At 40.7% G+C, this 135320-nt stretch overlaps 1 protein-coding gene across 1 annotated transcript; it reads left to right on the top strand.

Annotated features, from left to right (window-relative positions):
• Positions 1 to 21979: 21979 nt before the first annotated feature.
• tmtc2b (transmembrane O-mannosyltransferase targeting cadherins 2b) lies at positions 21980 to 104976 on the top strand. Its single transcript, XM_085461236.1, has 12 exons — positions 21980 to 22454; positions 60125 to 60701; positions 79304 to 80150; positions 81612 to 81726; positions 82197 to 82282; positions 83851 to 84035; positions 85057 to 85135; positions 87803 to 87924; positions 92282 to 92363; positions 94658 to 94772; positions 98196 to 98259; positions 102608 to 104976. The coding sequence occupies exons 1-12, from the start codon at positions 22372 to 22374 to the stop codon at positions 102785 to 102787; spliced, it is 2535 nt and encodes an 844-aa protein (XP_085317362.1). The 5' UTR covers positions 21980 to 22371; the 3' UTR covers positions 102788 to 104976.
• Positions 104977 to 135320: the final 30344 nt, after the last annotated feature.

Raw genomic sequence — 135320 nt, 5'->3', positions numbered from 1 at the left:
TAATCCTGGTTACATAGGGTTATCTACAGCTCCTATGAAGCTGCAGGCATTTAATGTTCTGACACAAGATGCCTACAAACAACTTTTGACATATTAGATAAACCCACAATCAATCATAACTGGGAGTTACCACACATTGCACTGTTATGAGTGTAACCTGATCGTTCCAGTATTATACAGCAAAGACCCTGTGCAGTATCAGAGCGAGCTCCAGAAACCTGCAGTTATCTTTTAATGGAAGAGATCTCTGACAGAATCAGGCTCGGGTGAATGGAGTCTTCTGTCATGGCTGGTTTGAAGGGTCAAGGGTGAAATGATAGAAGAGCATAGAGAGGCAACTACAGGGCAAAACAGACTATGGGAGAGAACAAGCAAAATTTAATGACCTATAAGAATGGCATTTAAATGCATGGGGAGCTAGAAGAGGAGAGGATTACTGTTAGCACAAGAGGAAGTCTCCCAGCAGCCTGACTCTACAGAATTAGTTGATCTATCCCTATGCTATTCAAAAGAAAAGATTTAAACTGAAATGTAAAAATAGATAAATAGTCTGTGGTCCAAGCCCAAGCTGGGAGCCGATTACACATGAGAGAAACTTTAAAGCTGACGTCAGCACACCATTCTACTTCTGGAGACACAAGAAGCTCTAGAAATGTTGTCTTTAAGATACAAATGCATCTGATCATTTAGGATTTTGCATGTGAAGAGAGAGAATTGGACTGGCGGCCAATGAGGAGTAGCTAATATGGCAACTTTATTAGTATGATCTCTCATTCTAGTCCCTATTAATAGCACAGTATTCTTACTTAGTGAGGCCTCATCACTATTAACAAGAAAGCCATCAGCTGAAGGACAACATGTGGCTGTGCATGTCCTCATTGGTCAGATTACAAAAAGTCTAGAGGGGTCCTCAGATATTCTCCATCTGTGGATCTGTCATTAACGTACATCTTGCAACAGTGGGTTTTATTTTGTCTGTCATAACACTCTAGCTGAAGCTGCGAATAAACCAAAGTGAATTTTTATTTCAAATAAAACATTCTGATTAGTTACGTAGCTTTGCTGGCATCAGAGCACTTTAGAAACATCACCACTGTTCGATTAACTTCTCTTCTTTATTCATGATAAATTGTAATTGTCAAGCTAGAGACAAATTGTTTGTGCATCCAAGCAAATCCAATTAGAAACACATGACCTCCGTATTGCAGATGACTTTGTGCAATTTAGCTGGTTTACCAGATGATGCTGTGGGGCTCCAGCAGTACTCTACCAGATGTTGTTCTTTGGTTCCATGGAGTGATTATTAAAACATACTTTTTCACCAGGGTTTGCTGGATGTTTTTATGTCATGTTTATTCTTCCCACAGAGAATCCACGATTATTTGCATCAACAGCATCCAGATGCTTGTTTTTGTTGATAACCTTGCAGTATTGAATATACCTAGTTATGATAAACATGTAATTCTAGCTGAAGACCTTTTTGAATATGCAGGAATGAATGGTAAATGGACTGCTTGTTATCAAGCGCTTTTCTACTCTGAGCACTCAAAGCCCTTTCAGTACATCAGAGAGCAACTCGGGGTTTCTTACTCGTCTGCAGACAGGAGCAGACGGGGATCGAACCACCAACCTACCATAGTTGATGGTTCAATCTTTCGATTAGTGGGTGACCTGCTCTATCACTTGAGCTGCTGTTTATCACAGATAACATTGTGTCATTTGAAAGCCGTACACCCTCAACTATACTTTGTCTTCAGTACAGTTTGTTAAGATGCTAGAAGTCTAAATGTAGTGTCTGAACACTAGTAAACAATGCAACTCCAATACAGCATACTAACATCTTTATAGCATTATTATAGCCTGGCAGCACGACTCTAGGCTGGTGTGAACCTAAACTCACAGTTTGGCAAAAGAAACAAGCAAGAAGATCTATGATCAGGAGAACGTTGTACCATCCTTTAAAACTTGCTTCATGAATCAGCATAACCTTTATTGTTTCTCAGTGTACTGTACATTGGGACCAGAGTGTGTATTTTTCTGCACCTCAGACGATAGGGTCAGATTTTGAACAAATTACCTCCATTTAAACTTTTTATACTGAAAACGAGATTTAGAATTAGTCTTCACGCATTAATCAAAGCTTTGACCTTTTCTCGACGTACGGCCCAAATCACAGGAGAACAGAAACATCACAGGAAACCTATTACAGTTCAAAGCTTGCTGTTTTTGAGGCCACTACACCAGGGTGTGTCGCAAAGGGAACTCTCTTTGTCATATAATTGCTTCATAAACACTCACACCTGGGGCCTGCTGTTTCCAAACCTGGTGGGGGGGGGGGGGGGCTGAACCTCACAGTTCATCTCATGTTCTCCAGAAAGCACAGTCCACTTCTGCGTGAATGTATGAGTAGTAAATTATGGACATGATGTAATCCTAAATAGAACTGATGGCTCCCATATGGCCAGTGATTTAAGGTTTCTTTTGCAGTCTGCTTGCTTTGTTTGCGTGTTGGATAATCTCCTTATTTGACATACTTGTCCTAGCAAAGCTGCGAAGATTGCTCTGAATGAAATATGGATGTCAACAGCATGTCAACATTTCACTCAATATATAGTATTTTATATTAGCTATGCATTTACTGCTGTTTTATCTCGTGCCTTCATTTAAACAGGTTTTTTTTTGAAAGCTCATTGTTTTTCTTTTGTCTCTGACAGACTTGGGTTGCTTTTGCAAGAACTGCTGGCACCATTTAGGATGCATGTCCATCCGACTGCATAAACACACATACACAAGCATAGAGATGATGGAAAGGTAATTCACGTGTCAGTATAGAATTTACAGTAATTACAGAACACATGGTAAAGGCCTAATTACTGAGGAGAAGACATTCATTTCAGTGTGTCCTTTAAATGTCACTGTGCTTGTTGTGTCTTCTAGATACATCCCAATACTTAAAATGCTGAATCTTGATGGTTTTCTTCCCAAGGCAAATCCAATGGACCGGCTCACTTACATTAGCATGCAGAATTTACATTCGTTTAATCGTAATAATTATCACCTGGGTCTCACTGATCAAATGTTCTATACACAGTCATGAAAAAAACCCTCTTAGATTTGTCAGAAGATTCACAGCTTCCCTTTTTATGCCCAACATCAGTATGCTACCTCTTTGACTTTATTTTAAATTCATCTTTGTGTGTTTTATGGATCAGTCAGTGAGGTCAGTTTGTGTTTTTTGGATTAATAATAACGGGATAATTTTTGATTATATTGAATGTCCTACAACCTGCTGCCCACATATGTGGACATCACATTTTGGACTGTCTAGACCACGATACTGAATTTTGCTCTACCTGCCTGATATCCACTTATGAGGACATTATACTGAAATTTAAAACGAGTGTCCTCGTATGTGGATATCAGGCCCTTGTAGAGCAAAATCAGATAAAAAGATAATTCTTTGTTTTTACATTCATCAGGTCCCAATCAGCCCAAATAACAAAGAGAAATTAAAAATGCATGAAAGAGTTCAGGTCTTAGGAGGTTAAAAGAAAGAAAAGCGCTCAAATCACCACAGTTAATTTCTTTATATTCAGTATATTTATCATGATGTTATATCCCCCCCCCCCCCCAAGTATATATCTTTGTAGCTCCGGGGTCATCCAGGTCATGGCAGTCTTAAGTATTTAAGGTGAATGCAACAGGTTTTCCAGCTGATCAACGCTGAATGCTGAACTAAGCACCTCGAAAATATCAAGAAGCAGCTTTTTAAGTTCCAGGTCCCATACTCCCAAATTCATTTGTCACACTCTGGGCACATTTTGATGTTTGTCTGCTAATGCACTCCTGCTTTCACAAAAGCTCCGGGCTAAGATAGGTGTTTTATTTATATGACCGTTCAAAAGCTTTGCTTTGTGCAAAAATCCAAAAATTGCTGTATGTGCTGTATTTTGATGCAAGCCAGGACCTCGGGACCTACACCTGTTTGCTGTTCTGAAAATATGAAACACTGGACTGAAAACCATCAAAGTGAAATATAGTTTGCTTGCAAGAGATTCTAAAACCAAGGCAAATGAATACCTGTCTGACACAAAAACTTATTAGTTACTCAGAAGCCAACAGCCAATGCCGAACTGAGCTTACTGAGTCAAACTCCTGTTTGAAGCTTAGAAATGTGATGCCTGGCTCTGCAGAATTTTCCACCCCTAACTCATTTCACTGTTTATTGGCTGATCCCTCCTCTCTGGTTCACTCACAATAGTGTGTGCATTGTTGCATATAATCCAGACATTTCATGTGTGTGTGTGTGTGTGTGTGTGTGTGTGTGTGTGTGCAGATGAACCCAAGTTTTATAGTATGAGATAGACAGGAGTGATATCATGGTTTTGGGCTTGTGTGTTTGAGTGTGAAGATGGGCTGCAGATGGTGAGATTTATGGATGAACAGTGGCTTTGTAATGTGAATGTGAGGGATGTAAGAGAAATCTGCGATCTCTGCTACTACACTGCAAAGAGTGCGTCTCCGTGTGACCCCAAACTTACCACGAAACTCCTGATTTGTGATTCTCGTCCTGTCTTCTGGCAACACGTGAAACTGTGAAAGAACGGTTTGGCAGTGAAAGGGAAATAAATCCTTTATAATGTAAAGCTTCATCTTAGTTTTTCAGGTGTGAATTTTACTGGATCACTGTATAAAATGGAGACATCTGCCACAGAACCATTTATTGGTTTGTGCTAAAGGCTCATTTTGGCCACTTGTTAGAATTAAGGTTGAAGGAGTCCTTCCTGGTAGTTATACTAGTCGTTAAACTACAGCAGTTCATAACTAGTCAGCTTGGTTTTAGGCATTGTTAGAGAAGTAAACATGGTCTCTGCTATTTCTCGTGTTTTGCCCGTGCTTTTATACGACTACGGTTATTATTGTTGGTGTCAGATTGTTTAGAACGGTGATGAATGCTGGTTGAAGGGACACTACTGTAAATTGTTGCCTAGAGCTTCATCAGACTCTAGAATTACTGATACTGTATGGGCTGTCCAATCAAAAATATAATTACCTATTTACTCTTAAGTAAAGGTCAAAACATATTTCTGAAAAATATATCTGTCTGCATTTCTGCCCCATGGAAAAACCATCATCGTCAAAAGATTTAGCCAGGGGCTAATTGGATTCTCACGGACCTCAATCCTCACTTTTTGGGATACTGCATATGGGTGGAGTATGTTCACTCCGGGCTGCCCACCACTTCTAAAGGAGAGAGGCTACATGAGGGGAAAAAGGAGGCCTTGATCTGATTAAGCGCTTCAAGATGTTCGCATGTTGGTTTAAAGCTGAGAGAAAGAGGGCCACTCGGGGCATTGCATTGTCACATCCTGTTGTTTGTACGGCTGTTCTTCCACTCCACATGCTTTGTGTGATGCTTACAGAAAGCATGCAGCTATACAATGGCTGCTGTCATCATGTGTCTAACAGCTGTAAATAAATCACTTCCTACATAGAGTAAAAAAACAAGTCTGAGTATTGGAATAGATGCCCTTAACAACTTGTGCTGAATCCAAAAAAGGCCCTTCATGGGAAGTGCAAAGGGAAGAACTCACTGTACAAATAGAAAAAATAGACTCCCTGGTTCCCAGAGGTTTTCTTCAGCATCTTAAACACATTATGAATATATTTACTAATTAAAGGTATCGACAGATGCCAAAGGGTTCTAGAATAGCATGCATTTCCACAACTCCACACAAACGCTCCCCTCTCTTTCTTAAAATAAAAACAAAGGGTTCTTTATACTTGTTTATCAAGATATTATTGCAACTGACCTGTGTTTAGATGATGCTCAACAGCATGAAGTGCTGAGACAAATGGCAAAGAAGAAGCCCAGGGTTATGTGAGGGCAGCTCTCTGAAAAGATGGTTTGATTGCACGGCTAAAATGTGGACAATCTGCATTTACCTTTTGCATCTTGTCCCATTCATTATGTATCACCAAAATGATGCATAATGAATGGAGCCATGAGAGTAGTAGCATAAACAGTAGCGGCTGTCACCCTACCACAATAGAACAATACATCATGCTACGCCTGTAGTAATAATCCTATGATGTACTAGTGTAGTATAATTTCACTATCATGTATTTCTTTTCTTTTGATATATTCTACTGACTTTCTGTATAGCACTACATAGCCTGTTATATTTATATGTATAATATATATCTCACCCACTTCTTTCGTTACACCTGTTCAACTGCTTATATGTGTGCTAATATCTAATGAACTTATCACATGACAGAAACTGGTGCGTTTAGGCGTGTAGACATAGTTAAGATGACCTGAAGTTGGTATCAAAGTGGAGACAAATGCGATTTAAATCAAACTGAATGTGGCATGGTTGTTGAGGTCAAGATTTTCCTGGTAATGAGAGTGGCCTAAAAGAAATCCATAGTGCAGCAGTTCTTTGGGTTAAAAAGCCTCGCAGGAGAATAGCCAGACTGCTTAGACTGAGAGGAAGGCAACAGCCACTCAAACAGCCACTCATTACAACCAAGGATACGCAGAAAAGTATCTCTGAATGTACAATATGTTGAACTTTTAAGTAAGTGGGCCATAGCAGCAGAAGACCGCAAGAAGAATTCCTGTGAGGAAAGGACGGGAATGTGGTGCAGGCTTGTGTGGGTTTGCCAAAATTGGATAAGAGAAAGCTTGAACATTGTTGCATGGTTAGTCAAGACTTTTGCTCTCGTTCAAATGGCAGCGTCACCATTTACTGTAAACAACATGACTGTATGACTCATTCTGCGTTGCATCAGTGGTTCCTAGTGGTGGGGAAATTGTATGGGGAGATATTTTTCTTGGTACACCTCAAATCATCTCAAACTGGTTTCTTGGACATGACATTGTGTTTATTGTACTCAAATGGCCTTCACAGTCACCAGAGCTAACTCCAGTAGCACCTCAGAAAGGTTGTGTAGCAGGAGATTCAAATCATGAATGTGCAGCAGATCTGCAGCAAATGTATAACGCCATCATGTCAACACGGCCATAATCTGTGAGGAAAGTTTCCAGCACCTTGTTAAATCTACGCCAAGAAGAATGAAGGAAGTTCTGAAGGCAAAAGGAGGGTGAAACCCAGTGCTAGATGGACCCTATGAACTATATTTCTGAGTCCATATCTATATATGTCTTTATTCATGAATTTATACTCATCATCTCTGGAATTGTTTTAATTAGATTTGTCATATAATATACTGTAATAATAAGTCAAGTTCAACAGGTTACTGTCATTGCTAATTTCCTTTTTTTTTCCATTTTATTTCCTTTTTTAAAATTCAGATCATTTTTAGGATATCAGTGCTCGCTTAAATTATTTTAACTGGGGTCCCAGTACAGGAAGTTTCTTCCTGCTTTGCTCACATTGACTTTGGAGAGCGCTTTGTTTATTCACGACTCTCTGCTCTTCTCCCGTTATGAAAGCAATTTGTTCAGCTGAACTTTGTGTAACCTGCATTAAATGATTGCAGCAAGGACAAAAGGTTGCTTAAAAAAAACTTCTGATCATCATCGTAATAATTAACCTGCTATTGCCTTCATCAAACCACAGCCTGCGATTCAAAGTCTACCATTAGTGTTCATGACAATACAATAAGTGATGGCTTAGCAACACTTGGACCTTTACAGTCTGACATTTACAGCAGTTTTATTAATGACCACTCAGATTACACGAGAACCAAAGATTGTGTTTCTCTGTTACTCAGAAACAGTGTGCGGTTCGTTACCTCTGTGTTTGCTTTTGTATAAAGGTGTTGACCATTTTCTCTTGTTTTTTTCAATCGAGGGAACAGAAGCAGATCGATGCATCGAGACTGTTTCCCATCAGACCCTCTTGGAGTCACTAGGATTAATTGATTTGACTGTCACTTCCGTTTGGACCACCAAGACATTATGTTATCTAACTATGATAAAAGAGGCAGTGTTTACACATGTGTCATGTCAAAGTCTGAATTTCAAGGCAATAAGGATATTTTATGGGAAACGAATCTACTTTGCTCTCGATTTGTGAGGACACAGCGTTTCCTACTGAGTAGCGGGAAAATCCCCTGTTTAAAAATTTAATGATTAACTAAGATGACAACTCGGGATGAGCATTTGAATTTCTTTATTAGAACTCAGCATTAATACTCAGCAATAAGCTGGTGTGTTAAATTAGACATATGTGTGTCATAGAAAACCCAGGACAGCCAATTAAAGGCATTGAAAAACAGAAAGCTAGCTCACGTGCCCACATTTGATTGGACACAACAAAGAAAAGAAATCGTTTTTTGAATCGCTTCCAGATGTCCAGAACAGAAAAGAGCTCAAATAAACACACGGACCTGCCCAACGCAATCTCCTTGAAAACTGAAATGTTGAGGAAAAATATCCAAACACGACCAAGCCACTGTTTATCACCAGTCAAAATATTTTCCTCGACATCCTCCACATCTGTCCCCACCCATGTCTGCTGCGTGTGGCAGCTGTGTTGAAAAGATGTGCAGATTAAAGAGTCCATTAGAGCCTCAGTGACACTGTATCCTATATCACAGGGAAGTGTGGTGGAATTGCAGAGCAGAGGGTCCGTGTAATCTAAGTTGATGATATAAACAGTTTGAAATATCACAGCACCCAAAGAACTGCGCAGGACAAAAGACATCATTATGCATGTGGAAAGATTTCACCCACGGTCATTACTCGTGATACGAGGCCACTGAGATGCTGTATCGGAGCGCTCTGTAATTTCAGATTGGACTTGGCGCCATTTCTCTCCTCTTATTATCTCCAGGGTTTTGGCAACGAGCAGGTTTGTGCATACACTGTGTGCACTCAGAAACTCTTACTTATTCATTTCTGATTTACATTAATGGGTGATTGGATCGACCGCATCAGTAAACTGGTAAACACAGTGCACTCTAATATCTGCTCTGCAGGAATATTCATAGACTCTGTGTACAAAAGGTCACTGTAGCCTTCATTACACATTTTTTCTTTGTATAAACTCAGTTGTACGATTATGATCATTTTGTTTTTGTGGAGCCAAAAGTGACCATATTTGGACAAGATAATAGTGCACTAAATTATCAGTAGATGCTAGCAAGCGTGGTTATCATTGTACATCTGTAATATAAAACAGACAGATGGCTAGAAATAAGAACTAAGTGACAGAAGTAAAGTACTAGAAATAAAATACTACAACATGAAATTAGCCACGAAGACCAGAGATATTTTTGTATCCGAATGTAAATGTTTCTATTTTTACTCCAAAGTTGAGTATTGTAATACTATGGGAGACAATAGGTTAGCACTGGTGCCTCACAGCAAGAAGGTCCTGAGTTCACTTCTGCCATCAGGCTGGTTTTTCTGTGCTGAGTTTTTATGTTCTCCCCGTGTTTGTGTGGGTTGTCTCTGGGTACTCCTGCTTCCTCCCACAGTCCAAAGACATGCAGTTAGTGGGGTTAGGTTACCTGGTAACTAAATTGCCCATAAGTGTTGTTGTCTGTGTCTATGTGTTAGCCCTGTGACAGACTAGTGACCTGTCCAGGGTGCAACCTGCCTCTTGTCCTAAGACAGCTTGGATAGGCTTCAGCCCCCCTGCAACCCTGAAAAAGGATGGATGGGAGTCAATAGCCATTCTGCCTCAAGTGGCTATTTGAGGAACTGCATGATTTGGCACTTCCATGTTGGCTTTAGCTTTTAGCCCAATTCCTGAAAAATGAGGGCTGGTTGGTTTTTTGAGACTGGAAATAATGCTAATCAGCAGCAAACAACTCCTACTGCATCTTATTCTTTGTCAGTAGAAAACAGTCTTCTGTAACAATTCAGTTCCATTTGTCTGACACGCCCAAAGAGTGAGGGGCAGAGATAAAAAAAAAAGAAAAGAATAAACATCATTCATGTTTTTCATTGGCACATCGACCCAAATTGCCTCACAGTCAGATCCATCTACGTAAGGCCCGGCAGATGTTCTTGTGTACATGCGACATTTAAATCCAATTTCATTACATTTGATGGAGAATATGTCGAAGTTGTTTGTGGTGTTGTGGTGTTTTGAGCAGCCAGCCTTTGTTTAGTATCTGTCATCTCTTGGCCTTGCTGGCAAACATGAGAGCAGCGAGTGCCCGAGTGCTTGTTGTGCTTAGCTTGTTTTAGGAAATGCACCGTAGACTGGAGTTTAGTTATTACAGGGTTTAGATCAGTTGCATTCAGGACATATTTTTAAACCAATGCAGTATGTTCTTTTATCGCTTTCATGTATCTTGACCCTCGTTGGTGCCTTGATCTCTGAACAACAAATCCAAACATAGCATGTCTTCTTCGATCAAGCTTCGGGTAAATGAAGCTTCATGGCATCGTGACAGGGACGAGCTCTGCGCAGTGTCACTAAATCTCAGTTCTAGCCCAAACACACATGAAACTTATTAAGTGTTTTTAAAAAACATTTGTATTTATTTGATCCCACTTGTTTGTCTCTAAAAGCATTCGTCTTTGTTGCATCATATATGTAATAGACATTATTACCAAAAAAAGATGTTGGTTTTCTCTGAAGTATAATAACACATAATCACCGAAACCACATTATATGGACAAATTACAGCAGAAGTGCATTTCTTTCAGTCCTAAACAGTGGGTACCGCACGTCTGCTTCAGATCAATCCATCCTAATATCCTGGTGTGTGGCACCACTTAAACACTGAAGCACCATGTGAATTCCTGGCTCTGAATTCTATACTTGAGCCGAGAAGAAAAGAACGCAGTAGAAATAAGGACAAAGAAACTGGAGGAACTTGCCTTAGCCTAACTTATGTGTTGTCTTCCACTACGTAAAAAGCATGCTGAACATTTTGTCGACTGAGTGCCGTCTCCTGAGAGAAAGCATGAAAGTAAGTCAGAGCGACAGCAAGAGCAGGAGAGTGGGCACAGAGGAGAAATAGAGGGAGAGGAGGATGAAGGAGAAATAGGGCGACAAGTGTGTTGGCAAAGGCGAGAGGAGGAAGACATTTGCATGCACGGCTTTGCTTGGGCACATTAGAATTCAGTGACTAGTCATTCCCGACTATGTGTTCGCTGCGCTATAAATCATAGCACATGTTTACAGCACAGGAGCAAACTGACAGAGATGGTGTTGCTGATGCAGAGCACATCACGAGACCCCTCTGAGTGCTTCACATTCTCATTTTATGTGCAGAGATTGCAGTCTTAGCTGGATGTCTGTGCTGACGACAATCAGAAGAACATCTTGATAAAATTATTGGACTGTCTATTGACAATAGATTCTTATTTCCCAAGAACATCTTCCAGGAACTCGTTTAAATGATTTTACCTTTTACAGTTTCTGCGATATTGTCTGTCTGACTGCTTATAGCTACTTTGAGCTAATATCAAAATCATGTGTTTGAAAAAGAGAAACTTTCAGGTTAAAAGCAGATTCTAGGTGTTTTGGAAATTTTCTGGGATATGGTTTTCCAGAAGTCATAATGCTGCTCTAGATACAGAAGAATCTAAACATACATTCATCAAGTGAATTCTGAGGACATGAGAACACGGATTGCAGCACCACAACATCCCTTATCCCCTACCACTCGATGGGAACACAGTGAAACTCTGCAGTCTCTCCAAACTTGACAACAAACAGCCAGGCTGTCCTCAAGGGCTGCACAGAGGCGAAATAAAAGTTGCCAAACAGGCAGCTGTCAGGCCAGCATCCTCCAAAAAGGCTCCACTTCTGAGGTCTGCCCAAAACAGTGAGGCCTCATCAAAAAATATCTCACAGAGAGGACTGACTTGGACAGCTGACAATAACAATCATTGGTCACTTTCAGAGAGTGACGAGTTGCCGTCATTACCTCACCAGCAGTGAAGGTTCATCTTGGCTTCACATCTTCGTATGTGACAGTAGCAACTACACAAAAACAGATTTCATGTGTTACCATCAGACAGTCTCAAAAACAACAACAATAATTAATAATAGCAATAATACCAACCATCTATTCTCTGCTGTTTATCCTTATCAGGGTGGCAGGGGGGCTGGAGCCTATCCCAGCTACCATAGCAGCCATAGTAATAAACCATAATAATAACAATATGTTCCCATTACTTTAGTTGAGCTTTATGTCAAAGATAATATACTTAGGCATTAAATCATTTGTTTGTTTATTTATTTTTTTGTTTGTTTTCCACTCATTGATAGAGATGGGCTTGTCACTGTAATCCGATTACTTTTTTTCAAGTAACGAGTAAGGTAAGGGATTACTATTGCAAAAACGGTAATTAGATTACCGTTACTTTCCCGTAGGAACGCTGCGTTACTGCGTTACTAAAACCGTGATTTTTTGTGAGAATGTCTCATGACAGCGAAGTTCGTGACAACAGCTGTGTGCAGATCAACAATGGATCATATATCGAGTGCAGGAGAGAGTATGAGCGTGCAGCGTTTAAAGCGTGGAAGTACTGACCTTACTTTGAGTTTGATTCCATAAAAAGTGACAAAAACATTAGCGTCCGTTGTGCGTGGGAAGAAAACTTCCTTTTACAGCGAAAAAAACCCCTAAACTTCCGAGCAAGCACCGAGTAGCTACGACGTAATGGGAAACTCACAGAGAAACTCGTGGATCCTTCCACTGACCACTGCGGCACACCTGCACCAGGGTAAACCTCCGCCTACCCAACTCCTGCTTTACAGGTGAAAATAGAGCAACAGGACCGCTGAGTCTTTGACTTTATTTATTTTCTGCTGTGTTTTACTTGCATCTATTTGAAAGACTGAGTGTAAACACAAAAATATTTTATTTTATGTGCTGGAATGTGTAGAAAATAGGTTTAAATGTTAAACTAATTTCTTCCAGTCAGAGAATGTTGCAGATAATTAAATTTTTGCTTGATGCATAAAGTTAAAAGATTAAAACTAATAAAACAAGTTTTAAAAAGAGACTTTTCCATTTGATTACATTTTGTATGATGGATTATGCAGAAAAAGTAGAATTGGGCTGAAAGATCTATCGCTTTATCACCTATTCAGGTTGTAAATCGTGTTTTTAAAAAGTAACTAAGTAATTAATTACTTTTGAAAATAAGTAATCAGTAAAGTAACGGGATTACTTTTGGGGGGAAGTAATCAGTAATTAGTTACTGATTACTTTTTCAAGTAACTTGACCAACACTGCTCATTGACAAGGTGATTCCCAAAGAGCCATTACTTAAAAACTTGCATATGTTGATATTATGTGTAGCGTGTCCTTAAAAGAAATGAGGAAAATGCACAAGTGGTGGAAAAAAGAAGGCGTGTCAGGCCTAAAAAATGCACAGTTTGTAGATGAACAGTATCTGAAAGTCAAAAATCCACCAAAGAACAGAAGCTGAGAGATGTGTCGGGGCCTTCACTGAATCATCAGAAATGACTGCAATAAAAGGGTCGCTGTCAAGAAGGCATTCTTGAAGAACAGAAGCAAGAAAAAAAGGCTGAGGCACACCAAATTACACAAGAACTGCAGTGAAATCAGCTGCAATGAGTCTGATGGATTGATGAAATAAAATTTGAACTTTTTGGTTTAATTAGCTGTCAATATGTGCAGAGAAGTTAGGGAAAGTACAACAGTGAGTATAGCCATCTGTGAAACAGGGTGGAGGCTCTACCACAGTTTAAAGAAGAGTCTTGAATGTCCTCCGAGAAGCCCAGAGGACTATTTGTGAAGGCTAATTAAAGAAATTCTGAGAAAGCTTGCCAAGGAGAGTTCAGGCTGTGCTGAAAAATGAAGGTGGTCATACCAAACTTTTAAACTTGTTAGAATGATAAACACATTTTTTTAAAACTCAGTTTTTGCCTCACACGCTATATTTTCATGTTTGTGCAAATTTTAATGAAAACATCATAGCACCTATTTCCCATAGCCTTGAAACATATACAAAATCAGGTGACTTGAGACTTTTTGCTCATGATTGTATTTTATAACCTCAGAAAGTCTACAAAGTGTCAACAAACACCAGAGGTGTGGACTCGAGTCACATGACTTGGACTCGAGTCAGACTCGAGTCATTAATTTTATGACTTTAGACTTGACTTGAAAAAATGTTCTAAGACTTGTGACTTGACTTGGACTTTTACACCAATGACTTGGGACTTGAATTGGACTTGAACCGGTTTACTTGAAAAGACTTGATATTTTACCCCAAATATAAAACTTAACATGCATATTATATAGAGATTGAAAATGTGATGTCATTCAGGGGTAAAACCGCAAAGGATTCTGGGAACTCGTGGCAAGAGGTACTAGCGCACGCAGGCTTTCAATTGAAATCAGTCACACAGCGATAAAAAGAAACACAAAAATGTCAAGAAGCTGTTGTATTATTAACTACAATAGCCGGTCACATGACAGCCACGGGAAGCCGACGGGTAAAGAGATCGGTTGTTATCGGATTACGGCGTTGAAGAGAAATTGTTCGAGCCATGTTTCCGAAGTAACAAAGACGCGACGGATGGCCTGGATTGCAGCCATTCAAAGACCAAATATAACGTCCCAGAACCCTCCAGCTCACAGGTTAGTCTGCTCCAAGCATTTACACGAAGGTCAGTGTTTTTTAGTAGTTAATGCGTCATTTTCATAACATAATTGGTGATACAGGTTACAAGCAAGTCTGGCGCTGAACAGAAATTGTCGCGCTATGCTCCTTTATTTATTGTGTTTATTGTGCATAAATAGTGAATTGTCCTGACACAATATTGTGTTTCGCTTCTGTTATTATGGTACATTGACAAAAACATATACTTTTATTCACAGGATAAAACAGGTTTTTGTATCACTAATTGCCCAGTGCGATTACTGCATACAGTATTATTGTCACTGCTACATTTCTGTGATGGGTACCAGAAATTATTTCCACTACTGATTAATTACCGTTGAGCTCAAAGGTCCTATTAATAAACGGTTAACGAATGTGTATTTATGACGACGATTTGTGAGACTGGTAAACTTATGATACGTACGATGGTCTTTCGTTCTACACGGTGCGTTTCAAGGTCCTGTACCCATCCGTCGGTAAACTGTACCTGGGCTTGTTGCAGTGACCTGAAGTTACTAAACTTCATGAGTGTATGCACTCACTCCAAGAACCGTATGATTATAAATATGCATATAAATATGCTACGATGAGATAGCTGACTTCATCTAACTAGCAAATGTTGTCCAGGCTACGTTGGTGATACAGTTTTTTTTAATATGTATGATATTTTTGTCATGTGATTTTAAAGCTGGTCCTACAACCGCATCCAAGAATAACATGCAGCTTATCTCAGAACTGTCGGTGAAAATTATTCTTGGAGCTAGGTTTAATTGAGCTGCATTTTATAGAGGTGCAATTTCACAATTTGTGTATATTTTCTAAGTTCACTATTTTGTCATGTGTTGAGAAAAACACAGATTTTAAAATTACATGGTCTAATATTTACATTTAGCATATAACTGCAACATGCTTTTTTTCGGGGGTTTTTAAAGACTCGAAAGGACTTGAAATTCAAAGTTTAAGACTTGTGACTTGACTCGGACTTTTACACCAGTGACTTGAGACTCGACTCTGACTTGCCTGACATTACTTGAGACTTACTTGAGACTTGCAAAACAATGACTTGGTCCCACCTCTGACAAACACTTCAAATACACCAAATAAAGGAGGTTTGTGTGGAATTTTTTATTAGTTAAGAAACTTCAAGATCAACAATCCAAAGTCCACAATTTTAAATGCCCTAAGTTTTAAGTGCTTTGTATTTGTCATGGTTTTATGGGCTGCAGGGACATTAATAATGAGTAATTTCTGCACTTTTCCTTTTGCGAATTATGTCCAAATTTATTTGGGCATGGGTTTTTTTTTTTGTGCTGTTTAAGTAATTGGCCAGTGTCATATTCACGAACATGTTTCCTTTTTTCCTTCTGGTTGTTTGCATCCATGTTCCCTCAGTCAAACGTCTCCCTAACTGCAGAAGAGCCGAGAGACTCGCGACCAACCACCATGTAATTCTATGTAAGTCTCAAGACATCAGAAAACACAGAATTCCTTGTCATCACCAAGACGTTTATTCAAAGTTTGGCCTCCTCTGCCGTGCATTTAGCAGATACAGAGAGCAGAGAGACTGCAGGCAGAAGAGACCTGAGCTGACGTTTGAAGGAATCTTTGACTCAGTTTTCTTCTTCAATCCTCTGCTGAACACATTAGCTCCGATCAGCTGTGGTTCTCATCAGAGGCACTCAGGCTGAGGATCAAATGTTACACTTGGGGAAAAAACCCCTGAAATAAACACACGCTCCTATAAACAGACACACTGGTTTATATACATGTGCAACACATCTAGACACTCGCAGTGGAACAACACAACTACAGTCCTGGGATTCATAGCTCAGGTTGTTGCGACAGATTCAGCTGTGTCTTCAATAAAAAGATTATAAACATCCTCTCGGGATATGTTTATAGGATTTGGGTGACAGATTTCACTGGAAAATCTTTAAATGGTTAAAATGATTCTTTATTTTTCTTTTTTCATGCCATTAAAAAACAACAACAAAGATATAAGAGAAAAATGTCCTTGCATCAGATTTACCTGCACATTCCTCTCTATATGCAGTCCTGAGGCCAAAAGGTGCACTTTTATATAATATATCTAATCAAGTATTGTACATATTCAGGATACTAGACTCAAAGATGATAATATAATCAATAATCAGTAGTATGCATACATGCTCTGGCAGCATTCACAAACAAATACACATTTTAAAACCTACAACCCCAGTGTCGAGAAAATCCCCAAACATAAAAACGTTTGCATGTTTGACACCTTCAGAAAATTAAGTAATGTGCCCTTAAGGCTGGAATCCCATTAATAAGCTGCATGTGTTTGCACTCTGGTAGTTTTTTGTACCTTGCCAGATACTAGTGAAAGTATCAGTAAAATAAGAACAACGAAACACAGCTAAGAAGAAAGGCAAACATGCATATTTTATATATTTTAATACTATATATTTATATATTTGGACTCTTACTGAGAATTCAAAGTTTTATCTGCTTCACACCTGCACATTTTAAATGAACCCAACATGCATCCAGATTTAAAAGGTTTGTTTTTAAAGTGTTCTTATTGGTTTAGGCCTCTGGTAAAGGCCTGGGAGCCTGAGGGTCCTGGGCAGTATCCTAGCTGTCCCTAGGACTGCTCTGTTCTGGACAGAGATCTCCGATGTTGTTCCTGGGATCTGCTGGAGCCCCGTGCCAAGCTTGGGAGTCACCGGACCTAGTACACCTAGTGCTCCGATTACCACTGGGACCACTGTTACCTTCACCCTCCACATCTTCTCGAGCTCTTCTCTGAGACTTTGTTACTTCTGAAGCTTCTCATGCTCCTTCGTCCTGTTCTACAAACCATTTCTTCCTTTTTCTGTATAATTTTAAATATTCCTTATGGTGCTTTCGTTCACTTATTTGTTGAGACTTTGTTAAGGATCAGGGTCTATTAAACAGTTTTAAACCATGTCTGGTTGTTGAAGTATCCTAAGGACAATATCAAGAGACAATATTACAAGATTGCTCAAGCAGAAGATCATTTCTGTGCCATAGAAAGACATAAATGTTCATTTTTGCAGCTTTTAAAGATTAAATACGACCCACAGTTATATTGTTCAGTGGAGTCGGTCCAGTACCAGCCATTATCGAGGCAGAGGTTAGGAATAACGAAGGTTTCAGTGATTTTCTCTGCAGTGGAGATGTTGATTCATCCGTGGAAAGACCTTGCTGCGGGTAATTTCATTATGCAGATGAGAAGGAGCGCCTCTGTGCCTGTGCTGAAAAGAACACGGGCGGCGTGCTGCTGGCAGCACACGTACGGCCTGGCACGGTAATCTGTATACCACCGCCACCGCAGTGATCTCCTGATCAGTTGCAGTTGTCCACTTTCCTTGGGTTGAGTTAACAGGAAAAATGGCATCCACAAAAAAGCCACAGCATTCCTCTGACAATGCCTATGTCTATATAGCATAAACAGATGGAAGATCTTGGCTAAGCTCAGCCTGGGCTTAACTTTATTCGAGGATCTATTGTTTTTCTTTTTCCTTTTTTGAAAGCTAGAGCAGGCTGCTGCTGTTCTGGCATCTGCTCCTGTGGAGAATTTGGTTCCTAAACAAGAAGAAAGGGAAGTTACCAAAGCCACCGTTGCTAATGATAAGAAAAATTCAAGAAGACATTTAATATTATACATTTCACAGTGTTACAATAAACCATGGGAATGGTTCATTTTCTCCATCATTCTCTGGTTTTCTGTTCTTGTAGACAGTTTTTATTGTTCTCCTTCCTTTATGTCTTTGGGCCATAAAAATCCCCTCTCCTTTTCCATGTTGGCTTTAAACCATTTCTGTTGTTGTGGCAGATGTTTTTATGCTTAAAGTCTATCAAATGTTAACAATGCAAACATATTCTTGCCAGCTTTTACATCATTAGCAGAGACGACTTGTAATATGCATGCACATTTTTTTAAAATCAGTTATTCTTCTATAGCTTGTTTTAATTTTCACATAGAAAATCACACGAATCTTTCTCAGAAAGATTTCTGGCTTTAAGGAAAAAAAATCCCTTCTTCGCCAGAGATCAAGACTTTCCTTCTCTACTTAAACTTGAGAGAAAAAGAGAAGAGCAGCACGCCTGACACTGCAGGAGGCATCGCGGTTCAAAGGAAGATGCAGAGTATGTGGATGGATTCCTAAGTTGGTTGTGGATACTTGTTGAGAAAAAGGTAGTGCAGATCTTCAAAAAACAGTTAAAGAACCTGAGGTTATGTACCTCTGATTTGGGCAAGTTTGTCCTAAAGATAATAGAAAGTGCTTTCTTCTCTGCTCACAATTTAATTGCTTTTTAAATTGGATCTGTTTCTGTCTATGTACCAGCGCCCCACGAAAATGTGTTGGAGAGAGAATCTATGTGAGAGAACTGTTATCGCCATATTTAGAAGCAGTTCAGTCTAATCTTCCTGACATCACACGAGCAGGTGCCTTAAATCTCCCAAAACCAGTGCTCAATACGACACCATCCACTGGAGAAAGTCCATCAAACTCCCTTCTCCTCAGTTTGAGTCAGAGTTAATGAGCCTGTCGTGTGGACAGACTTGCAAACTCTCCAGTGAAAAAGAGAACAACAAATTATATTAATTGAAATGCCACTCCTCTTCATTTGATGGACACCTTCCTTTTTTTTACCTCCACTCAGCATTATGTTTCCACTGATGCTTCCACCATCAGCTCTCAAGCGAAAAGTAATTTGCTCAAGATAGTTTACTGCTGAGTAAGCAGTGTCGAGATGATATTCGGAGCTCGTATCTCGAACTAATGATGTCATGTTGTCCCTGATTGCTAAAAAGCTGAGGTCTGATATCCTGCAGACAAAAGTGGGAGAACGCACGAGGAATAAAAGAAAGTTCGCATTCCTAACCCTGGTCAAGATAACATTTATTACATTCTGCTGATATTAAATGTTTTCTTATTTGATATTGTGCAGAATGCATATTCCTCCAAACCGTCCACAAAGTGGATTAAGCTGCTTGGCTTCATGCAAAGCCATACTTCAGAAAGCCTGCATTTAGTGTCACTTTCTGCTTTAACATGCTCACGTTTGCATCATTATTTTCATTCCATGCACGGGCGATTTGCGGCTCAGATGTGCCGTTGAACCTACTATTAGTCGTGTCCTTGTAATTTCTTTTACCGTCCAGGATCCGTACAGGGAGGTCTTCTTCTGTCACATACATCGGGCAACACTCCCGTTCCCTCCACCCTGCCAGGACACTCTTCTTTCTCTCATTCACCCCCAGACGCACATGTTTTAACTTTGGTGAAACATTTATATGTGTGACGCTGAGAACTAACCATCATATATATATATATATATATATATGTATATATATATATATATATATATATATATATATATATATATATATATATATATATATATATATATATATATCAAGTGAGTTATGTTCATAATGATATATTATGAATTTTATTTAAGGATCCAGTGATCAGAGGTGTGGTAAGTAATCTATGCGCTTTGAACCTGAAAATAAATGTATTTATGGACCTGATGAAAATAAATAAATAAAAAGGAGCATGAATAATCAGTCAACAGAGACTCTAAGCCAAAAAACAGAAAAACTTTGATCAGACTAATTAATTCCTGAAATGTATTACATCACAGTGTCCTGCTGCTGTCCTGTGAAAGGCTACATTGAAATGCTGCCCTGACAGATGGGGCTTGCCTATTGAAACAACCTTGAATCAACAGCAGTCGCCAGACTACTGACTTTGTCTGCAACACTTTTGCAATTATTCTTTTCTTCTCTTCTTTCTTTGCCGCTGGTCTAATACCTCCTTGTGTTGTGCAATATACTCTTAAAGGAAGTCCAAGAATCATGTTGACGGTCGTGATGATCATTTTAATTTCGAAATGCAATGTATTGTTTTTGGAAATGTAGAAACACGCTGGCCATGTAAAACTGATAATAAAAGACTAAGTCTGGGAGAGTTTAATAATTACCAGACACTGAATTTACTCATCATGAAAAAGAACACCCAGCTTTGTTTTGCTTGTTCACTTCTAAAGTGGCAATTTTGTGCAATCACGGGAAAATCATCGGAAATGTTCGGTATTTAGCTAAGGACAATGCATTCAGTTGTATATTAGAGGCTGAAATAATTTACCTTGTTTAGTCTTCTCACAGATATTCTTGGCCTAAGGGCCCTCTAGTGGTCGCTTTGGGCCCAGCTTTACAACTTTTCCGACCCTTGTTGAGGAGAAAGAAGTTCCTGAAAACACACTGTCGCGACTCATTGTTCAGGGTGGTAAACATATAATCTGCTCTTCACATCAAAAGCAGGAAAAGATTTTCCCGTCATCATTTATCTAAGAAAGTCAGTCTTTTAGGTCAAAGTGATCTCTGCTCTCACACCATCTTGTCATTGGACTGACATAAATTACAATAATGTAGCTTTTAATAAGTAACTGTTACCTTTTCTGTCATAAGAATCGTCATCAAGGCAAGCGCACGGGATGTGTGTGTCTGCTTCAGCTGCTGCTCCCTGTATGTCTACATGTGCAGCAAACTGAAGCCACATTTAAAGTAGAGGGAAATATTTCTTACAGCCAAGCAAGCCTGTGTTTCTTTAATTATTAATTCTCCTACGTAAGCAATAATAGCTGTAGCCAGCAAATATATTATATGTTATTGTCTTTTGTAGATATTAGATGAGCGCCACAGATTACAGTGACAGGTTTTATGAAATTTAATATGATATTCGTTCATGAAGCATACCCTCGAACTCCACTCTAAGGACCACCTTGACATTATGGACTACTCTTAGCGGTATTAAGTGACCCCTACCAGCGGTTCTCAGCCCCACCTAGTGTGATTTATCCCCTTTCTAGAGGAGGGGAGGTGCGCATGCGCTCGGGTTCTCTCAAACCACATGTGTTAGGAGCATAGCTGCGTCAAGTTTGCAGAAATGCGAAGGTTTGGAGCGGAAGGAAAGTAGATTAATCGTCCATATTAAATCTTAAGGTTTGACAGAAATGAAGTTATATTAGAAAACTAAATATTAATTATTAAAAGAGTAGGCTATATATAAAAATCCTATATGGGGGAGCTCACTGAATAATATAAAGCTTTGTTAAAATGAACCTCATGTGTGGTCAAAAAGCAGTTATGTGTCTTTTACGCCTTGTTTTATCTGCTCATCTACATCCTCACACTACATCGCAGGACTTTCATTAAATAAGGCTACCGTGTTCTTTTGTCAACCTTTAGATGCACTTGGACACCTGTTTTTGTTCGCGCTGCTCACTGGAAAGTTTATTTTGAAAGTCTACTCGGATGTTGGACAATTCCAGACTGTCTGACTTGACCTCTGTCTCAATCGCGACGTTTAGCCAGCAGCGGCCGCTGAGCATCAGAGGCTGATCCTCCTCTGTGTCAGGGAGGCGTGCTGCGTGTGTTGTCACAGATCCACGAAACGCTGCTCGTGTTTTATTTCCTGCCCAACTCTCAGCGGGATAAAAAGCTCTCGGGCTCAGACCCAACATGGGTTAGAAAGAAAGCCACCTATGGATTATCCACTTTGCGCACTTCAGCGAGGATGATGGGGGGGAGAGAATGGACTTGTTTTCGCAGAGACATCCTGACAAAGACGGGGACTGAGAGGGACTAGAAACCGGGACTCGCTGCTTCTCTGTGTCTCGCTTTGCATCTTTTTAATTTTCTTTATTTTTTCTCATTTCCCAGTTTGTTTAGTTTTGTTTTTGTTAGTATTTCCCCGCGCGCGTGCGAGGCAGAAATGTTTGCAGAATTGCTGTGCGGCGCCGTGGCTCTGGTCCTGTATGTCAACACTCTGGGCGCCGATTTCTGCTACGATGACAGGTACTTGAGTGAATGAATGACATCCAAACGCACGGTGCTGTATCCACTAGCAGGAAACCTCATCAGTTCTGTAGAGAAGCGATGATTTACAACTTGGAGGAAGGAGGCATTTCATTGCGTCAGCATCAAAACAGAGCGTTGTGTCTATCACTACAAACAGTCCGCTTGAAGGCAGGTATCACGTATCGGTAGTTTGTGCTCTGAGGAGAAGCTGAGTGATGGAAATGTCTCACTGCTTTGAAAGTCACTGTCAGAGTCCACAGTCCAGACACGTGCTTGTTTGTGACATGTGTGGCAGCTGCCTTGAAAGATAATTCCTTTGGGCTAATATTTCAACAATACAGCTGATCTGTCTTGGATCACAGCTTGTTGTTTTTCCGTAAGTTGAAAAGTGTAGTCAGGCAGCGCGCCCGTACGCCTCAGAAATAACTTCTTCAAAGTCTCAAGGTCTTGAGATGTGCTGGGGAATCAATTGATCCCAACAGGAAAAAAAACGTGCCTCATATCTCTGCAGCAGTTCCACACATGCACGAGTGTGCAGAGCGTTTTCTTATTCATTTACTTAAAAGAGGCAACGTTGTAACCCATTTCATTGGTTTGTGGGCTCAGTCGCTGTTATGCAGGGAAATGCATTACTCATAGCTGGCCTTTTGATATTTGATGGCTGAATGGTTGTCAGTGCCTCCGGCTCCTTACTCTCCATCCATTGCCTTGATGTAGGTCAGCTGCATGCACATTTTATGCTCCTATCACTGTATCAACATCCTATCAATATTACTACAGCCAGTATTCATAGTTGTCAGTCTGGGATGCTTTTTCTCTGAACAGAATATTGTGCAGTGCTGTGCATTTATTATATGTGTCTTAAAGAGTAAAGCACGCACAGAGAATACAGCTTAGTGTACAAACACTGAACGTGGTGTATTTCCTGCACATCTCTGCTCACTGCTCTGGATATAGAACATTTCCTGCTGAGCACATCCCCCCTGGTCTTTTTCTTTCTTTCTTTTTTTGCTGAAAGTGTGACACTTTTTCTTTTACAGTTGTGTGTTGCTGTGCGTTTTGCACTTGGTGCTTAGGTCGGGTGATTCACACACTTACATGATAGGAAGGTGGAGAGGTGAGAGCCGGCTGTTGGATAGCCCCTCCAAGTTTGAATGTAATACAGACGCCAAACCTTGATAATTCTATGAGGAGATGTTAACATAATTGTAAAATAATTATTTATTACCGCAGGAGTTTGGCTCCAAATTTTTTCTGGCTTTTTTGGTGAAACAGATGAGTGACCGAATTCGCCCATCCCAGCCGGGGTTTTGCTCTGACGTACAGTATTCTGTCTCTGACATCTTGTTCTATCTGTCACATCCAGCGTTATCTGTTTTTAACACCGTGTGTTCCAGGCTTGCAATTAGCAGCCGTCTCCTGTCCCCCCCCTGGGCTCCACCGAGAGCGAGGAGGGAGGAGAGAGGAAGGGTGTGTGCGGCGGTGCTGTATCATTTTAAGTACAACAGTCCTGGGCATACAAACTGATCTGACTTGCTAATGCTGGGTTAGGTTTGAAAAAAGATGATGTCTTTATGCTGTCATTATGGAAAATACTAAATTTGTAATGGCAATAAATCAGACTTCGAGCTTGCCATTACTAAACACCCTGCAGCCTTTAGAGTGGATTTATTTAAACTGTGACACTAATTTATGCATCATTCAGATATTGTTTTTCATAAACTAAAAGGACACCAGAGTTACAGAATATAACGACGGCATGCCCCAAAATAAAGATTTATAGCTTCGATTGAACTTTTTATGGTAAACAGCTGAGGAGAAAAAAATAAATATAGCTGTTTTTCACAAGGCGGCATTGATTCCTGTCGGTGAAAAGATAGATTGTGTTTCTCCTTTGCTGCTGGCTGTGAAACTAATGCCCAGACTTAAATCAGTTTGTGATTTAAAATCAAAATTCAAGATTGCAGTGTGCATAAAATGCCTGGGAGGCACAAAGATGCCATAGAAGAGACACCTGAGGATTCATAGTCGCTTTGTAGCAGTGCTTTTTTTGTTTTCTTCAAATTCATTCTTCTCATGGTATCAGGAGTGCCTCGGTCACATGCGTCTTATCATATGTGTGTTCAGTGGTTACACATTAATAACTTTATGCCTGGTAACCAAGGCGGTAACCAAGGAAGTTCACATTTAAAAGGAGAGGGGAAAATTTTGTTTACACATGTTTAATTATTTTTGTCCAGAGTCTAAATAAAATAATTCCATGCAAGTCAGTTTTCTGACCCTGCAGCCGGTAATGCCCCTCATTTGATACGAATGACAGCGTGGAGAAGCGACCTGCTCGCCACGGCCAAATTCCCGCGGGGAGGGGGCTTTTCCTTTCCCTCCCTGGGACACAGTCATCATTAGCACATACACAGCTTTGACACCTGTACTGGAAAATGGGAATCATACGTCATGTAGTTCATATCAGCACTGCTGCAATCTACAGTTAGGGCTGAGCGAAGGAATGGGAGAGCTCAGATAAACGTCAGACGAGAAATACTGGTGCAATATTCTGCGGCTCCCTGTAAGCCGTGTGCACCAGGAACTCGCGTGATAATGAAAAGACCTCCGTGGTTTGATTGCAGGATTCTTTTATTCGGTTATAAAAACCTGTTGAGCGCAGGTTAATCAAGGTGACGGTGTTTTTAATGAAGCTTAAAAAGCTGCCAACTTCTCCATTTAGTAGCTGTAAACACTGGACTGTTTTTAAGATATATTTCACCCCCCAAACACACACACACACTGGCTTTATGGATTATTGTTCACTGTCAGGAGTTTGATGGATGTGATGAACTGCACCCACCTCATTTTTCCAGCCTCGTGTTATGGTGTACAATTTGACTGTGTGAGGATGTGTGAAGGTTGTGGGTCACGCTGAAGGACGCAGCCTCCCTGGGCATGGCCAGTGATTTATAATGGTCAGACAGTTGGTAACGGCGAGTCATCGTACAGCTCCACGCACTGAAAGTTTTATTAGAGAAGTTGGGATTGAGGGCAGAACCAAAAGCTGCTTTGCTGAGGCAGTTTATGTGAGGTTTGGGTGGTGACTCATGTTGACACCACCCAAATGTTATAGTAAATATGGTGAAGGAAAAAGAAACTATTAAATATTTGTTTTTAGTTCAGATTAATTCAAGTTTTCTTCAAGTTTAACTTCAGAGACGTGTAGACAACCTTAATCTGGCCTCTGAGGTGGAGACCAGAATACTTTGACCTACCTGCCCCAGTATAGGCTTGTCCATAGCTGTCTCTTCTTTGGCACAGTGTCACTGCAGTGATCTTGAACCCTACTCTCATAGCCTATACTGTAGGATTGCTGCTTAGCATTGTGGTTATCTTGAGGGCCCAAGGGCGGCAACCCAGCAGCCTGAATATCTCTTCTTTTTTTCCCAGTCAGGGTTTCTTAGCCTGCGCCCTGTAATTATCGTCCTGCCTGCAGAGAGGGACTCACGACATGGTTTCGTAGATGTAGCTACGCTGCTGTTTCTCTCTGCATCTTTTTTTCCCTCCGTCTCTCTTCCTTTCAGCTACCCCCCCAAAAACCTTTAGGCCCCCGGCTTCTATCATCCAGCGTCTCCAGATGGTCTCGTTCGGTAAGCAGTTTAGGGTTTTTCTCCCATCACCAGTTTCAGGGGGAGCATTTGAAGTGGATTCAAATGTAGGTTGTTTGTTGCTTGTAGTTGCCAGGATGGAGACATCAGAGTTCATGCTGACAGTCAGTGAAGATAGACAAAATAATATAATGCATTAAAACTCATGTATTTAGTTTTTCAAAGGGGCCATAATCACTGTTTAGAATAGATCGAATCTGTGTAATGCAACCAAAATGACAAACGTGCACATAATTATCACCTGACTCTGTGATACACAGAGCTTTCCAGCATTTTTCAACTCATCATTTATGTTACGGCCTTCAGATTAGCTGCTTTGATTCATTCTCACCGCTCTTATATGGTTTTCCATCACAACAGATTCATATTCCTCGATTGCTTTTCCCAGCACCAAGTATCAGACTGAAAAAGTGAGGCAGAAATAATATTGGAGTCAGGTTTCCTCTATTCCCGAACAATTCAGTTGAAGAAAATTAAAGCTCTTCTGTGTAAATGTGAAGAACTCTTTAATCTGTTAGTTTTAGGTTGCAGTGCTGTTCTGTTAAATTCAGTTAAATAAAACTTTACATATTAAGTCTTTTTAACTTAATGTCCTTTAACGGGAAAGAGTTCTCCACTCAGCCAGGGCTTTTCTAACATGTGGTAAACATTTACACGTGTTAGAAAGCATTAAAATAGACCCAAAAAATCATAGGTCTGTTTTTACCAAAGCTGTGATCTTTTCCTAAAACTAACCTAATCCTAACCCAGCAGTCATAGATGCAAACAAACATGAACCCCAATCTCCTGGGTCAAAGTCCTTCACGTTTGACTTGAAAAACTCTGTGATCTTGAAATTTTATGGACATTAACATATGTAATGATTCTTATCTTCAAAGTTATCGCAAATATATTAGAACAAAAATTTAAAAAAGGTATATTGCAAATTTAAATCAAGTTAAGGATGCAAAGAATTCGTTTTAAAAAAGCACAGATGAAAGAGCTGTAATGGTTTTCTTCAGTGCGACTCTGTTGTCAACGGTAAGAACCTTGGGTCCTGCATTTCCTTCCTTCGACTGCCAGACTGTATAATCTGCTGGCAGGATAGGAAGGAGACATGTGGGAGGTATCCTACTCACTCCTGGTGGCTCCACACTTTCTCTAATAAATATTCTAGCAGGAATGTTTCTGATTATCAGTTACAGATTTTTAGCTCCAGTGTGAGTCTGTTGACATTCCACGTGTGAGCGCTGCCAGTGTGCGGTGAATGTGACAACTTTTTGAAATCTTCATTACAGTATCTCTCAGATTTCCCTTCAAATGTACCAGAAAGAGAAAAGGAAGAAAGAAGATTCTTCTTTTAAAACATGACTCCTTTACACCAGCGCGGAAAGATCGGCTCACTTTCAACCACAGAAAGATTGGATCTCAATTTTCCCAAGTTCTCGTTTTCCAACAGATAGCCAGTGAGGGTAGAAATTGTTATTTTCTCTCTCACCACAATTGCAAGATAAGCTAGCCTGGCAGAAATTCGTTTGTTTCTAAAAATACCATTAATGAGGGGTTCTGATATGTTTCTTTTCTTTCCAACAAAACCCCACAGAATTGCTCGAAGCATGCGTCTTGGATGGAGTGAGTTCATATTCAGGGTAATAGGAATCAGCTGAGTAGAAACGATGCTACTCTCACTCCTACACACTGTCGTTGGGCCCAGAATATGGCCACGCTGCATCTTTGTTACTGCACCGAAACTCCTGAAGTTCATTTAAAAAATGTTGGCTCTTATGTTGCATTCACTGTGGTGAGGACAGAAAGGGGGGAATAAGACAGAAAGACCTGCATATCTGTAAACATGCAATGGAGACTAAACTTGAGAAAGCGTTTCATTGGTGGATGTCCTAACATGTAAAAATGCACACAAAGAATATTCTGGTGGTTGAACCAGTAAAAAACATTCAGCAAACGGTCGTGTGGTTGTGGCACGGCAGGACCTGCTGATGCACTGAATGCTTCAGCCACAACTTCCTGTACAGCATTTGCGGTCTGAGGAAGTTTGGGATTTTTTGGAAACTTTTTTTTCCCCACAATGCTTTGTGTGACTTCTTGTAAACCACTAACTGTTAATTAAATACAAAGCAGATTTCAGCAAGACGGATTAAGAATCAATTTGAATTTAATGCTGTGAAATTTGGTTTTCGTATTCATGGTCTTTAGAGGATAAATTCTCAATTTTGCCAAGACTTGTGTATTCTCCCCGTACCTGCACGGGCGCTCTCTTGGTACTCTGCCTTCCTCCCACAGTCCAAAGATGTGCATGTTAGGTTAATTGTTTATCCTAAATTGGTCACGGGTGTGAATGAGAGCATGAAAGGTTTTCTGTCTCTCGCTGACAGACTGGTGACCTGTCCAGGGTGGACCCTGCCAGCTGGGATAAACTCCAGCCCAGCATTTAGTTCATAGCATTGTTGTTCTGTGAGTATAGCCTCAGAAAACAATGACAACAAAGTGGCCTTGAATTTCTCTTACAACTATTAAAATATCCAGTAGAGCAGGGCGATATGACCAAAAATATTTATCACGATATACATTTGAAAATTGGCGATAACGATATAACTGACGATATAATTGATACGAAATACTTTACAACTCCACAACTTTATTAGTGCAAAAAAACCCCCATCAATGTATTTTCACTTAAACAAGCAAATTCCTCGCTGACAGTTTAACCAAAAGGCATTTCCAGTGGAAACTGGCCGACATATCCTCAGCATAACCATGTATAATATCCACAAAACCTAAAAAGAGGTTATACACACACAATACGGTAATATTATGTTGAAGCACAGTGCGTATCACTCCGCGAGGTGCCTGCCTACGACAGCCGTGATGCTCCGACAATCCATCAAGCGGTGCGGCTTCGTAGCTTAGCAAAGTCGTACTAAAACATTTGACAGATTTTCGAGCGCCGTGCACATAAAATCGTTTCGAGGTCAGTAAACACAACCAGAGTTCATACATAAGGCACACGGGATTATAAGGGGCACTGTCGACTTTCAGAAAAATCAAAGGATTGATTTTAAGTGTGCCGTATTTTCCAAACAACACGGTAATAACGACGGCCCGCTAGCATGCTCTACCAAAAATAGTGCTTTGTTGTGTATCTGACGCACGAAAGCCAAACCAGTTCCACACCACTGAAGCTGCAGCATTTTTACAAACCAATTCTGGTTCATCCATTTCATTCAACGATCCTCTTTCGCTCTTCTCATTCTGCGTCGCCGTCATGTGTGTATGAAAACAAAGGCACTGCGCATGTGCGGCAAGTTTATCGCCGCTCGTCATCCACGCCTCCCGCTCTTCAACCCCGATACTGTGTGTCTGATCACATGCCCTTCCGCCAGGCAACGTAGTGCCGTACAACAGCGGAACAAACAAAACAAATCGTCTTACGATATGACAAAAATCATGCACAATCCATAGAAAAGCCGCACCTGACTAAAAGCCGCAGGGTTCAAAGCTTGTGCAAAAAGTAGCGGCTTATAGCCCGACAATTACAGTAAATGCACTTAAAAAAGCTGCTTGTTTAAGTGGAAATACATTGATGTTTTGGGGGGGGGTTTGCACTAATAAAGTTGTGGAGGTGTAAAGTATTTTGTCTCGTGTCAATTATATCACCAGTTATATCATTATTAGGGCTGAACGATTATGGAAAATAATCTAATTGCGATTTTTTGCCCCAATATTGCGATTGCGATGCGATATGCGATTATTTTTTAAGGTCTTTGTCTTCTGTATTATTAAACAAAGACAAGCAATACATCATATAGTATGGCCAATACTATATTACATTAATTTTAAACTGTTCTTTCCTGGAAGACAGACCTCTGTTATGATGACATGAGGTGATGCATGAATTGATGACTGACATTTTTATTTAACTTCTTCAATCACAACAGTATATTTGAACATACACAATAGTTTATTTTTAGCTTACAAACATCTGAGCATAAAGTGCTGACAAGGAACCCTGGTGTAAACATTAAAATGAAAGTCAGTACAATGTGCAGATTGCAGAAATATACATAAACAAAATCAGTGGCTTTACCACACTCAGTTTTTCGACATCTGTGAACTACTAGACAGTCATTCAATTAAAAAATAATATTAAATAAATAAAACTAATAAATAAAAAATACACACATCTTACTGATCTCTGCAGTCAGTAACATTACACATAAAGTGCAAACATAATAGCAATTGTATAAACACACACACAAACACGCCTTTAAAATTTAAAGGCGTGAAATTGGACGGTCTAGTTCTGATTAGCGTCACCGCTGTCTCGGTGGAGTTTAATAAACTCGGCCGTCTGCTTCTTGCCATCTAAAATATAACCAGACACTGGCGTAAATTCTCGACTGTCTCATACTTCTGTTTAATAAGTTTTCTGTTTGACGTTTAGTCAGCTGTGTGAAAACCAAGGAGGAACCCACCCGGGGGATTAATAAAGTTTTATTTTATCTAATCTAATAACTTTAATCTCAGCCAAACCGATTTACTCACGAACAAACAAAACACTGAAAAAAGCCCAACAATAACATTTTTAGGTTGTCTAAGTGACTTATATATTACGTTTAACCCGAGCAGCGAAACTCCGCGGTGATCTGAAAATGATGTGCCGGGAGTTGTGCCGTTCTCGGCCGCATCAGTAACCCTCGAGCTCCCGGCTAGCTGTCGAGCTGGTGGGTAGCAGACGCCTCTGAAAACGTCGACGCACTTTTGCAAATATGGGATATCTTGATAAACCGAGCAGATATTTGATGTTTACACAACTACTTTCTCGCCTGAAAATATGTTAAAAGTTTATTTTGTGACCCAGAAAGATTAGTATGAGTAATTTTAAAACTCAGTAGCGGCCGCCATTGCTGGAAACTGGAGTTTGGCTGGGCCGCGCTATGAATTCTGGGATATGGTAGTAATTTGGACAGCCTTCGGCGCGTCGCTGTGACGTAATCGGTCTACAAATGCGGCCTCAGGAGGATGCAGCCCATGAATTTGGACATGTCCAGAGTATAATCGCAGCCTTTGCGGTTAGAAAATTGCACTTGATCATGTCGCGATATTATCGCAAATGCGATATATCGTTCAGCCCTAATCGTTATCGCAAATTTTCAAATGTATATCATGATAAATATTTTTGGTCATATCGCCCTGCTCTAATTGTTACTAAATCTGATTAGGTTGTGCACACCAACAAGGCTGTAATGCTAAACCAGGTTTTTTTAAACCTAATATGTAATCCATCTTACACAGGGAGCATGCTCCTTCCTCGCTTCTGGACACACACAGGTCCAGATGGTGTCTAGACGTTGGAGAAACACGATACATACATGAGTCTTAAATACCTCTAATAGTTGATATGCTCCTAATCAAATGGCACGCTGTGATATCTGCATGCTAAAATGAAGGGAATACATTGTCTCATTGTAAGATTGAAGCTGATAATGAATATATAGCATGCCCACGAGTCCTTGAAAGCCACCTCTGTGCTCTCACCAGGCCAGATCGAGATACTTTATAGCTACTTTAAAATAATCAGGCTCTGAAGCAGGGTAATCACCCAACTGCCATGCAGTGGGATAAAAAATGGTCCATATGTAGCTGTCGGGTGTGCTGCCTGGTGGTGGATTGAGGCATTAGAGATCAGTTTTTAGAATACAACACAAGATGATGACCATAGTCCACTTTGAGTATTCTCATTGTCTCGGCTGGCTGTTTAATTAAAGTTGACAGACTGTCTTGCTTAATAGATCTTGCACGCACAGTGTACTGCAGACAGAACCACACACACACACACACACACACACACACACACACACACACACACACACACTAATTGCCTTAAACAATGTGTAATACCAGTCTAAATCCCACCCACGGTCAGTTTTGTGTGGCAGACATTCACGACCACAGTTCAGTGATGTGAGAAAGGCATTAACGCTGCCAAGAATCAGCGCATCGATTGGTAAAGGGCAGCTATAGGTTTTGCTGCCGTCGTTGTAAATATGTCTCAGATGATTAAACTCTGTTGGGCTAAGTTGGCAATGGGTCTAGACAAGGGTTTGGATTTCCAGGGCTAATGCTGGCTGATGGCTCTTAAGCCACGGCCACTCTCAGGCTCTTGGCTCTCTTCATATTAATGGGATTAACAGCACTATGGATGAGGGCGTGTAAGCAGAGAACCCCGAGCTATTAGAAACAAAAACTTCCCTGTCCCCCATATCCAACAGGGATGCTATAGTTTGGCCTTTTCATCAATGAAGAGGAAAAGGCTTCTTTTCACTGTGCCTCACCATCTCTGTGGCAAGAAGCACTGGCTCATTTCGATAAGGTTATGACACAAGTTGGCCGGTTCAGAGCCAGCACCTTTGTTCGTTGTAAAAAGAAAGCTTTGTGTGCTCCCTCTGTTCTCCCTGGACCCAGTGAAGGCGACCATTTGTCGCCAAATAGAGGGGAATTAATCCCCGTTTGTGTTGTCCTGTTGTTTATGAAGGACAAAGAATCAAGACCCCAGAGGTCACTGTTTGAACAGAGCAGAAAACTGCTGCAGCATTGTGCACCAAACCTGTCAGAACCAATTGGGCAATCCCATTACGGCTGTACGTGCTCTGTTACATGCTCTCAAAGTTCTGGCTGTTCTCAAGTGGTAAGAAGACAGAGGAATGAGGTCAGAGGATTCACGGTTGGTGATCCCAAAGAAGCCCGACTGTTATGAATATGCCAGCTAAATTATCCAGTGTCTTGGTTGTATTGCTGGAAAATCACGTCTGTCAGTGCACTCGTGACTTCCAAACTGAATACGAGTCACCTGCTTAAACAAAGCTGCCAGATACAGTAGGTTCATTTATTTGTTTAAATTGATCATCATAGCAGTTACAGTGTTTGTCATTTTCGAACCATGTTTTAATAATGAACAAAGTTCATTAGTTCAAAGTAAGAAAAGTTCATAGTCTAAGGGTTTTTTCACACCTATAGTTCTTTTCAGCTGATGAGTTAGTAAACTTGTAGCTTTTCTCTGTGGTTTGTTTTCACACAGAGAAAAATCCAAGTGAATTCCACTAAAAATTACAGTGTGTGAGAATATTTAGAAAACACAGAATTTATGTTCATTTCATGGCTGCTAGCCTGCACAGAGCGTAACACATCTATAGTACTTGTAATGTACACCTGGTAGTCGCTTCAAATCGAGGTCGGATCACGTTCAAACGAAGCGCACCGGAGTTCGAGCTGAGCCATACCATCACCACGTCCTGTAAAGGGTCTGGGGCAGTTGTTTTGGTCCACTCCCGAGTGCTCAGAAGCGAAAACCAACCCGAGTTCAATTTAAATGCACTAAACACGGGTAATGTAGATGCCAGTGCTCTAACTACATTATTGCTAAAAAAAAAGCAACATGGTATTAAGCATTGTTTTCAATAAATTGCATGCTCAAACAAGTCTTTTGTCTCACTCCCCTTCCTTCTCGGTGCATGTTGACGGTCAACTTGGAACCTTGTTAAGATCCAACCATGCAAAATAAGATTTTTTTTTGCCATTTTTCAAGTTGTCTTAAACCTTTGATCGGGACTGTATTTTGGTTCCGATGTTTGTGAATCAACCTTTGCTGCATTTAGATGGTGTGTTTGAGCAATGCTCCGTTGCTTCAGTTATTTTAACATTGCAGGGTTGAGGATTTCTGTCTGCTTCTCGTCAGGTTCAGGTTCATTCCTTTAAGGGAAACAAGTGTTAGAAATCCTCTGACTTCTGTTATTATTGTGGTTTAAGTGGTTTTCACATATGATTACAGTATCTGGTGTTTCCTAAGTGTAGTGAGTGAGTCAGATGCAGTGCAGTAGAGCCTGTGGTCTGGCCGGTTGAGCTACTGTGGGTAACCTGCTGCAGCTGCTGTTCCCCCTGGACCTTTAACACTGGGACTTAACAGAAGCCTTTTGTGGCACATATTCTGAAGTTGTGTGCTGTTTGCCATTGAGCTGAGGTTGTACGGAGGGCAGATTATTGCACAGTTCAGATGAGAAAAAGGAAAATGAGAAGGACTGCTTGTTTATGAGTTGTTGCACTCCTTTTCTATATATGTGGATGGAGAAGCTGACAGAGCAAATTGGAGACTGAATTCTTGCGGACCCGGACAGTCCCAGCAGTACGAGTTGCCTCCTCCCTCTCTCTTCCCTCACTTCCTACCTCTTACCAGACCACAGCAACTGAGGAAGCACATCTTTTCACAAGCTGCCTCTAATTGATACTGTTGAGCCCTGGGAACCCAGAGTGTGGTTTTAGCGCTCTGAAAAAATGCGTGCAAAGCACAACAGCCTGCAGCATGCCACCCTCTGGGACACCACAGGTTATTTACAACCACACGACCAGTCTGGTCCAGGACCTCATATAATTTAAGTGAATTAAAAAAGGGGGGAAGAAAACTCCACCACACTTGGATGTGGCCTTTGCCAAGCCTTTCATCAAATAGCTTCACTGGGAGAGGGCAAGAGTTGAATCCAATCCAGAGCTGTAATCTTAGCCTTGGGGGGCTGCGCTCTAAATAGTTGTGTGCGATACGAAACTCCATACAAGATAAAGAAGTAGGTTCCTACTCTTTTTTTCTGTTGGTACATGTGCCCTGAATACTTTGCAGCTACACCTGCAAAGTATTCAGGTTATTTTCTTTATTTTTTTAAATAAATGATTTTCTGTATTTTGAATATAGCTGCGGGGCCATCAGGGGCATTTCTTTTTAATTTTCTTTTTTGTGTTTGGACATGTAAAGGTGGAATTACCAAATCCAATCGAATGTGGTGTGAAATGACTGCTTCTAATGTAGCTTGTCATGGCTCGGTGAGGCAGACGAGTCTGACATCTCTCCAGATGGAGAACAGCTTGTGTTGTATAGTATTTCACGCGCGGGGCCAAGTCTGTAGTTCACTGTTTCTCTCTGTCGTTGTGAACACAATCAACCCGGTGACTGATTGATGGGATCGTGATTGTTTACAGGGTTGATTTCGGCGGTTTATTTTGGCTCGCGGCGCTGACCCTCGGCATTTGCGGCTGAGGTGTTTCTCTTCAACTTTGACCTTTTACGTGTGCGACTTTCGTTTTTCAGCCGTTCTGCCGAGTAAGGTCTTCATCTTCACCACGAGGTGGACTCGCACAGTTGGCACAGGTTTATTCCTGGTCAGCAGAGAAACATTTAGTTTAGCAAAGGTGTCCAAGACAGCTTTTCCCCCCTTTCTCCAACCACAGAGAAAGAAAACCACCATATCAAGCTCTCAATACTAAGGCAGTAAATTGAAGTCTGACTCTGGATTGTGAAAGTGTGGTGGTAAGTCTACATTTTTTTGCTGTGTGCAGGTCTTTTTCTGATTTAACTATGCAGTGCCTTATAATACTTACCTGATGAAATGTCAAGTGTGCCCCAAACCAAACCCCTTAGTGGCTTCTCCAAAAGAGTCCAGCATTTACAGAAGACCCACTTCTTGCCACCACATGAAGCTTACTGCGCCGTCTCGCAAAAAGACAAATGAGAAGAATGACAATTTTAATAAGAAATGTCTTGAGGCAAGTCAATAAGTGAGAAATCTTATCCTTTTGGCAGATTTCCTTCACTTGTGTAAAGAAAAATGCATTATCAGAACTGAACATGAGCACTTTCACTGCTTCCACCGTTTATTTGATGTAACGCCTAAACATTTCCTAATTAATTATACCCGTCGCTCTACTTTAACTGATAAGATTGGTGACTCTTAAACAATGCGAGTAAAGTAGAGCGAAAGTAAAGCAGGCAGGTAACCTACCTTCCTGTGCGCTCCATTGAGACGTGGCCCCTTTTCTTTGAGGAGAATAGACCTTGATTGGTGCTTCTGTTTTCTAATTGGCTAAACAACACATTCTGAAGTGCTGATTGTCCACAGGAACCCACCAGTTCATTGAGAGGTTATTGATTCTTAGCGAAGAGAAAAAGAAAAATCCTCCCATAGTTTCCCTGCGAGTGCCACAGACGGATGGTGCTTATTACATGAATAAGGATGTCGTTTGTTTCTTCCTCCAGCCGGTGCAAATCGTATTCATTCATTCAGCGAAGTGTAACCCTGCAAGGTAAAAATTACCTACTTATATTTCTGTTGCCTGCAGCGTCACAGTAGCCTACGTCTCCATTTAACACGTGTGGTCATTCCCCCTGTTTTTTTATGGCTTGATCCAAATAGACGCACTAACATGAGAATGTAAAATAATCTCTTTTGTGTTTTGCGTGTGATCTGTTGCATGTAGCCAACAATTATAGGTCAGATTTATAAAGGGGATTACTGTGTATCTGATACTTTACTGTTGGAGACGTTTGGCGGTAAATCCTGTGGATGAATGATGGATGCCAGTTGTCACTATGAACAGATGAGTTGGCAGGAACACACGCTGGCATGTTTTCCTGCTCAATGAGTTTTTAATTTGCGGTAACGACTTGACATCGGCAAATTATGGGTATTTGGAAATCAGAAAATCAGACCTCTGTGAAGGAGCGAAACAACTGTTTCATATACCTGATAGAAGAGTGCCGATAAATTGCTTGTTTTACTTTCATGCAGCTTTGTTTTTCTTCTTCATCTTTTTTGGGGCTTATTAAAATATATTATTTAGGTCCAGCTTTCCTTAAACAGGCCGACTTTTATAAGTACACAAAATACATAAAAGAAGGTGTCAGGGTAAGAAAAAGTGACATGAAGCATTAGTCAGTACAGCTTCCACTTTTTCTACTGAGCCGCAGTTATTAGACACAATTTGCCTTCATGGCTAGTTTATAGTATTTATTTGTTTAACACATATAATTATCCCTGATTCTCAGTTTGGCTATTGTTGCACATTTGTATTGTTTTCAGTGTAATTGGCTGTTGTTTTCATAGGCACTTTGTGTTTTACACTAAATTACAAACTTGGCTCTCACTCCGTGCAATTACAATTTCCCCTTTGAGAGCCGTGATTAAGCTATGCTTGGGCTCCAGACAAGGCAAGCTTTCTTATTGCAATAATCCAAAAAAAATCTAGATTTTACATGGAAATAGAAATTATTTAGAGTAGAAATATGAATGAAAAAAAAAAGCACTTTCTGAACAAATTACTCAAATTCCTGTCATCTCATGCTCAGTGTTGCCAAAGTCTAATAGTTTTTAAATATGCTGTCTGAGTATTGTTGGAAGGGACGCATGGTTAGCCCTGCCATCATCACATAATTATCATTATGAATGATCTCATGGCATTTAATAAGAAGACCTCTGGTTTTCTTCAAAAAGTAGCCTGTTTAACATAACATCCACGGTGTGATTGATAGAGAAAATGACAATTCAAAAAAATATTGCCTTTTTATTCAAGCAAGCCATCAGAACCTATTTTTAATCTCAACGTTGTCTTTTAAAAGTAAACAAACAACTGAAGGAACAATGGGCTGGGAGGTCGGTTCCTTCATCATTAATATGCAAATTCTCATGACCATTGACCAACAACCGCTGCAATGTACTGGTCATAAGATGAACCTGGAGTCAGCTGAGACTGAAGAAGTCACCTGGATGAGTGAAAACGCTACGTCCAGATGAACAGAATCAACTTTTGGGGATATTTAAACATGATCACAGGCGGGTCATTAGCTTCTCCTGAAAGGACACTAAAACTGGATCAAATCAAATACAAAAACCAACTAATAGGAAACGTAAATGTAGAAATAAGATGATGCTAAATTTGAAATAACAGTATTTCACAAGAAAAAAAATACAAGAAAAACGTGCTCCATGGTCTACTAGGTAAAGTGTCGCACCATCACCACACAGTCCCAGCTCCTGAGTATGGACTGTCTCCCTAAGAAGCTTGGCTTTCTCTTGTAATAAAACAGACCAGTGCAGAAAAGAAATCAATATCTAAGCGTTTCACAATTTTACATCTTTTGTGGTAGAAAGAATTGTTATATGTGTGTGTGTGTGTGTGTGTGTGTGTGTGTGTGTGTGTATATAAAAATTTTATTTTTACAAAGGAGCCCATTCTCAGACTTTGGTTTACTGTAAGGATGATTCAGCTGCAGCCACAGTGTAAAGTGGATTATTGTTTAATCTTTCAGTCTGTGGTTAATTGCCTGCTTTACTTCTCTTACTTTATTAAATCCATATCCTTTTGCGAGGGATTTCTTATGCCGGTGCATGTGCTATAGTCTGGATAGTTCTCCCATACAAATAAAAAAATAAAATCAACATCAGGCTTTTCTATATTCATGATTCTTAGAGTTGAAACAGAAAGCCTTGAAGGTAAGGTGCATTTGATCTCCAACACAGGTTTCATCACAGCATTGATGAGTGAGATGAAAGAATATCAGAACTGGTCAAACATCGTGTTCTTATTTAAAACATTGATCAAAGCATCGACGTGTTCCGTCCCAGTACAGGATGAAAACCCAGTTCTCCTCTGTGGGCATGCACAGCGTTATGGCCACAGCACAGTTACTCCCTCTGACAGCTCTAAACCTTCAAGCAGAGGTCACTCGCATATTCATAAACCTCAGCACAGATGACGTGGATGCCCAGTTCTAAATATTTTCACATGTGCATAGATATTGTGGTTTGTTGAGAATAAACAGCAACACAAATTATTTCAGAGTCAGCTGTTTCCTATATAAATAGCTCGTGGCAGATTTTGTATGATCCCAACGCAGAACTCGCTGCAGCATGACAAGACGATGTAAAATCTGGAGCAGCTGAGAGCGTTCACCTTGTCAACGTAATAAAAACCACAATGATGCAAGTTTAGCCGTGTGTGGTGCAACCGCTGTCTGATCTGAATCCGTCTCCTGCCATCTTTGTGCAGTAGCCAGCACTAGTTTTACTGGAAAATTCGCCTTAAGTCTCCTCGGGATAAACTGTGTTTCTAATATGCTACAGTTTTCTGCTTTTTCCCCTTTTTTAAAGAAATAAAGGATACTCTAAACTCCCCTCATTCACTAATGCTTAACAGGTCAGCCACACTTTCTAAGTAGAGAAGATCGTGTTGCATGTTTGGAAAAATGTGAAATAACAGGCGATGCCTCGTGGTGATTGTTAAGCTGATGCAGGTGAATAAGTTGTTCCAGGAATGCAGAAACACTTGCCTCAATCTTTCAGCAAAGATGACTAAATCTCATTTACGTCGTTCATAACTAGATGCACTGCTGTGGAAACATTTCCTGGCATAGCACCAGCATCAGTATTTTCTCTGGTACGCCTGCAGTGTTTGAGCTCATATTTACTGCGTTGTTTTCAGCAGCGCTGGTCTGTATTATAGGCTCAGGGCGATGTGTTTATGGCTGTTGGGACTGTGTTTATTTGTTCAGGATTTAGAGTTGTTTATTTGGGACCAGCAGCTTACAGTACGTCTATTCAGGCAATTTAGACATTTATGAGCTGGATATATATAAAAAAGAGCTTCATGTTCAGCAGACTTTACCTCGAGAGTTTTGGTATAGCTAAAACTTCTTTTGGTTTTAAGAAACTCGTGAAATTTCTGAGTTTGACTCAGAAGCAAGTAAAGGCATCCATTTTTGCTTCTAAATTAGAGTTCAGTGATTTGCTTAAAAATGTTACTAATCCAGGGTTAGTTTTAATTCACTAATTTGCTGCTCTAATGGGTACGTTTGCAGATATACTATCACTAAAGCACTTCTGGATGGATGCAAACTGCATTTCGTTGCCCTGTACCTGTGCATGTGCAATGACAATAAAGTTGAATTCTATTCTATTCTATTCTATTCTATACTGTATATTAGGGGTGGGGGAAAAAATTGATACTGTGTAGTATCGTGATATTTTGTTTGCTAATAATGTATCGATACAGGGACAGCAGAAATCGATATTTTGTTACAAAAAAAGTTTTTGTGCTCTGACTTCAAAGCATGTTGATCCTTTTTCTGAGCAAGAATCCTGACATTCCTTCACTGTCCAAATGTGTTTAACTTGTTTTTTGGCAGCAATAAACATGACAGTTTACTTATTTTAATTTAAGACATGTTTTATTTTAATTAAGTTTAAAACTTTTTTATTTAAAGTAAAATTATATTTTGTTTTAATTTACTTTCAAATTCTTCAGTTGCTGAATGGGCTGCATAGTTTTCATATTGCATAGTTCAGAATAGCTATAATTGTACCAGATGGTTGCATTCAGTTAAGTTGGACTAGACTGTAATACAAACCGTTCAGTTTGTCAACAATAAAACTGACTGAAATGAGAGAAAGACTGAGTGCGAGACTTTGATATTAGATAAAATCAATATTGATAAAGTTTACCTTTATGTACAGAATCTGAATATCGCAAAATATTTTTAAAAATTGCAATAATATCGTATCGTGCGTTAAGTATTGTGATAATATCGTATCGTGGGATATTTGGTGATTCCCACCTCTACTGTATATTGTGTATTTGGGATTACTTAACAATTTTAACTCTGCAGATTTCAACTGAAAGAATGCTTTGTGCTACTTGTGGTTATTTGCATTCAGCACATGGTTAATTAACGTACCATTAAACATGCAGGTTACCAAGTTCTGTCTCAGCTTTCATAGAATTTAATTAATCGAAGCAAAATGATCTTAAAATGGGCTGGTTAATCAGACATTGTAAGTCATTGTGTTGGCTCCCTACATCAAGGATAACTGGTTGCCTATAACCAGCTATCCAGTACGGCTGGTACTACATGTGGCAGGATCCCTCCTGGCTTTGTGAAATGAAATGCCAACTACAGCCCTGAGGCATAGCTGACTGGAAGAGGGGAAAAGGAAAACCCATGACCCAACAGGAAGATCAATACTACACGATAAAGCTGTGGAAATGTTGCTGCAGCCCTTTGTTCTCATTCAGCCTTTGCTATCAACCAGCCTTTTTACCACATTACAGCTGGAATCTAATTGCCAAAAAAGACAAACTTATATCAGTGACATAGGCCATTTGTTTTCACTGGCCATGTGGTTTTTCCATTCCAAGGCCGACAATAATTCTTTTAACTGCTCACCATTGTAAGTGATATCAAGGATATAAAATACAACGTGGATGCCCAAAATAGCCTTTTAATATCCAGCACCATGACATGGAATCACCACAAATAAAGGGAGACATCACACAGAAATCCCACATTAAAAGTTGCTGAAAAGATTCAAACTCAAGCCCGTCTTTACTATTAGAGATCGTTGAGCTCACATGTTTGGATCGTAGACTCATGTGGAGCAACGTGGTGTCCGTCCATTTTCCACCGTATACTGACATTTGCCTTCAGGCAAAGTCTGAATAATTTGTTGGTATAACATGAATAATACAAACAAAGGACACTGAGGCAGCGATGTTGTGGGCATGTTTTTTAAGTTTGGGTTCACCTTCATTTTGTCTTTGATCTATTTGTGGGTGCAGTGCACAGTCGAACCATGCAGTGTGGAATTTGGCAACATCATCTTCACAGTCAGCATTTCTCAGCCAAGAGAGGGGATAGGTCAATTGCAAGTGCACTTTTCAAGTCATAAAAATCCATATACAAGTATTTTTCTTTGGGGTTTTGAGAGAATTTTTCAGCCTCTGGAATGGCAGCTGAAGGTTTGGAGGGATAATAGCTCACTTTGCACCTCATAAAGTCCGTGAGCACACCTCAAGTGCTGCTGCTGAAGACCTTATGCTGAAGGTCTCTCAACTGACAGCCTCAGAGCAATCCTTGTAAGCTTTCAGAGGTGGAGAGGAGTGGTGTGCATCCTGTCTGCCTCCACACAACTGATACGTGTGTTTAACGTACTTCACCTTAAAACACACTTATAAGAATGATGAGACACTTCCATAAATTTAGAAAGTCATAGTTTAGCAGTCTTTTCCTTCTGGATGTCCACAGCTGCCAGTTGACTCTAAAAAGTGCCAGAAGGGTATTTCTTTGCCACAAATGCAGAAGTCTGGCTTAAACCCTCGGCTACTGAGCTGAACAAAATGTGTGTGCTGTGTGGCATTTTAACCCAGTTTGCATGACTTGAATTTTTAATATCTGCTGAGCTCCAGGAATGTACTCTGTTTCACTGAAATAACAGGGTTGGGAGACTGCAGAGTCTCATTGCATTTACTGCACTTGATTTTGTGGTTTGCAGAGCTTCGCTAACACCCACCAACATGTTTAGCACCGAGCTGGAATTGAACTTCGCTGAATGAATTATGACGAGATACACGGGCAAATGACCATTTGTTTGGTGCTTACTCTCACAGATGTGTACAGATTGGTGCTGTGTGAGTCTTTTGTTAAACTGCTCAAACGATTGGCAATACTGATTGATCATCTAAGCTGTAGGAAACACCAGAGACCAGCATTGGCTCTGATTAATGACCTTGATGTCACTTGCTTTGGTTTCATTGTTGCAAAGAACCGAGCTTTTCATCACAAAACGTGAAAATCATACTTAACAAGAATAAGAGTTTCTCGCCACGCTAGCAACTCTACGACAGTGCATGATTTAAAGCTAATCGAGTTCTTAACACACCCTTAGTTCATAATGAACCTCTGCTGAATACATTTCACGTTTGCCATTTGCAGTGTAAATGCCCATATTAAAAAATGCTTGTAGTAACACAGCAACCACAGGACACTTAGATCCATTTATAAATTCACACTTGCATTCACAAAGTTCATATAGTTGGCTAGCATAATTCAGCCCTCACCCCACTGAAAGCAGCTGTAAGCATCCCAGTTTACCCAACTGGGAGAGGAATTTTTGGAAGCAGAACATGAACAACTTGTTAGCCACCGACTCCGCCCTTGGTGGAAAAGGGGAAAAGTTGAAACTGGCACAAGCTACCACAGAACTAGCATTGGTGGAAAGGTGGGACGGAGGGTGTGAACTTTTGCCCAGTGGTGCTTTGGACAAGAACCAATATAAAGAAGCTAATATGCTCATGAATAGCAGGTACAATGCAGATAGATTAAGAAAGTGAAAATATGTAGGGCAGGGGTGTCCATCTCTGGGCCTCGAGGGCCGGTGTCCTGCAGGTTTTAGATGTGTCCTTGATCCAACACAGCTGATTTAAATGGCTAAATGACCTCCTCAACATGAGGCCTGGTAATGAACCAATCATTTGATTCAAGTGTTTTGACGCAGGGTGAGATCTAAAACCTGCAGGGCACCGGCCCTCGAGGCCTGGACCCCTGATGTAGGGAGACGTGCTCCAAACTTTGTGTTATGTTCTAGTTTTTGTTGCATTTCAATCTAAAGTGAATTTGCTAAAGAGGCTCCCGAGAAACATTTCATAGATTTTTTTTTTTTATGTTTGGACGAAATGTTGTGCAGGTTGATTAAAACATCACGCACCATGACAACACCTGTAACATTATTCTAAAAAGAAAAATGTATTTGTCTGCTCTTGGGTCATAAGTTAAGATATAAAAGGGAGGTGATATAGAGAATGTAGTATGCAGCCAAAAATGTTTGACTTAATCATAATTCTGGATTATATATGACTTACTAGGTAGGAGGCTGAAATGAATCCATCCTCCCATTTTTAATTCACTGACTTGTTTTAGGTCAAAACGAGCATAAAACCCTGCAGGTTCATATAACTGAATCCCACTGTTTTGTTTACATCTTCTTACCATTTTCCAGACCCTGAGGCAGCTTTTGGGTGGTTTGGGACACTTTGTTTGGACGACTAAAGCTCTCTAACTTAAAATATCTTAAAGTCAGTCACTTCACAACTTAAAAAAACACAATAGCTTGTGAGTATGGATACATGTTAGTCATACAATAGGCTTGAATATTTCATCACTACTTGCTCTTGTGAGAGCATCACAAACAGAGCCAGTGCAATTTCTCAGCACCTCGCCGTTTTGGTCAATACCACGCGTTAAACGCGCACTTTCTGTCAACATGGTATTTTTGAGATTCTGGCTTTCCCGCTCCTTCACGAGGAAATTGAGTTGACACAGTGAATTTCTTTCCATTTAAGCAACCTTAATACTTAATGCTGTTTTGTCTGCCCCTGGGGCCCGCTGAGTGCGCTTTGCACTTTTTCCGAGCTGGCACAGATTCTCATTACCTCTGGAAAAACTTCCCGTGCTCATGTAAAACAGTGTAACCTGAAGCTTGAAATATTTTGTGGGAGACTTAACATCGTCCGCAATCTGGTGTAGGTGCTCCCGCTTCCCAAGGCGAGTTGGATAGAAACAGTCCAGCAGAGGACGTAAAAAGAAACGGCATCTGTTACCTTTTAACACCTTTAAAATCTGGACAGATTAGCATCTTTGTTTTCTCAAAATACCTTTTGTTAAAATAAACATTGCAGTTACTTTGGCCTCTATCGCCTCACATGTAGCAGATATCAGGAAATGTGTAACTACTGTAAGCACTCTTTGCAGAGGTGAGGTTACCTGGGGAGGGCACAGGACTATCAGCTGCGCTGTTCTTGCCCATTCCACAGATTTTCTACTTCGACGCTTTATTTATGAACATCTTTAAGGATCGAGTCGTCTCCAAATAAACGCTGATGACACGGACCCATCAAAAGAACGGAATCGCAATATGTTTACAAGAAATCATCTGTTGTGTGCTGAAGGAAGTTATTTCTTACTCCCTGGTGAGAGAATCTATTTCCACCAGCAACTTGTCACGCCGGAGCCACCCGAACAGAAAATCTAATCCCAGCCTGCTGGATAATGGGCCTTTGAATCCTCGAGGACCAGCGATAGCAATTGCCTCTGAGTTCATTGGAAAGCAGTTAGAATTTAAAAATGTGTGTTTGTTTGGGTGTACTGTTGCTGTGTGTGTGTGTGTGTGTGAGAGAGAAATGGAGCTTATGTGAGTAGATGCTTGTGTGTGTGGTTTTTTTTTTATGAGCTCTTTTGAGTGATTTCCCAGCGAGGGTGCGTTTTACAGCTGGATTCCTCCAGGATGAGTCTGACTTTTTGATTGAACAGCCCCACGGCGGCCTCTCAGTCCCCAGTCTAATGAGGATCACGTCTAACAGGTGGTCCCTCAGAGCACGGCGAAAAGAGGAATTAGCGGGTAATGCTTGTTTGCTGTGTGTGCGTAGAGACGGTTATTTATATTCCAGTAGCAAAACGTTTTTTCTGCATCCAGTACGAAAATGAAATCATCAATACGATATTTCTTGGACCGTCTGTCTGTCCAAGTTCTATACTATAAACGCTCAAGAAAACCTGAAAGGTGCTCTGTGTGTTGGCTGATGCTATTGACCACTGTGTGAGCAGGGCCGTGAAAACGCTGCCTTTTTCCCCGCCTCCAATTTGGACGCATTACAGCAAATTTTATACAGGCGCAATTAAAAGTGTTGCTGGAAATGTGGTACAAGTGTTAATTGTTTGCAGTTGCAATTCCAGTTTATTCACTTGTACACAACGTTCGTTTGACTTCACAATAAGTGTAAAGTGTTTGCGTGATATTAAGCAGTAATTGTGTCACACTAAGCAGCTACAAATTACTAACATACAGTACATAAAGCTGTTTCTATAAATTTCACAGTAGAGAGTACAAATGTTGTTGTTTCTCCACATTAATGCGATAGAAAAAGAAAAATGCCACACACGTAGCTCGCTGTTGTTTTTTAGGCGTTTGCTTTTACAGATTCATGTAGTCACCGACCGCAGCCGTTTAATCATGACTCGAGTATGCAGGGAATCAGAAACAAAAGCATATGTTTAGCAGGCCTTTTGTGAGATCATGAAATGATGGTGTGTTAGAATGCGCTCGGGGTGGGGTAGAGTTATATGCCCCCCTCTCTCTGGTGTTGCTGCTGCAGAGGACTTTTAATGCTATCTGATTTGAAAGCTTGTGCATAATTCCCATGGGGTTGTGGTTTGTAGGTCATTGTGCCATTATGGTTTGTTCCTGGTCTGTCTGAGGCAGGATGTATGCATGCGCCTGACTGTGTGTCTGGATGTGTGCGGGTGGGGGGAGGGGGAATGGGCACGGATGCTTCATCTCCTTGTCTGGTTAAAGCATCGTAGCTTCTCCATACGTGGAAACATCCAACCCACCCACCCGCCGCCGCCACGGGCTTGACCCACAAATCCCTCCTTCTAGGCAACAAAGGGATTATGGGGGGAATGGACTAATCTACTTCTGCGAATTTACGTATTTTGGTGTTTACCGCACAAACCTGGCATAGGCTTAATGTTAGAGTGGGAATAAACTGTTGCAAAAGTTGTTTGTATTTACAGTTTTTATTCTTTTTATTACCCAAACCTACAATTTCTGTGTTTTGTGCTTCCTGTGCAGGTGAAGGAAAAAAGCCCACTGCAGTTCTAATCTGAGAGCCTTTGTTTTCTTTATTTGGGATACTTGAGAAGGAACACTGGGCTTGTAAGGGGCCACCTGCAATAACAAATTACTCCCCAGTGTCTAAGAAACATCCAAAAGCAGCACTCTGGATGATTTTTGTCTTGATTTATTAATATTCTGCATATGCCCGAGTGTACTCCATGAATTATAGCTAGAGGTGCTGCAAGATGAAAATATACCTTTGCGAACAGCTTCCCAGCCAATTATATTCAGTAGCACATACCAGAAATGACAGTTTGTTACTCGGACGTATACTTGGAGAGCACCTTTCACCTCAGAATGGTATTTCTGGCCTGCTAACCTCAAGCATCTTTGATCTCCTCTTTCGGTTTATATCTGGATGTCGTGCCTTTATCTGACGGCGAGGTGGGAGTGAAATGATAGCGAGTGAGGGAGGCTGAATAAGGATGAACGTGTCACCTCGTCTTAGGCCAGACAGATTGCGCAGAGGCTTTCGAGGTAGCTGGCTCTGCAGTGTTGTTTAAATGTTCCTGTCTTGATGGTGTGATACAGCATCTCCCAGGCTAATTCAGACAGTCCAGAGAGAAATAAGCCATGCAGCAAAGGTTAGCACGCTGGAGTGACTGGAAGCAGATACAGTGAAGTCTTCTTGGCTGGGGTGACTTTATTGTTCTTCCCCAGAAATTCCCAGACGGTTGGAAATTAGCCTGTATGTTGTTTGCACAAACTCTAAAATGATTGTTTCCCCTCCACATTTGGCCTTGTGATGAAAGATGTGTGTGATACTCTGCTGGATGATATTTATCTTGGAAGGAAGAGCTTTGATTCTGCACCACAGGAAGAACATGTGGGCAGTTTTTCTTTTTATGTTGCACACAGCCGGATAGCGTTTGACTCATTTCCAAACTTAATCCCAGATGCCGGACATGGGTGGTCACACCCTTGGTAATGTTTCACAATGGCCGTTTAATGCCTGTTTTTTGTAAACCAGATATTGTTTTTGTGTTTGTTTATTTAACTGGCTGCCCACAGAAGTTAGCACTAAACTCTCATATAGGTGTTTCCTTTCCAAAGGATGCGACCCCAGAGATGCTCCCGTCCTTTATGCCTTCCATGATGAAAGCCAGACGGTGGGGGTGGAGCAAAACAATGTGGATCATGATCACATACTGTAAATACATGAAGACAATCCATTTGACCAAATCTGTTGTTTAAAATAGGCATTACTCTTCGTTACTTTTAGTTAAAGAAGATGATCTCTGTAAGATCAGAGCCTTCTTCTGTAGATGTGGGCGACTTTCTTAAGCTGACCGCCTTTTTGAGGTCTTCATCATAATATTCTGTAACAATATTTCTTGCCCACTTCATGATAAAATCACCTCATGGAGATCTTCGTGTCCATGAACCTGGGACTTTTACAAAACACTGGAAAAACAGACAGAAAATAGCTTTAAAGATAAAATGAACAAATTTACTCCTGTGTTGTTTTTCTGTTTAAAAAACTGTCTCAAAATATCCAGTTGAGTCGTTTTTTCATTAAAAAAGTATCTTAACAGAATTTCCAGTTTTTGTTTTGTCTGACTTAAACGTCAGTTCTGACTTATCTGCAGATATCATCTGACACACAGCCGTGGCCTGTTCGTGAGCCGATGGCCCTGAAAGATGCAGATATGGTGGCCTTTTAATAACTCCGAGGCCTCTCGCACAAGCGTGAGCCTCCCTGCTCCCTCAGCTCCTCTTTGCGCTCCGTATGAAATGAAAGGCCCTCTGGTGACTTGTTGATCTTGTTACTCAGAGTGTGAACGCACGGTTAGAATGACTTGTTCACTTCTTTTTTTTCACTCAAATGCAATTATGAGTAGCACAGACTTTAAAACTGGAGCTTTTACAGCTGCGTAACATTAAATATCATATTTTACAGCACTGAGACACACGACCATATCCAAGAGCAAAAGGCATTTTCCATGTTGCAGTTTATTTAACCTTATCTGAGTTGAATTAAGATGGCTGGCTGAGCTTCCTGAGCACATCCAGGCTACACTGAGGCATCCATCACTCTGTGTAATAAGCCGTTGAGTGCTGCTTGAAGTGTGCGTGTGTATTTGCAACACAGTGCTCAGTGCTGATGGATACCCAGTGACACTTGTAAGATACGGCCTAAACATCCAGGACGAGGACTGCGGGATCTCATGAGCAGCATCACCAGCCCTCTGCTCTGTGAACTGTTAGCAGCGGATAATGCGGCTCTAAAGCCTCTTGTGTAAGTGACCTGATCACCAAAGGCAGGGCAGGAGGGGACAGCGAATGACGTAAGTGTCCTCCCATTCTTCCTTCCAATTCTGCTCCGTTTTCTGATCCCGAGCACTCGAGAGGTCAGCTGCTCCTTGCCGTTGACCCTAATTCCTTAAGGAAAGGTTTCCTGGGAAGAGACACTTCTTGCTCCCTTCCCCCTTTTTGGCAGATGACCTGGAAACGGTACGGAGAGCAGCTGACGCAGACGGAGACTGCAGACGAGGCACTGAAGTGCCTGAACCGCTGGTTTTATGGTGTGATGAGGGACATTGTTCCATCTGTTTCCTGCTCCTGAAGGCTGCAGCATTTGCAGGCAGATCAGGATGAAGACAAATGAATAAACGGAAGGATGAGTCATCGCTTTATTGTCATGTTATGACAAGTGTTTCTGCTTGAGCGTGTGAGGCTGGAAATATTGACAAGGCTGTTAAATAACGTTGAACATGTTTGTTTGTCAAGGATTTCTATAAACGAATGGGACAAACAATGGGCAGCGTCGCTGACGACGTGTCTTCCTATAACTCGGTTTCCGTTGTTGGCTTCATGCTAATTGTTGTTCTCCCTTCCGAAAGCCATTTGCTTATTAGGTAGGTCTTCTTCTTTCAGCTCGTCGTCTACCTCTGCACTCAAACCCATCTGTCTCTTTCTCTCACCGCGTTCTCTCGTCTTTCTTCCCCCAGCACCTGTCAAATCTATTGTCCTCCTCGGGAGAAGAGTAAACCCAGAGAGGCATGCTCCTGCGACCTGTTGAATGGCCCTCTCCCAACAGGGCAGGTTCCTTTGTTCCTTGAGCCTTTCTTACCAAGTCTTGAAGCAATCAGGAAGGGGGCATCCGTCTTTCCATTGAGGGAGGCGTGGTCCTTGCTGCTTGCTGGGTGTGATTACGGACCACACATGGTCGTGCTCCAGTAACTCACCAAGACCGGGGGCCTCGGTTTGTGGGCACAGACCCCGACTCTGCCTCCTCTCCTTCCAGCCAGCTTCATAAAGCACTCTTCTTCTCAGCCTTTTGTTAGGACCCTTTCACATAGCTGGAGCTATGCGGGATCCTTTGTCCTCCTATCTGGGGGCCCGGTGCCCCAGCGTCCACTCCCTCAGCTTTGTTCAATCCACCTACAATATGTCACCAACAAGTATTTCAGAAATGCAGTGAATACATGTCTTTCTGTCACAGTGAACAGAGCCTAAGTAAAGAAGAGGGGAAAAAGGTTTTTAGCTTCATGTTGCTCTGCTGATGATTGGGGCTGTTTATTGAGATGAGCTGATAGCATTGATGTAATAAAAGGACTAAACTACCATCTCCTTCGTTGTTTTTATGATGCTAGTGAATAAGGAAATTCAAATCTCATGTACAATTGCACTTCAGACAACGTCGCAGCCCGCATCAGTACATAACTCCCATCACAGCTTTTTTGATCAAACCTGTAGACATATTTATCGTACTTGCGTGAATTAAAAAGCCAAAAAAACAGGCATCAGTCTTGCGTCTGCGTCCTTTATATCTGTCCCTCATGTCTCCACGTTTACTGCGGTGTCTGACTTTGCAAGCATAAATCTTTATGTGCAAAGTGCAAACCTTATTAAGTTTCCTTTTTTTCCTTGTATCTGCAGACTGGAGCCTTTTGATGTTTGACACAAATGTCAGTCAGGTTTTTTTCAGTATATTGCTAATTTAGAAAACTTCTGTCAAGGCCTGCAGCTAGCACCGGTTATTAACACGAGGCATACGGGATGTTAATTTATGTCACTTTATTTATAACCTTATTCTTATTTTAGAAGGATTTCTCTGTAGATATTTTAAAACTGTCATTTTATGGATCTCATTGAGTCATTTACCGGTTTGCTCTGGTTTACCATACGAATGGTTATGACTTATTGGTGCTGCCAGTCTGGCTGAAGAATAAAGCACAGCATACAGTTGTTCATTTCATCAGACCTCTGCACCACATGGTCCTTTATTGTTTCGCGGCTAACCAGAATTACACTACAGAGAAACCTCAAAGAGAACTTGGGTAGAAGAGACCTTGAAAAAAAGGATTTCTTGTTTAACCCGTTCAGGTCACTGTGCTGTCGGCAGCATTCAACGCAGTTTAAAACATACATTTTTAGCGTGTAAAATGTTAAACTCGCTTTACTGACCAACATTTCATTGCCAGACACGGTCTGTGACATCACACCATCTTTTACAAACTTTTGTAAATCTGTAACATTTATCTTTTATTTATTTTAAAATATGAGCTTACCACAGGGAAAATGATCCAATCGAGCAACTCCCCCTGTGGAGTCACATGGCTGATTATTTACGCAGCCTCTTTAGCAACCAGATCCGCCCTTAGGACAGAGACTATAGATTGATGTTGTGTGATACCTGCTCTCAGACACCCACCCAAACACATCGATTTCTGCTCACGTTAGTTCAAAGCCCGCTGACCTAAAGCTAACGATTAAAGCTAACGATTAAAGCTAGTGATACAGCCTCATCAACTGTTACTTTATTGATATTATTTCAGTGTTTTGTATTTTGTAACCCGGGAGTGTCTGTGTTCAACAGCTGGCTTTGGAAAGCCTGGTAATGCTGACTGTTGCAGAGCAGCTCAGCATCTTAGTTTGGGATTCAATTTAGCTCGACAAAGGGAACTGAAGAAAATTGCCTCTGAATGTTATTGACTTGGAGAAAAAGATTAGCTGTGGAAAGTCTTTTGTGGAGCAGTGACAGCAGCAACAATACAATACAGAGAAGACATGAAGAAGACATGGCAGGAAACAGTACTGTTAATAGAGGAAGTTTCCCATTTTTTGCTATTTCAAAGCACAAAGATTAGATTAGATTGTTATGCTTAATTTTATGGGTCTTTCTCTGTTTGCTCTGGTAATTGTATCAGTGTAGCAGTATTCTTTCTTTTGTGATTAAAAAAGAAAAAAAAAAGATTCATTCATCCATTTTCTTACCACCCGTCTAATTCAGGGCCATGCTGGGGGTCCGGAGCTCATGCTACACGAGAATGGAGCAAGAGGTGGGGTATACTGAGAAAGACCCACAGTCCATCACAGGGCTCACACAGAAAAGCAAGCAAACATACTCTCACACCTTTGGACTACTTAGAATGACATGCATATATTTAGACTGTACAAAGAAGCTGGTGTGCCCAGGCACAGGGAGATGATGCAAGAGTTCACTGTGCTAACCGCTGCCACCCAGGAGAAAACAGGACTGTCCAATAAAATCAAGGTGAGATAAGTGAATTTGAAATTATTCACCGTGTCAGTTGAGTGGGGTGAACGTTTTGTACGAAAATCTTCTGTGACACTGGAAAACAAAAAAGGAACTGTGTGTGGACAAGCTCCTCAGTAATAATTGAAGGTATGGCTTAACTGTGCCCCATCAGATTGTTTACTTGTGTTGATTTTTGCACTTTCGAAGTGGAAAAGTAAATGAGGAAATTCAGGGTCTGTAAAAAGCACAGTCCTCGGTTAAGGAGTCAGTGCGGTTTGTGCGATTTAGTGGCTGTAAAAATTCAAATGCGTAAATGAGCCTCTCACAAAAATCCAAATTGACACCATGTGGAAGACAAAGCATTTAAAAACACATAAGAGGCTATTTGGGTTTTTTCGTGGTTATGTTTATGAGTTTACGATGCAAAGCAGTCTCACGCAACGGAAAGCAACGCTGGAGATATTTATGGTAAATGGTAAATGGCCTGTATTTGTATAGCGCTTTTCTAGTCCCTAAGGACCCCAAAGCGCTTTACATATCAAGTCATCCACCCATTCACACACTGGTGATGGCAAGCTACAATGTAGCCACAGCCACCCTGGGGCGCACTGACAGAGGCGAGGCTGCCGGACACTGGCGCCACCGGGCCCTCTGACCACCACCAGTAGGCAACGGGTGAAGTGTCTCGCCCAAGGACACAACGACCGAGACTGTCCTAGCCGGGGCTCGAACCGGCAACCTTCCGATTACAAGGCGAACTCCCAACTCTTGAGCCACGATCGCCCCTTATTTACAGTGAGCTCCATTTGTATTAACAGACAACTTCAGGCCACGGAGATGAGCCTCGTTTTATTTCAGTCATTTTTTCCCATCTTCCATATTCATGGACAAACCTCGTTTATCAAGCAGAAGCTGAGACTGTTGTTGATCTTCAAAGTATTAACTTCAGCAAACGAATCTTTCGTTTCCAGTTTCAGTTGAAATTAATAACAGATTACTCTTCATCACTGTGCACAGCCTTACACTCACACTGGTTATCTAAAGGGAAGCAAACACTAATGCAGTCCAGTCTGTCATAGACAGATCTGTGCTGAGTCCTGACGGAGCACCGGAGGCCCATCCCTCCACATTAACACCGACAGCAGCCTCATTACTATCACGTGGCTGTTGATTTGGGCTCTCTGTGAATCTGCTACATGTGCATTCAATTAGCACTGGAGTCCAAATGGGAGCACTAAGAAAGGCTGGGTTGAGAGCAGTGTGAGAACACTGGCCTGTTGTCATAGTATCTAATCAAATTAGTCAGCGCTGCATCCTTGAATGCTGCCATTCATTAATGCAGTGATTCTTTATATATTTAAATTGTTGACTGCAGCATGTTTACTACATATAAGGCCCCGCCCTCTGCAGCTTTGTCATATTTGTTCGCATTTGATTGATCGCAAGACTTCTTGAAAATAGCCACTAACCGCTATGCCCAGAGAAGACGGGCTCTGTGAGCACGGCTGCATTAAAGGAGCTTCTTCATATTTAAACAGACATAGCCGTGAGATCTGAGACGAGGCGCAGCTGGTTCTAATACTGAAGATATAAGATGCTAGGGGTACTAAAGATGTCTTCTCCTTTCTGCTCTGTTGGCATTCTCAAAGGCCCTTCCTGCTATTAAGCTCCCCTGCCATAAACATCACTGAACAGAGGTCTCTGCAGTGATGCTCCGTGATTCATGCTCAACCTTCGGGGCTGCTGAGTCTCGTAAAATGCCTTCGTGTAAAAAGGGAAGTATGATGGCAAAACGCTAGATAGATGAGCAAATGCACTCATGTGTTGCTTTTCTGCATACATGAACTCTTCCACAGGATTTTTCCATCTTGCTGTGGTTGTTCCATCCATCTGATGTGGGCTGGAATGAAAAGCTCCATGCTTCATCATACTCCCAACCCGAGCGAGAATGCCTAAATAGCCCAATAATGGCTGAAGGGGTCGTATACGCAAACTGAGGAAGAGTAGGTTCTCTGCTGCTTCGCAGTGTGAAAGATGCACCCTGAACACGAGAGAAGGAACAAGTCAAACTAATTTATTACCGTGTGCCCAAGAAGGTCAGAGCACGACAAAAGCCCCCTGTTGTGAGGAAGAGTGCTGTGAAGTGGCCCCCTCCAAGCAGGGCCTGTGTGACTACCACGGCATTAGACATGGGTCAGCGTTGGGGGAAAATGCAGTTGGAATAGTCTGAGGATAACAATTTTAGTCTTGTTGGGCTGTGACATTTATTTTAAAACACTCAGTGGAACTAAACTTAATGGAAACATTTCCAGATTTTGTCTTAATTTGGTAAAAAGCCCAAAAAGACGCCGCGCGATTGAATGTTTCAGATTAGCACTGACACTTTAAACATGTTAACATGCTAAAGCGAGCAGTTCCTTACAGAACAGTCGACACAAAAGAGAAGAGTTAGTGCTTGAGAAAGAGAGGGATGTGTGTGAGAGAGGGGAGTACAGGGGTGACCCAGCAGCTCTTTGCTGTCTCTCTCAGCCCTGCACATGCTGACAGATTTATTAGATGCAATAATCAGAGTTTATATCACTCAGCTCTGCACGGGCAGCTCCTCATAATTGTCTCTTGCACCTGGAATAAACCATAAACATCACACAACTTTACACTTGGCCCGAAAATGTGACATTTAGATGATTTACTCAGAATTCTGTGGCTTTGGACAGTGATTGAGGGTCCGTGTTGTCTTTTGAAGATCGCCAACATCATTCTTTAAAACGGAAAGACAATATTTTATCCTTGTGATGCATTTTTTCCCTGAACCGAAGCTATTTGGGGAAAATTTTATTTCTGTTTTTAAATGCACAGGTTAGTAAGCACACCCTTGGGATGCAGTACTAGATTGGCCGGATTCTTATTTTGTCAGTTCTGTTTTGGCCAAATAGAAGTGTGATTCACTGGTTGGTTCGATGGTTTGCTGAGCTGATCAGTATTCAGCTCACACCCTGCTGTGGCCATCCTGTACCCCACTGAAAGGCTGATCAGGGATGCTAGGCAGCAGGCAGGGGTATTCAGTGAGCTCTCTGCAAGCTCACTGGACGAGCCTGGCCCACTTCAGACTCAGTGTCCCAGTGTTTGCTTGTCTACTGTGCCATGAAATGGAGTAAGGGTCCATGACTGTGCCAGTGAAGCAATGCAAATACACTGCTCGGGGGGAAGACCTGGGGAGGCTTAGGAGTGCTGCTGGGTGATTTGGACACAGTGTTACTTGCTACACTCTGAAGACCACTTAGATCCTTTTGAATGAGTTTGTCTTTATTTTTTTATTGTGTGTGCATATTAAACATAGTTTTTAAACTTTAAGCGCAGATTAGAGCAAACTATCCACAGTACTGGAGTGCATGTCCATTAGAAGAAAGTAAGAATATAGATCAAAGGAAACGGGCAATATAAACTTGGGTGCACCACCAGTAATTAAACTCTTCAACATACATAGGAGACTGTAGAGCTAGGCTCAAATTATATCCACGTAATTGGCAGGAACCACGATTTCCCTCATCTCTAGCCGCCACTTTGCCTACAAAGCCACCGGCTCATCCACCCTTACCCTCATCAATTAAAGTGACTGAACGGGATCCACAGTAAGGAGTGACAATGCTCTTAATTTTCTTTTAATATTTATTGAACTTGTTTCCAATTTTCAATTCTTATCAATTACATTAAAATGAAGAAGACTGAAATATCCGTAATGTTCACTCGGGCCGTTTTAAGAAATGGTGTTATAAACATGCTAATCACATGTGTCAAGTGGAAGAAAGAAGCTATTCATTCATGACAATGGGGATTTTATGGTGGGCCCCAGCAGTGTGTTGGCTTCAGCAGATACCCCACAATGGCACTGGCTCTGTTTGTCTTCTTGAACTGTCGTCTCTTTTTCATGCATAATCTATGAAATCAGTCACTGGCTCTTTTAAACTGCAGTGATAATGAAATTTGGTTTAAGATGCAGAATGTGTGGGGATGTAAAAGCAAGCCAAATCAAATAACTTGTTTTTGCTCAGCTGAAATTACACTTACACGTTCTTGTTAATATTGTTTATAGATTTATTGTAGATCCCTGTTGTTGATGCTTGATTTGGCAACGATTTTACGCCAGATGCCCCTCCAGATGCAACCGTCCCCATTTATCTGGGGTCGTAACCAGCTCTATTTATTTCTTTATTTATCCTTCTAGTCAATTAAAAAGTAGAAAACGCACTCATGCATATACGAAGTGTAACCTAGTGGGAGAATGACCGGGTAGCGTGCTCATGAGAAGGAAAACTGGAAAGAACGTTTGGGGAACAGAGAGTGGGCTACCACTGCGTCTGAGTGGGGAGACCGAAAATACCAGTGAGCTTCGTTTAGATATCGAATCTCCACGATGACATAAAATTGGCAGATCTTCACCAAACTCTCTTCTTTTTACATGCTGAAATCTTAATAAGTATTTTATTCTGAAAGGGTAACTTTGTCTCCAGTGTACCGGCGTCCAGGCTGAGAGTTCTTTAGTCTGATCTTCATCACCTGATTGAATTAGAATCCGATGAGAACGCCTGACTCGTACAAAGATTCCTCTTACTAGTAAAATTCAAGTGTTCCACTTTGTAAAATTGGTTATTGAAATGCTTCCTATTTGCTTCTTGAGTGCTGCTGAATATTTTTTCTTCATAGGCATACGAGGCACTTGGTACTTTACAAAAACCTTTACTCTTGTGTAATTTATTTCTGGTCACATGCCCAGCCTGGATGCATTCTGTGGGGAGAATGGTTTGCCTATTTTTATGTCATTTTCCTTCAGGCTTTGGAGGATTTAAAAAAGGAGGGGGGGTGGGGGGGGGGTTAGTTTGGTCATACAGCTGTGTTTCCCTCATGGCTTCATCTCAAATTCATTGAGTACTTGTCATCAGGATTTTCCCTTTACATGTCCTTGGATTTCAATCTCCTTTTTAATATCCAGGCTCGTCTCCTATGTGCTGCTTAGTCTCAACCATAAAGAGCCAATCAATCTTGAATGTTCGATGGCCTTACGTGGAATCCTGCAGTCATTAGATGTGGATATTTTTCTCCACCCTGCTCCTTCTGCATTCTTATTATACATGAAATTGTTCCAGTAGCTCTTCTCTCTTGATCTGCCTAAGAGAGTAAGGAGATGGGGAGATTTCTCATGGATGTGCTGCTTTTATTCTGGGTTTATAATTGCATTGTGTGGTCATAGCAGACCTCTTCCAAGGCCGGTAGTCCACTCATCTTTAATATGTAATTTGTAACCAAACCCATGATAATAATCTTTGCTTCCAAAACACAGCATCAAAATGGGATTTTTCCCTGGCTCGTGACCCCTCGACCATATCTCACAAAATTCAGCCTTGTAGGTTCTCGCAGACAGGTAGACACAAAGAAAAGTAGGGATTTTTTTTCTTTCTTTCCAAGTCAACCATGAACAAAGAGTCTTTGACAAACCAGAAGGACTGACTGATGTATACGAGAATCGGTCCGTGCCCCGGCAGCTTTCAGAAGTGGTGTGAGAATGGAAATGATAATTTTTGTAAAGCGACGAGGAGGAGTTAGTCAGGCATGTGATATAAACAGACTCCATGCTGTCTTTATTTTCTCAGTTCAGCGGGGTCACACACACATTCTTGTTTTGGTGACCTTACACTTTTCTAAAAATATTGAGTTTAGGAAATGTTTTTAACATCTCTCAGGTTTCTAGTTTCACCACAATTATTCCAATTGGTCGCAGCATGCGTAGTAGAACACACACTCCAGGCTCACGAGCCTTAACAGCCTTTTTCTTCTTGTTAAATATTTCATGCTGTGTAAGTAAACACGCCGTTTCGTAAATAATCAAAAACTTTGCTCATATAAAAAACAAATCTCAACAGGGATAAAAGCGCAGTTTCTGACACGACCCTGTTTCAGTCCACATTCTGACAAGAAAACAAATGTGACCGATTAAAGCACGTGAATGAGATCCAGACAACTTGTGGAGGAACTGAGGATGGTAGCCAGAAGCAGATGATTGAGAAAGAGTAATGGGAGGTAGAAAAGTTTTTCTGAGGCTTCTCTTGTTAGTGGCCACATGATCCGTCTGTTCCTTCGGGAGTCGGAGTACAGGCTGGCGGTTGGAGGAGGAATGTGCTCTCGCCTGGAAAAGGCTCGCAGTGCACAGAGAGGTCCTTCCTGCTGCCAGCTCTACCGAGGAATGGGCCCAGCCAACAACAGAAACTGAACCTTCCTCTCCAGCTGGCCTCTTAGCTGGTGCAGCAATGGGGCTTCGTGATGATGATGATGACAAGAAGCAGTGGATTTATAATTAGAAATACACCGGAGAAACTGACCGTATCCAACCGTGTTCATTTATTGGGCGTGTTTGTGTAGTTGTTGCAAAGTGGATTGTGATGTCACACCTCCTCTTTCTCTGTATTCCTCGATTCCCTGCTTGTTGAGTGTGTTAGGTGCTCACTTGCCTCTGTGACATATAAGAAAGAGACAATCTCAGAAGTGAGCCCTGGCACGGTGGCTCAGTGGGTCTTTGCCTGCCTCACATCGGCTTCTGTCTGTGCTTTGCTGCCAGAAAAATCTGGTGTGGTTTTGAGGCGATATATATTCTATCTGGCCTCTTTGGCTCCACCGCACTATGCAATGGAAAAAGAGTACACTCTATCCAGAATGGCTTTGAGATGTAATTGAACCATAATGCCTCTTATGTGAGGATTTTGCAGAGGAATGAAGATCTCGCTTGACAAATGGGCCAGAGAAAACGAACTGGCGTATCTGAGGGGTGAAGTGTAGAGTTGGGATACTGACTCGTGAGCCTGCTTCTTCAGTGTGACTGGAGAAGATTGGGAAAAAATCCAGTCATTTGTCTGCTGACATTCAAGGCATTTCTATTATATCCCTGTTGATTATTTCCATGCCCTTTCCAACATCCTGCAGCCTGTAGTTTCCTTAGATCCATCATAGGTGGAGCTATTTCTGCTCACCAGTTTCACAGAGACTGGGTGATGGATCATTTTGTGATTTGATGAATGCTGAAGTGCACCTCACCAAACTTCTCATGAGCTTTCTGCTATTGAGAGCTGGGCTTGTGCCAAGGTGTTCTGCTTAAAGTCTCAGAGTGGCCGAGGAAGCAGTTCATTACCTTTGAGACAACTGGGTTTTTATACATAAATTCTTCTCAAATTTGTGTTTATTTTAATCATATATTTAAAAAAACTGCTCGTCATGAGGTGTTGAACACTCCGTCTCACCTTCTCCCATCTGTCTCCAGACTAATCGTGTGTTAACCGTGAGGAGAGATTACAATGGGGTGCACTTGGCTTGTTATCACCTGTCATGCACCACCTATCACATTTGCAATTACACCGCTACGCTTTTTTTGATGTCTTTGTTTGATTTGAAGAGTCGATAAATCATCAGCAGATAAAAAGCAGCAGAGGTTTGACGAGCTGTCGGACACTTTGTAGTGTGACAGAAGAGATAGGAAATCAGTTTACATCTATGTAAGGACTCCCGTAGGGAGAAATGTGCCTTCCTTTGCCCCTTACTTGACCCCTGTCGGCCGTGCCCACAACCACTGACACACAGCTTGTGGCTAATGTAGCAGCATTAGGATAGGTCATGTAGCTTCAACCCTGTCAGGGGATGTCTAACTGGTCTTTTATTTGGTGGCCACGGCTGCCAGCAGAGGCCAAAATTACACATTAAATGTTTTAATTTGTACTTACTCATGGACACTTACCTCGATTTTTCTAAAAATCTGTTCCTTCGGTCTCTGCAGCAGAAATCAAACTGGTGTCGTCTCAGTCTACCGTATTTCTTAACTTCAGAAAATTACACACCGGATGTCTGTATTTGTGGGTTTGGGTGTGGTTCTCTTGCTTAAATCCCAAAGTGGTGGTGGCAAAGATGCCCAGTACTTAAAGTTCGCCGTTTGATTTTCTGTGTGAATGCCACATGACCACATGTTCAGGCATTGCCTGTAGAAACCCACAGCAGCAAATAATGTCTTCAGTTGTCACACGTTTGTTGAATGTCAGAGACCAGTAGACTTTGTAGTACTCAACGCAACATTCAGATCAAATACTGATTGATCTGTCCGTGTAGATAACTATTTTCTTGTTTTGTTGCAATCAGAAGTTCTTGTCTGACCATTTTTTCTCTCTCTCTTTACAGCCGTGCAATTAAGACCAATCAGGACCTGCTTCCAGAGACGCCCTGGACAAACATCTTCTACGATGATTTCTGGGGCACCTTACTCACACACAGCGGCAGCCATAAGTCTTACCGACCCCTGTGTACCCTCTCCTTCCGCCTTAATCATGCTGTGGGTGGGCTGGAGCCTTGGGGTTACCACCTGGTTAATGTGGTCCTCCATGGGGCTGTGACAGGCCTGTTTACCTCACTCGCTCGCCTGCTGCTCGGAGGAGGACTGTGGAGCCTACTGGCTGGCTTGCTCTTCGCCTCTCACCCAATTCACACCGAGGCAGTGGCAGGTGTAGTCGGCCGAGCCGATGAAGGTGCCGCCCTTTTCTTCTTGCTGTCCCTGCTGTGTTACATACGTCACTGTAGGCTGCGGGGGTGTGCTGGGTCCTGGCGGCTCGTGGCCTGGTTCCTTGGTAGCTTGGGTTGCGCCGCCTGCAGCATGCTCTGGAAGGAGCTCGGAGTAACCGTTCTGGCTGTATCAGCGCTGTATGACGTCTGCGTTTTCCACAGGCTCAAACTGCGACAGATCATTGTGCTCCTTTACAAGGTAAACTGTTTGTTCTGTTGGAGGTTTTTGGCCATTCATGTTTGCAAAACAAGGTAAGCCTTTTAAAAGTGAAGTCCATGTTTAATCTGAACTGGGCTGCCCCCTTCCATATCGTCTCTTTGTGCAGCGATTCAGAAGGATCACTCAGTGCTCCTCTTATGTTTAAATTGCAAATTACTAATCCTCTCACAAGTGGGCTGTTTTTATGCAATGGACATTGGAGGTTTTCTCCATTTTTCTGTGTGTGTGTGTGTGTGTGTGTGTTTGTGTATTCAGATGACGTGTAGCGATAAAAAGAGATGGAAATGAAAATATTTTTCAGGAGAAACAGCTAAGATAACAAAAAGCGATGGTCATTTTATATTTTCTTGTCGCCTTTGAAGCATCCAGCCATTAAGAAGCCCTTTTCCCCCAACAGCTCCTGTCAGAAGTATTTACTATTTGCTGTCTACTTCCTGTGACATCCCTGAATCCCTACCCATCATCACAAATTCAATGAGACATGTGCACAGATGTGACAAAAGTGTTCCAGAGGAGCCAATGAAAGGGGATCTTTCTTTTGGAAATGCTGTGTGGTAAGGAGGGACTGTGGTCAGCAAGGCCGTATGTAAAACATAAGACAGACAGATGAAACGATAAAAAGCAACGAAGAAAATGAGAAGCCTCTCCTTTTTAGTGTGCAGCATAGTCTAAAAATGATGGTTGCGGGACTCTAGCTTCATGTCCAAGCTGTCCTCTCATGATTTAAGCCTTATCAGACTCCCGGTGTTGTCTGGAATATTGCCCATCCATTGCGGCAGGCGGACAGACCTGCTAATGGCTTGTCAGGCATGGCTAGACCAGAAAGGAAACGGGGCCAAAAGGGCTGCAGGAGATGATGCCTCAAAGCTGACAGTTTTTCTACTTTTGATTGAAAGTCCAAAAACCCTGCTGATCCAATTGTCTTTGCAGGAAAACAAAATCCACTGGAACATAGTTACAGTTCTGGCACAGTGCAGGCCCTATAGATGTCTTTCATGGTTTGCCATAATGGTCAGCTAAATTGGCAAACATCACCGGGGTCAGATATGCTCTGCTGCTGCGCTGCTCATCCAGCGTACCTTCTGTAGCTCGGTGTGTTGCCAAAGTGCTTTACATAAAAATGTTTTAAGCTTTTTACAGATATTAAAATAGAATAAGAGTCATGTATTTCTTTGAAGTAAACAAGGTTGCAAAATTAAAAAGAGAAGTGTTAAGATTTGTCTGCAGCATGTTTCTTTGTTTTTGCAGGAAATGACAAATAAAGGCCGTCCGTCCCATTGCTGTTACTTTGTCTTATTGGTGCTGAGCCAGTCAGAGACGTGTAAAATCGAAATACAAGGTTTTTTATCAGCTCTATAAAAGAGGACACGCCTGTGTAATGCTGCTACAATGGGTGTGGTGTGGTGTGTCAGCTTTTCTCAGTACTAAAGTGTTTATTTCTACTGTAGCTGTCATAACAGAATAAAGTCACATCTGTCATTTGCTTCAAAGATTGTCTTGCAGTTGTTTTTCAAGAATTGCAAAGCCACTTAAAAGTATGCAATTTATTAACAGTAAACTTTGCCCGAGTATCCTCGTGGTGTTTGCATCAATCAGATCACCTTTCTTTAAAGCAGTGTCACGGGTGCTCAGTCACTCAAAGTCAAAACAGCTTAAAACTGGTATGAAAAAATAACAGATCTTTGCAAGACAAAGAGAAGTCAGGTCGCAGTGGGTTATTGTGCATTGAGGAGACAAATAAGGAGCTGTGGGCTGTCAGGCACACGGGGAAAACAAAGTTTTTTTGAGGCAAGACTGTAAAAAAAAGCATATTTTTTGGAAGTGAGTTTGCTTGATTTTCCTAACTTTAGCTGACAACCATCATTATCGTAGCATATCATTTAGTCACACCACAGACAACATAAAAGCAAGAACAGCCAGAGACCTGTCATCATCACTTCAATCATGTTAACTCGAGACGTTTCCTTCTTATATGAACGTCTGTGATGAAATGCTGCAGTACTGTATTCTCGTGAGTACGTATGTATGCGAGTCTCGTGACCCAATCGCTTACCCAAATGGCAAACAGTTCATTACTGCACCGTGTACATTTGTCTCTCTCTGTCTCCGTGGAGCGAGGCAGTCACTTTGAGTAATGGTACGCGAGGGGGACTTATTCCTCAGGGCGAGTTGAGCCTTCAGCCGCCCATATGAAATTTAAATTGTATACAGCGTTGCAAATGACGATCGCAGTGAAAATAAATACAGTTTGCGCTTTAAATTGCGGGTTGAGATTTATCAGCTGCTGAAAATCTGGCTGCTAAGTACCCACAGTGGCACATTAATATTCTGTGATAAGAGGGAAACTAGGCATAAAATGCAAGAGAGAGGATCTGTCAGCCTGTCCTGGCTTTTTCCACGTTTGATTTCAAGGAACTATTCTTCATTCAGGTTAAAGAGGCGGGCTCGGTGAATGACTGACACGCCGTAATGGGCACTATATATTTTATCGCCAAGCTGGAGTCATTTGACATTTAGTGTTGCTTATCTGATTGTGGCGCACAGTCAATTACATTAGAGTTTTATATCTGCTGCAAATCTCCCTTTGTGTCGTTGCGGCTTCTGTGTGCAGTTTAAAGAGTGCAGGCAGTCGAAACTCGGCGTCACTGTAATTCCATGTAGGTTCATAACTCATCTCATCGAGACTTTGACTGCAGACTCTCTGCATACAAATCAGAGGCAGGAGCTAATGCATGGGTATTATCTTGACTGATTTTTTTTTTCTCGTAATGTGTTGAAATTTGCATAACAGATCTGGGTGCATGAGAATTATGTGCATATGATGCAATATGTAAAACTAGAGCTACTAGTGTCTTTTTCTCTGAGCCTCATAATATACTTCCTTTCTGATCGTGCATGTTCACAGATCGTCTCCTCCTGTACTTTTGTCCCCCAAATAAAACAGTTCTTTCTCCCAGGCTTTGTGTATAGAAGCTGTTCCAGTGACTTTAGTTTGGAACTAAAATGAAATTCAGGACATATTAACTGCTGTAAAACTCTGGATGTGGAAAAAGGGGGTATGCATATATGTAATTCAACTAGAAAAATTTGCATTTCCTGCGAAAATGCTGTGTGGATGCCGTAACGCTGAAGCTGTCAGCTGAAAATAGCTGAAAAAGATGAAAAGTTGCAAAAAATTGTATGGCGGTGAAGAACTGAAAATTCTGCTGAAAACAAGTGAAGAAGCAGAAATTTTTGCTGAAAAGTGGTGAAAAGCCAAAAATTCTACTGAAAGGGGTAAAGACGGAGAAATTTTTTCTGAAAAGTGATGAAAAGTTTTGCCGTGAGCAGGATTCAAACCTGGCCCTCCTGGTCTCAAGGAAGCTACTCATCTCACTGAGCCAAACTCATTCTCACAAAGAAGAGGTGCTGAAATGAGCAGAAGCTGCTGAGAATTGTGCTGATAAGAGGTGAAAAGGCTGAAAATTTTGCAGAAGAGGTGAATGAGCAGAATTTCTGCAGAAAAGTTTTTTTTCTGAAAACAGCAGAAAAAACTGAAAATTTTGCTGAAAAGAGTTAAAAAAGTTTAACTGTTAACTGAATGAAATGCTGCCATAAGCGGGATTTGAACCCGGGCCTCCCAGTCTGAGGACGGCTGTTCATCTCACTGAGCTAAAACCTAGGTCAACCCAACAAGGAAAATCAGTGACCCCACTGATAATGTGGAAGAAATGGGCAAAAAATATTGCAAAAAAAATTCAACATCTCAAAAAGTATAGAAGTTATGAGCACCAAAAGTCATAGCAAGAAAGAGCAGAATTTTTTAAGATTTGAACGCCGAAAAACGTACGGAAGCAACTTGAAGATCAAGAATAAAGAGAAACAGGAACTCAATAGTGTGGATGCCCTTTGAGGCATCCACACAATTACTATTGGTTACCCACTTTCATACAAGAAAATAGGCTATTGCTGCTAAAGCTGGAAGTTGCAAGGGTTGATAAGCATATTTTTGCAATGTGCATAAAAAAAATCTGTAAAGAGAGAAAACCTAATGTTTAAATTCAATTATTGTTCATGAATTTGATTTATTTGCATTGTGAACATTGAATGTTTCACACATGTTGCATTTGGAATGAAATCAAAGTGTAGGACTCTTTCTGCTTATATTGCTCGCTGCTCTGAAAGAAAGACAATGAAAGAGATTAGAGGGAAACAATAGGTGCAGACGGTAATAAAAAAACAACAACAACAGGTGTTGCATGAGCGTTGATGCCAGATTCATGGTATCTGCAGGCGTACCCCTCGTCCCATCGCCCTCACCTCCAGAATGTAACATTGGATAAGCGGTTGTGAAAATGTCGAACTTACAGTTTGACATACTTCATACCGTGTACATTATAACATACCATAATAGACCCATTTCTGTAATATACTCACATATCTATATTATTGCTAATATATATTGTAATATATCTATATCACTAAAGCACTTCTGGATGGATGCAAACTGCATTTCGTTGCCCTGTACCTGTGCAATGACAATAAAGTTGAATTCTATTCTATTCTATTCTATTCTTTGAAGAATCTCGCCTTCCCCCACTTACTTTTCCTCCGTGCAGTCATTAGCCTGTGTGCGATTACTGTTGACTGTACCAACACTTACTGTGTTAATATCTGTCACTACTGCCTTGTGCCTACCTTGGCTGCTAATTAGTTCTTTCTAAGACGTGTGATGTCTCCTAATACTAGAAAAAAAAAAAGAAAAACCGTCATTAAATTGTTTACTCATGTTGACCTTTACAGTGTTGATACACACCAGTTGCTTTGTGCCTGATTAAAGCTTTTATGGCCATGTGTTGCTATGTGTCCTGCTACTCCAAAGGCAATGAGTTTATAGCATTCAAATGTAGCATAGTTGGCAGTGGCGCATGTTTGGTGTAACCACAGTTTATGTGGAAAAACGTGCTTTTTATGAGACTATTTCCTGCACAGTGTTAGCTAATAGGCTCATTTTCAATAAGAGATACTGAAACGCAATTAAGTGTCCTAATTTAGCTGAGGAAGGAATGCTTTTTAATGTGATCTGACGAATTTATTCCATAGAATAATGCAATAAAGTGTTTGTTCTTGGGACCTGGTGCTCTTTCTTTGTTAGCTCACCAATAAAATACATGTTTAGACAATTGAAGACAGTGAAACTGGCCTGTTTGCAAGTTCTAACAGTGGAGAAAAACAGGACCTGTTAGGACATATACTTCTCCTTCATGAAATGCCTTTCTTTTTATTTAAGGGCCCATTTTTCTTCTCTTTGAATCATGGCCATATTAAACATGTCCTTATTTAACCAAAAACACAGTCTTGATGTTTTTTCACCTTCCTGAAAGTATGCTGTATGAGCATTTTATGCGCCTGAGTTCTTAAGGCCCCGACACCACTGATACGACTGTGTCAAGAGCAATCCTTTGAAGCTACGGTGTCGGAATCTGATGCTTTAAGAGTGTAAAATGGATAAAGAGGAATTGTCTTGGTGATGTCATGTCAATATTGCACAAGCCATAGCAACTCCCAAGTGCACAAGAGTTCAGCTACATCTTTAAAAGAAACATGAGACAGTCCTCTGCAGTCACTTTCAACATCTGACAACGAGACCACTGGAAAGTCATTTCTAAATCTAGGATGAGACCCAGCTGGCCCTTAGCGATTGTCAAAATCACAAGCATCATTTTTTCCTCACCTCTTTGTTTTCTGTTCACGCTTGTATGGTAAGTGCACAAGCATAAGGCGTGTGTGCATGGATGGAACATGTCTGAAGGGTGAAAGTTTTCTTGGACTGAGTGCTCAGGTGTTGTGCAGGTGGTGGGTTCAGCGAGGCTTGACCTCATGAGACTGGAGGCGCATGTGGGAGATGTGAGGTCCGTGCACACATACAGCATGTACACGTGTAGTGCGTGTCTACATGCCAGTTTGTGTATGAAACTTATAGAGCCTGTATACAAATGTGACATCCATACATACCCTTGCTGTGCATTAGAAACACAGCCCACCCCACACATTTTACCTGGGGCTCCACAGATGCTCCTCCATGCTCTAATGGCTCCTGTCACAGTGTGATAGATGGAGCCTGGTGGGCTCAGCTAGTGCCCCCTGCCCTCACCCACCTGCTTCTCACGTGGGGAAATACATCCCCACTTCTGGTCTTGATTGGGAGACGGTTAATCGGAAGCATAGATAATGTAAACACATTCATAGAAAACCAGGATTAGTGCTTAGGCTGCATAATTTATGATGTTAGTTGGACATTTGGGGGAAATAGTATTTAATTAAAGACATGAACTGCTTTTATAAGATTGTTGTTGTTATTATACACCTGCAATTATATTAGCTTAGCTCAGCATAAGGACTAAAATAAAGAAATGGTTAGCTTAAATGTTAACCAGGAGAGAGTAATACATTGGGAAAAACATCATTTGATCTCAAACAGTAAGAAAATTAAAAACAAACAAAATGTTACCAGCTGAGCTTTAGAAGGGCTAACTGTGTTAGCTTTGACTTGAACCTTGACATCTTATTCCAAGTTAACCACTTGCTGAAATTTCATTTTGGTTTTGTTAACATTCTCATAGATGTTCTCATCCAACTCAGTGATGCCAACACATTTAATCAAAAGTCAGAATTCTTATTTTAAAAAAAAATGCTGGAAGTGTTTGCTGATACCTCGTCTAACGCCAAAAAACAGCTCACATGCTAGCAGTGCAATATGAGATAAATTCCACACACGTACTACTGAGGCGGGCTTTCAGCCCTTGAATATCTTTCACTTCAGGCTAAAACAGTGCAAGTGCTACCACAGTGATGGAACCTGACTTTGGCTGGCTTTGGCTCAGCGTACCGATCATTAAACATAAGTGAACCTGACAGGCTCGTTGCCAGCGACAGCCAATATCGTGGCCCTGACTATGCTGACAAAAACAAAAAAGCAAAAGATTCATGCTGGTATAAAAACAGATGTGAAACAGTGCATGGGGCTTGAAATATTTCACACTGTCCCTTTCCTCGCTTCTTGCTGAAAGCCATTTGTTCTTTTTGTAGCCGGCACGTCTCCGAATCGATAGCGGTTGTTATGTAAGACCTCGGCTCTAAAAAGGAACGTCCCACAGCACCAGTGTCCTACTCTATCCTTCAGTCTTGATGGAGATGTGTATGGATTTACTGTTCCTTCTGTTTCCCCAAAATCATTAAGCTTTCACAAGGAATAATTTATTCAGCCAGACGTATTACAGGGAGTCGCAGTGATGTAATTAACTTCAGTGTATTTGTTTGTTTGTTTTTAATGTTTAGTCAGCATTTAAAGTGAGCTGGCTCCTTCTTTAGATACAGTACAGTAAGGCTGACTGAGACTTTAAAGTTTTGCAAACTATAGTTTCAGTTTTTATCCGTGGCTCCTATTTAAGGATCCTTTTATGGTCTCAGCAAATCAACTGGCATATAAAATGAGTCAGTCAGAATTACATTTCGTCTAGACTTCCAGCTAACGTGCCGATGTAAATGGACTAGCGCAGCCCTGTCATCTCATGTATATTCTTGTTTTTGCCTCTCTTTGAAACGCTTGACTCAGTGTCGTTTAATTTAATTAGGGAAATTGAAAATGGTCACCAAAAATTACACCCCTCAGTTTTACATATAATATAGTTGTTTACAAAAGCGCTTTGTTTTCAGAGGTTTTGTGAGGTATGGTTATGCAAAACAATCAAATCACAGTCAAAATATAAAATGTGGAATGGCTCAGAGTGGTGTGGCAGGTTTACAGTACTCCTGGGAAATTTTCTCAAGTGAGTTGTTTGTATTCTTAGTACAGTAAATACAGCTTTTAGGAAGTCTAATCAAAACAAGTGTAATCAGATATCCAGGAAACTTTAAACTGCTGCCATAAATAAAATCATTCACATGCATAACCTGGGCAGCTTGCCACTGTACACAAACTGAAGCAGGAGAAACAAATGACATGAGGTCCAAATCTAGGATTATCAGCGTGGGCGTTCCAAGTAAGATGGACAAGAACTGATGAGAAACTGTGCATCTGCAAAAAAGGAAGAGGGCTGGAATGTGTTAGAAGTGTTAAAGAAGAGCGATGGTAATGGATGCAACAGCCAAGGGACAAAGACAAAGACCCCGGGTCTACTGAAGATAATTTAGGATGTAGAGTCTGTGTGAGATACTTCTGCTGGATGGCCTGTCGCTACCCATGAGCCTTCAATCACTGGATGCTATTTAGGAATACACCAAGCTGGTGATGTTGAACTCATCAAATCAGTCAGTCATGAAGGATCCCTCTGGGCATTTTCAAACCATGCAAATCATATTTTCTTTTAGGGTTTGGGGGTTTTCCTCATCCTCAAAGTCATGTTGCATTAAAAGTCACACACCTGCATATAAGACCAAATTAATAGTGTTTTATCTGCACTAACGTTATAAGATAAAACTATAGGTGAAATTCATCCATAAAGATGACATCGTGGAGTCTGAAGAACTGATTGTTTCAGCTTTTCACTCCCAAACTACTCCAGTAAACTTTTCTCTCTTTTTTGATCTAATTATGTCCGTTTAGAGCTGCTGTTCTCCTCTCAGATTATATGCTCAGCTAGTATTGAAACAAAGAGTTTCATGTGGAGCCAGGAAATTTTCTTCCAGTGTGCTGAACTTGTGATTAAGCACATGCAGCTTGTTGGGCATGCTAACGCAGCCAAGTGTTGCTCCTCAGCTGTTTGCCCCTCATTTCTGGCTGTTCTCTCTAATAATCTCCCGTTCCTTCTTGTTTAGCTGCTGAGTTGCAGGTTTTTTTTGTCCTTAAACATTCAGTCATCCGTTTGGTGTGGATGGAATCTGGCCCACACCCAGTTCTAGTTTCTCTGTAATGACACACTGGATTGATTGTTGCAGTGGTAAAGCCAAGCCACATTGAACAATCCATCAGTTGTAAACATGGGTTCAGATTGTGAGACGAAGCCTCTTCAACGATGTGATTTGTATTGAGGCTTCAATGGATTAAAGATACCTTTAGAACGTGTTAACTTAGCTGTAAAATATGTAATATCTTAAATCCTTTTATTGCAAAAGAGATGTCAGACCTGCCTGGTTTCTGTGCCAGCACATCTGTGAATTTTTCTGTCACTCCCCGACTCATTGGTAATCTCACCATACAGCTGTACTGAGATATTTTATTGAAGACCTACGGAAAGATGTCTGGGATGCCTGAATATTAAAGGTTTTTTTCCTTTTCTGTTTGATCCTTTTCTTTGTAATGTTGATCAATAATTCACTCTCTAGATCCCCATCTCTGCTTGGCCATTTTTGATTTAGTGTCTTTGCTGAAAACTACAAATTAAAGTAATTGCGTGCTTCTTTGGTGACTTTTATGATTCGCCATGGATTTTACCAGATGACGCATTCTGTGAATTGTGTGAAACAATGAGCTGAATCACTCAGTTAAGGTCTGGTGACTGTACTCATCACAACCCCAGTCTTTCCCTTTGAACGGTGTCCTGCTCTCCTGCTTCTTAAAAAAGTCGTTACTTGTGAGTGTCATAGTTAATCTGCCCTTCACTGAATGTGTCTTTCACTGTGATAGAGTTCACTATCGTAGTGAACGCAACATGAACGGTGATTTTTGGAGCCGTCTTTGTGTACTCAGGCCAATGAGGTGTGTGTCTGTTGTGCACTCTTTGATGTCTGTAGATTATTGTTGGTGCCGACATGTTTGAAATGGGTCGATTTTCTTTTTTTGTGCTTGTTTGTTCGTTGCTTTTTGTCTTTTCTCAAAGAGCATTTTGAAGTGTTTCTGTGGCCGACTGAGAGCAGGAGTCTCACTCCAAGATTTTCCTTTTTCTAATGTGTAGAAATGTTTGTACTCAATGAAACAAATAAGTGCACACACAAAAATACTGTTGTGTTCAAGAAATGTGCACATGAGCATATTTACTGTGGTATGTCAGTGAATAAAAATTATTCTAAATCAACGCAAACAGTTTCACCTTTGGGTAGAGTGCAGACAGTGCTGAGAGAAGAATGAACCCTGCACTGCTAAAAAGAAGGAGAAGGTCTGACTGTAACATCTGAAACAGTGCCTGAGGAGGAAAATGGGCAAAGCACACCCTCCCATAGTGTCTCCACGGCAGTGAGGATAGTTTAAATTAAATAATACATTTACATTTAATAAATTAAAAAAAATTCTAACATATTGAATTTCCCCTAAGACTCACTGTAAAAACACGACATTAAAAAAGGCTAAAAAACACTGGAAAACTATGACAAAGCATTTGTAGTAGTAGTAATATAAACAGAGCTCCATAGTGCAGTGGTTTACACATTTGCCTAACAAGCTAAAAATGCCCAGTTCAATGTCAATCACTGATGTGTGCTCATACATACATTTATACATATTTTATAAATATATACATATTTCTGTACATTGTTATCTGTATATGCAAATTTCAGTTGCTTATGTATATAGCACCACTTTGTTCCTTCATTCTATATTTGATGTACCCCTTGCTATAAGAGCTGTATAACACCCACATTTCTCATCTATGGGATAATAAAGGTTTATTCTATTCTATTCTATTCTAAACAGACGTAGTTTTGTGCCCTTCCCATTTAAGAAAACGGTGTGCACTTTTGTTTAAAATGATGATATGTGAGTGTAGCAGTGCAATATGAGGGTTTCAGTCAGGAGCAAGGTGCTCATTCAGACATAAAGCTGATTCGAATACTGTCAGATTAATGGAAATGTGTGAAAGGAGCGAGACTCACAAACAGCCGTCAAAACAAACTGATGATTCAGCTCAGATTAATTTTTAATTGTTTTTTATTTTGTGTCAACTCTTCATCATTATTACACAACAAGTCATCTTTTTGTTTTTTTACTTTACTCGGCTTCTCTCATGCTTATTACTGGCCAGTATTCACAGTAACAAATGACATGCTGTCACTATTTCTGTGGGCAACTGTAACAGGACACACCAGACAGAGTGGTTCAGAAAGTGGTTGACAGAAGGAAGAATGCAATTTCTACAACCAGCATGTGACATTCCTCCGACAGTCTATCTGCTTAGATTTGGACCCTGCTCTGGCTTTGAGTCATTCATTCATGCACCGTAGGAGCTTACTGCCGCTCTAAACCCAACAACACAATGGCTCTGATCTCCCAAATGCATAGTAATGAGAGAGAATCCAAGCATGTACAGAATAAATCTAGTCTGGACACAACTGGCAACATTTTTACTTTTTTTTCATTTATCTTTAAAGTTTCGAACTTGTACTGTAAGCAGCGCGGGGCACACACACGTCTCCCTCCAGCAACAAAAAAATTCCCCCCCTTCAAGCTTGAATCAGCATCTTGTCGCAGCGAATCTGCAGTAGCGGTCACATAGTCTGGTTGGCCCTTGCAGTACAAATAAATATGGGAAACGAAAGCCCAGAAATCGGGAACAGTCAGTTTATTTTTCAAACCATTTCTGTGGTTTCACTCAATAAATATTGTCTGTGAAACGTTAAGGCTTTGAGTCCACTTTGGTTTTCCATTGTCATTATGTTCTTATTGTTTGGGCAGCCTGACCATTTTGCCTTTTCCAGTGTGTATACAGAGTATAGAAGGTGATTTTAGAGTCGTTTCATTCTTTGTTTCTCAGATGTGACCCAGCAAATAAACTGGGAAAAACTTCACAAACTTCACAAATGCAAAATGGCAGAAGTTAGTGAATGAAATGAAATTTTGTTTCTTCATTCAGCAAGTTTGTCATCCTCCTCGTGGATACAAACAGTACCTTCCTCCCTTTACGTGTAGATTTCATCCTCTCAGCTGCTCCCTCTGATTGTACAGAATAAGGTTCACCTTCTCTGTGCCATTACAAATCTATAGATGTCTGATTGCAGTTGATGACAGAATAAATGGGAGAGAGTGACTCTGTCTGACCTCTGATTGCAGCATGAAAGCATGACATGTTTTAGCCTTTTACAGTAAGGGCCTTTAAAGCGGCTCAGTTAGAAACAGAGTGAGCGAGGCTGGAATGTTGACTTAATGGTTTTGAGAGAAATGGATCCCATGTTGCTGCAGTGATTATGGTTCATAAAGGCTGACCGAGAGAGCGTGAACTGGCATATTTTGTCATGTATTAGTTGGAAATATTCTTGCTCACATTTGCTTGCTTTCATCATATAAATTCCAGGTTTTTCCACAGCAGGTGATACCACAGAACTTACAAATGAAAATGTTATTTTCACATTTAACATGTCAGTGTCTTTGATCAGTAGTGTGGTGGGATTCCCCTCCTGTAGGCCTCCTTCCCACTTTGTCTTACCTCCTTCTTCATTACAAACATATCTCTCTCACTGCAATGTACTCCACGTGTTTTGAATAATACTAATCATCATCTTAGTACTGACCAGTATTACAGTGATTATCAGGCAGCCATAAAACAGAGTCTCCGTTTTACAGGTAAATTGATGCATGGAGTATTTCTTCTTCAGTCACCTTTCTCACTCACTATGTGTTAATAGACGTCGCAGCAGATGGCCCCGCCCCTCCCTGAGCCTGGTTCTGCTGGAGGTTTCTTCCTGTTAAAAGGGAGTTTTTCCTTCCCACTGTTGTTCATGTGCTTGTGCTTGTTCATAGGGGGTCATATGATTGTTGGGTTTTTCTCTGTATGTATTATTGTAGGGTCTACCTTACAATATAAAGCACCTTGAGGCGGCTGTTGTTGTGATTTGACGCTGCATAAATAGAATAGAATTGCATTGAAATTACTGTTCATGCTACACAGTTGCACTTGTCTTTCTCAGATCAAGTCCGCAGCTTGATCCAACTAACTTGTTATATCTTACAATACATTTCAATGTACATTGCCCCTAAGTAATTTAACAGTCACCAAAAATTTGTAGTTGTGGAGGAGTTTGAAAATGAGCCACGGATGTAACTTTAAACGTAAAAGCCAAAGAGCATAAAAAACAAACATTTATTATATTTCTTTACTATAGAATAAAATAAAAGGGTTAAATAAATAATAAAATAAAACAGTTGGTGCACATGTGAGAGAAAATTGCGAGCCGCTAATTGAGCTTTATCATCAGCCATCTGTTGGTGATCCATAACACACTGTTAGGAAATGGACAGGCTCGTATCTTGTTTTACTTGCTAACTATCATGTTTTACGCCCAAAGTCTGTCTAACAAAGGGAGAGCACAGCAGCTGCAGCAGCAGAGAGATAGATGGTAAATTTGTGGTCCATCAACCACAAGCTTGATTAGTTGATCCAGCAGTTAAAGATCAAAGGCACGAGCACAGAATGTATCCATCAAGCCTGCAGAAAGGTTTATGCAGACTTTTTAGGGACTCGTACTAAATTCGAGTTTTCTGGGAGTGTGTGTGTGCACATGCGTGTGACAGAGGTAATACTCACTGATTGGTACCCTGAGCTCATTTTTTCTTTCATTATAAGTCTATCAATGTGAGGCAGGATCTTGATGAAAGGCCTTCTGCAGACAGTTGATCTCAGTAATGATGAAGAGGTGGGGATAGGTCAGACATGCCACTTCTTTCACTGGATTTTCAGTTAGGTGCTCGCTGAAGTGAAAGCCAGTCACAGCGCTGCATTTTGATGGGCTACCTATATGTGTTGTGTGATTGATTTTTTTTTCTTTTATTCTCTTGCGCGATAGAATAATGCCCATTTACCAAATGCAAAAAAAGGCTTGTGTGTACCTTGAGAAAAGAGCGTTTTTCTCCAAACAAATTAATTAAATTTCTCCCTGAGGTCTTTCCACTTTTTTGCCACAAACCTTCATTCACAAAACTAAATGGATGTTTAAAAGAAAAAACCTGATTGAGTTTTCTTCTCAGTCAAATGAACCTAATCAAAGTGGAGACATGGAAAAAGGCAAGCACAAACAGGGATTCTGTAATTGGTCTGTTTTGCATTTTATCTCCAAGGATATTTTATTCACACGCATGCCTTATAAAGCCTAAATTGTTTCAGTTCTCAGCTGATTGCTGCTAAAACACAAAAGAGAAGAAAAAAACACTGCCCCATGCCTCCTACAGGGTTGTGCTCAACCACCTATTTCAGACTAAACTGGATTATTGACAAAAGACACAAAGCGGGAACGCCTTGGTTTTCCTGCATAATAGAGCCGTAGCGCCCTGGGAGCCGTTGCCTGGTAGTAATTGAACTTATGCCTTTGAACAGTAGATGTTTTTAACTGGAGGCATAGTATAGAGGATGCACATGTTTGTTTATTCCAGAGATTATAGCGACGGGGTTCATGTCCCAGAATATATACATTTTCACATTTTTTTCTTTTGCCACTTATATATTTTTTTAAAGGTCAGTGCATTTGGTGAAGTATGCCAGGAGGAGTAATGGAGTTACAAATGTGTACTGAAGCAAAATCAAAGGGCTGTTTTATGTTTTGGGTGCTGCCCGAAGACTTCGATATGCATAGAAAAAGTTGAACCTCAGTGCAGCACAAGAATTTGCATGAAACACCGCCTCAGTCTGCAGCACTGGCATATGGACGTGGTTAAGGAGGAGGTGTCTGAGTGTTAGCTGCTCTCTGGGAAGAGTCGAGGCATATCTGTTTGTCACATTTCCAGGTAAGAATGATTAGAATTTAGGGCTGTCACAGGTGAATATGGACTGAACTAAAACATAGTTGCCACTTCATTGTCCAGTAGACAGCGATCTGCATCACGCCAAGAACAAAAATTGTTTGCAGAAAAGTACACTGTAAAAAAAATCGTGATATAAAAGTATTTTACAGTTTTGTACTGTTCTTCTAGAATATCATTAAATTCACATAAATAGACTGATTCTATATTTCAAATGTAAATTAACGTTAAATCACTCTAAATGTAATAAAGTATAATTTTCTTGTTTTGTAAATGTATCTGTCTGTACATGAGCATATTTAGATAAAATACATTCACAAATGCATCATAATTTCACAAATATTTGTCCGTTATTTGAAAGATTGAACTGTTAAATGTAATTCTATGGAAAAATATATAAAATGATTCGTATAAACTTTTTTTTACATCAAATAATAATAATTATTATTGTTATTTAGGGCGATTGTGGCTCAAGAGTTGGGAGTTCATCTTGTAATCAGAAGGTTGCCGGTTCGAGCCCCGGCTCGGACACTCTCGGTCGTTGTGTCCTCGGGCAAGACACTTCACCTACCGCCTACTGGTGATGACCAGAGGGGAATTATAAAGTGGAATTGTAAAGCGCTTTGAGGGTCTCATAAAGCCCTATATGAATGCAATCCATTGTTATTTAAACCAACTGTGTATTTCTGTACATTTACGTATTATTATTCATATTGCTGCATTCATTGACCTTGTTTATAGGTAATTTCATTGTTTAATCACATTAAATTGTTCCTAATTTAATGTTTAAAAGCACTTGAAAAAGGCAAAATCCCATGCAAAATTAGGGCAACAAACTGTATTGTCATTACTGAAAATAACCGTATTTTAATGGGAAAGTTATTTTCTGTTATTTTCTGGTATTATTTTGGCGCCCCAGCTGCCGGAATATTACCGTTTTTATAGGATTTTTTTTTTTTTACAGCATAATTCATTAACAGCACTGAAACCACCTCAGAGGACATTCGATTGTTGTACGAATCGGGCGCCGTGACCGAGGACTCTCAGATTTGAACAATCTGTCAAAAACAGACGGAGCTTTTCTTCCTGTTTCTCCTGCAGTGCTTTAAGTTTGCAGCTTGGTAGCGTCTTGTTAAGATTTGCTTAAACCAGAGTCATCTAAAGAGTCTGTCAAAGATCCTCATAAATCCCAGCTGGATCTCCCTGAAGCAGTCATTGAGATGTATTAACACTGCTCAGCAAGCCTCTCTGTTAAAGTCTGCTCAAAGTACAGCCGCTGGGCCTCAAAGACCATTTCAGTCCACTTCATTTCTTTGCAGGGTTCCTGCTCACCTGCTTAGATTCAAAACTGGACACAGCTTCTGTGATTTTAGAGATGATTAAAAGTGCCGGGGAAAAGAAGAGTTCATACGAAGTTCAGATGACAGCTTTTAAATCTGGGCTGTGGGGCAATCATTTTAAAGGACTGCTATATGTATAAGTGCATCTGATTTTCAGTGCTACCCAAAGCCAAAAAGCATGTAATTCATTCACATGTGCAGTGTGCAGCTCGCTAAGAACTTATCATGAGACAGACAGGTTATTCTGACTGGTATCGACATGTTCATTTTTGGGACTTCTTGCAGAGGTAATGATACCATGTATCATGTCTTTGCAGCAAATATGAACTAATGGCACAATGACTGACAAAGTAAAAGCCTTTGGTTCTGTGCAAAGGTGATACATCTCATGCTGACTCTAAAGCTCCCCAGTTAACACTTCTCACTTGTTTGATTTGTTTAAAATAAAATTTAAAAAGCTGTTTTATTTTTTAGGTTTAATTTAGGCCAATCAGCTGCTAGCTGTAGCTTCATATTTGCATATTTGAGGATCTGTCTCATTTCATTGTTTTATGTTTTATTTTGACCAGTTCTGTGCTTCGTCCAGCAGCGAGCAGATCATAGATAGTTTCTTTTTTTCTTTACTAGACCTTCTAACCTTTATTTTGACCTTACCACAGACAGGTGGTTAGGTCAAAATAATTGTCATTGCTTTTTATGAATTTGTCTAGCCTTTCAACATAAAATCTAAACTAGATTGATTTTTGTTTCACTTGAGTGGTTCATCTATTAGGATCCTGCACAGCGACTTATTGTTTCATTTCCCTAATTTGATGTCATTTAATAGCATCTAATGAAAATTTGTCTTCATCCTACCGTCTGCCCTGGATTTCCACAGGGAGCTGACCATAACGCTTTCAACAGTTGCTCAGATTAATGAGAAACTGTGGTCTGGATCTGACCTTTTGTTGCCAAGCGCCTAAACGACTTATCCAACAGTGGCATATCCTGGCACATCCCCACAAAATACTGAATCGCTGGGGGTTGATGTCAGGCCTCCGGTGAAGGGATTGACAGAGCTGACCTTATGTGAGATCTTTTTTTTCATTCTTGTGATATTTCCCCAAACTGTTTTGAATAATATATCCAATATTCAGCTGCGAGTGTGTGTTGTTGTTGTTGTTGCATAAGGTGAAAGAAGCCATTTGGGAGTTGATTTATTTAACTCTTCACTGTATCACACCAGTGGGAGTTGTTACAAAGTACTTCTGTTGGTTTGCCTTTTATGTACGAGTCTTTTATATTCACCCTCTCCATCTCGATGCGCTGAATGTGATATTTTTTGTCTGTAGATCATTTCCATGGTGTCGCCTGCTGTGTTTTAAGCCTAATTTCCTGCTGCCTTTGTGTGGCAGCGACAGCTCTTTGTATTTGCAGTGATCATTAGCAGACAACAGCTGTCCCCAGAGGTTACTGAAGCCTTTCTTCACAGATACAATCTGAAATGACAACGGACAGGCGAGAAAATCAATAGTACAACCCCTAAGCAGTGGTGGCATGATGTCTATGATCACAGATGAGACATCATCATCCCCTTTGGCGTGTGGAGATGGAGAAAGATCACATTCACTGTGGGTTCAGGATTGCCTTGGGTTTCAGCTTAAATAATTGGATTACAGCATCAATGATGCCCTGGTGATTTATATGCAGGTGGCTGAGACTCTTTGGGTGAGCTATCAGCCAATAGATCATATTTTGATGATCTATATTATGCGCGTTTGGGGCGTGAAATAATATTTTCAGTTTTTCATTCATTTTATTTCGAGGCCGTGTACAGGTTTCTGCTGTAGGACACAAACATGTTTTTTTTAAGTTAGACTTTCCAACATTAGCACATTAAAAAAGGTCGGTTGGTCCTAACTTTGGAACAGGCTCGTGGAGAAACAGAGCCAGTAATTCTTCAACGCTGTGCCAGCAAATGATTAAACAACCAAACACGCTATAAATATTGCATCGGCATTTCCACACAACATTTGGGAAAGTGTTTAATATTAAGCCTGTAACACGATGAATGGAGTTTATGTAGTTGTGTTTATTTTGTTATGTCTGCAGAGGCCATAAATAGAACATTAGGATGCAAGGTCACCTTTATTTTGAAAAATTCCCAAACTGACACAGTGTTAATGTTCTGGCTTTAATAAAACTTTATGTGGTGTTCCTCCTCTTGGAAGGCATGAAGTTCAAAGAAGGGAAAAAGGTGTCACAAAATGTAATTGCTTTTATTTCACAGCTTTCTGTGGAAGCACACACTGGGCACAACTGAAGATTTTGATGAAACACATTTCAAAGCTGCTCCGTTTAGTCAACGCTTTAGGAATGGTTATTGAATCATTCACTTTCCGATGACTCGCTGCGTCTGTAGTCGAAGCAGCGATTCTGTTCTTCCACTCGTTGGTCTGAGTCAAAGTGAAAGTAAAGGTCCGAGAGTCGCAAATATACAGTCACTGAGAAAACAGTTGCAGTGTGAGCCTTTAATGTTTGCAGTATATTTTGTAACATTTCCTACTTTCCTTTCCTGCAGATTGACGGTATAATCTCTGCTTTTGGTTTTCTTTGTCTTTCAGAGAAAGAACGCCCACCTGCTGCTCAACGTGTTTCTGCTGGCAGCGTGGGGATTCTTCCTATTGGCCTGTCGCTTCTACTGGATGGGTAACAAACCTCCAAACTTCTCCAACTCTGACAACCCAGCGGCTGACTCGCCCTCGCTCATCACCAGGACCCTGACCTTCTTCTACCTTCCTGCTGTTAACTTCTGGCTCCTCCTCTGCCCAGACACACTAAGTTTCGATTGGTCGATGGATGCCGTGCCTCTGATCAGGAGCCTTGCTGACTGGAGGAACTTTCATACAGTTGTCTTCTATTCTGGTCTGTTGTTGCTAGCTTGGTTCGGCTTGTGGACACATCGTGCACCGAGGGGAAAGGACACTAATGGCAAAGTGCATCATTACACCAATGGCAGAAATGGGAGCAGTAATGGGCACAGTTACAGTTATAATGATTATGAGCACGTGAACAATTCCAATACGGATGCTCACATAAATAATACGCAAAATGGGACCAAAAAGCACTATGAGAGCAGGACTCTGCTACCTACCACTGAAAATGTTGTGGTGTTCTCACTGGGCCTCTTGGCTATCCCTTTCCTACCTGCCACAAACTTGTTTTTCTATGTGGGATTTGTGATAGCCGAGCGAGTACTGTACATCCCGAGTATGGGCTTTTGCCTGCTGGTTGCAGTGGGGATCAGGTCCCTCTACATCCGACTACGCCGCAGATCATCCAGAACAATGTTGGTGTACTCCAGCGCAGCCCTGGCTCTATTTTTTGGTGTCAAAACAGTTTTGAGGAACCAGGACTGGCAAAATGAAGAAATGCTCTACAAGTCAGGGATTTATGTCAATCCTGCTAAAGGTAAGATGTGTGCCTTTATTCGTATATGTGTAAACATGTAAAATCACACACACTTTATATGCAACCATTATATTTATTTGTCTGAATAATTCAAAGCAAATATTTAGGTGAGGTTTGATTATGTGCACCGTCCATTAGTTTGCTATCATCCTGAATAACTCAAATAACACATTTTAACTCTCAATATTCTTACGAGTCTAGTATTATTCTAATGAATACAACAGAGCTGTACTTTTTGATCTGACACTTTTCTTATACTCGGCATGCAATCTGTTTAATTGGAAAGGCACCATCTGTGACTGGCACCTTTAGTAAAAGATCAAATATTCTAAAGCTTCATATTAAAGGTCATCAAACAATGATTCTTATCCAAACCGAAGCTCTTGGAGCTGCTGAACGGAGAAGCAGGACAGGGCCCCACAAAGCAGCAGAAGGGCATGTTGTGTTAGCTAATTTCCCTTTCAGATTCTGCAGCGGCGCTGAGGCATGACAGCTGTTTGTTTTGGCAGGCCATCAGCCGAACCAAGGAGCAGAAATGTCCACGACTCACATTCAATAAAGTTAATATGAGATGAGAAAAGAGCCCAGTCTCATACACAAACACACACACACACACACACACACACAAAGTGTGAAATTGTGAATACACAGAATGTTTACGACACTTTTTTCACTGAGCATTCAGAGCAGGTGAATGAAGAAAGCTTTTATTTTTTTCCTGTTATCCTAGACACTTGTGTGTTTTAAACGCTGCACATTACAGCAGTGTAACCACCCGTTAATGGATTTTATCTTCCTATTGAATGAGTATTAGAGAGGGGAGATGGAATAATACCTCAAGGTTAAAAAGTACTACTCTTACACATTTAGAGCAGCGTGCACCTCATTAGGCGCATCTCTTGAGTCATAATAGTCTTTTATTTTTAATACTGTACACTTTATAAATTATTCCAAAGCAAATTGAAGAGATGCTAATGTTGCACGCTGCCATTAAGCATTAAATCCCATTATTGTACCTTTTTCTCTTCGTATTTATTACTTAGTTCATGTTTTCTGGATGTATTTCCACACTGCAGAGTATCTGCACAATATGTACAAAACATCTTGGCAGCCTTACATCTCCTGTCAGTTACTGCTCTTTGCTATTTAATGCCGTTAGCTATTCAATGGCGCTGTGGTGGTCTTCTTTTCATACACACTGGAAAAACTGGTGGTTTATACACAAAGCTCCCCCGGTGTGCCATCTCTCTTCAGCAGTACTGTCTTGGTATGCCAGCTGCAGCAGAACAACGTCCTCCTCAGAGGTTATAAGGCACTGAAGCCACGGCAGCATGAGGCTGTGAATAACAAAAGAAAATGATTACTTGCCATAGAAATGTTCCTCCTGCTGTTATAATTCACCGACTTTTTTCTTTTTCTTTTGATTAACCTTTTCTTTTGTGACCCTGCGTGGCCCGTCAGCATGGGGCAACCTTGGAAATGTCTTGAAGAGCCAGGGAAAGATGGAGGGGGCGGAGCAGGCTTACAGAAATGCCCTGTATTACCGCAGCAACATGGCTGACATGCTCTATAACCTGTGAGTGTTTTTAATCACACTTATTGTTGCATTCAATATTTTCGTCAAACATTGGCCCCAAATTTTTTATTTGTTTGTTTGTTTTTAATCTGTTGATGCTACTGTGCATTTATAACCATCTCATTGTCTTAAAACGTGAATGAATGATTGGAAAAACTCTCCTTTCTCATGTGTACATTGATCAGAGCTCCTCTGAGAGGAAGTGCCGTCTTGTTTTCAATTCCCCGCGGCGCTGTCCGCCTGACAGCGTTATTAATGATGCTGTTTTAGTCTGAGGGGAAAACACAAAACACCGGCCAGTACTCAGTGTGATCAAATGTCTGTGGTTTGCGAAACTGTTCCCTTCACATTTATCAGCTGGCTGATGTTGGTGTTTAATCATAACAGAGGCTTTAAACTGAAACGATCTCCTCTTTAGAGTTTTTAAAGCTCTAAATTGTCAGAACTGTCTTTTCCTTTGTCTGCTCCAGTGGTTTGCTGCTACAGGAGAGCAACAAGTTCTCAGAGGCACTTCACTACTATAAGCTGGCCATTGGGAGCCGGCCAACTCTGGCTTGTAAGTACAGCTCTCCTTTTTTTATTGACAATCTGCAGCACTTGTGGTCGTGGTTGTGCTGTGTCCAGGCAACAGCGAACACTGGCTGTGGTTATGTGAAGGGAAGGGAAGAGGTGGCAAAGGCCAGTGTGTGTACAGCTGAATTAAACCTTCGGTGCAGCTGTGCGACTGCTTTCAAAGCCCGATATGTCCACAGATAAAGCATAAACATTAAGTGATTTATTATGATTGAAGCCATGGTGCTTCTGTTTATTTTATTCTTGCTTTGTACATTTACTTATTTTTCTCTCCATTGTCCTGTCCTCCTCTGCTTTGTCTCTTCTTCTCACCACGAGTTCCTCGCAGTTTTATCCATTTCTTTTGTTATATTTTCACCTCTTTTCTTTTTGCTCCCTGATTAGTGTAAATCACATTCTTACCTGATCATGAAATAAATTAGCTCCCCGTTGTTCTGCGCATCAATCAATGACAGATAAACAGACAATCCTGAAAGTTTCTTCCTTTATTCCCCAGATTAATTATACACCTAATCAAGATCACAGTTAGACTAGAAAATTTCCATTCAGCGTGCAATTATCCAATCTGTTAACGCTGATAACAAGGTTAATTAATTACCCTAAGCAGCACACGTTTTGAAGGCGGATGAGAATGTGACAGCTAATGTGTGTTTTTTCAAGGTTACACTATTACTCACTGGCTAATTGGGAGCTAACTGGGCCAAACTGTTAGCTCCCAATAGTGCCTTTGATGAGGCACTATTGATTTGTGTCACTTTTTTGAGAGAAAGAATCAGTTGTTAGAAGGCTGACGAAATTGGAAAAGTTTTCCTTTGTCTCTGTTTTTCTTATCTGCCGTCCATCGTCTGCACAGCCTGTCGTTGGGAAAAGGGTTCAGATATTTACCATCAAATGCACAACAATAAGCAGAATGGGTAAAATTGTTGTAAGGTGGAAGAGTGAAGAGTAGAACATAAGCATCAGGATAACGATTTTCAAGGACGTTGGAGGGAAAAACAAAAACAAAAAGGAGGTTTTTTTTCTAGCTATTTGTTTTTGATTTGATATGTCCTGATTGATCTTCTGTTTCAAGTTAATTTATTCCAGCAGCCAGACTTGATAGGGAGTTGTTTAGAGAGGAAGGCCTACAGAGACTAATTACCCTTCAGCTGCGTATTGATCATTACTGTAGATGCCGTCTTTGACCGTTCAAGAGAAAGTTTAACGTACATTCAAAGTATCCCGCGGGACGTGTGCAAATATCAAACATACAGTAAAGCTGGAAAAGCATCAACAGTAGTTTAATGAAATTCATATGAAAATGATTTTTTTAGCCGTTGCTTCAAATCAACAGAGGCAAAAACAAGGACTTTGTTGGGAGAAGGAATCCTGGATCCCAGATAAATGAGCCACGCTACAATATTATGTGCTTTATCACTTTATATCACTGTGACTGGAGCGTCTGATGCCAGTTTATCATTGTAAGCACAATTATCACTGAGCTTTTATCGATCGAGTGAAGCGACAGGAACAGTCTAAGCTTTCTGTTTGTGTTTCGTTTGATCCCAACAGCAGCCTACTTGAACACAGGCATCATCCTGATGAATCAGGGTCGCCTAGATGAGGCCAAACGCACTTTCCTGACCTGTGCTGATATCCCAGATGAGAATTTGAAGGACCCTCACGCCCACAAGAGCTCAGTCACAAGCTGCCTGTACAACCTGGGCAAGCTGCTCCACGAACAGGGACACCAGGAGGTAATGACAGATTGCAGATCTCGTATGCTAAGAACATATTTAAGGCAATAATAACCTTATAGCATGTCATAATAAAGGTTAAGGATACAATAAAATACACCAAGTGGAGGCAAGAATACTGTTTTTTATTTATGTGAATTCCCCCCAAAACCCGCCCTTGAAACAGGAAAAGGAAATGTCTCAATTGCATTTGCAGTAATATAAATCGTTTTTTTGTCTCATCTTTGTTTTTTATATTTGTCTAACAAACAGATCCATTGCTACCATGGGAGTTGAAACAGTACTCCTCTGCATATGTAAATGTTGGAACCGAACTCAGTGAACTGAGATGAAATGCAGGCAGTTACCCAAGCAGCCTTTTGGGGAAACAAAAAAAAAGCTTACTTTTATATGGACATGTTACAAAATGGTCTCAGTCATAGGGGACAAAGCGTATGTGCAGATACTCCTCAGGCTGTTTCTAACAAATTTTCTCTTTCATGCCCCAAAAGACCTCCAGCGCTGGCTAAAGTAACTGGTTTTCCACTTGCTGTACATTTATATTGAAAATACGCGCCGATGCTGCTGATTCAATCAGGAATGAAGCGGTCCTACGGCCGATTCAATAAAGGCCTTTCTAAATTGTTGGCATCCTTGAGGAACAGAGCATTCCCACTTCCTCTGACCTCTAACCGCAACATTTGCTTCAGCAATAAAATACTTTCAGGTCCTTCTGCCATTTAAACTCTGAGCGAGTCTGAGGTGACTTGCCGGACCAACACATTATACATGCTAAAGTCAACAAGCGACACGGCTCTAGTTGTCTTAACAGCCGTGACACTGAGGATAGAGCCTTTGTGCTCAGCTCTGTATGAAGCAGCCTTCTGGCGACCCCCAATTCCACGCTGTGTATTCATATTGTCATGGCCCCGGCTGCATGGGAGGAATGACAAGTTACCCCAGAGCCGGCTTCTCTAGCGGGGTCTCTGTGCTCTCTAATGCAAACGTCCCAAACCTTCTTTTTTGTGTGTTTCATTCACAGGAGGCCCTCTCTGTGTTTAAAGAAGCGATACAGAAAATGCCGCGACAGTTTGCACCGCAGAGCCTCTACAACATGATGGGTAAGAGCTGCTCGTGTTTCAGGACCATGAGCGTAATAGATACTGTTTTTACTGTGGAAGAAAAAAGTCTGTGGAGGTCTTGGAGGTATTATCAGCTGGTCATCACACATTTATGCTTCACAAAACACAAGAAAAGTACAAAGGCCGTGTACTTCCTGCATATTGTGTATTATTTTGGACTATATTTCTTTATTCCTTGCATAAACATTAAAGATCTGAGATTTCCAGAGCAGGCTACTATAAAAGGCAGTAAAACATGAAAACTTCAAAAAATCACTATTCAGGTCCATAATATCCTGTAAAAAGAAAGAAAGAAAAAATATTTGTAAGGCACGGTGTCATAAAAATTAGTAATACGAGCCAAAAGCAGGATTTCTGTTGGTGTTGCTGAGATTTTTTGGGGGGTCAAAAACAAAAGTTAGATAAATACACGTATAGCAAACTGTGCTAATTTAAAGGAACGAAGGCAGTGTGTGAGACAGCTGATCTGATTCATACAGTTAGACAGAGGTAGACAATCGGAAGCTTTACAATGTCATGTTAAACAGATGCTTTTCACTGCAAGAACAACCCAGCTTGTTGCATTACAGCTGTAGAACAGCTGCTTTCAGCCTCATTATATCTGTGCACTCCATTGCTTTTTCTTTTTTCTCTGCCCTTCCTGCTTGTTTCTCTCTCTCTCTCTCTCTCACACACACACACACACACACACACACACACAAACACATATGAGGCTACTTATACACACACACAGAAAACCTGGAACAATAAGTAATCCAGACTAGGCAGTGCCACAGGTTTGCTTATGTGTTGGCAAAATGCAATGCGACGGAGCTCCTGAGATTATGTCAAAATGTTGATGAAAGCTTCAGGCCCCATTAAGGAGCAGCGTTGCGCCTGTAATGGAGGCACCGAGCCACAGATCTGTGATTTCTGCAGCTTAGCGTTGTTTCCTCGCTGAGCTGATTTGCACATTTGGCACACCTGCTCATATCTATTTTCAGTTTCACTCACTGCGCTGCTCTCATGCTGTTTGTCAGACGCCAAGGAGCAGAAGCTTTCATCAGAGGCGGACCTGGGTGGTAATCTGTACCCTGCTGGTCTCGCTCCAGCTCTTTCTGGTTGGCTGAGGAATGTTCCACTCCGAGGAGCTGGTTTTCAGCTCCTTGGATTCGATGTCACTTCTAATTACACGTTAATGTTTGTGCTAATCTCAGAGGTACAGAGGTCTGCTGCCAGGAAATGGAGTCAAGTAATTTGGCTGCTTTTAAGCCAATCAATATAGGAAGAGGTCGTGTCAAAATGGACCAATATGTGCATTTTTAAACAGCTCAGCACCTTGGATTAGCTATAAGTCACTGCAGGTTAGATAAGCCTCTATATAAACATGATGATTATTTATTAACCTTCGAACTAATAATTCAGTATTTACATTTAAAATAACCACCGGTGTAGGACTTTTACACACAGAGGTTTTCATTATGACCCAATGGAAATGGAAAGCTTGGTGTAATGCTGCCTAATCCACTCTGCTGTTGATGGGAGTTTTGTTATTATGTAGCTACAATCTGATGGAAACATGCAGCATGAGGCTGTAATGGTAGAGCAATAATAGCTACACACGGGATTGCTGCAGCAGGTAGCGCTGCATGTTGGATTTTTACACCTGACACAACCCCAAAGGGATTTTTGGCTCCTCTCATCATCAGAACAGGGATCTTTCACTAGTTAACCAAATGTGTAAACCACTACACTCTATAACTGGAGAAAAAATAACATATTAACATGTTTTGGAATAAAATTAATATGTATTTGCATTATTTACATGCATGCATGCATGCGTCTGTGTGAAAGAGGTATCTCTATGTTATCACTTATATGAGGAGGTGTGTTTTCATGAGACTAAAAGGCTGTGGGCAGGCGTATGTCACCTGTTGCTTATCGCTGTCTTTTCAGTAAAGCGATTAATCTGAATCCCCACTGAATTCAAACCTCAGTCTCCTCTTGTCTAAACAACTCTTTCAGTCATTTGGCAGTTCATAAGACTTGGTGTAGATTGAAATATAAACCATATTACAAGTCATATTTTAACAAGTGGGCTTTATTCACACTTTCCCCCTAAATACATCATGATGTTGATTTTTACTGTGTTGCGTTACCAGCCAGTCAGTTTTTTCCAACCATGCGAGGGTTGCTGGATAGCTTTGTTATTTCAGGTGTTGCTTTAGCAGGCAGAGGGTCAGATGTGGTGGTGGGGGAGGTATCGGATGATGTCTGACAGGTCAGGAAGAGTGAAGGAGGACAACGGGAGAAATCTTGTCCTATTGTTCTGTAAGCATTACGGTGAATTTCTGCTATAATCAAGCACACTTAGCTGAAATGAATTACTTCAGGAAAAACCCTGAAATAAGAGCATAAATAATTTCTTCAGTATGAATCTAACATGTTTAAGCAATTGCAACATCCTCCAAAGCCTCTTATTACTCCATGTGTTTAAAATATGATGAAAGTGCTGGAAGAAAAATCATTAAGTTTGATGACTGGATTATAGTCTGAATTTGTTGCCTCCCTGTAATAAAAATCAAAAGAATAAAAGACAGCTGTGTGATGTTTTAACCTCTGACACTTGAATTGATCCCTCATGTGACGCTGTCTTTGCCATCACAGGAGAGGCCTACATTAGACTGAATAAGCTGACTGAGGCTGAGTTTTGGTACAGAGAATCGCTGCGAGCCAAGCCAGACCACATTCCTGCACATCTCACTTATGGGAAACTTCTCGCAATGACGGTAACGTTGTTTTTGTTTTGATCCTCCCTTATCTGTGTTTCCATTCAGTTTGCTATCATACGTTCTAGTGAGTGTTCTGATTAAACACTACCCTGCGACCAACTTTATTATTTAAAGGTGTATCCCACATTTAGTGTTTGGTTTATGAGATTAATTTAAAGTTAATTTCTACTTTTGCTGTTTTATAGCATCTTTCTTTGCTTTGGAGCAAATACATCAAGTTTCAGGGCAAAACAAACACACTGATGTCCTCGGGGTCATTTTAGCTTCTCTGTAAAGTTTAATCAAACGAAATGACTTCCTGATTTTGTCGTGCCTCCACATTTGCATCTTTAATGTGTTACTAGAAGCTACTAAAACAGTATTCTTAATCAACTGCCTAGAGAGCGCTCGAATCTCTACACTAAATGGAAAGAAAGCTAACACTGCCCGGCATCTTCCAGGTCAGCAAGTGAAAGTGAAACCTGTCTTGTGTTTTACTAATGAAAAAAATGGAGGCGTCTCCAGTATAGGAGCAGTTTCCAGAGTCCTTGAGTTTATGAGGAGCTGGTCGTGCAGTCGTTCGGTGATCGACTGCAGCAAGACGTACATACTCGGAAAAGAGCTGAGAAAAAAAGTAGTCCGATCTGAAAAGGACTGTCAGAAGACAAATAAACAAGTCAGACAGAGGCTTGCTTAGAAGGTCAAAAAAAGGGTGGAGGCCTTGTGTTCAGCAGACACCCCTTTCATCCACTGCCTGGGCCCTAATGAGAGGAGCCGGCAGCAGTGATATCTGGATTTCCAGCAAACGGCTGCACTCTTCCTGCCCCTTTTTTATTTCCTCCATGGAAACAGAATTCTTTTCAAGTTTGTTTCATTTATAGTTTTTCCTCAATCATCATTTTGTGAATATCCTCACTGATAGGTGGAGGAATTTAACAGGCAAACCAATTTTTCCACAGTTTTTAGACATAATGTTACCCTTTTTTGTGTCAACACATATAAAACCAAAAGCCTTGGAAATAAACTTGAAGTCAGTTACCACTTATATATCTGCATGGCACTGGCTACTGCCAGTAGCTAGTGAGCATAGCATAGCACATGAATTGGAAATAAAAAGCTTGGCTTCGGGGATCACTAATTAACACGTTATTTTTGGGCTGTTTAATCCATAAAAAAACTGAGGTGTAAAAACCACACTTTGTGGTGTTATAACATTTTTATGTGCCAAAAGTTACTGAACCCAGCCAGGAAATAGTTTGGCATATACCCCTAAAGAAAAAAACAAAGAATGTGTCTTTTTTTTTTCGTGTGTTTTGTATAGACTGTAGGCTTGGACGGGCCGACTGCTTCTGCATTTTTTGAGTCTTCAGAAAAACCACAAACTGTCTTTCATCTGAGTTGCTGAAGTGCTGTACAGTTGTGGATCATTGTTATTAGTCCTCTGCACACTGGATTGATTTGCCGTTCTGTCCGCTGACCGGTTGCCAGCTGAAAGAATAGATCAACTGGCAACGCAGATAAAACTCACTTATTAAGTTGACATGATCCCTGTGAAAAATTCAATGGAACCAAAACCCATCAGCAAGGATGGTTTCAGGGAATAACTCAATACTTTAAAGGAGAGTATTAAGACTTGGTAAAGTTGATTCAGAGAAGAAGTCTGTGAGCTGTGAGGAGAAACTTAGGAAAGTGTTATTGATTTGGGGGAAAGTAGAGTTCAAACCTTCGGGGATAAATCTCTGTAGCTCTCTGACCATGATGGATGGTTTAGGGGTCTTGAACCCCTGTGATCCCTTGAGTGCAAATGAAAGTGCGATCAAAGACGGGATCTAACTTACTTGGATAGGCTTACAGTGACTCTATTCTTTAAAGGAATTTCTGAAAGATTTTATTGAAATGTGTCAGACAAATGTTACCTGTGAACACAGGCTGTTGTTTAATATGTACCGACTCCGGCGTTTAATGTGATCCAAAGCAGTGCAGGAAGAGCAGCCGTCTGTCACCTCCCACCTCTGCCCTCCCTGTGCAACAACTGTGAGCGATGAAGACACTTCAGATGCTGTCAGGGACTTTGAGGTTCAGATCCCTCTGGGAGAGGCTGCAATATAAGGTTTAGCAGCAGGGTCAGAGAAGGGTGAGTGGTGGGTGGCGGAGCGAGCCTTTCTGTGGCTGCTGAGGCGCAGAGAGCAAAGAGACGGCGTGGATGGTGAGAAGAACAAACAGGGGAAGAAAGGGAGAGTTAATCACACAGATCAGTATTGCATGCTCAGCCCTGCTGACCCCCCTGCACCTTCACCGACACCCTAAAGAAGCAGGATGTGTTGTTGGTTGTGCATAATTATAATTATAATGCTCACAATATTGGATTCAGTCATTCACTTGTCATTTCCACAACTAATACAGTACAGGTTTCATTCATAATAACCTCGACACTCACAGAGCCAGGGATGCATCTGCAGTTTGCCCAATGTTATCAGGAGATTTGAGGTGTGAGGCGTGCGCAACTGAGCTCAGCGAGTGTGCGACAAACAGGAGAATATTGCACAATAAGTCACCTTGCTTAATAAGTAGATATCTGACAAAGCTGTATTCCCATGTACTCAGCAGATGTTTGTATGTTTGCATGCTAAACTAGTGTTGGACAATGACAAACAGACTTTAAACAGATTCTACTTACCATTAAACCTAAACAGCCACATCAAACTATCTTTTAGTTTGCTGAGAAAGCCAAGATACGATATCTCCACATGGTAGCGACTTGGTTACACCTTTAGCTCATGTCCTAAAGCACATCCTGCTTTATTAACTGTTTTACAATGACCAATGAAGTGATATGTTTACTGGAGTAATAAACAGAGTACAGTCATCATTTATAGACGAGGTTCCTTCCATCCCTTTCTCGTGCTGCATTGGTCGTACCTTAGATGAAAGCTATTCCTATTTATTGCCACTCATAATCATAATCATAATCATTTCGTCTGATTAAGGGGATTCGGTGAAATTAAAAAGGGTAGCACAGTTATTAATTTTGACCTATAATAAATGATTTTTTAACAAGTAATAAAAAAAGAAAAAAGTTGTTACATTTTTGAGGTCCTACCAACATCTCGCTTATTCTGTGTATGGTCTCTGTTAATATTCTTAATGTGTCACAGCCCACATCTTTCATGCACTTAGACCTAAAACCCATTTCAGTCTGTCAAAGTTTAAGCTGTAGAGGTTTAATAACTGTAGGTCTTTGTTGAAAAAAGCAGCTGGCGGTAAAATGTCTGCATTCCCCCATCTGTGAATATAAGTATAAAAATACACAAAAGTGATGCTTTTCAGAATAAAACTTCAATCAGCTCTGTTAAACGTGTCCTTGGCACAGGCTTCATTTTCTGCAGCATCAATGGAAACTACACTCAGATGTTTACATTAGAAATTTCTGTATTTATTGAATCTACCGCTCACTGAAAATGAAGTCTGCAGTCATTAATACGATATAGGGCCCATTCCTTCTGTATGACTGAACTGAAGTTCTGCGCTAAGTGTCCCACTCATTCACGTTGTTTTTACTGGCTTTGCATAATCCAGTAATGCCTTAGTATATTAGTCTTCATGAGAAGGCTTTATCTCTCTCTCAAATGCATACTGATGGCTGCATTATTAATGCATCAGCTTTTATCGATGAGTGCACATGGTTAATTGTTGATCAGATGACATCTGGTGCCCAACTGAGATCAGCGATGTGTCAGAGTCCCAGTTGGCACTTCTATTGGCCAGCTGCTCGGTTCTGTTAGAGCTGTGATTGGTTACATGTCACAGTGTAAAGGGCCTGAGGAAGCTTTTGCGGTCTGCAGGGCTTCAGTGTGTCTTCTTCACATCATATTATGCTCGCCCCCCCCTCCGGTATGGATTCTTTCTGGAACATAAAAACAAAAATAAAAATCATATGTGTTTGTGTGCAGTACACCTGTACTTGGGGCATTATAGACACAAGCCTTTCTGTTTTCTCCTCTTCGCTACTCACTGTCTTGTTTAATAGCAGTTAGGCCACACACACTGACAATCTGCAGCTATGCTCCGGAAGTGCTCTTTGCAAAGATAATATGTTTAATGAATGAGACTTTACCCTGTCTGGTCTGCTGTGCTAAACGTGACAGCGTCTGCTTTTGTGGGACGACACATGAGCCTGACAGAGTAACAGTAGCGATCCGTGTGTTTCGTGTCTATTTGTTAAGATTTATTGTTAGAGTACGTCTGTGGTTGGAAGAGGGACATTAGGTATACACAGAGGTATTTTGGCTGTTGAGTCGAGTGTGGTGTTTTTAGACTGAGTAGCTTTGAGGAGCAGTTGAAACAATAATGACTGTGTTTAATCCATCTCTCTCAGGGGCAGAAAACAGAAGCGGAGAGGTACTTCCTCAAGGCCATCCAACTCGATCCCACAAAAGGCAACTGCTACATGCATTATGGTAAGCACGGATATATATTTCCCTTCCAGTCTGACTCACACCAGATTTCTTTTTACATTTCAAATATTTGATTTGGAAATTTCACGCATACATGCTGCACTTGTGCAAGACGAGCACTTGTGCACCTTAGCCGGTTGTTTGTACAACAGAGTTGGCTGACCCTTCTGCCATTTCTGTTTTTATTCTTTTTGATTAGTCGAGAGTCACAGGAAGCAGGGTTGATTTCCTTAGATTGTTCACTGATTTGATGGGTGTACAGAACGTGACAATTTTAGCATATGCCTCTTCTCAAGCTTTCCATTAATCAGCAGTATTACCTCCTGGATTTAATTTCTTTCATAGTACCTTTGAGTTTGTAAAAGCATTTAAAGCCTTGTCTTTGTGATCACCAGGTCGCAAGTGACATTTAAGGAAATTGGTTAATGGTGGATTTTTGCATTTTGTTGAGTACTGTGTGTGTAGGTTAATTATCCAGCCAATCAGGATATGGATTGCATTGATCCGAGCACAGAGACGGTGTTATTTCAAGAAATTACTAAACGGTACTAATAATAAAGGAGATATAATATCCATATGGAACATCCATATAACATCATTTATCTTATTTCTGTTGGCCCAAGTAAAAATATGCAGCAATTAATTTCTATTTCTTGTTCAGATCACAGCTATGGTTTAATTTACAAATATATCTATTCACAGCTAAACACATCAGATCTGCCATATACTGCTGGGTTTTCATTACTTTAGATTGACTAAGTTGTTTGTTTTTCAAAATGTTTTTTGTTTCTGAGACCGAGTGTCCTCAGGCCTGAAGAAGACTCTTCAAAAAAGGTCTTAGAGTGCACTAAAAATCATGAATTTAATTTAGCTGTGTTTATTTGATCATTTTCACTTGCCTGCCTTAGGCAGCAATGCTAGTGATGTGTTTTTTCCTATGTATTAAAAAAGGCATACACTATCCTGCTACAAATGGAGTTTCAGTCAGCATTATTAGAAGTGTACTGCCTCATTTGGGGCTTTTGAATTTTAGTTAAAAAAAATATGTAATAAGTAAAGAAGTTAGCTGATTATTGCTTTCATCCATCTATTCTGCTGGTTACTAAGGTAAATGAATTACTTCCATTGAAGAATTGAGTCATATATGCCTGGGAATAGTATTAATAGGTGATACTTTTATGTTTAGACTTGCATTTCCAACTACTTAGTAAATTAAAGGGTCAAGTAAATTAATTACGCATGCATTTATTTATTTCTTGTCCAGCCTAATTGTCACATGAAAACCTCGCGTGGCGTTCCCCAGGGGTCAGGTCTTGGTCCCATTTAATTCTCTTTCTATACACTGTGTAACATAATCTGTAAATAATATAGTGTTAATGTTAGTTTTAACTGTTAGGATACTCAACATAAATAACATAAGTTTTTTTACTTAGCCCGAGTTCTTTTTCGTGTTGCTCGAAGGAAAGAAAAAACCCCAAAACGTAGAAATCTGTCCTCCAGCATTAGCTAGCCCGCTCACAATCTGGGTATGAGCTTAAACTGACAAAGTCGTACAGCCGTACTTTCTCCAATTAAGAAATAATGCAAAAGATAAAAATTATTATATTTTAAGTAAAAGCATATTATTTTTGCTGTTGTGTATCAAAGTCGGGTCCGTTTTATTAGTTGATGTGTTTGTCTCTGACAGATTTGATTTCATTTATCAAAAACAGTGCAAAACTGCAGATCTGGAGGTTTTTAGTGCACAGTTGCAGCCTAAAAACTCACTTAAAATACAGCTCTTGCCTTGTCCTGCACTAAAGGCTCCAGTTTCATCCACAGTTATTAAAAAAATGCGCTTGGGTTCACTTGGTGGTTTAGCATCCTGGCACAGCATTGGAGCTTACCAAAATCAACAGTGTATTAATTCCCCCTAAACCTGGCTCTTACCGAGGGGTCCGCCCCGCACTCGGCCTTGTCAGGCTTCTATAATCCCCTCTCATTAGGCTGGTCCACAGAGGTTAACTGCAAGGAAGGCGCACCCGTAATAAGACATAACCCTCCTGCTGAAAACATTTTTATCCAAAGGGAACAGATCTATCAAGGCTGATAATCTGAACAAATGAGTCTGAAAGATGGCCAAGGAGAGATTTTATGCTGCACTTATATTTAATGTTTCATCATATTGTCACAAGTGCAGACTAGTCTGTCCCTCTGCCCAGGCCAAAAGAAACACTGCGAGGCCGTGTATCCCTACGTGCCCCTGTGGGGATCCCAAAGTGTTTTAATAATGGTGCTGTTCCCTTCTGCCCTGCCAGGTCAGTTTTTGTTGGAAGAGTCACGGCTGCTTGAAGCAGCAGAGATGGCAAAGACAGCTGCACGCCTTGACAGTGGGGAATTTGATGTGGTCTTCAATGCAGCCCACATGCTCAGGTATGTTTTTGATTGGCGTGATTTTTTTCTCTTTCTTCAGGTTTGATGATTTCCTTAGTGCAAGAGCATGCATAAAGACACTGGATGTATTTTATTCTGCCTAGATGAGATGGGTGGGCCACAGTTTTCTGTGGCTGAGTAGAAAGAAAGCTGTGTATGAGAGAGGGAGGTCTACTGTCTGCACGTTTTATCCAGGGGCTTACACCATTCCTCAGCCTCTGTGATTTACTTGGCTATACTTTGTAATCCTCTTCTCTTGCTGCAGTGCCAGCTCTAGAACTCCTGGTTTATCTTAGTGCGTAGTGTAGCTATATATCTCAGAGGGCTGTCTCTCAAATTACATATACCACTCTGTCTCAGTCTTCCATCACTGGCCAGTGCTCATATTTGAACGCATAATTACAAATTAGTGCAAAGTTCAGCTGTTGAGGCTAAGCAGGAAAGCCCACAAACTGTTGTTTGTGAATGAGAGCCATGTGTGGGATTGTATAAATACAGCTATGTGCCAACTTACTGAATGCTTCCCCCCTCCCCCTGAATAAACCTCCAACTTTATATTAGCCAGTGTAGCGATTTCCTTGTTTAATTAGTCACCGTGGGCAACTCTCTGCATATTTGTCAAAACTACGACTGCCAGCTGTAAAGAAAGATAACTCGTGGACAAGTGCTTCGCTGGACTCACCAGAGATCTGCAAAGTTACTGTGCTTAAGAGTACATCAGTGCACTCCCACTCAGCTTTGTTCAGCGTACCTCTGCTGATCGTGTAGTATCTTCACCACCAACGGTTTCAGGCGTAGAGAGCCTCTCCTAGAGTCCAAACTCCTGGCAGCTAAGTGAGCATCAAGCAGCGCTCGGGTTGAACTCATCTCCGCCTGCTTGGCATGGGGTCTCACTCCCTCCACAGCTCGTGTTCTTTATGTGTTTGTCTTGGACGTAGATGTGGAAAGCCCATCGGTTGGTGGGGACACAAGTGAATCTGCACAGGAGAGGGGAAGAGATTAAAAGGGGGAGCAGTAGCTCTCAAATTTGCAAATGTCGTTTATTACCCCTTTGGGCTTTTGGTTTTGACTATTTTTCTTTCAAACTAATAATTTTCATCTGCTTCGTTTTAAGAGTTCTTTTATTTTTTTCACTACGAATGTAGGACAGGAAAAGTTGGGCAATAGTAAGGCCAAGAGGTACATGCTTGTACTTCCCATGAGTATGTCAAATGCCAGTGAAAGTGAAAAATTACACTGTGAAGTCGTAGAGTAAAGTACAATCTGTAGATTTCCAAAGGCAGCCCTGGGAAAAGCAAACATTATAAAACACGCAAGCACTTTATCCACACGCAGTTTACCTCATACCATAACCCCTTAGTACTGTACGCTGCTATCGTGCCATAATCTTAAACCGACTATGAGACCAAATGTAAATTTTGTGAAATATTTGATGACTGCAACTAAGTGTTGAAATTGCAGCCCAATGTCAGGCTTACAAGCAGAATTTGTCTTTGTTGTGATCTCCTTTTTTTAGGTGGCATTATTAGACAACAAGATCACTGGTTTTTAATTATGGACAAGAACTTTTTATTATTTTTTTATTTCATTAATGCCTGTTTTTGTCATCAGCCTCTCTCGCAGTTCCTGTGCTGGTATAGACTTACAATAGCTCCTATTCCAATGGTCGGCCTTCACTGTCTACAGTGCTCTCACAACCCACAGTCAGACGGCTCTAGGAGGTCCTGTAGCTCTGCTGGTTACAGTGTGGCAGCTTTCCAGTTCTCCTCTCTTAATGTGTTTATAAATGTGATAATGATATTATGGAATTAGATTTGTGCATTTTTCATCTCTGAAGATCTGCTTTCTAAATATTATGCTGGCAAACAAACATATGGTTGTGGTTGGATGTGAAAGCCACATTTATAATCTCAGGACAAATTCAGCAACTCGAGTTGGTGTTTGGATCCCTGTTGGAATGTAAAATGCTTCTTTCTGAAACAAAAAAGGGAGAAACCCAGCCATAGCGTATTCTTCTGTATATCTGAATATGTAAGCAAACACAACGTATAACTTATTTAAGATCCATTTACAACACTTTGGCAGTGTGAGTTGACCCACTGTGGTCACAGACTTGAATATATCAACAACTACCATAAAGTTTTGTACAAACAGTCTTGAGAGGAAGAACGACGACTGACTGGGGGGATTTTTTTCTATAGCACCACAATGATCTTCTTATTCTAAGTTGAAGTGAACTGGAATGGACTGACACCAAATGATCACTAAACGTGGACACCCGTCAGAACATTAGCATTTAGCTAACACCAGTATGTAGCTAACGTTAGCCTCAGAGAGCTACAAGCTATTTGCATCGCATTGTTTTTCTGGAGGCTCTTTTCCTGCTATATAAAATATAAGGTATAGGTATTTTTTTCTAACTCTGAATTATAAATCATCTCCTTCATCTGTTAAAATTAAAGGATTAAGATTTCACAAAACCAAACATAGATGTATACGCAGGTCCAGACTTTTCTCTGGAACTACGCAGATGACGATCTCATAATAAAGCACGACAGCCTAAATGAAAGCATGGCTATAAAAGCTTCGCTTCCTTTGATCATTCTGACTTAAGGGGCTCCACAGCCGGCCGCTGTTGACTCCGTCCTTGACTATGTCAGTGTTAAATTGTTTTTAATTGGGCAATTGTTACCATAAGGGCACAGCCTGAAGCTGTGTGTCATAAAGGTGATTTCTGATATGCCAGAAAGTTAACAACAGGAAGTGTTTTGTGACCGAGGAGCCACCGGCTTATGTGCAGTAGTACAGTGGGTTATGAAAGAAGATGATGCAGCCGTGTTGTAACTGTAGTTTTCGTGTCAGGAACAGTGTGTTTCTGGTTCCAGGGACTCATGCCGACAAGCCATCTGCTCAAAAATCCTTTTTGTCACAATTTGGCATATGCAGCATATTTTGGAGCATTCAGTTTGTACGCTCTGCTGTTCTGTTTTGGTTTTGGGTTTTTTATTGATGGTATGATTACGTTTCTGTTTAAATGGTGTTTGCACAGTTTAACTATCGCAATATCTATCAAGTGTTGCAACCCACATTTTTCCAGACTAAATGTAAACAGATATGTACAGTGAATATTCCAGATGAGCCTCGGTTTCTTGGTATGCAATGAACTAGATGTCCTGACCTCAAGGTTCAATTAGAACAGAAAGTGCTTGCAGTGCACTGCTCAGCACAGATGTTATCGAAAGATGCTATCGAACGAGAAGCCTACGGGCGATTGGATTGGCTTTTCTCATCCCTCATGCTGTTCCTCTGTGTTACTTTCTCACTGACCCTCGAGCGCTAGTAAACACGAGGGGTTCAAGGCCTCATCCGAAGCCAGCAGCAATAAAAATGAGTAATGACCGCCTCTCTGTTTTCCTTTTGCAGACAAGCCAGCCTAAATGAGGCAGCCGAGAAGTATTACGGACAAGCAGCGAGCCTGAGACCCAACGTGAGTAAAACCACAGCTAGCTAATCTTCCCCCGTTACTATTTACTCTGATGGACAATGCGCAATCGCAGTCTGGGTGGCTTTCCAGTATTATTACTCTCTGATCTGCTTTTGCACAACACCATGCATTGTCAATGGAGCTCAGACAGATGAATGCTAGGTTTTTACTATGCCCAGAGATTTGCTTGTCCAACATCCATCACCAACTTCAAAGGAGAGGCCAGGGTAAGCAGAATGAAAAGAATAATGATAATAACACTGAGTCAGGGGACTGTGACGTCTTGAAAATGAATGGGATCCAGTCTTTGAGAGCTCTGACAGGGAGGGTCAAGTTGTTTAAGTGAGGGTCACAGAAGGAGCGAAGTATGTTTGGCATGTGGTCACCCTGTTTATTCCTGCGTCTTGATTAAAAGAAATCAGTTTGGGATTAATGATCAACTATATCTGAACAATGATATACAGACAAAGCAAAGTCTAGTGTTAGGACCACATAAACCCTGGGATAACACAAACAAATACTGACAAATGGAGCAACCAAAACTTGAGTATAACAGAGGAATTCGATGTTTTTTCCATACATGACGAAATTCAAAGAGCGTAACTGTTCAGATCCCTGACCGTTCCCACTGATACTTTTTCTGATGTCTAAATAATTACTGTTAACTGCCTCCACCCAAAATGCACAGCCAGCGTTGATTAGATGTTTATAGGCCGCTTATTGTGCTCCACATTGCCGACAATAGACCGAGGTAGAGCTGCTGTGTTTTCCGTGTGCCCAGCTAAGTGAGGAACGAGATGTGAAATACTGTTCTTTAAATAACAATAATAATAATTATACATTTTTTGCTTTTAATGAAACCCGTCGGTATTGTACATCAAATATTGCAGTTTTGATATATGACAGGATGATTTATGAGCATGTTTAAAGCATAACTGGGTTCTGAAAGGTTTAAAGAGTACAAACTCATTATCGATAACACATCGATTTTGTGGAGTCTCACATCAGGTTCTTGTCATTAATCCATAACAGACTCTTACATACACAACTACAGCCAGTTTGGAGTTAACAAGTTGGCTTCAAACTGTTTGGAGAGTGTATGAAATACACACAACACCATTTCTGTGTCAGTGTTGTTCAGTTCGTCTGTAAATTAAAGTCTCGAGATGTTTGTGTACTCCGTAGTCCTCGTCCACATGCAGTTGCATCGTTTTGCCCCTGTCGGGTCCACTTTTTGGGAAACTTTTTGTTATTTGTGTTACTTTACAGCTGAGGCATTATTATAATTTAGCATCTTCATCCATCTTCCTTACCTGTATCCTTTGTTCTTTCCAATGTGATTTGACTTAAGCCACGTACGCTGTCTATCTTCATTTGTCATTTCATGCTTTACTGCGACTTGACTCTTTGCTCTCCAAAGGCCCTGGTGTTTTATATTAGGCACATATGTCTGCTTGCTTTCAGGGAGAGAGGACACTTCCTTCCATTCAAAGGATTTAACAGTCCTACAGTTCCCTCAATCTAGATAAACTAAATCGGGTTGGATGCTTGCTTAGCATCAGTTGCTCTCTATAACCTATGACATCTGCCCTTTCAAAGTTTCCAACTTTATATGGATAGTCTTTGCTTAAATGGCTATTTAAAGTCATTGCAGCCAGGTCATTCAACACCTGGTTTTACACTGAACATTCACAACCTCTATAGCATATGTTGCTTTACAGTCTAGGCTAATATGCTCTGCATCTGGACATGCCTCTGCTCCTGCATGCCTATTTCAGCGAGGGTGGGGAGGCAGAGAGGTTACAGAGCAGCAGGAAATGAGAAAAAAATAAAAGCTTTTGACAAGCCAGTGTTCTGCAGTGTGTTGCAAGGGCTAGGAAGAATGCAGAAACGGGGGTATAAATCACAAACGGCTTAGATATATGAAGAAGGAGGAGAAGCAAAGGCTTTTAGTAGTCTTTAGCTTTGAGTCTGCAGGGTAGACTTAGGAGGGAAACAAAATTCAGGGATTGCTAAGTTATGCATGGGTGAAAAGAGCAATCTTTGAAGCTATGCTGCAGCTGTGCTAAGAAGAAAACCAGCACTCTGTGGATTTTCTACCCAGGAGTCACTGCACAGTGTTTCACGTGTTACACCACTCATCAGCAAGTGTCCTGGGGAGCGGTAAAAAGTGTGAATACAAGCTTTGTTAGCTTTCTGGAAAACATTTACTTCTATTCTCCAGGATCCATCCATTCAAACCCTGACTTTGACTGGACAGAGTTTGTTTGTTAAAGTCTTACTGCCCACCTGCTTCAGTGAACTCACACATGTATTAGAGACTGGGGCAATGACATTTTTTGTTTTTTGTTAACACACAATACATCAATACATTGTGGCTCCGTTTATGTGTCGTCACTGTCACTGTCAACTGTGTCCATCTGTATAAGAAAAAATACTTTGGCTCACAATTTTCAGACTTTTAAAATGCACCAACTTGTAAACTGAAGCCTGGCGGTTATTCTATGATTTAAACATCCAATGATGGGTCAAAAAGAAGGTAATTTAGAGTGCCTCAGAACTACCCCAGCCATTAAATTCAAGAACCCTGGCTGCTAGCAGAACAAATTTAGTTTTGCCAGGATGCTTTAAATTAAAAGAAAGACCCTCTCCAACGAGCTACAGTAGAGGTCTTGGTCGTGTCAGTCCTTCCTTTGGGCCATGCATGTGTTCTATGTTTTACATTTTATGTATGTCTTTTATCCTGTCTTCCTTCTCTCACCCCAACCAATCACAGCAGATGGCCCCGCCCCTCCCTGAGCCTGGCTCTGCCGGAGGTTTCTTCCTGTTAAAAGGGAGTTTTTCCTTCCCACTGTCGCCAAAGTGCTGCTCATAGGGGGTCATATGATTGTTGGGTTTTTCTCTGTATCTATGAAGCGCCTTGAGGCTACTTGTTGTGATTATATAAATAAAATTGAATTGAATTGAATTGAATTGAATTGAATTGAATTGAATTGAATTGAATTGAATGTGTTTACAGCAGAAAATGGTTTTCTCTCAAGGGGACTGTGGTATAGTTGGGCTATACTGGTTGAATTCTGCCAAAGAGAAAAGCACTCTCCTTCTCATTAAAATGGAGATCATGCATGGAGCATCACTCATCCTACTCTGGCACTGGAAAAACTGTGAAATGTTTTGTAAGCGAACAGTCCAGCAAACGGCATCGTTCACACAATTCCTCGTAGTTGGGAATATATGAGACAAAGGCTAACACTCTTAGGAGAGCTTCTGTGCTTAAAAGTGTGACACTTAAACTCCAGATTCACATTAATATAAGAATGTAAACTGTCCAGTTATTCATCTGGGGTTGTTTATTTGGAGAGTTACTTAAATGTTGATATAGATTCAGTGTCATCTATTCAGTCTTCATCTATTATGATTTCTCCGTTCGCTCTTTCAACAAGAGAAATACTTTGGGTTACCTAATGGACCAAAAGAAATTGTTCACCTCTTTAAATATCATAATCATGCATGTTTTAAGTCAGACGTGCATGTGATGATCGTTATAGTAAAAAAGTCTTTCTTTTTTTTTTTTTTTTAACATCCTCGTATTCTAGGAATTACAATTATAGAAATCACAATAGTCCGAAGCAGTAGCCTCACTACACGATTAGACATGTTTTTCACATTTCAAACTGAAATAGTGATCAGATGTGGCCCTTCCCTAGCCCTGGATATCCTCCTGACATGATTGCACCCCAGACACATTTCCTGTAGTTTGGTCCTCATGACTCACTCATTGCACCGCTGATGATTTTGCCCCTCGGCACTAACGGGAATAAACAGTATATTCATCTCACCCCACTTCAAAGTCGCGGTCGCTCCCTCTGACATCTACGGCCACAGACAAGACACAGAGACACGCAAAGCAGCATGGTTACCAAACTCCAAACAGGGTCTGGGTGATCAGACGAACAGAAACCACTGTGTTAAAAAATTTCTTTCTTTATTTAAGCCTCACCTCTGGCATTTTCTCTTGCTTTTGTCATAAGAGACAAGTTACTGTTACTAATTTTTTCCATTTCCATTAAATTATGTACATCCCAAAGTGTGAACAGATGGACTTTATGTGCATTATTTATCAGCCCGTGGATGTAGTAAAATTTGAATTTTTTATTAGAACATATCTCTAGTTAAAACACTGTCCTTATGTGTATGTTAGCTCCCGTTTGCTATGTCCCAGGCAGCTGTGTTTGTACCAACTACACTAGTTTATAAACTGTTGCATTGTCTTTTGAGCTTAATCTCTGAATCCAATTGGTCTTACCCTAAAATAACTAAGATCGCTCTCTTTTTTCTTCTTAAATTTCAGTACCCTGCAGCTTTGATGAATCTTGGGGCAATCCTCCACCTCAATGGGAAGCTGCAAGAAGCTGAAGCCAATTACCTCCGAGCACTTCAACTAAAACCAGATGATGCCATCACCCAGTCCAATTTGCGTAAGCTGTGGAACATCATGGAGAAACAGGGCTTGAGGACCACGAGCCCCTGAGCTCAAGAGATCCCGCCTACTCGCCATCTGCACACCAGACCCGGGAAAAGGACAGCCTACACGCTCCTCATTTGCTCCTGTAATCCAGAAAGGATGGAAGAGACTCAGGGAGAATGTTTGCTCAAAGAGGCCGTGACTGTACCACACAGCTCTCCTAGTGACTCCTGAGCTTCGCATACACCTCAGGCCAGCAGCTTTCCTCACAATCATTGCTCACAGTTTGGCAGACGTTATGTGGTATTTGGACTTTTAAGTACTTTTTTCAAAATTAAGGCTTTTTTTCCTTTATAACTAAAGCACTTGAAGTAAGACCAGGTACATCCTTTAACATTTGAGATGAGTTATACTTAAACTAAGCAATTCTGCTGAAAGGTTTCTCAAAAAGAATTGTTGAACTGGGTAAAATTTAATATTAGAGATAAAAGAGAGGAAAGGATCTCATAACGCTGCACTGGGGGGGAGCGGGTAGTTTCCAACACCAATAAATGAAGTTCTTGGTTTGACCAAATACTCCACTTTGATCATGAAGACAGTACATGAAGAACTAACAACATTCAAAATCACAACTTAAATTTATATCTCAACTCTCCAGCTTGTGTACTGATTCATAGTCTCGGTGATGAAATTTGTTCATTAGAATATACACACTTTGCTATTATTGCAAACCATTTGTAGCACTCTCCTAATATTCGGTGACAACTTGAAAAAGGGAATTGAATTTGTTAGCCATTGCAGCACAACGGTAGCCTCTGCAAATGTTCCGCTTTGCAAAACCCAGCATATTTTGGCAGTTAAGCTCAAAAAGTGAAGAAAAATTTGCATTGTAATGACTTAAAAGGTGTAATATCTTTTTCATGAGTGTAGCAGGAAGTGTTTTTATCATTACAGATCTTCTCTGCATTGGTTAAGAAGTCACCATGGCAGTTAAGAAACTATACATAGAAATGTTAAGCTACCTTCCTGTGGAAGTAACAGACAAAAAATAGGTAGGTACTGTAGATTCAGGTACACCGCCTTGCTACATGCCCGAAGCTTTTATAGAAGAGTGTGTAAGGACCTTAAGCAGATGAAGGAGTTCTTCTAACCAAATACAAAAACTATGCTGATGCACACCTTTTAACCACAGAACAGTGCACAGTCATGGTGCATTTGAGGGAAATATTTTAATGCCTTTATGTTGATATAAGTAAGTTTAGTGTGTGTGTGTGTGCGCGCGTGTGTATAAATTAATTCTAATATATACCTACATAGTGTATAGTATCAAAAAAATCATCGAAAGCAGCAAAAAAGTAGCCAGACACAAATTTGACTGCGTTACTGAGCAAGTTTGGCTTTTTACATTATTACAGTATTTCTCACATTGTCAGTCTTTCAGTCTCATTTGTACATATTCTGTGTAATTTGTTTGTTTTATTGTCAGCAAGTGAAACAGCACCTTCCCAGAGGTATCAGCATGTACCATATTTAGAATAATTTGTTTGTTATTGGTTCACAAACCTCTCAGCTATCCGTGTCCTTTGTTTATTTCATTTTAAGTTATTGCTCTGTGTTAACTAGCAGCAGAACCAGCTGGTACTGTGTTTTTAGATGTAAAAAGAAGGAAACGACAGCTGTTATGTTTACTCCTGTGGTCATTATGGAGTAAATACCCAGTTATGTGGCCCGTCGTGGGTAAATACAGAGCAGCGTCTACAACGAATGGTAACGTTTTTTGAGTTTATGTCATTTGTTACAGTCACAATGCTATAACACCGTTCTGTTTTTAGCTATGATGAAGATTCACAGTTCACATTAATTCCTAGCACCGTATGTCACACACATCAGACATATCGTGTAATTATCACATGTATATATAAAGTGTTTATGAAGAAACACTGTCAGCTTGTTTTAATGAAGGTGTTTGAGAAAAAAAATGTTTCACTCTGTGTCTCTGCTCAGGGATCTCAAGCGGTGGGCTATTGCAGAAACTTGTTCACGGAGCGTTTACTAAATTAAAATTTATTTTTGAAAGTTGTTGTATTTGTATAAATTATCGAGCTTTGTAGCCCCATTTTTTCTCCTTTTTGTATTATAAAATGAACAATGTGCCAGAGTAGACCTTTCTTCCCAGTGGTGTTTCTCTTTGTTTTGTTTGTCTGCTTATCTGTTTGTTTGTTTTTCCACAATAAATTGATGGTGTTCTGCTTTGACGAGTGCCTGTGCAGCCATTATTGCTGATTAGGGATGGGTATCGTTTAGGTTTTATCCGATACCGGTGCCAAATCGGTACTTTTGAAACGGTGCCAATGCTCAAACGGTGCTCAAACCGGTGCTTAAAGAATGGAGAACACAAACTTTGTCCAAAAACCTCTCATGTTCAGCTGTTTTTTTGTAAAAAGATAACAATGTTAGCCTTTTCTGCAGCTATGGGGCATATATGGCATCACTCTTGGCTGGAAGCAGTGCTTAAACAATGGAAAAAAAACACAAACTTTGTCCAAAAACCTCTCATGTTTAACTGTTTTCCACTTTTTCTTTGGTCATTTTAGCCTTTTTGTCCAGGGTGAAGGGAGTATCTGCCATCAAACAAGAGGACAGCCGCATGTAACTACGACGGCGTTTGCTAGTTCACCTTACATGCATTAATGTAATAACGTGGTTAGCCTACTCAACGTAAATTACACACGGACAACATTAAGCTACTCACGCAGAGAAGAACGGCTGCTGCTGCATCATCATCCTCATCATTTCTGCTACACTGGCAGGGCTAGGGGCCAGGACTCTCCCCTTCGGGTTTTTGGGGGATGTTGCTAACTCCGGGTCAGATAACAGGCACCACACCTGCAGTAGATGCGCTCGGTGTGAGGTCTCGCAGCAAGCTATCATACGGCGCATTTCTCGGCTTTAAAAAAAACGCTATGCGTCGCCAGGTGTTTCATCGGATTCGAGGTGTTACCTCCTTTGACAGTATCACAGTATCAGCTTAAAGCACTTGTTGCTGCTGAGTTTGCATATTTTGCTGTGAAGTACAGCCAGACTTCTGACCGCTTCGCCTTGGGCATTTTTAATCTGTAGCTCTGCTCTAGAAGAACGTACGTACCTGGCCCCGCCTACTATCCTCGGAAACGTAAAATGATTGGCTAGAAGTGTGTCACAGCTCAGGAAAAAAAAGCACCGAAATAAAGCACCGAAATGTGCGCTGCTTTTCGGTCTGGTTACTACCGTTTATGTCAGAACCGGTGCCATCATAGCACCGGACACCGGTACCCATCCCTATTGCTGATAGTGTAGGTCACAGATTGATATTAAGGTTTTGCCAGTCACACTTTGGAGCAACAGCTTGAGTTTTACATCAAATTTCCGTTGTATTAAGCGTTAATGGGGTGATCTTCCATGCTGTGGAACAGCTTTTACAGGGTATATAAAGTTGCCCCCTGTAAATTTGCTAAAATGTGTCATAAAATCAACTCAAATGAATTTCCTCTGCTTTGATCTTTGTACAACAAAGGAGACATGTAAATATTGCCATATGGAAGGGGTAGCAGTGTGGAGCCACATATGGTCGGTGTGTTTCGATTCCACCCGTCCCACAATTCAGACCCCGTTGACAAGTAAAGGGCCTTTCCCTGTGAACGAAGCAGTCTGCCTTGTGATGTTTCTCACATGTTCTGCTTGGAAGGTCTGCGTCCATGAACCGAGCTCACCATGGTGCCCAGATTTCCTTATCGAGCTGGAATGCATGGGCGCTGCTTGCACTCACAGTCCAGTTTGGCTCTTCTTCTCATAACACAAGTGCGCTTCACTTAATCTCTGCATCAAATAGCGAAAGTTGACAGTTTGTTGGGTTGTGGAGTCACGCCGCAAATGCGACGTAGTTTTATTTATTGCTATATGAAACAGTAGGCATTTGACTGTCTTCCCATAGCTTGCTAACTGTGAAATTACACGTCAGCTCACATAGTTACCATTCCCTAAAATAGGGAATGTCATGTTTCCAGTGGAGTCTGCAACCAGACAAGTAGATTTTTATGCAGTTATTAAAACAAGGCAAACATGAACTTCTGATCATAGCACTGGTAATAAGGAAAGGGAATAATAATAAAAAAAGGGAGACATGGTGGCGCGGTGATTAGCACTGTCGCCTCACACCTGGCCAGGGTGTGTACACGTTCTCCCCCGTGTTTGCGTGGGTTCTCTCCGAGACGTGCACTTAGTGTGGTTAGGTTAATTGGTAATTCTATATTGTCCATAGGTGTGAATGTGGGTCTGTCTCTATGTTTTAGCCCTGTGACAGACTGGCGACCTGTCCAGGGTGTAGCTGTGGTAGCTGGGAAAGGCTCCACCCCCCACGATCCTGACAAGGATAAGCAGATGGAAAGAAGGGAAATGGACAGATTATGACAAGGCACTGAATTTTCAGGAGGTTTGAACAAGTGAGCTGACTAAAATAAATAATGTTTAATAATTGTTTAAATCTGCTTATTAATTATTTCATCCCATTTTTTTAGTCATAGTTGTTTTTGTCTCAAAATACTTAAGAGTAAACCCGTGCACATGTAGGAAAGATGTAAAAGTCTAGAGTTAAAGCAGGTTAACACATGTTCACTGCAGTAATGCACCTGAATCCAGGTTGTGCACCTGCACTGTACAATACTCTCCTCGCTTGTCTGTTAGTGTTGCCAAAACACTTAAGCTAGTGTTCCTAAAATGAGGTAAGAAGACACACAGTGAGCACATAACTTTGGATTTCTGTGTCACTGGCCTTTAAGCAAACAGTAGTGTTTCTGGGTTCTCATCTGCCTTTAAAGCTCTCAACACGTGGGTGTTTATGCAAGCACATAATACTGCGAGTTCTCATTAGTACTTCGCAGCTTGGATGACTGTGGCACCAACAAGGCCAAATCACTGACAATGTCATTATGCGGTGCAGAAACCCTGCAAATTGATTTCAATTAAGAGTTTTAGACTGATATAAAGTGACATGGCCGTACCATAAATTATACAGAACTGATTTATATTTCATGCTAAAAGCGACATTTCTTTAACAATGTATGTCAGAATTGCTTTTATATTTAATTAGATGTAAAAATAGTTTCCCTGCTTCTTTTATACGCTCCACATTTCTCTCATTGTAAGAGATAAAGGATTGTCTGAAGCCAGGCCCCAAGGAAATCAGAGTCATATGACTTCTGCTCTTATGACTTTAGTGCGCTTCATTGCTTGATATGACCTCTCGCACTCTCCAACTGTTCAAACTGGGAGAAAGGAATTCATTTTATTATGCTGTGATCTGGCAAATCTGCCTGCTGTTATCAAGCAAACATTTCGTGGTATGTACCGATGGACTATCGCTACTTTGATCTCAAGCACCTGAGCCAGGCGCTCACAGCACCCGACCAAGCTTGTTTGGAGTGGTTCACTGTGCGTGATGCAGAGAAGTCTTCCCCTCTGGACCCAATACCCACTGTTATTATTTGATAAAAGAGGCATTAGGATGAAGCTCCTCCATGAGATCTAGATTTTGCCTCATATTATTGAAGCGTTTTGATGTCCAGAAAGGAAATTGTCTTTCTTTGGCATTTTACAGCACATGTTGTACTGCAGCTGTTTATACAGGAGCTACTGTTCCTAAATGCAAAGAGGTAAAATGAGATATGGTAAAGTATGCAGATTCCTTTTAAAAACTTCTTTACCTGAGTTTTTATAATTTGTAGAACAAAAAGAGTTAATAAAGGCTAATTGGCACTAAAACCACAATTTTTCTGGTTTTTGCATTCTGCTGATATATTGATTACAGCATATGCACAGCCATACAGAGAACCCAGCATGTCTGTAGACTCTGTCGGCTGTAGTTTTATTTACCGTATTTTTCAGACCATAAGGTGCACCCAATTATAAGGCACATTAAGCGAAACAAAACAGTCAGATAAGTCAAACTTTACTCAACTCATTCTTCTTGCTTCCTCCACTTCCGTACCATTGATTCGTTAATGCTGAATTCTCAGTCAGCTGCACTATTCCCATGTTGTTGCAGTATATTAATGACTAACCTCGTATTGTGGATGAATTATCTCAGTTGTTCTCCTGACTGAAGTTTGGTCCGTTTACAGCATCCTGCCATGCAATTACATTTGTCCCTAACCATCGGGAACCCTCACGTTAACTTTTATCGAGTGGAAAAAAGTTAGCGTTCATCCTCCAACTTTTCTGTGTTTATGCTATGCTAACATAGCTGTGTAGCTAGCTACCACGTAGCACATCATTATATACCAGCTAGCCCAACTTCAGTAACCCTACAAACGTCACTGCTGTTTAGTTTTCTGTCTTCATTTATGTTGGAAGTGAGAGCAGAGCTGTACGTTTGAATTTTTCAGAAATCTCTCAGTCAGAACATGCAATATCATGTTTAGGTGGAAACTAGCAAGCTAACTTCCTGCTAACTTCTAACTCTGTTAAATTTAATAAATTCTGTTTTCATCGATGCCTGAATGTTAAACTTAATTGTTACACCTGGTAAAGCAGCAACACTGATCATTTTATTAAAGATGAAAGAATTTAGACAGTTTTTCACTCTCAGTGATGCTGCAGTGTAGTGATGTGTCGGTCGCGAACGAAATGGCTCTTAGATGTGAACGACGCGAGCCGGCTCCTTATCGCCAGCTGCGTTTTTTTTTTCTTTCTCTCAACAGAGCGGGAGGGAGAGAGAGAGAAAGAGAGCCAGGGACAACAACATCACATTAGAAAGGTATAGTAATCATCCACAACTATTTTCAGTTGCGGATGATAAAGGATTATTCATGCAGGCCCATATGACAGAGAATATGCATCTTCTTTTTGTTTTCATATTTTAATTTATATTTAATTGTGTTGTGGTTTGTAGTGTTTTGTGTTGTTTCATTTTTTCAAGGAAAAAGCTGAAAATTTAAATAGTTAAAAGTTGAACTGTGACTAGTTGGTTTTTGTATTATATGATTTATTTATTACATTTTATGTGGAGTGAATAAATAAAAGTATATTTACGGTGGCCCCTAGAGACAAAGGACGTACAAACTCCAAAACACGTAAAAACTCAGAAGCATGTAAAAACTCCAAAACACGCACAAAAGACAACAGAAGTGCTCCAGGATGCTAGGCCCAGTGTTGAGCTTTTGTTACTTAGTGGCTACACAAGTCAGCAAGTACCAACGACCGGATTTGGTGTGTGGTAGTAACAGGTAAATGAACTTTTTTTTTTTTATTATTTGAATATATATGAGTGCTTGTGTATAAATACACAAACAACACACATATGCTTTCAATTGTTTAATTTAAGTGATCTAGTAGCTCTGTTTTGAAGTTCAGTTAACTCTAGGAATGTGTTTTGGAGTTTGTACATGTTTTGTCTCTAGGGGCCACCACATATATTTATATATAAACATATATAAATAAAACCACTTTTTTTTACATTAATAATTCCTTTTGTGCATAATTTTATATTATTGTTAATAATTAATTAATTAAAGCAACAAAACAACCTGAAGAGCCGGTTCGGAGCCGAAAGAGCCGGCTCTTTTTAGTGAGCCGAGCCGAAAGAGCCTGTTCTCTAAAAAGAGCCGGAAATCCCATCACTACAGCAGTGTTCGTTTGACTTTGGGACCTGAAAGGGTCAGAGTTTAGGACCCAGATTACTCCGCGAGGCCCCTGACTATGTTCCAACAATCCATCAAGCGGTAGCTTACCAAAGTCGTACCAAAACATTTTTGACAGAGTTTTGAGCGGCGTGTACCACATAAAATCGGTTTGAGGTCAGTAAGCACAACCAGTAGCGGTTTTAGATACGGGCGACACGGGCGGTTGCCCGGGGCGGCATCGTGGTGGGGGGTGGCATCACGGGCATCGGCAAAAAAAATAAAAATAAAAATGCTCGTACTCATGCTGCTCCGACGTCAGCGAGGGAATGGCACAGGCACCGATCGGTTTTCTATCGCCCATTTGCTGGGAGTAAGGGCGCCCTCCTGCTGCTTCCGGCAGGGGGAGGAGAGGGCGGGGCGGCGGGGGATTCTCTGGCTGGAGCAGCATCTAATAATAATCAACTCGCAAAATAAAACAAAATAAAAACAAACCAACAAACACGAAAACACCAGACAGACTAATACAGACTAATACAGACTTATAATTTGCACCGATGTTTTTTCGAAATTCTGTACACAAAAAGTGAGCGCGAGAACCCTCGGTGCGCCTGCTCGCTGCTGAAGTCAAAGTAAACTTTATTGTCCACTACATACAGTCCAGTATATAGAGAGACGAGACGACGAGGTTCCAGTTACAGCAGTGCAAGTAAACAAACAATATATATAAGAAGAGTAAGAAAATAAATATACACTTTAGGACTCGGGGTAAAGGGATCAATAACAATTTAAAATTTACAGTTTGATGATTTAAAGTCTCACACACAACCCGTCAAAAGGGGAGGGAGACCTGCTACTTCCAAATAGAGCGCATTTCATTTATAATGTTGTAAATCCAAGCCCGTTATGTATTCATGATTTGAACCTTGGGTTGTGTGAAATCCCAGAAATAAACCTTAGACAAAGTGAATCTGTGAACTAAGGTGTAGGTCTGTTAGATCATGTTGTGGTGATCCTCGGGTTGAGGGATGGGTGTTCATACTGGAGTGCAAAATTAAAACCAATGGAAGATGGACAAGAAAAGTTCAAAGCCATCAGGTCCTCAGTTTAGAAAAAATAGAAGAGGAGGAGAAACGAGCAAAAGATACAGGTAAGCAGATGTGTCATTGGATAATGGCAGGTCATCCTGAAACAATCAGAATCAGAATACTTTATTAATCCCTAAGGAAGTTATGTGGGTTATTGTATGACGAATTATGATGGCTGTTTGGTGGCCATTTGCATTCTATGCATACTCTCTCTCTCTTCACATGTGTGTGTGTGTACAACAGTTTTTTGTTAATGTACAATCCTTAATATGTTTTGTGTGTGGGAGGGGAGGGGGGGGCAGAGGGAGTGTTCGCCCAGGGCGCCAAACAGGCTAGGACCGCCACTGAGCACAACCAGGATTCACACATAAGGCGCACTCTCGATTTTTGAGAAAATTTAAGGATTTTAAGTGCTCCTTATAGTGCAGAAAATACGATACTTGGTTTTTCTCTAATGTGTCCAGAAAGCACCAAGTGAGCAGACCATGAGTGCACCGCATGCTCGAAGACGTATATTATTCAGCGATGATTTGTTCTTTTCTCTTTGCCACATAAGAACATAATTCTATAAAACAATCAATTAATATTCTCCTCACACAACATTGCAAGTTTGTCCCCAAACTATTCTTTCTCATGAATCCCGACTACATTCATTTAGTATTAAATGAGAAAACATTCATCAAAGTGACACTGTCAAATCCTTCACTTTTAGGATTTCATGCATGTTTGCGTGCAGTGTCATAATACCCAAGTGGAATGAGTTTTTGATGTTATCATTGAAATTAGCGTACAGAGTGCTCTGGCACACCGCAGGAAATGAGCACATTGGGTGGCTCTCTGTCGTCCACGCCATAAATCTTCTTTTCAACACTTACAGCGCTTGACATTCGGCTTTAGCTTTCACACAAGCAAACTGACAAGGCACTATGACACTATGTGTTATTAAAAGTTTAAAACTGAAGTTGCTGATGCGTGTGATTCCCACAAATCAGATTTAAATTTTCAGTGCCACGTCTCACACAATCCTCCAAAACCCTAAGGAGTTGTAACTAATAACTGATAGTTGTTGATCCACTCCAACAGGGCATACACTTTATCCCTGTAGATACCAGCTACTGCAGCGAACACACATTCATGCCTGCGTGTACACGATCTTGCATGGCTAGTTATGTGTGCTTGTGCAGGTGGACATGGTTTGCAGAAAAAAGGAGTCTGAGACACAACCCAGATCCCCATGTCCCGCAAATGGCCACCCCTGAAGACATACAGAGAGCTATTAACAAAGAAATCCCAGAGGCTTTCTAAACTCACACATCTCAGGAAACGGTATCGTTTTTTATTTCTACACCGACACAATGTACTTTGTCTTACTTCTTCCCCAAATGCTCAAGCTGGAATAATACCATTTTTTTGTAGAGCTATGACCGCACAAATGTGTGCGTATGTTGTCTGTGTTGAGGCGAAGGAGGAAGCAGGTGCGGTCTGTGCATATCGAGATGTCAGGATTGATTAGTTCCAGAGAAAGAGACAAGATGGGAAGATCCAGTAGTGTATTGTCAAAACAACAGGCTCTTCCCCACACAGCTGGATTTCCACTCAGACCGTCACATGTACGGCTCACAGGCTTAGAGGATCCGTGGGATAATATTTATCGGTGAATGGTGTGCGAGCCAGTGTGGGCTCTAAACTCATTGCTGTGCAGCAGCATGATAAAAAGAAATTACTCATCTGACCCGGGTGATTCCAGGTGATTTAACACATGCTGATAGCTATAGCGGCAGTCCTCGGTCGCTTAAACCAACAGCGCTACTAATCCACTGCAGCGCTCGTGAGATAGGAGATCAATAGGTTAACAAAACTGGGAGGATTCTGTTTTATTGACTGTTTTCTTTTCTGTATTGCATTACAAAACACTTTCATTACTTGATTCTTGGCACAAGTTTAATTTAGAGTCAATTACAAAAGGGTCCACTGTTGATACTGTACCTTTGAAGAAAAGGCTGCAGATCCAAATGTGCAAGCTTGCCTTATCATCTATTTTCTTTTTGGGTACTTTTGTCACAGTTATGTCATACATGTAACTTCCCTTTCTGCTCTTCCATAGTTGAATAAGGATGCTGTATGGAGGCAGTACTATTTTTAGTGACGGATGAGATTCTGTTCAGAAGGGTGTAACAGGACACGGTAACCACACAGTGACTCGCTCTTAATAACTATTGTGATTTTTTTCTGGAAGGATATTCAGAGTCACGCGTCTTTCTGCTGTATTAACTGTCAGCCAGTTCACCACAAACATCACATTTAATTGCAGTGATTTGGAAGCCAGTTTGATGTCTTTATGCTCACATCCAATCTGAATGCAGATGTGTTTCTTATTTATGCCACTGCTGCTGCTGCCAGAAGCTCTTTACCTGGAATGGCTTTTGCTTATATGCACCCTAGACTTTGTTTATTCTACCTAATATCAACTGAGAGGTGATTTGCAAGTTATTCTTTTTTTTACATTCTGCAGGATAAGTCCAAATGTATTGTATCTTCATTTGCCATCATTTGCGTTTGTGCCAAAACACATTGTAGTAATTTGCACTGACAGGTGATAGTTTTGTGTATTCATAGATAAAAAGTGGTGTCTTTCCTCCGGCTCAGCAGCGCATCAGAACAAACTAAGTAATATTAATAGAGTTTCAGAATGCAGCTTGAGTCTTAATTTAGTGATTTTCTTGCACTCAGTCATTCTGCTATGCCTTTGTCTTTTCACTTCATTACTTCATTGTTATTTCCAACCCTGCCAATACCCTTGAGCTGCTTTCCTTCCAGTAAGATCAACTGATCTTAATTACTTTCCATCTCACCTGTTTCCACCTAATCAGCCTCAATATATTTACAAGCTCCTCTTAACTAATGTTTTGCCAGATTGGCTTTATTCTTCTGTCATTGTTTTTTCTTGTTCCAAGTCTCTTTATTTGTGCATATTTTATTTAAATCTGCCTGCCAACCTGCAACCAGTCTTATGCGTCATCCTTTTGTATCTGACTGCCTTAGCATCGTGCATTTCTGACAAGTATCTGAGTCACGAAACAGAAGTTCTTTCACCGAGTGATTCATGACGCAAATGGCTAAGCCTCTACAACTGGGCAGGTCTCCCATCTGTCAGCGTAGTGTAGCCTTGTCACTGGAGTACAGCCACCTCACTTAAACAAAGGCTCCACTGATCTCCTGATTTCTCCTTCCTCCATTACATAATGTGGTCCTAATGAATCAAACATTAGAAGGTAATCACAGTATATAAACACCAATAAACACCCACTTGGTGACTGTCAATGGAGAATCTGTAACTTTCAGTCACAGCTATGTTTTTTTACGTTTTAAGCTGTTGGTGGCAAGCTAGTTTGAGATTGGGTGCAAAAGATGTTCACTGGAGCTGGAGCATCACGACATGCAGGATGACTGCTGACAGTTCAAATAGAAAGTGACATATATGCACATGTATGCTTTGGTGAAGGCTGTAGAACTAGAGAGCATGAAGACACATAACTGATGATCAATGTTTGACTTGATTAGAGCATATAAGAAACTAAAGTTAAATAAGCCACAGTCTCAGAAAAAGAAATATTGTTATGCTTTGTCCACCAATTTTTTTCCACATCTATTACATAATGAGATATGGCCCTGGAGCTCACCTCTCCCTGGCCTTAAATACTTCTAATTGCTGATGGGAGTCAGCTGTACAAAAAAAGGTGGCACTTGAGGCAGGAGAGACAGCAGGACACACCCACACAAGGGCAACTACAGGAGGAGGCCCTGCTAGGGCTGTAACAGTCTTAGACGAAGTGTACCTTGTTATCTGAAAAGCAAAAACATAGTTTTCTTATGCTGAACAACAAATCATAAAGCACATTTTCATCCCCTGAAGTTTGGGTATTTATAATAATCGCTGTTGACGGGACACTTACAATTATATGTCGCAATTTATCTCCAGAAGCTTCTGCCAACATGACGTGTGCTTTTGAGACAGGCTCTGGGATGAAGTGGAGCGTTACCAGATGACTGGGAAATGAAATGAAATGGTGAGGGATGCTGCCAAGAAGGTGTTTGGTGTATTCTCTGGCCAAAGCAAAGATGACAGGTGGACGTAGCGATGGAATGACAAAATACAGGAAAGCACTCAAAGGAAGAGGATGATAAAGAAAAAGTTTGATAGTCAGGGAGATGAAGAAAGTAGACAGGAGGATAGAGATGGAAATGTAATCATGAGTGAAGAGAATGTGTTCAGAACATGGAAAGAGTATGTTAGAGAAGAGAACAGAACAGATGGAGGAAAATTAGTGAGTTAGTAAGTGCAGAGGCAGAGAATTAGTAAGAAAGAAGTGAGGCCAACCATGAAGAACGTGAAGAGTGGAAAGGTGACCGGTTTGTCTGTGAGAGAGGGCAATGAACTTTTTAGACTGTTTCATGCACTCATCAAAAGTGAGAGGATGCCTAAGAAAGAAAAGTTGTCAAGAACAAGGGTCCTGTGAGAAGCTGTAGTAACTGTTACTGCTGGTATGACTTCATGCCAAGAAAGTGCACTACAGATGAAATGTTTGGTTTGAGAGTGTTGATGGAGATGCACGGAGAAGGTCGGAAGAAGCTTTAGTACAAGGGGTCTGCAGCCATAGAGCTTTGACCTCAGACCTCAATGAGCTAATAAAAAGCTTTAATAGGTTTTTTTTTTTCAGTTGTGCTGTTTCTCATTTTATTAGCTCATATTGTAGATATACTTGACAAGTGAATTAATTAGATATGTTGGGCAGTAGAAACTGGCTTCCTTCCTCTGCAGTTTACTGCAGCCATACTTTAAGCAACACAGCACAGCATTCTCTCACTTAAATAATTACCCTCATGATTCTGTCTTCCCTTCTGCTGAAGTCTATTTCTGTGCTTGCAAATCCATGCATGTGTACTCTAAAATGTTGACTTGCAAACTGAATTGAGGTCTTTGTTTCTGTGCTCTCTCTCTCTCTCTCTATATATATATATATTTTTATTTTTTTTTATCGATGTAATTCTTTAGTGTTCTTAGTATTTTTTGCAAAAGTGCCATCAGTCAGCTGTTTCGTGGCTGGACCCCCTTAGAGTAGAGTTGCCCAGCTTATTTATCCTTAGTGCAGTGGAAATGGCTGATTAGGTTCCTCAGAGACCCATTATAGCAGGCAACCTGTCACACTCAGCCACTGCCACCATTCATCATGCAAATTTAGAACACGGACACTACACTCAAGTCTGCTATGGTCTGCTTTATTATACCCGGATGTCAAAAACCAGTAAAAAAGAGTATACTGCTAACAACTCTGGACACTTCCTTCAAAAAACACCCATAATAAGAGAAATGGGACACCAATGGGTGAATGTCAAAGCAGCAACAGGTTTCATATCAATAGGGTTTGGTTAGGCAGCTTTGACACCCTCCTTAGTCCTGCCCTGTATCCCTCCTCTTTGCAGTAGCTGACCCAGGGAGCTTGGTCTTGGACAGATGGCTGGCCGCTATGTGTTATTCTACACTCGACTGGTGAAGGAGGTAATTTGCAAATAGGCTTCAGGATGCTAAGCACTGGGGTTCCAGTCTAGAGGCCTCCTGACAGATCTGATATGAATTCCAATGGAAAATCTCTCAAAGTTGCGGTTTGGACATCTACCAGTGGGCCTGCCTGAGCTCCAGAAAAATCCAGGGGTCTGTTAATTCTGATACAAACAATATGTTTCCCTTTTCTGATACACTTTTAACATGAAATTCTCACGTGTTGATGATTATGACTATTTACCACTGGAACTTAAAATCAGTGACATGACCACCAACTTAGACGTTAAAACATTTGAGAAGAAAATACTACAAATACCTTTCCTGCAGCAGATTCGCTTGTGTAATTGTTTTGACCATCATTGTTTCTCTTGAAAACTTGGAATCTGCTTATCACAGAGTCTCCATGAAGCATTTGGACCTTTAAACGTTTGAGCATGAAGAAACCATTACAGTTCATATTTGAGCCAATGAAGAGTAACCCGATTTACATGCAAAACCACATTTCACTTCCCTGTTTGCTGAGATTACACCTGATTCACATCAGTTAGCTTCACACACATGCAGCCTCTTTTCTCACATGGAAAGATCAAAAAAACTGAACATCGGCTCTTTTTTGCTACATGACTGATTGTAATTGTTGCCTTTGATTGTGTGACATTTACCATTCACAGCCATGCAAGTAGTTTGATGCTAATCACGAGAGTGCTACTGCATCTGTTGTCAAACCAGTCAAACACAAGATACCAAATGCAAAAGCTGTAGATTGTGGTCATTTACAGCATGAGCGCAAGACTAATGAGGCGGTGCCTTGTAAACACAGTCCACGTTTTGTGAAAAATGCCTGTTGTATATTGAATGGGGTTGAAATAATAAGATCCAATGTGGGGTCCAGCTGTCTGCTGTCATGAGACACCAGAAAAACACTTTTTCTTCTTTTGAGTAATGTCATATTTTCCTCTCCTAAAGTCAGATGTTGTGTACAGTAACAATTATTCATTTATAGTATCAGTCATGACATGAATGGATTTGATGTGTTATTCCATGCTGGAGGAAAGACTTGCCGTGGAAGCAATCAGAAGATGTTTGGTAAAATAATATTTGCTTATTTGTTTTGGAACTGAGACAACTGGTGGTTCACTTCTTACCATCATTGACATTAAGGCTGTCAGCAGCTTTACAGGCACTTGAATTCAACAAAAAGTCTCAAGCCTAGATTACACTCAGATAACCGAGTACCGTAGTTATTGCTGTTATGTTTCCTTGATGTCTGCTTGTCCACTGCCAAGGTAGCTGCATAGTTGGTGCACTGTAATGTAAATTTACCACAGACCAGGAAGGTATGTACACATCCACACAAACCTTCACACTAACAGTCTCGTGATGACATTTACATCACTGAGACCCAAGTAGAACCTACTGGAATCATGGACATGAAAAGTATCATCCCTGTTTTATATGAACAAACTTTAAGACTGTATAACAATATCTTACATGTTGCATATTATAGAAATGCAATGATTTAATACACAGGCAATTAAACTGTTCTTGGTTAGAAGTCACCTTTATAATATTCTTATTTGTGGTGCAACATACACTACAAGAGGTAATTACAATCTTTTCTGGTAAAATTATTTCTAAAGAATTAACTGCATGGATTTAGATTAAGTCGGTTTACCAGGAACCTTAAAAAGCACATTTCTATGCCTACACATTTGTAAAGGGATTACATCCATGTGTCCTAGGAAATGCCTGTATCTGTCAAAACTGCTGATGGCCAGTACCAAAACCGATCCCAAGAGCAGAGAACCCAGAGTGGAGGCAGCAGAGAGTTTCAACAACCTTTATTTTACTAGATGCAAACACAATGATAACATGAACTGACACAATGTGGCATTGGACGTGATGATAACTTGGCGTGGGCCAGGAAGGGGCACAGGAGCGAATCAGGTAATGTCTAGTGGTCACACTGAGTTCAGTTTTGTGTTTTAAACCAGTTAATAGGATTTTAAAATTGAATCCTGCTTTAATAGGATTTTCTAGGGGAACATACTGCTGGCCCTAAATTGAAAACTGATTTATGTTTTACAACTTTGGAGTTTTTATTCTCTGTTAGTTAGAAACATACAGTAACTCTTTTTTTTTAATCTTAGCAATGTTTTAAAGATGGTTCTTTGATTTCTTTACATACAGAATACACTTTGTCATCGCAGAGTGCACTCATCAACGTATTTGATGTAAAACATTTTGCTCTGTGTGCTTCTGCAAAATGTGGTTTAACCTATGAAAGATACTGTGGACAGCGAGCTCTGTGACCAAGAGAAGAACCAAGTATTGCAGCAAACACACAGTTTAGAAGTTGCAGCCACCCTGTGCACTACTATCACTGTTATGTTGCTAATTGTCTTTTTTCTCCACGTGAAACTGACACACCCCAATGAATTTATGAGCATTGAATTTAAGTGTGATCTATTCTTCATTAATTTCAAACTTCTTTGAATACATCAAAACCTACACCATCCGCACAAAGAGGTTCATTGTGCAAGCGCTGCTGTGTAATTATCCCAGGTACGGTCAGCTTCACAGAGCAGCTCTTTGTATGATGGACACCTGGTGGAAATATAAATAGGGAGGATGAGGTGGTGGAGAGGCAGAGCTGCTCTGCGCTCTGAGGTTTCTTTTTTTCTCTGTGTGATTTACTGTTGGATTTAGGGCTCTGCTTAGACTGAATACATTAGTAGACAGCATGTAAGTAGGTGTGGCTTCACTAGAATCCAACAACCCTTTTGATCCAAGTGCCATTTGGTTTGCCAGACCTATGACCCGACAATGATGTCCAGTGACCTGAGAGGTGCTAAAAATGTTCCCAAGCAATTACATGTTCACCACAATTTCCTGGAATTCCCAGAAGATCATAAATCACTGCTGGGTCAGTCAACTAAAACGCTTGTGTTAATAGAACCTCAAGAGCAAATGACCCTTCAAATCAACATCTGTGGACCATGTTGGACAGACTTTCCAAGCTCTTAGTGCTAGACACCATATGTGAAAGGTGATGGTGATTCACAAATGACTAAACAAAGATTTAATGTGCAGGTGAAATGAAAACAAAATTATATTCTGCCACCGTGGGAGCTGCCTCGGGGGTGTTGTTATATTTTGTTCTTGCTGGCCTTTTCCTCAGCGGCTACACAGGCTCATGCAATGACAGTTGTTGAGACACCAGATTAGCCACCACAATTACAGCAGTTTAGCTAATCAGATAATGTGGAAATCAATCTGTTTTAATTTTATTTACAGTGCTGTCCAAAGGTCTGTGTGGGAGCCACCTTTAGATTTTGCTACCAAGGAGTCAGACTTTCTTCTGCTTTTCTAAAGTGACCTTGAGCACTGGTCTGCTTTTTCACTCTTCTTCAGTTTAGTCCTTGTACCAGACAGTTTTTAGAGAAATGTTTTGGTTGTTTGTTAAGTCATTTAACACTGAGGCACAACTTAGCAAAGAACCAATTTTGAATTGTGTCTTTAGGCACATTTTGTTCCCAATTCTTTAGTTGAACCAAAAAACAAAAAGGCTAAAAATAACAGGATTAAAACTGCATCATTAGCACCAATGAGGCAATAGCGAAAGAGCTATTAGGTTGAAAGCCTCATCAGAAATAGTCTCAGTGGAAGGGCAACTGTCAGGAAACAGGAAGAAAAGGCTGGGATATGTCAGATTACACAAGAAATGAAAATCAGTCTAATGGAGCGATAAATCAAACTTTGGCTTAAATCGGCATAGTTAAGCACAACAGTGAGTGTCTGTAACAATCAGTAAAACACGGTGGAGGCTTGGTTTGAGCCTTTTACACCATGACAGTGCACCCTAACAAACGGCCACTCCACCGCTATCAGTCATGGATCGGCCTCTCCGGATCCCGGACCTCAACATTACGGAAGCAGTGTTGGATCATCTTGAGAGAGAACACAACAAAGAGTAGCTTTGGGATGTCCTTTAATGACAGTCCAAACTTTGCACGATACTATCCACAGCCCCACTTCATATCTCTCATAATCATATTAGGGCAGCGGTCCCCAACCCCCGGGCCTCGGACCGGTACCGGTCCGTGAGTCGTTTGGTACCGGGCCGTGAGAGTTGAGGCTCAGGTGTGAAATGTCTGGTTTTCAGGGTTTTTATCGGTTTTCAGCGTTATTTTGTTATCGTTTTTATCATTAACTCTGTTTTCCTGGGTCTTTTCACGTGTGTTATGAATAAATCTTCTTTTTTTCGGTACCGGTACTAGTTTTATTTTGTTGTATTTATCCGCGACACCTTAAAGGCCGGTCCGTGAAAATATTGTCGGGCATAAACCGGTCCGTGGCACAAAAAAGGTTGGAGACCGCTGTATTAGGGCACTTTCAATTGTAGAGTGTCAACAATAATTTAAAGGAAATCCTAACTCCTCATCCGGTCAGGCTGTGTCAGAGTCACCTTAAACCCATTTGTTCAGATTCTTCATTCACTAAAGTGAGTTACTGTGCCCATCATCATTGCTGAACATGTAACCATGGTGACCACGAAAGACTGTGTGTGTGTGGCAGCAAAGAAAATGCTGAGAAAGGCAAATGGAAGAAGATGTTTTTAACATTTCCACCCAAACAATAGCCTTTTGTCTACACTCACCCAAGCAGTTCTAGCGCCTTAACCTAACGGAGCATCATTATTGCAAGTTGAATTCTGCAATCCAAACTAATAACAACAGAAAAAGAAGTCAAAAATAAAAGGAAAAAGAGCTGCAAACGAGTAGCCAGAGACAGGCCCCGGACTCTTCTGAGGGTTGTGTAATTGTGTCTTGTATCTTGAAAAATCCACAGTATTTTCCATTTACACTAATAGGGTGCCCTTTGTGTTAAAATCCGTATCTCAGAAAATGTTGTTCATATTAAAATACGAGAAAATAGTCTCTGACCAAGACTGAGAAATAATGCTTAGAACCGATGATGTGTTTCACCAAGCATTAGGTGTCAGTGTGGAGAACAAACTGGTCATCTGTGAGGCTGAAGCACCGTCAACAACGTGACTGGTTTGTGTTGAAGAACGGTTTCGGTATTTGTGCCGTCGTACTGGCACGTGATGCTGAAGAGAACAATAGCGGAATCGTTTTCCCACACCCAAACTTTCACTCTTCCATTCTGTGGTTTTGGAAGTTTGATCTTCTTGTTTGGAGATATAGCATAAGATTATGTTATATGAGAGTAGCAAAAGCCTTGAAATGACGGCCTGAACCAGCTCACAGGCTTTGTTTCATAAACACCGGTGCTGTGGGGGAATGATGTGTGTCTCTGTTGTTTGCTTTCATGGAAATAAACTATTGCAATCAGTAAAAGATTCAAACCATTTTCTGTTCCCGGTCCAACTGAAATTGTTAGAACTTTGTAGGAAAGATGATTGTATAAATCTGTAAGGTAAACACAAACATTCAACAGTGCCTGCTGCCTCACATGAGTACATAATATCTTCGTGGGGGGATAATTTGTATGATCATTTTGTATAGCAGATGAAAAAGAGCCAACATGCAAACAAGTTTTGGGTTTTTTTTAGCATTTTGCCATCACGTCAACTTCCTCTGCCAGATCTTTACATGTGCCTGATGTTATCAGTGAACAAACAACCAGTCAAAGGAAGATAATCTAACAAAGCGAGCTTAGCATCAGAGATCCGAGAAGCTTTGCCCGGATTAACCAACGAAGATCGAGTTTCTTATCACATTCTGCACTAAACCAAAGTGGATCCCAGCTGCTATGCTGCGATTGTCCATACTGTAGAACAGCGGTCCCCAACTCCCGGACCGGTACCAGTCCGTAAGTCGTTTGGTACCAGGCCGGGACAGTTGAGGCTCGGGTGTGAAATTTATGGTTGTCAGGGGTTTTATTGATTTTTTTTAAATAATTTTTTTAGCGTTTTTATCATTAACTTGATTTCTCGAGGTCTTTTTCCCGTGTGTTATGAATAAATCTTCTTTTTTTTGGTACTGGTTTTATTTTGTTGTATTTATCCGCCACACCTTAAAGGCCGGTCCATGAAAAAAGGTTGGGGCCTGCTACTGTAGAACCATGTACACCTCTACTTTTGAAAGCGTGCTTCTTTTCTGGTCAAATGTTAATCCTTCATAGTTTGTTTAGACACTCAAAATGTGAGCTTAGCTTTCGTTAGCATACTGCAGAGGCATTTCAACGAGGGCTGGGTATCGTCGCTGATTTCTAGAATCGATTCGATCCACGATTCGATTCAATTCGATTTTAATCTGGGAAATTTTGCCTCAGACAGTCAGAAATATTATAATTCAGATCAGTACATTTACATATTTTTGTATCTATAAAAAGGAAGCTGACACTCGCAAGACTTTATCAAAGGTGTGAGCATCACAGCAGAGGCCTTTGTGTCAAAGTAGCTGAAGATAAAACACAGAAAAACATGAAGGTGATTTTCCTGGCCTGGGATTTTATAAAAATATTCTGCAGTACATCAAAAACCAAAGAAAACCATTAATCAACTTATGAACATTACCTCTGAAGTTACAGCGGTTTTGTTAGAGACACGGCTGAGCGTTTTGCCTTTTGCATAATTTTAAAACGTTTAAATTTGTTCAGAAGCCTGTTGAACAGCAGAAATTAGGTTTTATTTTCGGAAGTAAGTAAAAGGGAAAAAAAACATCGGCCGACAGCCTGTAAACAACGGTAGACTTGTGCGTAACAAGCAAGCGAATAATGCAGAAAACAGATTTCGGGGATAGACGGGAAACTGTTCTTGAAGAGAGAGAGAGAGAGAGAGAGCTGTGCATGAAGTGTGATTTTTTTGTGGTGAAAGCAAAACAGCAAAAGTCAGAGTGAGTCCATGACGATGTTTATGTGAAGCGTAGTTTGGATCTTCTTTTGCTGCTGTTCGGTCAATATTGTTTGGAGGGAGATCAAACTAACAGCTTTAGAATCAGCGCAAAAAGGGCGTGAACACAAAGCGCGGACCCGCCGAAACATCAGAATCAGCGAGCTGTCGGCTTTCAGCCCCGACCGTGTCCCTGCCGTCGGGTGAGAAAGGCGACATCTCACTGATTCTGATCCGCGGGGTCTGCGCTTTGTGTTTACGTCTTTGTGCAGAATCTGTGTACCTGCTCTCATCTACTGTCTTAAATGTTTGGTGGTTGTCAAAATTTTGTGACGTTTCACCTGAGATTCTGGAATTTGGGGCAAAATACATTTATATAAAAAAATTGATTCAGGAGTTTAATGAATCAATATCACGTTATCCAAGCCAGAATCGATTTTAATCGATGAAACGATTATTAAAACCTACCCCTAATTTCAACAGTTTGCCACATGCAAAAGCTTAATTTAGGGTAGGAAGGAAAATATTACAGGAAGGTGATTGTGCTTTTAGAGTCTGTCGTGTTTTAGAAGGATCGTGGCAAAAGAAAAACACGTTCTACTCATTTGGTAGAAAGAAAAGGTACAGTGGAGGAGAGAAATTATTAACTGCATTAAAAAATGGATGCAAACAAGGACAGAAATGGCATTAACCATTCTTTTTTTGCATGACTCTGCCTCTCAGATGGATGGATGGATTTTGCATGGCTGAATATAAGAGGCAACTATATTTTGTGTCTACTTCAAGTAGTTTGAGGTTTTGTGTTAGCATTTACTATCATTATCACACTTTTTGACAAAAGGCATATGTCTTTGCAGCAGTAAGAGCGTAAAACAAATTGTCTTAACCTTCAGAGCTGATGGTATCAAGCATGACTTACAGTTGCACCCAGATTCAAGGCTGTGGCATGCACCTCTGCACATGAATCAAATATATTAGTTTCCAGTTGCTCTCCTGACTTACTAAACACACTTGTCTGCACGATCATCAACAAGAATTTGACGCTTCACCATCTGTGTTTTATCATCGGCATCCTTTCCCATCACTGCTCGCAGTTTTTTGGATAAACAATCCCAAAGGTTAACACGGGGGAGAAAAGCACAAATGCACGAACAAGGTCTGGTTCAGTAATCAGCTTTAACAGATGTCCACGGCTTCCAAGAAAAAAAAATCATTTGGGAAATAAATACAGCTTATTTCTTAAAAGGTTCCCTGAGTGCTTACAAACTGGCAAAAATCACAGATTGCCTAGTGTTTCATCACAGCCTTCATCCAACACAAGCACAGACAAACCTATAGTGTGCTTGGTTTTCCAAGACTTGGAGACCACATTCTCATGCAGACATGGTTCATTATGAATAGGTTTGTGTATTTAAAATTAAATCACGAGCCTCTTGTTTCTCTCTTATGTTTGATAGTTTGCAGAAGCCTAATTCCACACGGAACACAAAAGTACTGTTCTTAAATGCATACTGTTCCAATCTCAAGTGCAGCTGACCCGGTCTGACACTTGTTGCATTATTTGTTATTCGTGAATAATGAACCAAACATCACAGCAGTCTTGTGTAACCCTTTGACACAGCAGATACAAAAATGTGCACAGTTCATTTTAGGGAGCCAGAGGATTATTCATTTCTCTCTTTGTGACTCTTCTTCAAGTGAAAAACTGCAGCCAATACATGGATGCTTTCAATGAAAGGTTAAAAAAATTCACCATTAACATCTCGTAAACGCTTCTTGTGAAAGTAAATAATATTTCATTTAACATTTTAATGATGAACGTGTGTGAAATGCCCTGAGGAGCAAGAGAAAGTTTCTATTTGTGCCAAAACTAAACAATTGTCTATTTTTTAAATTCTTGAACTGCGTTTCTTTTGTGACAAAAGTATTTTAACAAAACACGTTTGTGTTCATCTCGCTCCCAATAGACCGTATTCGTGTGTGCACACTTCACTAGCTCAGAATATTGGGAAGTGAAATAGACCAAAAAGTCCTTTTGGGAATGCTGCTTTGCCATTTTGCTTCATTGTACTAGTATGCAAACTTGAATATTTGCAGCATTGGGAAGGTTATCTTAAAAATGTATTCCACTACAGATTACAGATTGCATGCCCCAAAATATTTTGTAATATATTCTGTTAAGTTACTCAATGTGAGTAACGTATTCTGAATACTTTGGATTATTTGATATATTGTCATGCTCTTTACAACCACATGAATGTACTATTGCTGTGGGATTTATTACTATTACTGAAGGCTACTCGCCACTGAGCTAACATTGTTAGTTAGCGTTAGCTGAGGTTAGTTCATAGACTGCAGGCTGTCAGACTTGATGGATAGCATTAACAACTTGCTAGCTGCAAATAATCATGTGCAGCTTTGAAAGCAATAGCAACTAGATTTTTGAATCTTAATATAAAATGAGTAACAGTAGGGTGCACATTAGGTAAGGCTGCACTTTTTGCAGTGATCTCGTATGAAAATCTATTTTTCTATCAGTAATATGTTTCATTTCTGTCTGCTTTCAGAATTGCACATGATTATTTACAGCTAGCAGGTGTTAATGCAGCCTTCAGTAATAGTAATAAATCACACAGCAACAGTACGTTGAAGACACTGAAGTGACATATAAGCCAGGTAGCTACCACAACTAAAACAAGGTAATTGCAGCACCGTAATGTTAGTTTTATTTTATTTTTTAAAACATACTTCCAAGATGTAAGAGAGTTTGCATTGAACGGTCAGATTTCGCCCATCACTTTCTTTTTTAAATGTAAAGTGATGTCAGAATTCCTTTAAAAAGACAGGGAAACAGCCTTACTCTAACTATGCTGGTTTAATTATGTCTGTCTAATAAAAAATATAACTTTGCATTGCTTGCTGCCTTTGTGTGCGATTAGTAGGTTTGTAACCTGTGCTAACTCTCAGCAAGGGACTAAATATTTTGCTAAAGCATCGTAGCGATGTGAACAACCTTTAATTGTGGGGTAATTTTACACATTCTTCTTTGTTTGCCTGAATGAAGCTGATGCTGCCCGCTGTGAATCGTGTTCTGCCCACTCACTAAGTTTCTCTCTGTGTTAAAATAAAGAGCTGGCTTTCACACTTGTCATTCCTTTGCTAATTCAAGATCAGCCTTACACTCCTAATTACTCACTCATTCATCCTCTTCACACAGTCTTTCTTCCATTCTGTTTCGCTGCAAAAGCAGCCAGGAATGCTGGGAGAGTGTCCTCATTATAGTGGAGACAGCAGTTTGGGAATACTACTTCAAACAAAGGTTTGGTAGCTGCTTTACTTGGAGAGATACAATCAACCTTGGAGTGTCCCTGTGGGGGAAACACTAAAGCTGAGTTATGCGGCTGAGTGTGGGAAGAAAAGTGTAATAACTTTCACCTGAATGCTTCCACTCTACCAAACACCACGGGTTTGTCATTCACAGGCATCAGACCCCCCCCCCCTGTATTCAGAAAAGGAGGCCTGCAGGGATCTAGCACTAATGAGGCAGCAGGCATTTCTTTGGCTCGCTACAAACCGCTGTGTGTGGACCCTTTCGCTTGACTACAAGCTACACCCGGTACCAGCTACTATTTCTCACAGTGAAAAGGATTCACAATTAATGATGCAATTATGCTAATGATGTTGCCAAGCTACTAGTTTGCTTCTCCTCCTACTAAGTATCAACGCTATGAAAGAATAGCACAGCGCAAGCATATAGACCTTATATTAGACTATATATGAGTTTATTGAGAGATGGGGTGTAGTGCAATGCTGATAATAAATTGCTTAGTTCACATGAACATAGATGGTCCGCCAGGTAGGTGTACTGAAATTTATTTCGAACGATTTCTATATTCCATATTTGCTCTGTGACATTGTTCTATATTGCTATAGCCATAGCAAATATTCTTGCATGATACTGCATTTTCCTTTTATTAAGCAAGGCCCAAACTTTTCCAGCCACCTTTAATTTGCATTCACCTCTGGAGAATGTCTGATTTACTTTTTCTTGTTATTCATGGAAAAACTGTGCTTTTCATCAGACCATATGTGTCCACCTTGGCCATAAAGGCAAGTGAAAAGGCTTCATAAAAGGCATGCGCCATTATGCATAATTTCCTATTCAATGACAAATGACCAATTAATGAAAAGAGGCCAGCAACTGTTTGTGATGTCGCCATTACGGTGGTCATGATGGAAAGCCAAGGGAGTAAACCATGTTTTCACTGGCACCTCTACTATCACGTAATTAGAATCAGTTTATTTCTTCTATTTCGACTCAAAACCAACGCTTAATTTTGTTCACAGTTGAGTTAACCTTCCAAATAGCACCATAAAAATGTGCCAGTATCAACAGCAGACAAGTCAGCAAACTGTTTCAAGCATTTAGGAAATACAGTTTCAAGGGAAACTGTTATTAAAAGCATTTTTTTTCAAAGAGTAATCCCGCTTGTCATTGTACACTTTGAAAAGCGTAGAAACTGTCTCAAGAAAAACATCTAAACTTAACATCTCTTGGATTTTATTCACACATTTGGTAAAAGTACATTAATTTAGAGCAATGCTGAAAGTGCTTCAGATGTGTTTTCTTCAGAAAGGAGCTCTTTTGGTTTTAAGCATCGCTATATGTAGTATAGCTTAATTAAAAAAGTTATGTAAAGACTTGGATGGATCCAGAAGGAGCTGTGTTAACCCTGTTAAGTGTTTTAAGTAGCATCATTTGAGTCAGCATTGCAGCTAATTTAGGAAGTGATCAAATTTCCACACTTACTATTAATTCAGGGCTACATAGCAGCTAATTTAGTCAAACAAATTGTAGGTAGCTGAGTTTCATTGTGACTGGCATATGTACCAAGTTTGAATCCACGAGTCTGGCATTTTGGTTCTTTCTTTTTGGTGTAATCTTATCCTGTTCCAAAGGGTAGGCTAAGCCTAGCACTGACATGGTTAGCAAGGTGCATCAGTAAGTCACCTAGCAAACCAAAAGTTAGCATTTAGTAAACTCCACTCTAACGCAAAACGGCACTCCTTTGCTGTTAGAAAGCTCCCTGTTTACATGTTGTTTACTTGGCTAGAGTGTTATGGTTCATTTATTGATAGTATTTGTGCCATAGATATTGATATGTCCAAATCAGCGGTCCCCAACCTTTTTTGCACCACGGACCGGTTTAATGTCAGACAATATTTTTAGGGCCGTCCTTTAAGGTGTCTCGGATAAACACAATAAAATTAACTGATCCGACCAAGACAAAAACTGTGGTATTTTGTAAATATAATAATAAACGCGAATTCACTGTGTAACTGTGTAACTTTATTAGCAGCGTCCTCCTGAAATGCACCTACAACATTGAGAGTAACATCCTCCTCTGTGCCCCTTAATGCAGCGGTCCCCAACCCCCGGGCCTCGGACCGGTACCGGTCCGTGACTCGTTTGGTACCGGGCCGCGAGAGTTGAGGCTCAGGTGTGAAATGTATGGTTTTCAGGGTTTTTATCGGTTTTCAGCGTTATTTTTTTATCGTTTTTATCGTTATCGTTTTCACGTGTGTTATGAATAAATCTTCTTTTTTTCTGTACCGGTACTAGTTTTATTTTGTTGTATTTATCAGCGACACCTTAAAGGCTAGTCCGTGAAAATATTGTCGGGCATAAACCGGTCCGGACCACTGCCTTAATGCTTTCTGGTTGCTATGGTAACATGTAAATACACGGAAAAAAAGACGCAGGGAAACCGAGTTAACAATAAAAATCCTGAAAACCATAAATTTCACACCCGAGCCTCAAACGACCAAACGACTTCAGTCCGTGGCCCGGCGGTTGGGGACCGCTGTCCTCCATCATTGAACTCACCATTCTATTCTATTCTATTCTATTCTATTCTATTCTATGCTAATGCTGACGCTCCTTGAACACAATACATAGGGACTCGATGGCTGCCGGTCTGCCTTCTCACTGATAGCCAGTATATTCCCCTTTGTCCTCTCACCAGCAACCTGTGTTTTCTTGGTTTATTGCTGTGTGTGAATGCGAGAAGGTGGGTTCTGCTTACATTATGTTGTGTAGGTTGAATGATATTGTGTGTATTTGTTAACTTGTGAGTATGCTAATGCTATCTTATGCTAATGCGCTATGCAAGCTATTAAGCTAAATGATGCTAGTTATAAACCTTGTGTGAGGTGATTGTTGAAGTTGCTGATGGATGTGGGGGCTGATAGTTTCCTCCTGTAATCTTGGTTCTAGACTTATGTTTGGCTGCATTGAATTAGTGGGGATAGGTTAATTTATCTATCTAAATTGCCCATAGGTGTGAATGTGAGTGCGAATGGTTGTCTGTCTCTGTGTGTGTTAGCCCTGCAACAGACTGTCGACCTGTCCAGGGTGTACCCCGCCTCTCGCCTTATGACAGCTGGGATAGGCTCCAGCGCCCCCCGCGACCCTGAAAAGGATAAGCGGAAGCGAATGGATGGATGCACTGAATGTTTGACGCATGGTGTGCTTTATGTATCATTACTACAGACCACAGCTGAATGAATCAACCAAACTTGGAATCTGCCTCCGTGTTCTTTAACTGGAACACACCCACCATGCCTTGCTACTCTAAATCAGCTACCCTCCCGGAGACAACAGTCTCTCCATTTTATTTGCTATTCACTGGACACAGCCGTAATTATGCACAGGTTAAGACCTTAATACAGTTGGACAGAGAAATTTATCAAATTAAAAAAAAAAATCCCCCATGCAGTTAATAGGTAAAGACATTATCTTTTGCATCAGGCTGTAAACAAGTTCAATTCAATTCAATTCAATTCTTTATTTATTTGTCACATGTAGTTATAGCTGGTACAACATACAGTGAAATGTTTTTTCTGGCTAAAAAAGTACTCCCCCCGACTGTGCAAACATGCTAAAAAGGATTTTACATAAGCTAAGAAAAAAAGGAAAAGAAACAAAAGTTAAAAGTAAAAAAATATATAAAAAAACAATGTAAAAGTCCATATGTTTGTGCTTATAAATATATATCCATGACGTGCAAGATATTGCACTGTAATGATTTGAATGAGAAGACTATAAAAATATACATATTTACATAGTACAGATGTATATAATAAGGTACGGATAAGGTTCAGAGAAGAAAGATAAAGTGCAAATTATGTACTGTGTGTGAGATTGTCCATCATGTTGTCCGGTTTGTGTTTTGGTTGAGGAGTCTCACAGTTTGTGGGTAAAAACTCCTCCTGAACCTTTCTGTTCTTGTTTTCAGGCTACAGAGGCGCTTCCCTGACCTCAGTGGCCTGAACAGTTTGTGGGCGGGATGGCTAGAATCCCTAATGATCCTGATGGCCCTGGATCTGCACCTTTCAGCATAGATGTCCTGCAGTGCTGGTAGAGATGTTCCCATAGTGCGTTCAGCTGTGCGCACAACCCTCTGCAGGGCTTTCTGTTGCTGTACTGTGCAGTTCCCGTACCACACCATGATGTTGTTGCACAGGATGCTCTCAATGACACCAGTGTAGAATCTCCTCTGTATATTCTTGGAGATCTTAAACCTCTTTAGACGCCTCAGGTGATAGAGGCGCTGTCTGCCTTTACTAATGAGGAAGTCCGTGTGTGTACTCCAAGTGAGGTCCTCGTTGATGTGGACACCGAGGTATTTGAAGTTGGAGTTGAAGTTCATTTATGGTGTAAAGTGGTCATGTTAATATGGGACCTACGGGGACTGACTCATATTTGGAGCAACCATCAAGCAGTCGTTTAAAGAACTGCAATATTTGGCACTTTTGCTTCAATTTCTCACATGCCTCGCTGAAGTTTTGCCACTTTGTTTTGTTTTTTTTGTGTGCAACGCTAACTCAGGTGGGGGCTTCTTATCGTGCTTTTAACGTAATATATCCTCATGTTAAGGAAAACAAGGAAACAGCACATTGAAAAGCTAATCTTATTAATAATGTAAAGCTGTGCAATCCTTAAAAATGTTCTTTTTCTCTCACGTTTGTTTTTATTTATTTATTATCAGTACGGCTTTGCACAGATACAAAAATCCCCCCTGGTTTCACAAGCTTGTGAGTTTCACGGTTTAGAAGTCACAAGCCTTTGCAGAGTGAAAGTGTTGAAGATTTTTTTTTCTGTACTGTGCAAGTGTTTGTCTTCATTACCATAAGCTGCAGTCAGTTGCCATTGTTTGCTGTCTTGGCTTTGGAATCATCTGAAATGTTCGATGGCCAAAACAGTCAGCTTGGATACGAGCAGCTAGTGCCAAACTGCTGACCACGCCCACTAAACAGCAAAATCAAATCAACACATTTGTTAAATACTTAAACTAAGCAGCTCTTTTCATTACAAAGACAGACTGAACACAAGGAATTTGTGATTTTTTTTATGCTAACTCAAGACTTACTGAGAATAATTGTTTAAGCATTTTTGACAGTGTACCATTCAAAATTAAAATAACTACACAGTGCGCAGCCAAGCCTGTAAACTATAATTCAGAAACATTTCAGTGCTGATTCTCTTGGGCGGTTGTGTTTTGATTAAACTGAGAACAGCAGTAATTGGAAATGTTACACCTGTGAGTTCCTGCATAATCATATTCCCCATGTGAAGATCTTTCTACTCCTCCTCATGTTATTAGAGCCAAACTATTTGTGCGCATGAAGACGTTTGTATAATTGTTTTGCTGTGGTTCATATGGGCGAGTAAAGGTTAATTATATAAACAATGCACACGGGATTTCTAGTTGTCAGCAGCATTAAAATGTTGAATTAACTGGCTATTCATTCTGTGACAGCGTAGTAGGGACATTCCAGGTAACGCAAATAAAATATGGAGAGGGAGCAGGAATGTAATACATTTAAATGGAAAAAATGTATATTCTCTGAGATTAGTGAGTCATTTTTTCATGAAACAAAAGCTGTAAAAAAAAACACATTTATTAGGCCTGCAGTACATCATTTAATTAAATCTAATTTATCATCCGGGAAACCCCTGCAATTTTATCCCAGAATCACCACAAGCATCACAATATTGAAGCAACATTGCCATTAATTAGACTTGGAAAAATAATATTGATTTTGCCTTTTCTTACTCACACCTGTGTGTCATTCGCTGTTGACGAGGCTCTGTGGTGTTTTCCTTTGCTTGGATCAGGTGATCTTAATCTATCCAGTTACGCTACAATAGGCCTCGGCTGCTGACAGCTTCCCATGATGCACTGAGCATTTTTTCTTCGCTCACATCTTTCCACTCTGTGTGTTTATACGCCACCTTTCATTAATCATCATCATCATTTGTCCTGTCCTGCTACCCTGACCCCCAACCGGTCGCAGCAGATGGCCCCGCCCCTCCCGGAGCCTGGTGCTGCCAAAGGTTTCTTCCTGTTAAAAGGGAGTTTTTCCTTCCCGCTGTCACCGAGTGCTTGGTCATAGGAGATCGCCTGATTGTTGGGTTTTTCTCTCACCATTTCATTTACAATAAAAGTGTCTTGAGGTAGCTGTTGTTGTTTTTTAGCACTATATAAATAAAAGTGAACTGAATTGAACTGCCAGGCTGATAAAGCCTTTGCAAAGTGAGGCCATGTTGTTCACTGACCAGAAAAATGCAAGCAGAGCATTTTCCCTCATAAAAGAGAATTTGTGATTTATTTATTTTTTTATCAGACATATTTACCCATTCACCAAGCTCAATAATAACGGTCTTAATAACAAGTTGTAGCTTTCAAAGTCACAGAAACAGGATCATGTCTTGTAGTTTCTGCATTTTGTTCCAAGACCTTATCATTTTATTAGTTTCTTGCATGATGCTTTTTGCTCATTTTGTCTTTAACAAGCTCAATGCCAGGTTCTATTCTGCTTCACTAATAATAACTGTCACATTACACAACATTTAAAACCACACTACACAAACTGAATAATAGCTATCCAGAGCCTTACAATCAGTCAGGAGAAGAAATGAATACTAACTAATGGCAGACAATCCCGTCTGTGTTTGTAAGAGCTTGTAAATGTTGGGGGGAGTCTGCTGAGGGGTTCCCATGAGATTTCCCTCCAATGAACAATAGCAAGACCGCCACAGTGTTTGCTCTTGTCAGTCACCTGTCAGACGACAACACAGACCAAACATTCAGCAGCAGCTTGAATCAATACCAGATTATGATGGGAGGCGAGTCATGCAGCAACTGAGCTGCCTCACTTCTGTCAAGGTGATACAAAAGCAAAAAGGCTTGTGACCTTTTTTTTTTAGATCTTGGAGTAAAATGGCTATACGGGTAAAAATGCATTCAATCAATTAATGTATATTTCACTTTAAATTTAATGTTAAACTATATAATTTCATTACCAGCTCTGTAAGAACAAAGTGCAATGTCATCTACATGAAGTTGTACTTGGGGACTACCATGATTAAACTTGATGTTTACTCTTCACCATGCTAGCTCGCATTTCAATCAATCAATCAATCAATCAATCAATCAATCAAAGCTTTATTCGTCACATGCTTTGCATTTCACACAAAGCCTGTGATTAAAAATAAAGAATACAAATTTAAAGTAGAATGGGAGGCAGAGCCTTCAGCCTCCAGGCCCCTCTTCTGTTGAGCCACCTCCCAGTTTAGATTGAGGGAACAGACACCCTCTCTACGTTTAAGAAGATGCTTAAACTTTCCTTTTTGATAAAGCTCTGCATGTATTTCTGGCTCTCCCACACTGTGTCTTTGTCCTGTCTTCCTCTCCTGGCCCCTAAACCAGTCACTGCAGATGGCCCCGCCCCTTCCTGAGTCTTGTTCTGCCAAAGGTTTCTTCCTGTTAAAAAGGAGTTTTTCCTTCCCATTGTTGCCAAAGTGCTTGCTCATAGGAGGTCGTCTTTATTTGGCACTATATAAATAAAATTGAATTGAATTCATTTGTTCTGGAAATTGTGTTCAGATCAAATTTTATGCTCATTCATGTGATAGCTCCTGTGCCTTAAACTACAAATAACAGCCATATGGTGGCATTAAGGAAAGAGCCCAGTCATCTCCACAGTCAGAGTGATCCTCTGGTGGATGCACCGAGTGACCAGCAAGCAGGCAGATTTGCCACGTCTGGATCTCTGCCAGCAGCATGGCTGAAAACCACAGTAAACAGAAGCTGCTCTCATGCAATCGAGCATTGGTGATTCATCCACAAAAATCCTATTTTCTCTGTGTATCGTGTACATGACAGACACTGCACAATGACATGGCTGGCTGAGAATTTCACTTAATGGGAAATGAAAGGCTTTATTCTATCATTATAGCCCTTCAACTGTAGCTTGTCCTTCAAACCCAGACCATTACCAAAAGACTTATATAAAATACGTATTTTACATCTATATTGAGATAAAATCAGGATGAAAGACCCTTCTGGTGCTATGCTCTCCTTAGCAGCTGAAC

The sequence above is a fragment of the Copadichromis virginalis genome, linkage group LG7 (assembly GCF_057382275.1).
Source record: "Copadichromis virginalis isolate Kocher_CV1m ecotype Utaka linkage group LG7, C_Virginalis_male_GT1.1, whole genome shotgun sequence".
NCBI classification, from domain to species: domain Eukaryota; kingdom Metazoa; phylum Chordata; class Actinopteri; order Cichliformes; family Cichlidae; genus Copadichromis; species Copadichromis virginalis.
This window is presented reverse-complemented; position numbering and strand designations above follow the sequence as displayed.

Bases quoted from the DNA above. Each gene is read 5' to 3' on its own strand.
- tmtc2b (XM_085461236.1), top strand. From the start codon at position 22,372: ATGTTTGCAGAATTGCTGTGCGGCGCCGTGGCTCTGGTCCTGTATGTC. The intron at 85,136-87,802 runs GTAAGAGCTGCT...TTGCCATCACAG, and splicing joins GAGCCTCTACAACATGATGG to GAGAGGCCTACATTAGACTG. The intron at 92,364-94,657 runs GTAAGCACGGAT...CTGCCCTGCCAG, and splicing joins CAACTGCTACATGCATTATG to GTCAGTTTTTGTTGGAAGAG.